Source organism: Cavia porcellus, unplaced genomic scaffold (assembly GCF_034190915.1).
Source record: "Cavia porcellus strain 051 isolate PalLab524CR breed Dunkin Hartley unplaced genomic scaffold, mCavPor4.1 scaffold_19, whole genome shotgun sequence".
Classification (NCBI taxonomy): Eukaryota; Metazoa; Chordata; class Mammalia; order Rodentia; family Caviidae; genus Cavia; species Cavia porcellus.
In genome coordinates this window covers 1,011,826-1,155,016 of record NW_026947502.1, presented here as the reverse complement: position 1 = coordinate 1,155,016, position 143,191 = coordinate 1,011,826, and the positions used below count along the sequence as shown (strand labels likewise).

General features: G+C 47.1%; 3 protein-coding genes across 7 annotated transcripts; 1 reads left to right on the top strand and 2 right to left on the bottom strand.

Moving 5' to 3' along the window:
- Window positions 1–30,475: 30,475 nt before the first annotated feature.
- Mapk9 (mitogen-activated protein kinase 9) lies at window positions 30,476–77,772 on the bottom strand. 5 transcript variants are annotated; one of them, XM_063230444.1, is made up of 12 exons: window positions 77,550–77,771; window positions 67,251–67,419; window positions 56,093–56,222; window positions 53,874–53,932; window positions 50,853–50,991; window positions 43,997–44,162; window positions 42,992–43,063; window positions 38,245–38,427; window positions 37,024–37,148; window positions 35,876–35,939; window positions 34,936–35,007; window positions 30,476–33,574 (listed from the first exon to the last, which is right to left on the bottom strand). In XM_063230444.1, the coding sequence occupies exons 2-12, from the start codon at window positions 67,370–67,372 to the stop codon at window positions 33,432–33,434; spliced, it is 1,275 nt and encodes a 424-aa protein (XP_063086514.1). In that variant the 5' UTR covers window positions 67,373–67,419; window positions 77,550–77,771; the 3' UTR covers window positions 30,476–33,431. The 5 variants fall into 5 exon arrangements, with proteins under 5 accessions (XP_063086514.1, XP_063086516.1, XP_063086513.1 ...); XM_063230446.1 differs by lacking the exon at window positions 42,992–43,063 and adding an exon at window positions 42,567–42,638 and having other exon boundaries at window positions 30,476–33,579; XM_063230443.1 differs by lacking the exon at window positions 42,992–43,063 and adding an exon at window positions 42,567–42,638 and having other exon boundaries at window positions 77,550–77,769.
- LOC134471738 (collagen, type I, alpha 1a-like) lies at window positions 76,294–79,647 on the top strand. The gene is made up of 5 exons (XM_063231373.1): window positions 76,294–76,347; window positions 77,189–77,725; window positions 77,783–78,108; window positions 78,324–78,449; window positions 79,085–79,647. Exons 1-5 carry the CDS (start codon window positions 76,294–76,296, stop codon window positions 79,308–79,310), a joined length of 1,269 nt encoding a protein of 422 aa, XP_063087443.1. The 3' UTR covers window positions 79,311–79,647.
- A 3,605-nt stretch (window positions 79,648–83,252) lies between these two features.
- Window positions 83,253–120,605, bottom strand: Gfpt2 (glutamine-fructose-6-phosphate transaminase 2). Its single transcript, XM_003461092.4, has 19 exons — window positions 120,464–120,605; window positions 108,020–108,127; window positions 106,117–106,215; window positions 105,440–105,565; window positions 101,491–101,549; window positions 100,729–100,863; window positions 99,888–99,949; window positions 98,335–98,414; window positions 97,744–97,861; window positions 96,961–97,124; window positions 95,535–95,630; window positions 95,339–95,436; window positions 94,424–94,544; window positions 92,289–92,446; window positions 92,060–92,174; window positions 90,577–90,704; window positions 88,293–88,460; window positions 85,461–85,622; window positions 83,253–84,121 (listed from the first exon to the last, which is right to left on the bottom strand). Exons 1-19 carry the CDS (start codon window positions 120,468–120,470, stop codon window positions 84,077–84,079), a joined length of 2,049 nt encoding a protein of 682 aa, XP_003461140.2. The 5' UTR covers window positions 120,471–120,605; the 3' UTR covers window positions 83,253–84,076.
- Between the last annotated feature and the right edge of the window lie 22,586 nt (window positions 120,606–143,191).

Below are 143,191 nucleotides of genomic sequence, written 5' to 3'. Positions count from 1 at the left end.
CAGCATCATCCAGGTAACCAGAGTGCTCTTTCCTAAGACTGGGGTGTCTATTCCCTGCGGGATGGGGCTTACATCCAACACTTGTGTAAGACAGGCAGCTGGGGCTCACTGCTAACTGAGGTCCCTTGATGAGCTCAGAGGGACAGATGGAGCTTGTGTACTGGGCCATACCTGGGTGGATGCGGGCACAGAGGCCCTTCCTTTGAGGCTGCCTGCACTTCTGCCCTTGAGGAAGGACCAACTGTTTCCAACTGTTCCCTGTCATGAAGGGAAGTGGACTCAGCCTCGCTGGGTTTACTGAGATGCAGCAGGTCCCCAAGGGTTCTGGGACCTTAAGCTCATCAGCCTGTAGCTGGCATCACCACTCCATGTGGATGCCACTCCCATTGGCCACCAGACCACTCTCACCAGCCCCAGACACTGCCCATCCTGAAAAGTGTGACGGTGTCTTGGGATCCATCTTCCGTGGCTGCCGGTTCCTCCTGCTGGGGTGGGCTGCAGGCCCGTTGGGCTTTGCCATGGTTGGGCTGGGGCTGTTCCATGCTCATGCCCCAGTGTACCTGTGCACAGCAATCTGGCTGGCACCACAGTGGCCCTTAGTGTGGCACTGCACGGCCCCTGTGATCTCCATCCTGCGGGGCCTGTGGCCCACCTGGCTGCACACAGAAGCCACATTGTCCTTGCCTAGAGCTGGCATCCCTGGCCTTGGCAAAGGCCAGCTGGTACCCACCAAATGCTGGCCACAGGCCTCCCCGACGCTGCCCTGTCTCACGGCCTCAAGGCCACACACCCTCTGGGTGTCCTTCCCCTCATTTCCACACATGTCCACTGTCATGCCCACTGCCCACTGCCATCGCTCTGTCCACACTGGCCTCTGGAAAGGTCCCCTTGTCTCTTTGGGCTCCTCTCCATTTCACCTCAGGAGAGACTGGGCCACAAAATGCAGAGCTGGTCCCACCCTCTCTCCTCTGAAATGTGCTCACAGCGTCTGCGGCTTCAAGGGCCCACGTCCGCTTCTGCCACGCTCGATGGCTTCGCTATCCCTTTGCCCCTCTGTGCTCGGACGCAGGTTGCTCCTCTGTACCCCTTCTCCATCCTCCCCGGGCTCCCCGGCCACGGCCCCAGTATGCTTCCCTTCAGACGCGCTGCTCTGCCCCTCCAAGTCTGTGCCCGCCGTGTGAGTCGGACCCCGCAGGGGCGCCCGTCTCCGTCTTCCCTCCCGGACCTGGCGCTGCACTCTGCTCACGGCGGCTCAGCTTGCCTGCCGACACATTCTTCCCACAAGGTCACCAGGGCAGCCTGCCCCTCGCAGGTCCATCGGTTCCCACCGCCCCGCTTCCTAACATTCACCGGCTCACCACCGCAGCTTCCTACCCGGCCACCCTTCCCTTTCCTCTTCTCTCCTCCCATCAATCTTTCCGCAGCAGTTCACCCCATAAATCTACCTGTTTACACAATTACATGAACACCTATCCTGCCCACACCCGTCAATAAAAGTAGGCAGCTGCCCAGCCAGCCGGTCAGCCAGCAGCCTCCTCCTTGGCCTCCACCACCTTGACCAGCCACCAGTCATCAATCAACTCTTCCCAGGCCCTCTGGGCTGCTTCCTCAGCCCAGACCCTAATCCTGAGGTGGGTCAGGACGCAGGGCAGAGAGAGGAGACACCCTGGTCTCACAGTGGCCTCAGAAAGCTCCGGTACTTGCCCAGGTGGAGTGACCAGGGCCTGCCCCCGCTGAGCCTCTGAGGCCAGGGCACTATGGCCTCCTGCTGTCAGCCTGCCTTGCACATCCAAACCCGCCGTGGGGCAACTCGCCAGGACAACTGACAAGCCAACCCTCCTCCTCCCAGAGACGTCCACTCCTTCCAGAAAAAGAGACCTCCTGCTTCAGTGCCAGGCACAGGCTGGGCCTGGAGCCTTCCCCTGCCAGCTGCCAGGAGATGCCTGCCCTTTGCAGGGCCCTTCCTCTAATTCTCAAAGTCCCAGAGGTGGAGGCTTTTGTCCTCCTGGCCCCATGAGAGAAGTACGGCTTAGGTTCTTCGAAGTGCTCTCCCCTGGGAGACACCACCAGAGCAGAGCATGGTGGCACACAGCAGCATCCGGGGACTGCGGCCTCTGAAGCCACCAAGGTTTCCAAGCGTCAGGGTCACGTTCCCTGGCTGCAGGAGGGTCTGCCCTGCACAGGTCACAGGGAACCCCAGGACGAGCAGGTCCAGGGCGGGTCTTCCGGGTGTGTTCGTGAAGCCCATCTTGCTGTCCCATGGCTCCTCAGCCAGAGCCCTGTGCCTACGCCTGACTGGGCACTGGCTGTCAGGGAGCCCTGGAGGGGACACAGGCACGGGACAAGGACGCCTGGGTGGCACAAGGTCGAGGGTGTGACCCCAACCAGTAACCTACTGGGTCACAGGTCATCAGGCTGACTGTGGGTCCTTAGGAGCCCTGGCCATCTTACCCCATCAGTGACAGCAGGCCAGAAGAGAGGTCAAGACTCGATGCCGGGCCTTTGCCTCCCCTCCGACTGTGGCTGAAGAGTTGAGGTGGGGTGAGGGCGCCCAGGTGAGAGGGTGCCGTGGGGGAAGGGACTCACTCGTCACGGGGGGTCTTGTTTCAGATGCCCAATGGCCGACTCCTCCAAGAAGGCCTCAGGAAGGCCTCTGTTTACTTGGCCAGCAACTGGAGCAGTTTGGGGTCAAACCTGTGGACCTGGGCCAGGAAGGCAAGCAGAACACTGGGCCGCAGAGGGTGAGGGTGGGTGAGGCTGAGTGCACCACTCAGGCACTGTGCCAATGTGGCCCTGGATCTTCACCTCTGGTCTGTGCCTGGGACAGCAGAGGCCCTGGGACAGGAGGGGCCGACAGGTGTTTGAGGCTGGGTGACCTCTCCGCCTGCTGGCCGTCCCGATATCCCTTCCCCCATCCTGGGTCCCAGGGAGACCCCTCCTCCCAGCACATTGCCTTTGGGGGAGCCGACTTCCACCCCCAGGGATGCAGCAGGCCCCATTCTGCATAAGGACTGCCTCCCCACTGTCCACGACCTAAGCTAAAAAGCCCAGGGACTTGTATTATACCCACAGAGAGAGACTTCCTCTTTCCATGAGATTGGGAAAGATGGACGGTCACTCTGTAGGCTGAGGCTGCTTGTCACCACTCTGCAGAGCCGTGGGAGCCAGAGTGAGGTCTCCAGGCCGAGGTGAAGCCGTTGGGTCAGAGGGAGAAAGCCCACGGCAGAATGTGCTTGGGCCCCTGGAGCCAGCAGTACCTCAGACTTGGCAGTTACATGAGATGGCCACCTCCTTTGCCAGTTGAAGCTGGGTTTCTGACACCGAAGCCACAAAGCCACACCAATGGCATGCACACCATCACAGTTTGTGGCCTACGCTGGGAATAGGGGGAGGCATGTGGGGTCAATAGATCCCAGCAAGAAGGGGGGAGAACTTGTCACTCGGGGGCTTCCTGGCTCACCAGGCCATTTCCCTCTGCTGCCGCCCTGTCCTCAGGCTGTGGTGTGTGAGGGGCCAGTGTGAGCCCTCTGCCCCGTGACGGCCTGGGCAGAAGGAACACTGCAGACCACTCCTAAGAGGGCTCCTGCAATCCCAGGAGCAGGGACACAGCCCAGCTCAGAGGCCACAGCCTCCAGGTTCAGGATGGAGGCCACATCTAGGGGCCCCATGCCCTTCCCCTAGATGAAAAGGACCCTGGTGGAACATGAGGGGCGGCAGGGCATTCCCGAGCTCTAGGCTTCTGGGCTGCAGAGCCAGGCATACCCTGCTGGCAGTGCTGAGCACGGAGAGGCCTCAGCCTTGGCAGAAGAGAGAACAGGCACCACACACTGGGTGGGGCTGGGAGCAACTGGGGCTGGGGCCAGGTTCCGCCCGACAACTAGTGCTCAGGGCATGAAAGCGAGGACCAGGTCCTCTGCCTAAGGCACTGGGGCTGCAGCACACCCGTGACACACCACTCCAGCAGGGAGACAGAGTGCTGCTGCTGCGGAGCACTCCAGGGACTCAGTGGCCTCCAGGGCCTTTGGGTTTGTAGTTCATACCCCAGGGGAAGTCCATCCTGCCAGCTGTCCTGCCCTGTGGCTGCTGCCAGCCACGGGCAACCTGTGGGGACACCACCCCTCTTCTGTCTCCCCAGAGTCTGGGGCAAAAATAGCTGATTGTACCTCCAAGTGTCTGCATGAGTCACCCACACCTCCTGACAAACACTTCTGAGACACCTTCCACCACAGGGAGCCCTGGCAGAAATAAATGCATCCATTTCCCTGCGGAGGGCAGGGTGTTTGCAGGAGGCTGGGGAGGCCTGGGGACTGCTCCCAGGGGAGGACACTGCATGGGTTTTCTGGGGTTCCTCTGGCTAGTTGAAGGACACCTGTCACTGTCTGTGCCTCAGTTTCCATACCTGTGGAGTGTGGGCCCCTTGGGGTCAGGAGAGATAGGTGTTCCCTTGGTGTGGCCCTGCCCTGCGGCCCGCATCCCATCCACTCCACTCAGTGGAGGCCTAGGCCAGGACATGGGGACAGCAGCCACTGCCGTCATACCTGATGGTCATCCAGGCCACCCTCCCCCTGCCTCCTCGGGCAGCTTCCCCGGCCTGGGCTGCCCATTCTCCATGGCTGCCTGTGTGGCCCTGTTGTGTCTCCTGAGCCCAGACTTGGGGCTGGCTGGTGTCACTGTTGCCCGGGGACTGGAGGTGCAGAGGAGGGCCAGAAGTCCCCACGGTCAGACTTTGGGCCTGCTACTGCCCCCAGACAAGGCCAGCTTACCAACTCTGCAGGCGCCTTCCTGGCATCAGGGCCTCTCCCCCAGCAAACAGCGTCCATGCCGTCCCCAGAACCCTTGCCTGCCTCGTTCCCCACACTTGGCTGCCCTCCACGGCAGCCTGTCCACTCCTGGCATCCCACGGCCCACAGACATCACTTAGGCTTCTCAGGACTCTGTCACTATGCCATGACCTTCTTGGACTGCTAGCACACTACACCCAAACCTTGTCCTGGGAAGCCCACCCACCCAGAAGCCCACCCACCCCTCCTCTCCTCAGGGGACACTCATCCCCGGCAGGGCTGCCTCACCCTGGCTAATCCCCTCATCTGGGCAAGGGTGTCCCACTCACCGTTGGTCCCACACCTGTGCTGGTGGTCACCTGCCAGGTGCTACTGGTCTGTCCAGGTGTGTCTCCTGAGGTTGACACATAGTGGTCTGGTGTCCTGTATGGCATCTTAACTGCAAATTTGCTGACCTTATTTGCCCACTGGGGACTTTAGTGACAATCAGATGTCTGTCAGCTTGGGAAGCTCAGAAGAACTGGCCACACTGGGCCTGCATTCCTGTCTGGTGTCCTGTGTCTCCCCTCATGGATGCCGCTGGCTCACTGGCTCCACTGCCTGCTGTCTGGCTTCCTATTAAATTCTCTGTGGCTGCTAGGTTGGGGCACAAGAGGGAGGGGGACCGTGAAGCTGGGTCCTGAGGCCTCAGGATACACTGGACGCTGTACTCTCACTCTGACCACAGCTGTTAGGCAGAAGTGGCTATGGAAGTCATTCCAGCTAGAGACAATTGATAAAGGTCTGAAAAATCTTAAGAAATAAGCTTTTAATAAAATGTCATTTCTTCTCTACTTTTGGAAATTTAGAGGACTGAATTAAAACTTGTACTTTTTCATTAATGGAGATGAACAACTGGATGTACAGGTATGGGGACTCTGCACAGGGAAGAAGGTCTCTCCAAGTCCTATTGGAGCTGCTGTTGGGAAGCCTCGGAGGCCACTTGTGAGGGCCAGGGTAAGTAGCCTGCGCTGCCCCACAGACAGTGGGAATCAGAGACACTTAGAGCATCCAGCAGCAAGCCAGGGTACTAAGCTTTAGCAAGGGCTGAGCGACCTGGACAGACCTGAAACTTCTGTCTGAAAATCACTCTGAGAAGCAGGAAGCTGCTCTGAGTGCTTGGCATCATCTCTTCTGGGAGGAGCAGGGCAGTGAAGTCATCGGTGTCCTGTGGAACAAAGAGACGCTGAGCAGACAGAAAAGACCCTTGCAGAAAAGGTGGGAAGATGTGTGTGAGTGACGTGTGAGTGTGCGTGCCAGTGTGTAGACACGCTCCATTGGCTCCAGGGGGAATTCCGGGCTCAGCCCTTTCCGGCTATGGCTTAGGGACAGTGAGCCCTTTAACCCATCGCTGGTGCCTGGGCCATGGCAACATGCACACAACCCTGCCTCCCTCTCAACTTGCCGCCAAGTTTTTTGCCAGTCTGAGACAGTCTGACCTCGTGGCTGGACTCACCCTCAGTGCATGCGCCAACACACTCAGCTTTTGTGGCAAAGAACTTGTAAAAATCCGTAGGTTTACTGTGATGGAACGAATGCTTCTCTCCACCTGCCTATTTGAAATGTGCAACTTGCTGACTGACTGCTGAGCTCTCAGTGGCAGTCCTTAGGGCATAGGTCATCGTTAGGGCAAAACCACTGCCCTGATGACTACAGTTTTGTAGTTTTCCAATGAAAAAGTATTTAAATCCTCCAATTTTGTGCTCATTCAAGATTATCTTGGTTATTCTGGGACCCCTGAATTTTCATATGAATTTTAGAATCTCCACATAAAATTTTGCAAAGAAATCAGCCAAGACTTTTCCAAAAGGTTTGTTCAATCTACAAATGAGCAGAGGATACCGCTTTCTTAATAGTACCGTCATATAATCCATGAATTTGGACTATTTATCATTTCTTTAAGTCTTTTTTGCCCAATAAAATGTAGTTTTTAACTGTATATATTGTTTTATTATTCCTGCTTTTGTTACTTGTATTTATTATTTTGATTCATATAAAATTAATTAAATTACATATAAAATATGTAATTGTGTGCTATGTTGTATAATGATCAAATCCGGGTAACTGGCAGGCCTGTTGCCTTAAACATTTATCAGTTCTTTTGGTGAGAACATTCAAAGTCTTCTCTTGTAAAGCAGCTTTGTTGTCATGTTCCCCTTGGCGACAGCCGGACCTGCATTCTATCACCCAGCGGGAATGTGGGGCCAGGGAAAACTGCAGCCCTTCCTGCAGACTTGAATGGACATTGGGCTTGGAGCACCTTCTGAAGACACACAGAGGTGTGCCCAGAGACAGAGTCTTGCTTTCTGACTGGAGGAAGAGGGTCTCCACAGAGGGACCCCAAGGAGACAAAAACCCCATGTCAAGAGCAGGTGCTCATACCACAGACCCCAGACCCCAGGCCCTGTTGCACAGGACTCAAGCTGGGGTGCTCAGGCAAAGCAGGCCTCCCGGGTGGCCTCCTGAGAGACATGTGAGGCATCAGACCAGCAGCAGAAGGCAGGAAGCCTGAGTCCTGCAAAACAGCTCTTCAGAAATCAATGAGACCTGCCTCTGAGGCTGGACCTCCCACCACAGGGGCCCGCCCTTCCTGACCAGACGGGGCCCTGGACGCCTGTCTCTGCCCTTAGCATCCAGGGGAGGTCTGCCAGATGCTGAGGGCTCCCCAGCTCCTGGAAGTTCGGTGGTTGTGAAGCTCAGTCTAGGAAGACCCTGGGGCAGAAGAGGACCAGGGATCCAGGGCTTTGTGTGCACATCTGTCCTGAGACCTTCCGGCTCACTGCCATGTGTCTCCCTGAGTCTGGCCCAAAGCCTGGCCCTGGGCCCAGCACCTTCAGAGCCTACTGAAGGAGCCCTGAGCCCTTTCCCAGCCTGAGTGCTCCTGGTGTAGTTCACTTTCTCATGTTCCCCATGCCAATTCACATCTTAAAACTAGCATTTGTCCTCACCTTGCATCAGTGAGCTCATGGCTTTAATGTGCTAACTGTATGCTTTTTATTTATTTATTTTTTTTGGTATTGGGGATCAAACTCACAATCTCGAGTTTGCCAAGCAAGCACTTATGCCACTGAGCTAAACTCCCGGCCCCAACTGTATGCTTTTTAAAATCCACTAAAATAAATGCATGGAGATGTCTGCAGACAGAGACAAGTGTCTCATTAGTGATTGAACTCTCAGCCCAGCCTGAAGAGGCAGAGTTGTTAGTCCATAGCATGGAAGACACTTAGCATGAGGTGGGCCCTCAGAGTGTTCTCTTAGATCCTTAAGCCAGGCCTCAGGGGCTGCCCCCTCACAGACAGCAGGTGGGCCCTGGAGGCAGAGGCCAAGGTTGGACGGGCCATGCTGAGTGCCCACTTAATCTCACAGAGACGGCCTCATGGGCCCAGCAATGCAGTGATCAGACTCTCAGCCAGGATCTGGCATGGCCATCTATCACGTCTTTCTGGTCTGGCCAGCTGTCTGCCAGGAGAGGATGCTATCAGTGCGGGCCCAGCTGAGCTGTTCCTGGCACAGAAAACTCCACTTCTTGGAGGCCAATACTTTTTCTAAGAAAGATTATCCATAGAGGAAAATCTAGAAACATCGATGTTCTGGCAATGGCAGCTGTTAGGTGTGGGCAGGAGCTAATTCCCCTGGCTCCTGAGTAACTTGAGGCCCAGTTTCTGACCCCTGCCCACCTTGGTCTCCCTGGGAAGAGGCTACAGAGACAGATGCTGATGAAGGGGGAGCGCCAGCCGCACTCAGGGCTCCAGGTGGGGACAGGACTCTCGAGGGGGAAGGAGGGGTAAGCTGGCACAAGATCTTCCCCAGGCCAGGCGGCATCCAGGCCACCTACACTCCAGCCTGGCCCACAGCCCTGCCAGCCCTGTCTCTATCCTGTCTGCCCCACCACCCAGTATTCAAGCCAAGTTCACTATGCTGATGCTGTGCTCCTCTGGCGGCTTCCTGAAGAAACAGACTGCTCACGGGGCCCACTTTTAGCCTTCTCTGTGCCCGGCACAGGCAGGGCACCAGTGTGCAGCAAGCCTGTGGGGCTGGGGGAGACCTTGGGGCAGCTGTCAAGACCTGGCCCTTGTGCCTGCCCGTCACCTGCCCCTAGTTCTGACAACAGAACCCCTCTAGCCTTCCTCTCTGGTCTGCGTAGTGGAACACAGCCCAGAGCCCCTCAGGGGAGGGACTGCCTGGCTCGGCGATGGTCTGGGATGGCACTGCTCCTGGTCATTCCAGCAGGGCAGGCACACACCCTGGCTAGGCCTCCAGGCTGGGATGATAATTTGAATGGCTGGAAGGAGCAGAGCCTCTCTCCACTCAAAGCAATGTGGAGGGCAGGAGATCAGTGTAGTGCTGTTGGGTTCTTTGTGGGCAGAGCCCACAGGGAAAGAACATGGGCAAGGGCCACACTAGTTCAGGCCAGGTGTGTAATCCGTTTCCAGCTGCTACAACACGGCACCTCAGATGGGGCAGTTTATAAAGAAAAGGGTTTATTTTGGCTCACAGTTCTGGAGGCTGGGAAGTGGGAGAGCATGATGGGCCCCTCGGGGAGGGGCTTGTTCTGTTCATCTCATTGCAGAAATGCTGAAGGGGAAGGAGGCAGGAGTCAAGGAGACACATAGGGACAGCTCATGGACGACAGCCCCAGCCGGCTGCCATGGTGACTGCTGCAGCCCCCGAAAGCAGCCCAGTCCCTCCTGAGGGTGAAGCCCTCGAGGCCCAGGTGCCTTACAACACCCCACCATTTTTCAACATTGTTACCCTGCGAATCAAATTTCAACAGTACCCAAGCTGCAGTGGAAGCGCAGCAGCTTTGCACACAACTGACTGGAAGGCAGCCGCGGCATGGCGCTCCCTCCCACAGGGCACTGTCCTCTCTCACTCCACCCGTGTCTGCTATGGGCCTGAGGGTGCACCTCCTAGGCTGATGCACAGATGGCTTGCAGGTGACACTGAGAAGCACTGGCCATGGGGGACCCTCGTGGGCGAGGCTAGGGTCAGCACCCAGGCCAGGGGAGAGTGCGAACTGAGGGCATGTCCAGCATGGCCAGGGCAGTGACGGAGATGGCATGGTTTGCTCAAGCGACACGGGACGAAGCTGTGAGGGTCAGAGCCCTGGATCTGGAGGAGCAGGAATGAAGGAGGCAGCGGATGGGGCCACATCCTGGCCAGACTGGAAGGCACCCGTGGCCATGTTCACAGGACACCGTGGGGACTGCTGCTGACAGCAGGGAGAAGAGGCTGAGAGGTGAGGGGAAATGAAAAAGAGGCCATGTGGGGCTAGGGGTGCAGAGAAAGGGCTTGAGGGGCTTGGCATTGAAGGCTGGCTCCTGGGTCAGGGGTTCCCAGCAGGATGGAGGAGCCGCACGGCATAGATGATGAACTTGGGGAACCCCCAGAACTATTCTGGAGGAGGGTGTGAAGGCAGAAACCAGACTGAAACCACGAGGAGTTATCCTAAAGACCAGCTGAGCTGCTATCAGCTCTGCAGCGACTCTGCCGGGGGTTGGGGGTGGGTGTCGGGGTGAGCCAGCCGCAGCCCCACGCGGACAGACGGCTGGTTCTCCTGTGCAAGCTGGTTCTCCTGCGCAAGCAGACTGTGCAGCTGTGGAGAGCAAGTGTGACAGTCTGGAAAGAGTCCTTGTGTTGAGCAACAAGAAGAATCAAACAGTGCAAGCTAACCTTAGCAGCGAGCAAAAAACCAAAAACCTCCACCCTCCCGCCCCGAAAAGGATCTGGTACCTTGGGTGAAGGAGCTGTCAGAAGTGCAGGTTTGTCTTTTCCTTTTCTCTTTTCTGCACTTTCAACTCCCCCAACCCCTGCCATGTGTTTGTGTGATCTTAGCAAACAAAAAAGCAGAAAGAGACTTTCAGTTTGGAAGAAAAGCAACTGAGAGAAGGTGGGGGAGGCGCTGCTAGAGGCCATACTGTGACCCTCTGTTCCCCTGAGGGCAGCGGCTGTGCTGAGGGGCAGCAGACCCCGCCTTCTCCTTGCGGCCCTTCCTCAGGCGGCAGAGCAAGGAGGGCGGTGCCTGGCCAGAAGTCAAAGCGTTTGGCACCAAGCATGGACTGGCCGTCCTTCAGACACACAACGACCACAGGCTGCCCCCTCCTGAAACCAGCACCTTACCGAGGCTGCTCTGTGACCTCTGTGAAGAAGTCAGGAGACAACTGACCCTTCGGGCCTGCGACAATCCCCTGCCTCAGCTTCCTGAATGCTGGGGTTACAGGTGTGTACCACCACTCCCAGCTTCATAATACTTAAATTTTAGAAGCAGCTTGGATGTCCACCAACAGACAAATGGGTCAAGAAAATGTGCCATAAAGAAGAATAATCTTGAGTTATTTGTAGGAAAAGGGACCCACCTTGTGACCATAATGTTAACTGAAGTAATTCACACACACAAGTTTACATAGCATATGGTCTCTCTTCTATGTTAAACCCTATCATCTTGTTTGAAGACCTTTACAGCGATTGTATTTTGTTGTTGTTGTCATTTTGTTTTGTTATTGTATTTTGGGTTTGTCTGCATCTTGATTTTTCCATTTTTCTCTTTAAAAAAATGTACAACAGATATTATGAATTGGGAAGAAACTGTTCAAAAGACAAACTGTGATGGGGAAAAGGAGAATGGGGAAAAGGAAAAAATGAATGTATATATACGACAGTTAAGAGAGCTATATAGACAGCTTCTGTTTGTTCCTTGAAAAGAATGTTTTGTACCAATATTGTTTGGACAAGATTGTACTGTGAATAACTACTACAAGACACCAATATGCAATGTATGAACTTTTTTGTATGGGAAATCAAACTCATGACCTTGCACTGTGCCACTGAGCTTTAGCCTCGGCCCTGCATCAGATAATGTAACTGTCCTACTGCCCTGTTTTGAAACTCATTTTCATTGTTTGTCGATCTGTTTTTCTTTTTAAAATAAAGTTTAAAAATATAAAGAATTGTTGCTCTAAACTAAGTTCCCCCCTTGGGCTAAGATAACAACATTAAGAAATCATGACATGTCAAAAGCCCAAGAGTTAGGAGAATAAAGCACTTTGGGGGGATTGAGGGAACAGAAAAAGCATCTAGACCCTGCTTTTAGGGGGTGGGCAAGTGCTCAGAAGTGAAGCAGTGCTTAGAGGCTTAGTGGTGACGGGTAGGAGAAACAAGCATGGCAGGTTGAGGGCCCACAGAAGCAGCCGTGAATTCTAGGCTCAGATGTACACCAGCTCCTGCTCCACCAAGCAAAGACAGTGCACCTCCCGGCCACTGTACAAGAGCTTCTAGGCCTCAAAATCTTACTTTGGTGTTCTGTCTAGTAATCTAATATCATCAGTTCAAGCAAAGCCATTTCTAAGTTAACAGACAATAACACATGACATCCACACAAAGCCGATATAGTTGTCCCCACAAACCCATTTACAGGAGCAAAGTTGCAACAGCATAGCTCGCCTTGAGCTGCCTAATTGTGTGTCCCCCTTAAAATACCTGTGTGGAAATCTAATGTCCAGTGTGATGGTGTCTGGAGGTGGGCTCAGGGCAGGCGATTAGGCTGGAGAAAGAGGGTTAGTGTCTCTGTAAAAAGCACCCCAGAGCAAGCTCTTCTTCCTTCTGCCACAGGACGATGCAGTATGAAGACACTCTCTCCAAAGGGGCTCCAAGGTCCACCTGCCCTTCCACCACCCCATCTGGACTTCCCATGCTACAGACCATGAGAAACACATTTCTGTTGCTTCCAAGCCACCTGGTTTATGGCATCTGGTCCTAGCAGTCTGAAAGGACTCAGACACCCTAAGAAAATGTTCAGGCATATGAACAAAACAGTCAAGGGATAAATTTAGAAACTCAACAGAAATGGACAAAAGATCCGTAAACACGAAGTTAGAGTTGTCTGCACTCTAGAAAGAAAATAAAGAAAAAGACAAAAATCATCTCTAAAATAAACACCAACTTAGAAGATCTCTTAGGAAGAATAGATTTGACTAAGAATTTTATAATAATAATGTTCTTTAGGGAAATAAATGAAAGTAACTACCAAACAAAAATGAAATAAAATGGTAAAGAGAATCATAGTGAAAGTAATAGATCAGAAGGGAAGAAATTGAACACATATAATTAGAAGTCCCAAAGAAGAAAAAGTAACAGGATATTATTAATATTTAAAACGTCAAGACAATTTTCTGGAACTAAAAGCAGACTTGAATCTAAATATTCAAAAGGTTTCCCATGTGCCCGAGAAAACTGATCCCGAATGGGATCAGCACTGTAGCAATGGCTCGTGAAATGATCAGACGTGCAAGTAAAGAATCAAAGCCCCTTGAAGCGCCAGGAAAATTAAGTCACTTACAAAGAAAAATAAAACAGCATGTTTATATCAGACTTCTTAATAACAAGATACCCACAACAGCAGCTTAACAAATTTTAGAAAAATATGAGCCCCAGATTTTGTAACAGCCAGTCTGTCTTCCAAGATCAAGGGGAGAGGAAGACATCTGGGCGAGGAAGAGTCCTCAGCTCCTCAGGGACCCGCGCAGCGTCAAGCTTCATCCAGCACTGAGGAAGCTCCAGCAATGGGCTCTGGGCTCCTCTACTGCAGGGGGAGCAGGCGGGTCTTCGGCTGTAATTGGCACGGTGCAGCAATGGTGAGGGCGCGCTCGCCTGCCATTAAAATACACTGCTGTATCGGGCAGCACTCTGCCCTGCGGGGAGTACCGTGCCATAGATTGGCCCAGGTTTACTCTAGAGCCTGTCCTTCCAGCTTAGTGGGCTGGCAGCCACACGGGAGAAGCTCACACAGCAAGGAGCTGGAGCTTGTGGGCGCCCCCTGGAGAGAACACTTAAGCTTTCAGTCCTTCACCCACAAGGAACTAAATGCCGCCAACCCGCGTGGAAAAGCCACTCCTCCCAGTTCAGCCTCAGGTGAGAACCTGGCCCTGGCCACCAGCAGTGGGAACCAGGGGAGCTGTAGAGAGACAACTGAGCTACAGAAACTAGGAGGGAGCAGACGTGTGCTGCTTCAAGCCACTCAATCCATGTCACTGGTTACATGGCATAGATAACTAACAACCAGATTAGAACAGAACACCTCCTTCCTGAGAAGAACTGGTGCCAGGAATGCAAGGATGGCCTAGGGTCTCACACTTGCTATTAGAAAATCCACCATGTCAACAGAGCTAAGCAGAAAGAATACAGCATCTCCATGTTTGGCCTCCATAAATTAGGAGTGAACAGCTCCCAGGAGGGTTGGAATGTGTCCCCTGAAGTGCACACGTTAGAAACCTCCTCAGAGCAAGTTTTAGCAGGCGCTCAGGGCATGAGGGCTAACAGTGACAGACGGGTTTATGCTGTCTTCACGCAGCTGCGTTGCTGCCTCGAGAGCAGTGACCAGTTCTAGCACCCCTGCTCTCCTGCCCTTACTCTCTTGCCCTGCTTCCCGTGAGGATGCAGCACAAAGACTGCAGTCCCGTTCCTGACTCCAACACTAACAAATCAAGGCTTTGTATTCCACCAAGAACCAGAGCATGGACAGATGCCTCTTTACTGTTCCCCCCTCTGCATCACAAACAGCTTGGCTGCTTTAACGGGTCAAGCCCTGCAGGGCTTCTTACTAAGCTCAGGAACTATGCAGGGACGCCCACGTATCCAGTGTTTAACACTGGATCGGAGCTATTTACTCAGCTTAGGTAAAAAGAAAGCAACAAATGCATAAGAAATCAGTAATGAAAAAGCAGAACCACTTGAATTTGTAGGTGACAGAATATCTGGACTGAGAAACAATGATAAGCTAACAATAAATTTAGTGAGGTAGAAAGATAGCATACACAGGAACAGTAAGCTGCCAGAAGGTTAATGGAAGAAAAACATTTGTAACTGTAGGGACAAGGCAAAATACTCAGGAAAAACTTAACAAGAAATGTGAAACCTCTATGTAAGGAAAACTTTAAAACACTCATTGAAAGAGTTTTTGGTGCAGTTAGAAGACAGAATATAAAGTAAAGTGGCCTTTATTTTAAGGATATGAAGAGAAACTCTGTGACCGCCAGGGTCTGGCTTTCTCTGCTGGACACGTGGTGTGGGGGTATACATATAGCTTTGATTTGGGGTGGTGCCCAAAGGGGCATTACTGATGTGCCAGCAGCAGATTGGAACTCATTTTGCACCACAGGTAAATTGCCTAGGGGCAGGAAGGTGACCTCAAGGTAAAGGAGCCTCGGTCCTGCCTCTCACTGCTGTAATTTCCTATCTAGGGCAGAATACTTTCATTTCTGTCTTTTTATTGTTAGCAAAAGGGTGAAGATTTTTTCTCTCTTACTATTTCCTGCTGAAAGGGGGCACCGTATTGGGGTGCAGGAGGGTTGACCGGATGACGGTTGATGCCCATGCAGAAGCTGGTGCCAGGTGTTTTAGCCAGGACAACTTTATCAATTGGCAAGTGTCCACATGTTAGACTGGAAAAACAGAGACAAGGTGTTATGAGGAGGCCACTGTCATATTTAAGGACCCAGGTGAAGTAGAAGGAAAGGTGCCTTTGATTTAGATCTGTCATTTTATCAGGACCATGTTGAGGTAGAATCATTGCCACGGTGAGGTAGAATTCTGAAAAAGTAAGTGTGACGTTAGGAGGGATGAGCGGTTATTATGCCCCCATCTGAAAGGGTAAAAGTTAAGAGGGTAGGTAGGAGGGCTTGTCTCTGGTCCAGGAATTGAGCTGGAAAGAATAGGAGGGGTGGGGAAGGCCGTGGCTGTGTCATTATGGGGAAGGTGAGAGCCTAGGCTCACAGGGATGTCACGTTTAACCAAACAGCTGAGGGTAGAGAGAATTAAGACAGTTGTCATGTAGAACAATATGAAGGCAATCTTACGCATGATGGGGGAGTCTTTAGGAAACTGTTGAGAGTCCTGCTGTAAAAAGGATAATTAATAGAATGTAAGAAATTAGGAACCAAATTGGATAACAAAACATGTCTTAGCCTGAGACTGTGGCTGTTCACTCATGAACAAGCAGAAAGACATTTCCCTGTTTCTGATAGTGTTTTCAGGTAGCTGAATTAGTCTGAAATATTATAGGCAGTGAGATAGGGCTGGGTCCTAAAGAGCCAGTGCAGAACCCTGGATAGTTTGCAACTGTGGGAGAGACACACACTCCTGCTGTGGGCCAGGCCTCAAGACAAAGGATCAAACAAATGCATTTATACCCTAAAAGACTGATACTCTAATTAGTTCCCTATCACCCTGGAGTCACCATCCCATCCCCTAGGGGAAAGGTCACAGTTCCAGGAATGCCCACTTCCTACGGGACTTGCTTTCCCATTTGTCCCCAATTTAATCAATTTTACCTAAATTATTGATCTTATTGGCTAACTATAGTTATGTCCCACCTCATGCCCATCTGCCTTGTGAGTTCCCAGTCTTCCCCACCTGGAACCCATGGTCCTATAAAAGTCTCTAGAAAGGACAAAACCCTGGGCAAACCACTTAGGACCCCTTGTGTTTCTCTCTCTGACAGAAGCTTTCTTTCTCTCAATAAATATATTCTACTCTTCACCTCTGTTGTTCCTAAAATTCATTCTTTGGTTTTAGAAAAGAGGGACATAGTAGGCTGGGTGTTTCATTCCCCTGACTCATAAATATGTCAATTATCCTGAAGTTAACACATAAATTTACTGTGATATACACAAAATATAAGCAACACAGCTAGGCGACCTTGGGAAAAAAAAGAAAGAGAAGAAGGGGCCAGCTCTGCCTGGTATGAAAGCATGATGAGGGGCTGAGTTCACCTGTCTGCCTGGCAATGGTCTTGGACAAAATCTTGCCGTTTAAACACACACACACACACACACACACACACACACACCTGCGAGAAAGACAAGGAAAAGTGCTTTTGGATGTTTAGCAAGTGATAAAAGGACATTTCTCATCACTAAAGGCAAGAGGTCCTTTTTAATAACTGGTGTTGAGATAGAGGGATAGGCATTTGGAAAAAAATTAAATTGGACCCAAACACTAAGTACAAAACTAAAAAGGCATTAGAAGACATGGACAAAGTATTTTGTAACTAGGCTGGGTCTTTCTAAACCATGATTTAAATCTCTATGTAATAAAAAAAGTGTGATAAGGGGGCTGGGGATTTAGCTCAGCGGCATAAGTGCCTGCCTTGCAAGCAGGCAGTTGTGAGTTCGATCCCTGGTAAAAATGAGAAGCTCTTCATGACAGAACCCATCACAAGCAAAGTAAGAAAAGACAGAGAATAATTACAATAAGGATTAAAGAATAATCTCTCTAATATATATTTTAAACTTTTAAATTCAATGGGAAAAAAGAATTCAAAAGAAAACAGTTTAAAAAATATGGACAGCGGGGCTGGGGATTTAGCTCAGCGGCATAAGCACCCGTCTTGCAAGCAGGCGGTCATGAGTTCTATCCCCAGTACTGATAAAAAAAAAAAATATGGACAGAACAGTCACAGGAAGCGCTGACCAAGTCGCTCAGACACATGGAAACACAGCCAGTGTCACTCATGCTAACGGACAGGTAAAGTGCAGTGCTGCTTCTCAGCTCCCACCAGCAGTGAGGCCCAGAGACAGACCTCGGCTACGCTGGTGCAGCTGCAGCTGCAGGGCAGCCTTTGACAGGACGCAGCACTTTCCCGCAAAATTGACACACTCACTCCCGCCTCGTGCAAACATCACCTCCACCGATGTCCATGGTGTGGGCGCAGAGGGACCCACACTCCACTGTTCTTAGTTACCAAGACCTGAACAAATCCCTGCATCCATCCACGGACACAAGGCAAATCGACTACAGGACAGCTGCCAATGTGGCACTAGGCAGCTGTGAAAAAGAATGAGGATCCCTACCAAGTGGTAAGAAATGGTCAAGATATGTCTTTAGTTTTAAAAAGGCAAGGTACAAAGGGAAGATATGTGCTAATTTTGTCATAATGCATGTTATGGATTAGGAACTTGTGGTCAGTGAAAGGGTTGCTGGCCCAGACCGGACACTTTAGCCAGGAGAAGCCTCAGCCGGAATTAAAGAACTCCTGCCTCCCCCACCCCTTAGAGATTTACCTGTAACCCTAGACCCCTGCACTTAGTAACCTACCTCTGGCGCCAAACGTGTGCCAATGGGCTACCTGTACATGCCTAATACCCCTTAGGGTCCACCCCAGACAGAGGCTACTTATGAGCCTGACTCCACGTGTTCGAGAGAGTGTGTGTTCCAGAGAGAGATCGCCGGCCCCGGGGTGGAGATGCTGCGCCCCGGGGCCCGGGGGGTCTCTCCCCGCATTCCTGAAATAAAGGTTACTTATATTTTATACTTCTTATCTTTGCAGCCACCGTCGGCCACTCCACTCCTTCCTTCCTTCCTTCCCCACTCCTTCCCCCTCCTCCCCTTCTCAGACCTAACAGTCAGCTTAATGCCAGCTGGGTTACATTGGCATGGCACTGAGCTTAGATGTCTCACCTAAGGAAAGCTGCCCGAATAAATAGAGAGGTGGAAGAGAAGGAAGGCATTAATGTGTTGTTGAGTTGAGGCACTGCAGGTTCTCTCACGAGTTGCTGTTTGAGCTGTTGGTTCTCCTGGAGAAGCTCTGGTCCTCACATTGAGCATTACTTCCTGGCTCTGGAGGGGAAGACGTGTGCCACTTGGTCTCCAGGATGAACTCATCATGCTGGCTTCCTGGCATGTACCCAACTGTGCTTATCATTGGAGGAGTTCAGGGCCTCCATGTCGCTGAGGATGGCTGTGGTACCTTTTAGGACAGCACTGGTCTTGTTGTGAGTGTGACTTGCAGCTCCAGTGTAGAACCCTCATCCCACTACTGTACACTAGCAAAAAGAGCTTCCTTATGTTTATATGACCAAAGTACTTATAAGGCTGCCATACTGTTCTGTATGCATTTTTTCCCTCTGGGTGACCTAATTGATATGTTAATCAATGCTGCCCTCTGTAAAGAATTATAAATCCCTAAAAGCCTAACCTAATTGATATGTTAACCACTGTTGCCCTCTACAAATAACAGATGTGGTGCTAAAATAAGCTAACAAAAGATTGTTAATTACTGCTAGACTTCTCTGTTCTCTGCTAAGGGAAACAAAGGTCTTCCTCATTAGCAGATTTCCTGATCCACGCCCCTAACCCCTTACTTTGTAAACTGTGATATGTACATAAAGGCTACAAGCTTTGAGGGCACACACAGCTTTTGCAACTTCAACTGTACCGTGTCGCTGGGCCCAGGATAAAATAAATCAGCGCTGCTTTTTAAAAATATGTTTTTTCCTCATTTTTTGAACTCGAGTTTGGGGGCTCGTTTGTGGATTACAAGACCCACCAGCACAGTCCCTTCACCCCACTGGCATGAACTTTCTGGCTTCTACCGCTGACCTTTGGGCCTTCCCAACATGGATCCATAAGAGACTGGCATGAGTCCTTGTGGGCTCTGGACCTCCAGCTGGACTTGTGGGAGGCACTGTCATGAGCTCTGGGTCTTCATCTGGACTCATGTGTGACATTGGCCTGGGATTTAGGCCCTTGACTAAATATTCTATGTTTTTGATGTTGTGGATAGATTTCCTGCATTTTCTTGTGTTAACTCCTGGTGACCATTATAAAAGTAATATTATAAATTCCATGTCCTGATTCTAATTGTTCTCTGCACAACCCCTGACTACAGCAATGCACAAATGCCTTTTTTTGCAAAAAGAACACAGATAAAACTGTAAACTTTTTTTGAGACAGTCTTGTTGGCCTTCGGGCTGGCCTTCAACTCACTATGTGCCTCCTGTCTCAGCCTCCTGAGTGCTGGGATTGCAGCTCTGTGCTACCACAACCACTGTGAACCAGAAACTTTTTGTTTCTCAGGACCTTGTGCTTGCCAGGCAGGCACTTGTGCCACTGAGCTGTACCCCCAGACAATGAACCAGCAACTTTTAAATGGGTGACGTGCCAGTGGGACGGAGAACCAGGGCAGGGCTGAGACCGGGTAGCTTTAGTACAGTTTTGACTCTGCACCTTATCTATGTTTTACATATTCAAGAAACAAAACTGCATTATACAGATCAAATGGAGAAACTTACATTGAAGGCAAACAAGCTTTATATCAAATAATCTTGCAGTCCTCTGAGTGTTCACCCAAAGAAATCCTGAACTTGACTGAATAGATCTGGGTTGATAGTTGGTTAGATGCAATAATCCTGACACTATTTTGGGTCTGTTCTATGATTCAACAGAGGGCTGGCTCTTCTGTGTTTTTGGGAACCAGAAGCTCATTACAAAGCGGGGGTTCCAGAGGCCAGGGTGACAGGCCCTCACCCCTCAGAGGAGCAGGCATCCAATCCAGACTTGGGAGCTGTAGAGTGCGTGGGGAGACAGGTACAGAGACAGCACAAGGTACCCAGTGGCGGCAGAAGGCGTTTTACCCCTGTGGACCTCCAGCTGGCCCCTTCCCAGGGGCAGGGTGCAGGCAGCACCTGGATCAAACCTGAACGCAGCCCTCCAAGCAGGGTGCTGGTTCTACGCAGCTCGGTCTTCCTGGAACCCAAGCTTGGGCTCTGGGGAGTGACCTGGGCAGTTTGCAGACAGCTCAGTGAGCCCCGACCCCCCCAACGGTGCTCCGCCTGGCGCCTCCGGGAGCCCCCAGCACCGCCAGCCTGGGGTGCCACCCCATGAAACTCCGCCAAGGGACCCCAGCCCAAGCCGCTGGGCCCTAAGCGCGTCCTTCACCACTTCACCCTCCACGGCTGGCCCAGTCCTGTTGTCTCCCGGGCCCAGGCTGTGCTGCTGGGAGAGGAATCATCCACTCTCTGGGGAGGACCCGTCCTGGACCCCTCTCTGGGGACTTGTTGAAGCATGTGTTCCTCAGCCCCGGGCGCCTCCAGGGTCCCACATTGCCGGTGCGCTTTATCTGTGTTGAGCATCCCCACCACATGCCCGCACCCCCTCCCCGCTGCATGAGAGCCTGTGTGGCCGCTTCATGCCCACTCGTGTCCGGCGGACCTCGCTCCCCGCGGGCCCATGCCCCACGCCCCACGCTTGGTTCCAGCTCCAGTGACAATGCCCACTGCCAAAGCCAGGGCGGGTCAGGGAGAGTGGGGTGCGCCACGCGGCGAGACCGCGGGACCTGCTGCAGAAGGAATCATTACATGCACACCCCCACCCCCCCACCAAGTTGGTCCCCATCGGGTCTTTGGCTGGACTGGGCGCTCATCCCCTCTGCCGTAGACACGCGTGCCCAGGGCCTGGTGCCCGGCCAGTGGGCAGCGCCCGCAGCTGCCTCCTGGAATCCCTTGTGCCTGCCGCGTGGACCCCATTGCACGGAGCCCCGCAGTGCTCCCTCGCGGTCGCATGGACAGAGCTGGCCCGGCCTCTGCCTTCCCCGTGCTGGGGCTCCACGCCTCATAGCGTCCAAGGGCGGGGTCAGGGCCACAGGTCCTGCCGCCTATCAGACCCCATGCTGCGGCTCGCTCCCCACCCCGTGCCCAATCCTAGGGCCGGAGCTCTGTGAAGATCTTGGGGCACCGCCCGTTGAATGTGGTTCTGGAGCCCTCTGCGCGGCGCCCCGCACTTGCACTTCCTTGCTGGCCAGTGCCTTCCTCGAGGCCAGTCATGCGCGCCTCTGGGCTCCTCCTGCACGGGGTGCTGAGCTTTTGTGTTTGTGTCCCTGAGTGCCGTGAGCACAGGGGTGTGCATCGAAGGTGTGGGGAAGCCTGGACTCACACCCCTCCTCCTGGACGCCCTCGGAAGAGGGGCTGCCAGGATGCTAGGGGAGGAGGCATTGAGCAGAACCTGCGACCCTGTCACTTTCCATAGCAGAAGGGACTTAGTTAGTAGGTGGGTTCAAGACCAGATCTTGAGGTGGGGACCTCATTTGGCTTCATCACAGTGTGTCCAATATAGCCACACGGTCCTTAAATGAGGAAGAGGGCAGCAGGAAAAAAGCCGGAGCTGTGGCAGTGGAGAGGTCAGAGGTGCTGCCCTCTGGTCTTGAGGACGGAGTGGGCAGCGGCCTTGGAGCTCTCCCTCAGAGCCTCCAGAGGAGCCATCCCTGCTGGCACCTTGCGTTACGCTGCATGGAACTCATGTCGGCTTTGACTACAGAACTGTGACTGTTTGGAGCCACATCTGTGTGGCAGCAGCAATGGGAAAAGAACACATCATTCTGCCAGATGGGCTCGCGGAGGTTGAGCGACCTGGGCAGGGGCCCAGCGTGGTGAGTGTCGTGCCTGAGCCCACCATAGTTCCTGCTGGTGGGGTGGAATGGGTGTGAACTAACCGCACTTCTGACTCAGAGGGCTTGGGGCCTGGGAATTGGAATTTTAGCAAATGTTCTGCGGAGCTCTGGCTTAGCCAAGTTTGGGATCCACAGCCTCAACCATTTCCTTCCTGCACATGATGGGTGCATTTGCCCTTTCTCCCAGATGGCCCAGAGGCAGTGAGTGTGCTGAGGACTTCAGGGAAGCAATTCACTACCCATGTTCTTGTGGGAGCCCAGGGTGCCAAGTCCTCATGCATGAACCAGGCCCTGTCCTGTGGCTCAGCGAGTGCCGGGCAGGCTGCTGAGCGCCTGAGGGCACGCAGATGCAGGTGCACCTGAGGGGCAGTGTTTCTGGCAGACCTCACCCTGCCACGCATGCAGGAGAGCTCTGGAGAAGCAGCTACGGGTGGGCTGTAGAAGTCTTGTGCTGGGCCAGGGCTGGCCTCATGGGCCACTGGGCAGCTTGGATGTGGTTTTCTGCTCTGCTGTTGCCATCCTGAAATTCATCCCCCTTCTCTGTCTGCACAGGGGATTGAGCCCAGAGCCATCCCCAGGCCTTGCCTTCTTTTTGGTTTGAGACAGGCTCTTACTAAGTCATTAGGTTGTTCTCCAAGTCTCCACTGTCCTGCCTCAGCCTCCCAGAGTGCTAGGATAATGTGTATCACCTAGAACTGGTGTTTCCTAAGTGAGGCCCCATGGGACAAGGGGAGATACATTCACTCTCGTGCCCCTCTCTGTTCCGTAACACCTCGTTAAGTTTAGGGTGTGCAGTGCCCCAGGAGCACAGGACACAAGGAACGCCACAGTGCCTGGTAACTCAGACTCAAGGTCAGCACAAGGTGACTAAGCTGAGGAAGTGCTTTGTGTCCTACTCATTTCTAGCACAGAGATGGCAATGGGATCTCTGAGGCTGAAACTGGTGACGGTGGGGACAAGGGAAATACAGGGCCATCACAGTACCTTTTCCTCTGACACCTCCTCACTCCTCAGTCAGCCAGAGAGAGTGCAGTAGGATGCATGTGTACCGAGAAGGGAAATGAAAACCGCTCGGCTGGTCTTGTGCAGCATTCCACTACTCTGCTAGGAATAAATACATACGCATGTATAAGCCACAAATGCAAATTTTTAGTCTTAAAAGTGACTTTGCACAGAAATGAAATGCTCTTGTATTTGCATTTCAAGATGGCATTAAGCAATATAAAGATGAATGGTAAAGGTTGTGCCAATACTTTCAAATTTTAGGGTTTTTTTTTCACTCACAATATAGTACCATAAAAAACCAAACAGAAGAAAATCTCACACCAGTGCCAGGCATGGTGGCACAGGCATATAATCTCTGAACTTCGGGAAACTGAGGCAGAGGATGGAGTGTTTGAGCCTAGTCTGGACAACTTAGTGAGATCTTACCTCAAAATTTAAAAAAAAAATTTTTTTTAAAGGCTGGGGACATAGCTTGGTGCAAAGGCACTGTGCTTAATCCCTACTACCATAAAAACAAACAAAAACACCAGGACAAGGGTAGACAGAGACAGAGAGGAGAAGGATTTATGATTTAGTACCCCATTTCCAGATTTTCAAACAAAGGGCCGCCCCTTTCCATTCTGTGCTGGCTCTGCTTGCCATATAGCAGCTTTGGGCTGAACAGGAAAGATGCAATTTTTCCTGAGTACCTTTGCTTGGATTTTGAGGACTATTTGGAGAGACCAAGGAGACAGGCTGTGCAAAGACATCTCTGGAGCACCGTGACCAAGACCCATGTGAGAGCAAGTCACACACAAGCACATGCTGGCCAGAGAGTGCTGCCAGCCTGGGGAGTGCAGCTGGGCAGTGCCCAGGCACCTTCTCTCCTGCTTACTGAGTCTGAGGAAGAGGAGGTGAGAGGGGTGTGAAGCCAGGGAGAAGGGAGAAGGACCCCATCTCTTGTGCTGGTTATGATGGACGGACCAATAATTATAGAACTCTTCTCTCTCTCCTTATCTCACGTCCCCACTTTGACCCTATGTGATAAAAAATCAGCTAGTAAGAAAAAGAGGGATAGAGGCAAAATAGGGGAAGGAGATAAATATTCCACGCCCCCTTCCTGCCTCCTAAATACCCCAGGAAAGGTAGGAGGTCTCACTCTGAATCAATTTGGCCAGTATGAATGCCACAGCTTGAGCCACTTTAAATTAATGGAGACAGGTTTTTCTTCTTAGACTGAGCATAGTTCTTTTATTTCTTGTGTATGACCAGAGAAATCATAAAATTTATCAAAGTTCTCAATCAATTCCCCACTAACTATAAAGGTACAGGAGAAAACAATAAAGTTGCACTAATTATGTGACATAAGCCCTGCTTATTCAGCAGACTGGCTACATTTGATATTATGTCCCAAACATCAACATAAGACTATAATACAAATAACTCGATAGCACTGGGATTCAATACAATTTCTTTTCTTTCAAAAGAGTACTTGAACTTTAAAATTGCATGCTGGAGAATTTAGGGGTAAACTTTCATGTTGTCATTAAATTAATGCATGCAGGGTGTATATTAGCCACATCAGGCTGACAGAACAAAGTGTCACAGACTCGGCAGTTTAAACAGCAGAAATTTATGTTCTGCAGCTCTGGAGACAGCCAGCTTGCTGGGCTCTGGTGAGCGTCTCTTCCTGGATGTGGCTTCTCTGGGTGCACACCTAGCCTTTCCTTGGGGATCAACCTCTTTTTTCTACTCTTTGAACAGTCCTACTGGGTTTAGACTGCACCAGTCGCTCCTAGCACCTGTCCCGCAAGACCCAGCCAGCTGGCTCTTTGTTCCAGCCCCATGGACCTGGAGCACAGACTGCTCGTGCCAGCCTGGACTTGTGAGCCACAGACCTGTCAGGTGATACATCCGTTCTTTTAACCACTCGCTATATTTCTTGTAATTTGTTATGGCAGCAACAAAACACAAATATGGCACTAACGCTGAATCCATCCCTTGGTTAAGCAATCCCACTCCTGTCAGAAAAGCACAACCAAAGACACTCACAAAAATGCCTACAGTAGCACTATTTGAATTGCCTTAAACTGGAAATGAGCCACATATCTGTCAGCATCAGAACAGATAAGGAAACTGTGGCATCAAAAATGGCAACAAGAGGAGGTTAATTACAACTCTATCTAAAAACCTGGTGAGACCAGAGACAACATAGGACCCATGGCAATGTTTCAGTAACACTAAGCACAGAGGAGGCGAGACTGTGTCCCAGTGCTGGGATCAGAGCAGGGTCACCCTTGGGCCCATGGGATCCCGTGATGTCTCCTGGGGTGGACACAGCATCTCATTTCAGGACGTGGTGGTGCAGTCTGGACAGGTGTATTTGGCTTATAAAACTTCATTGAGTCCTCCACTGAACTGTTTAATTTTCTGTATGATCATATTTTAGACAAAAGTTTAAAAAAAGCCTCCCTCTACTCATAGCAGGTATTTGACATAATGCAGTTTGCAGTAAGTTGAAACTAAGAGTCTGATTATAATCATGTGTGGGAGAAACTTTTTTTAAAGTGAGGAATTGAACTCAGGGCCTTGAACGTGTTATGCAAGTGATCTAGGACTGCATTGTAGCCCTAGCCCCTAAATCAATCTTTTTCTTTTTCCTTTTCTCCCTTCTTTCTTTCTTTTTTGTACTGGACCTATGTACTACATCCACAGCAGCATTTTTTAAGACAGGATCTTACTAGGTTGCTAAATTGCCCAGGCTGGGTTCAAACTTGTAGTGCTCTTGTCTCAGCCTCCCAAAGTTCTGGGACTACTCGCGGCACCATCATGCCTGGCCCCAAGTGTTTCTTTGATTTAGAAAGGGACCGTCATCCATAAAAGAGACTGATGATCACTTTCACCATGTCTGCTGCTGCTTGGTTGTACTCAGGATCGTAAAACCATAAACAGACTTGGAAAAATGACACCAAAAGTAAACATGAAAATGGAAGTCTAATAGAAGAACATGTAGGAAAAGCAAGTAGGTGTGTGTAAGACGGGAAATGGAATCCGAGGACATCACTCGCCTTAGTGGTAAAGCCCAACAATGCCAACATGGGTTCCCACGCTCCATTTTACAGAATCTCCCAGTGGCAAAGCACAGAAGTCAGTCCAGGCATCTCAGCATCCTAACTGTGACAGCTGGCAACCCTCACAGTGTAGACGTGTGTCTGTGAGCATAGTGGCAGGAAGAGACACACGTGCAAGGTGCAGGGGACCCCCAGTGGTTCCGTGTGGGGCCAGGACCTGGTCCCAGTTGCATCCCAGGAGACTCCTGTCAGCTGGGAAACAGCCACCGTCCCTGCCTTTGAGGACTGGATGAGGACAGGATGAAGGAGACACAGCCAGGTATTTTTCAGTGATGAAGTCAGCGTACAGGGCACCTTCCCTGTGCAACTTTTCCTTGTCCTTCCCAGTCAGCTCAGGTACTTCTTCCGAAGGGAAGTCCCCTCTCCTGCATGGTGGTGGTGATGTCACAAAGCTTCTGTCCACCATGACTCAGCACCTGCCTGCAGCGAGGCCGAGGTTACAGAGTTGGTTATTTGGCGACATCCATGAATGGGAGCTTCATGATCTAAGTGTGGCCGTGAAGAGTTAAAAGCAAGGGTTGTGTGTCTGTGTGTAGCCTGGCATCCAGTGTGCAGGATCTGGGACTGAAATGTGCTCAGTGCACACCTGTGGGAAATGAACGCACGCTGGCATGAACGGGGTGAGCTAAGCAGAGTCGAGGGAGCTTGTGGGAATGTTGTTTCCTAGCTGGCGGCATGGACTTGGCTCTAAAGAGGGGTCCAATCTGACCTGTGTGGAGAAGGCAACGTTCCCCTGGGGTGACGCGCCACCTCCTGCTGGGCTGACAACTAGTTCTAGATTTGAAGGAATGGCTGGACAGAAGCCGTCCCTTTCTGTCAGTGGGCTTGTCCAGCCCTCTGTCCTCTCTTATCTCCTCAGTTTGCACACATACACGCACATGTGTGGGTGTATGGATGTGTGTATGTGTGCACACAGGGAACTGTGACAGCCTCATGTCCTTACTACTGATTTCTGCCTTCTCCTGGTATGACCTCTCCTGGTCTCCAGCAGGAGGGCTGACGCTTGCTGCCTCCTCCCACCTGACCCTGACAGCACAGGCCATAACCCACAGGCAGCTCTTTTCTATGAAGTGTTTTCTAATATGTTTCTTAAAAAACAAACAAAAAAAATGGCCATCTGTAGGAACTGTTGAATCATGCTAGCATTCTACAGTAAAGTGTACAGTGATGAATTCAGTTAACATCTACCAGAAGAGCATATAATCCTCTTGGTCTATCTTTATCCTGCTTGGAAATCCAGATGAGGTTAGCCTTATACACTAAACTGGGAAGCTTTGAAAATTTAGTGACCTGTCAGATTGGTTTGTCTTGGAGAATCTCTGGGGGACATTTCACTTTCTTTGGCAGTCAGGATCAATGCAAGTGTTCAGGAGTCCATCTGGAGCACACGGAAGCTAAGACCATGAAGGATGGCCCCAGCTCGGCTGGCCTGACTGTCGCTCTGGATCCTGGCTCAGGACACATGTGCTCTGTTCCTGCTTCTGTCTTTGCAACTTTAACAAGGTAGTAATACTGGCCTCCCAGATTTGACAGCTGGTGCATGTGCTGTGCCCAGGCATTCTTCTTGATTGGTACTCAGTATTTCTATGGAGATCTATTTGCTTGGTGCAGGTCACCACTTTTGTTAGGTGATTGTGAAACTTCCTCTTATGTCTGTGGTTATGGCCCTTTTCATCTTTACATTTACTTACATTTTTTTCTTGATATGTATTGCCAGAAATTTGTTTTATTAATCTCTTGGTTTTGCTAATTTTTTCTTCGCATTTTTGTTTTGGTTTTGTTGCTGATTTTTTTCGATTGCTGTTCTTTAGTTTTTCTCTGTTTGTCACATTAGGCTTGCTCTTTTGCTTTTGTCCATCTTCAAATTGAATGCTGAGCTAATTTTTGTTTTTTGAACTCACTTTTTGAAATCAGTCATACCTGTGATAAATGTAAGCAAGCCCTGGCTTTTGGTGCTCTGTGTTGAGGCTATGCACTGTTCAGAATTCCATATTTTTCTTCACAACTTCCCTTTACCTAGCTTCGTTATGGTGCATTGATCAATGTCCAGATGTAAGATCTTTTCAAATTTGCTTTTAATTTTATTACATTGTTAAGGAAAAATGAGTCCTGTGATGCTGATTTTGGAATTTACTGAGGTTTCCTCTGTAGCACCTCGTTGGCACTTTCAGGTCCAGGTATGATTGGAAGTAACTTTCCCACTGGGTCCGACATTCCTCGGGAGCCCACGGTAAATAACTACGCATCCACTCTTCTAGATCCTTGTTCACTTTTCACCTTGTCGGTTTGACTTGTCAGTTTTTGAGAGGACTGCATTCAGATTTCAAAGTGTACTTTTATATTTTTTGATAAGTCTAAATCTATTTGATAAATGCATTTACATCTATTTTAATAATTGGTACATTAGTACTTAATTATGCTTTCATTTCATTTTTCTATTCATCATATTTTCTTTTTCTTCCATTTTCCTGACTGAATTTCCTTTTAGCTCAAGCAAAGAATTTTAATTTCCATATCAATTTTGTCAGTTCTTTGAAATGTTAGGTATCTATCTCTGATCACTAATAGCCTGCTCACCCATCCCTCTGGTCTCTCTCCTCCTCTAATCTCCAACCTCGTCAGCAAAGTTGGTGTCGTTCTGGAGTTTAAAGGCCAGGGCTGACTGCATACATAGCAAGACCGTAATGGACAGTGGCAAGAGTCATTTCACTGGAACCAAGTCCCTGTATTCCTTCTGATGTCACAGAAGAATGCTGACTAGTGGTGGAACCTGAGAGTGATGACTTCTACATTTACACTCAAAATCTGAGTGTTAAAGTGCTGGAGCTGAGAAGAAAGAGGGTAGCAAAGCACTCTCACAGGCATTGCTAGAGAGCACGAAGCATCTGAAGCTGCACCTAGAGGGGGCTCTTAACACAGGATCTACTGGGGCCCAGGACTCTGTACAGTCTGCCGAGATTCATGCTCATGCTATTTTTCTAGGGAAAAGTTTCCAATGGATTCTCAAAGGTGTTTCTGAACAGAAGACAGTAAGGAAAGACTGGTGAGGACATGAGGCGGCCTGCAGTCTAGAACAAACAACCTTTCCCCGTGCCAGGCATGGTGTGCCCCTCTCTGGAGCCACAGCCTCCTCAAGGTACTGTGGAGGTGATTAGTGAAATGATTTTGAATTCTCCTTCCCATTGCAAAATACCCAGACAAAGAAAATGGAGAGCCACCAATCAGGCTCACAATGACCCCTGGGGGCTGAGGACATACGGCCGGTTCCTACCCAATGGCTGCGACAGACTCATTCCTCTTGAACCATGGTCATACTCAGTTGCAAGGAGATGCAACTGACTACTCTCTTACTGTTATTACTGGTTTTGTTGCGGATTTTCCTGAATAAAAACAAAAAGTGGTTGCTAGGTGTGGTAATACATGCTAGGAGATCGCGTGAATTCAATGCCAGCCTGTGCTACAAAATGAGTTCAAGGCCAGCCTCAGCTGCACAGTGAATCATGTTTCGAAAAGATACAAACACACACAAAAAACCTATCAAATGACTATCTTATTTTTAGGTAACCTTGTACTTAAATTCACATGACTCTCCATGTAATCTTTGGGATAATACTTGGTAGCTCATTACAATGTTATTTTGGGATACTCAGGTTCTTCCCCCCCAAATCCCCACCATCTAAATGTACCACTGTAGTCAATAAATAAAAGGTATTTAGGTGTTGCCTACATTGAAGCTGGGAGGGGGCAAGATAGAGAAATGGAGCCCAGAGAGATGTCAAGTCTTCTAGAGACCTTTAAAAATAAAACTGAGACTCATCTATCTGAAATGGTTCTAGTTCTCTTAAGCAGGGGAAAAAAAATGAACTATGGAGGGCCTTGCTGTGCCAGTAGATTTAAATATCAAACACTTGGAACTGCTTAAAACTACAATAGAAGCAAGGTAAAAGCATCTCATCCCAAGCACAAAACCACAAACACACAATCACTGTCAAGGATTGTAAGTAATGTAAATAAAGACAGATGGGCAGATCTTCCTGGTTACACACCTTGTAAGGAAACAATGACATCATAAGTATTCCATTTTGTACTTTCATGTTTTTGAATTCAAAACCTACTGCCTTTACTTTCAAATTTAAGATTCAAAAATTTGCAGCATATTTGCAGTAAGAGAATAAGGAAATGTTCCTGCCTTTCAATTTGAATACCCTTGTGCATACTGCCTGAAATGACACTCCAACATCTACTTGTGTTCATGTTAAGTCTAATCAGAGATAGGGATATAGAAAGATACAGTCAATTGTCACTTAAAAATACACAAAGACTGGACATGCTATTATGTATTTCTCTTTTAAAATGTAGTCTGTATTTTTCACCAATCAAAACACACATATTTTATTATAAAACATTAGGCAAAGTTACTTTTGAGATATGCAATCTGAAAGGTCACACTTGCATTTACTACCTGCATGAAATACCAGAGGAGTTACATCAGAAATCAACCAGATGAACTCATACACTGTTATCATGACTTACAAAGCATTCAGTCAGATTAAACCAAGGTCCCATTCAGTGGTTCAGACAGAGGCCCTGGGTGTCAGCAAGGGGCCCTGCCAAGGGCTTTCTCCTTTCAACACTGGGGCTCTAAGATTCCTGTTCCAAAGAGAAGGCCTGCTCCATCTACAGGCCTACAGCAGCTGGACACTGAGCAGCCAGTGTTTCTAGACTTTCTCCCACCCTGACAGGACTCTGCCTGTCCTTGGGTACCTGTACATGAAATTGAGACCCTGACTCAGGAAGCAGTGATTTTCTTTTGGACTGAAAACTAAGCCAACAAAAGAAACAAACCTAGTCCAAATTCCAGGATAATCAGAAATTACCTGGTTTATAAAAATACAAGTCCAAAATAGTTACTTCCAGGGTTGTGTACAATATAAATTACAAAAATAAAATAGAAAAGATGAGAAAGTTGAGCACATTTTTCAGTTCCTTATCCAACATCGGCACTTACCCACAGAGATCGGGTCAAAACTGCTGCGCTATGCCAGGGTCCTGGCTAGTCTAGTGCAGGAGGAGGGCCCTGATCTGGGGTGAGGTATTTCTACAGCACTCTGTGCTGCCTGTTCGGAGGAGCCTTACCTATGGGAGAGGGTCCTGGCAGGAGACCCAATCCACACCAGCGTGGCTCCATCAGTGACACAGGCCTGCGGGTGTGCAGAGGAATGGTGAGCAGAAGCCACTGTGCTGGGGACCCTGCTCCGCTCACAGAGTGTGCGGGAAGGTGGAGATACAAGGCCTCAGAGGGCAGACTATGTGGTCGAAACGCTCTCTTATCTTTGTTTTTTCCTTTTTAAAGATAGATTTTAGTGATGTCTTTTAAAGAACATGTATGAGAGAGAAGGCCGTTGTAAGATGTTTTTGTGTGTAAAGTGATAACTTTCTTAACTGTAACAGCAGGCCTCCAAAGGTAAGTAATCCAAAACTACGTAAGAGGCATTTCTTCTGCCTCCATCCAAGTTAGTGCTTCCACCAGGCAACTGAAAGTTCTAAATGACACAATATAAAACTATTTCTCATTTCAAGATTAATTTTGTTCATCAAGGGCTCCAGTTTCCAGTGATAAAACCAACCATTAAGATACAACTGGTACTTCATACCATCATATGCTTATAGTAAACTTTCTTACTAAAGCTCCTCTTCAAGACACAGCCTATAGAATGCTGACCAAAAAGCTTCCAAAATAATTAAACACAAGATATGAATTGGTAACAAAGTAAGCTCAAGGGAAACAACATTCTGAGCACAGATACACAAAATCTGATAATCGTAACTCCACTTCTGCAGTAATACACAATACTCAGTATCTTAAGGAATCTGAGTAATTTACATATCAGGAAGTCTGAAGGTATCAATTTCAGGTGAGCAGTTCTAAATCAGAAAACATTCAACAATGAATAATCACTCCTCACTAGAGTGTTTCCCTGGATGCCTCTGAGAGTTTCCTAGAACATTCCTGGCTTTCCTTCAGAAAAGGAAATGTCTCTTTAAAATGGAAGGCAAGCAGCGAATGGGCATTCTCATTGGCTTCCTGGACCACGTGAAGGGGACTCCCTCGGCTTCTTTCAGTGAAGAAGGAAAACTGAGCCAAAATATGATGCTGGCAAAGCAAAGTGCAGCTTTGAAAACCCACCTTGTTTCACTGTGAATGACGGTGTGAGCAAAAGGCCAGCTAGACTCTGGCAGAAGCAGCCGGTACTTGGTAAACGACTGCAATGGTCTTGAGAGACCATTTTACAAAGCTCTACTCCAACAGCTGGCAAAAGATTTAGAAATGCACTGGCCAGCATGTGACTGAGATGGTATGTTGTATGTCTGGTAAAGAAGGTGAAGTTCTAGGTAGCATTTTGAAGTAATCAGAGTCCAGAAGGCCAAAAAAACAAAAAACAAAAAACAAAAAACAAACAAACAAACAAACAAAAAAAACAGAGAGAGGTAAGGTAGACAGGAATTCAAAGGTGTGTGCCTCTCAAGCAGCATAAAACAGAACTGAAAATCTTACCATGCAGTAAAGCTGATGTATAGTCATCCCAGACTAGACAATTCAGAGGAAACAGTGCCCACGTAAATGTCTTGGTTTTAGCAGTGATAGTTCTCAGTTCAAAATATCACAAATTTAAGAAAATCTATATTTTTATTTATTAAATAGATTTAATTATATTCCTTCTGAAATACAAAAGATAGAATAAATCATACCATCAGAGAAGGTAAGATATGATAATATGATGGTGGCCAATTAACACACATAAATCTATTTTTTCTTGACAGACAACAAATTAATTAAGAGGATAAAGAGATCACTCTAGAAGCAACATTACCTGGTATATTATTTGGTATTTAAATACTGATTTCCAAAGTGCGAGGTGGGCAAGTCCAAGCAAGCATTTGTGGTCACATGCACATAAGACCCAACAGTTACAGATGATGAGAAACTGTCACCACTGTTACCATGACCTGTGAAAACATCATCTATTCTAATTGCTCACCTGAAATGATCTTGAACAAAATCTCTAAAGTGTGGCTTGCGCTTTTTTCTTCGGACATAATCAGCTTCATTTTATAATCTAGGCAGGCAATCCTATTGGAACTGAATAGAGGCAAGGCATCGTGTTTCTTACATGCAGAACACCGGGTTTTCTATTTGGTTCCATTGACTCCCACACATTTCAGGACCATGGAAGTAAGAGTTTCTTTGCTGATAACAAGTCTGCTCTTTCCAACTTATCATCGACAACCTTCGAGGGGTCCTGTGGAGGCATCCAGACTGCTGTCTGTGTCCGAGGCCAGTGTCTGCTCGGTGGACATGGATGAAATGTCATTGATAGAGGACGACTGGGAAGGTGTGGCGTTGCTACTTACTGCTGCATCTGTGCTAAGAAAACCAAATAGAATAAAATCTGAGGCACGACATGGCTGCAAACTCAGGTAACCAGACTTGCAGTCACTTCTTGGTTCTGTTGGTTTGCAGTCTCCTAGGCCTATTGTACATGCAAGAAGTCAGTTAACTGTGCATTGGAACTCTTCCTTGAGTCTCTCTTCAGGCCCAGTAAATCACCCAAATCTATCCGCGTGCACATTCCTTCTCTACCCAGTGACTGAGTGCAGTCAAGAACAATCCTTTAATTACTTTACAAATACCTGCTGATTTCAAATGGACTTAAAAGGACATTGCTGAATCTATCCTCATAGTGTCAAAAGAAGCTGCAAGCTGAACAAGATTCAAGTGTCATCAGATACATTTGCTATTATATAAGCACTACATTTCAGGGGTATCAATATTCAAAATAACACTTTGTGGTAAAAATATTTTCCAAAATAAACACTGTATACCAAAAGAGGCAAAAAAAGTGATTCTATCCATTTAATTTTTGTTTTATGAAGCTAGAAACCTGACATTTTAATCAGACAAAGACAAAGGAAGACAAAGGAAGTTATTCTATTTCCTATTATCCACATTTTAGTCTGGTTTGAGCAAAGTAAACCTTTTAAGCACTCACAGGTTAGTGTTTGCAGTTTTAAACTTGCACTTGGTTAAAAGAAGCACCTAGATTCTGCTAAAGTTATATAATTTCCAGATGCTTGACACACTCATGCTGAATACAAAATAAAGACTATGAAGTAAGCTCTGTGGTTTTACATGTATATGATTTCAAATGGGAGCGAGAAAATAAATACAGCTAGAGAGTTTAGTAACCTACAGAGAGAGGTTAACATCACTAATACTAGAGTACTGTCTTTCAGAATAACACGATTATCTAGTCATGAGCTTCCACCACCAGGTAGGTTCAGTTTAAAAATGGGAGAATTACATGAATAATTTTCTCAACAGAAAACCAAGTTCCATTTTACCTGGGTTTGTATTAACATTAAAAAAAAGCAAAACAAACAAACAAACAAAAAAAACCGGACAGGACCAGTATACAGAGGGTCATGCATACAGGAAAGTTTTAAGTTCAATTTCTTCTATAAATGGAGCTGACAGCAGCTGTTACAAGGATGAAATAAAAATGTTTAAAATGTAGTTAGTTCAAATCCTGGAAGATCAGTAAACTTTTAGCTGATGCTACCGCTAAACTAGCAGCACAAGCCAAAAAGGAGAGGCCACTTCACACAAACAGCTTTCAAATCCACTGGTGGCCATGCAAGTATTTAGCACATGGCTGTCATTTATAAAAGTTGAAAAGGCAAGAAAACATTATACAATCACATAATGCAAGCAATCACTAACCTGAAGGTTGATCTTTTACAACACCATTCTTGCTTCTTTCTTCCCAATCCATTACTTCTTTGTAAATTAGCTCTTCAAATAGAAATGTAAGTTAAAATGCTTTGTTAGTTTCTTTACATCTCTAAACTTTGCTCCCAGCCTAATGGAAACCATTCCAAAGACACCATGATGTGTTATTTTAAATTGTGATACACAACCAATTTATTGCTATAGTCTACCTCGACCAAAACACCTGTATTTTGATCCATTAAAACTTTTCTTTCTTTTTATTGCAGTGCTATGACTTGAACCCAGATCTCATATATGCTAGGAAGGAGCTCTACCGGTAGGATATATCCCCAGTCTTTCAATGAAACTATTAAGTAAGTCATCCAAAAATGTAGGGTTATTCTGAATCACAGAGATTTAACACACACACACACACACACACACACACACACACACACACACACACAAAGAAAGTAAGAGACACAAACAGAAACAGAGTGGCTCTCTGAAATATCTTAAGGAGCTGAGTATCTGAAAGCCATCTGAATGTGCTTCTTTCCATGATTATTTGTGGTTCTCCAAATGGAACCATTATTCACATATGGGTTCTAAGCTTCTCTAGACTGGGCAGAAATGAATCCACACACCTAAGTCTTATCTCACTTTCAATTTCCATTTTCTACAACTTTCATCACAAAAAACAACAAATTTATTACCAATATTTGATAGTGTAAAATCATGTGAAAGCCCTGGAGACCACAGTCTCAATTCAGATATGGTCCTTTCCATTGCTACGACCTCCAGTTCTCTCCACTGGACAGGCGTGAGAGAGGTCAGGGCATGGCAAGTGCCTGCTGCCCATTCTGGAAGGGCCAGTGTTAAAGGAATGAAGAGCCTCTGCTATGCAAGATTACACAGAGTCCTAAGAAGGCTCAAACCAAGCTGCCTTTACCTTTCCACTCTTCAATCGCGTGTTCTCTTTCTTCCAACTGGGCATCGTAAATCTGAGGTGGTGGCTAAAAGTTAAATGATATGTGAAGTCAGTATTTCAAAAAATGATGAAGCATGAAGTAAAAGTAACACTATTTGGAAAATTTATAGAATACTTGCTAATGGATTTAGTGCTCTTAACACTTGATTTATTACAGATTTTTACTACAAGTGTGACATATCAGTTTGAGAATCAAAATAAGGGAAAATTAACCCAAAAAGACAATATTATCAATTCCCTTAATAATCACATGACCTCAAGACACTATAACCATCTGCCCAACAAAATCCCAGAATTAATCATCACAGGCTGCCTCCTGGAGACCCTGGACAGGCATGATGCGCGAACTTTGAGGCACAGCACACTTAGGTTTCCAGTTCTTCACTTAGGACTTCCACAGCCAGGCCCGAGCTCCTCAAGGGACTGTTCTGTAAGGCTGCTCGTAACTCCCATTCTTTTGCTATCAAACAACGTTGAACATGGTAGTGAAATCTGTAACTCAGACATAAAATGAGCTTCACCCATGCCACGGCCAGCACATGCCTGTGCTGCTCACTTCAGCCAGTGCTAACTGGGCACAGCAAGGGGCCAGGAGGCAGGATTTCTTGGAGAAGGTAAACAAGCTGCTCAGCCTAACTGGCTGGGGCCTACAGAAGGGGATATGAGCCAAAGCTCATAGATATCACTAAATTATTATTACACATCAGTATTTGTATAAATGATGGCAATTATTATTACTATTATTATTTGAGACAGGGTCTTACTATGTAGTACAGGGTGGCCTTGAACTCATTTATGTAGCCCAAGCTGGCCTCAAGCTCATGGTGATCCTTCTGCCTCAGCCTCCCCGCGGCTGGATTATAGGTGTGCACCACCATGCCTGGCAAATGAAGGCATTTATAATCCACAGCATCGGCATGTTCATTCCTGGGGTCCTCTGAGCCTCAGCACTAAAAGCAAGTACCTCAAAGAGGATGTGTAGCCAGTCTCAGCCTTTGGCCTTTTTCATAATTAGAAGCCTCAAATGTGTAACATGCTATCCCTATTCAGCCACACAGGCAGACAGAAGAGCAAGGAAGGTGACCACTGCCTGACAAACCCACACTCACCGCTTCTGCCTCAGCAGGGTCATACCACACAGTGATGTAAGGGTGACGCAAGGCTTCGTCCACAGAGATCCGCTTGTCGGGATCGATCACTAACATTTTTGATAACAGATCTCTGGCTTGACTTGCTAGGTGAAAACAAATACTGGATTAACACTCTAATGCTATTGATATGAAACAAAGAAAGCTACTCTATAGAGAACTAAATGCGATAGCACCAATAGAAGAAAGACAAACCGACTTGGAGAAATACTTGATGGTTTCCAGATGGAGAGTCTAACAACAATCGAGAAGTTGAATGGCCACTCTCACAACAAACCAGGCTTTTGAGTGTAGTTTTCCGTCCTGCATGTGAGAAGGGAGCCGGGGGACCATGGCCCTGGCGTGTGGGCAGAAGGCACTGGGCAGCCTCAGACCACCGTCCAGTCAAGGCCGAGGCTGGGGAGCCACAACAGGCAGAGGCCGAGGGCTGCCTCAGGCTGGTGCTGCCAAGCTCAGGGGAGGACTTCTTCATGTCGCATGAAAAGGAAATCAGAGCAGACTTTCTAAACCACACAGCGACCTCACACCCCCCTGGTGCAACACACATTACAGATGCCTCTGCTTTCCCATCTACCCGCATACAGTGTAGACAACATACACTTTGCTTTTAAAATGTAGAGATTAGTAGTCAGGCAAAAGTCCAACAAATTTAATAACTTAGTTAAATATGAGCCTTAGCGTGGTCCTGGCGATTAACTTTACAACAAAGGAAAGACTGGGGTTTTTCTGATGAAGGAACAGCTTACCTTGGTGTGGGAGGAAATAAGTTCATTCTTCTCATCAGGCAGTGACATTTTAGTAAGGGTGCAGATGAAGAGTAGGGAAGACTATTTTTTTATTGAACTACTATCATATAATTTCAGACTCTAGGATTTCTATTCAAGTGTTGTTTATATCTGAAATTTTAAAAATTTTTAATTGCTGACAGTATAACATAAGATCTTTAGGACTGTGCTGAGTATTTCAGTTTTGGTCAAGGTTTTAGTTAAGCTGCTGTAGTGAGGGCAAGATTTTGAGCTTTCTCTCTAGAATGTCTTTGTACTTCAGTTTTGTAGCCTATAATTGACTTTATTTCAGGGCTTGACTTATTTTTAATGTTTATAAGTTTTAGAATAGAAATATGAAAAAAAGAGGTGTCACCTGGATTATGAAAACATGTGTTAGAATAAAAGGGTATCTTACTTTTTATTTTGTCTCGTTCAGATTCTGATGGGAATATCCAATCTGGAAAAAGTTCTTCGAATTTGATTCCAGGATACTTTGGTCGATTTTCTACGTAATTCCTCACAGTTGGTTGAAGTTTTTTCATGAACTCTGCTGATGGTGTTCCAAGCTGCTCGATAACTTTATTCCACTGATCAATATCTAAGAGCTCTCTTGAGGAAAATACAACTGAAATGCCTTGCATTCACATTACATATAATAGCATCATTTGAAGAAAAATTATGTTTATAATTATGGAAAAAAAGTGACCCACCCCCCTGGGTCAGCAGCAGCATTTTAAAATAATATCCAAATGTTTGGGTTTCCATGTTAGACTTTTTTTTTGTGTGAGGCAAGGTTTCACTGTGCAGTTCAGGTTGGGCTTGAACTCATTATATAGCCCAGGTGGGCCCTGAACTCACAGCGATCCTCCTGCCTCAGCTTCTTGAGTATAGGGAGTACAGTGTGCACCACCACAACTGGCTAGACTATTTGGAAAACTGTTAGACTCTCTATCTTCATAAACTGTAACTTCAGTCTATTAAATCAGCACAATGAGGTTTATATACCTTTCTCTTCTAGTTCAAAATAAAATTATGAGAGCAATGGGAGAAATGGTCAAATGTGAAATTAAATAAATTTTTTTTTATCAGTACCGGGGATCAAACTCATGACCACACACTTGCAAGGCAGGCACTTATGCTGCAGAGCTAAACCCCCAGTCTCAAATAAACTTATTTAAAAAGCAAATTGAAATCAGTATTTATACTAAAGCTACTAAAGACTCACAGCTCTGTAAACTCAAGTAAACTATGCGACCTCTTAATTTCATAGTGGGCCCACCCAAGCCCTGGCATAGCCTGGCCAGGTGTGGCATAGTGAGGGAAGGCAGGAGCTAGGGCTCTGGCCTTTCTCCCCTTAGCCTCCTTCTCTCACCCGGCACCATACTCTTTCCTAAAACCAGCATTTGACGCAATGACAGCTTTGACGCCATTCTGTTTCACCTAGCATTGACTCATTCCAACCATTCCTATAATATCCAAGAATGTATTTTACTTCCTCTCGAAGGCATGACCTGGGTTTGAATTCTACACCAGCCACTCCTAAGCTCCCGGGAAACCAATCTTTCTTGGGGGCAACTTACTTCTCTGTACAGTGTCAATAATACCAGTGTTAACTGGCTCATAAAATTAGGGCAGGCACAATTGGGGTAGTGTGAGTGGAAGGTGACACTGAAATGGTAAACAGCCACATGAAAACACAGGCTGGAAAAAGTCACGCAAACAGCTGTGAAAAGTGACGGAGGCACATTATAGAAAATGAACTTATGTCTCTGTGATCTCCTAGGGCCCAAACATAGGACCTCTGCTCTTCCAAAGCGTTATGCCCTAGAAAACCTGCTCAGGAAATGACAGACTGGAATCGCTAGCCAACTATCCTTTGTTTTGCAGTTTGCCAAATCAGACGGATGCATGCGTTTCATTTACCTATTCAGCAACTCACAAAGCCTAAACCACATCTACCTCTCCTCACACACTTTCAACATCCTTCCCTGTGCGATGCCTCACATGGAGAGGAGCCGGTGGGTGCCCTGCAGCACGCCACACCACACCAACGCCCGAGCTCCGCCAGGCTGGGTGCTGCCCAGGGTCGGCTCGACCCTCGCTGCCGGGATGTGAGCCTCAGCACTGTGCTCTCCACCAGAACGCTCCAGCAGCCTTCCCTTCACATGGGGCCTCCTTCCCGGTGCCAGCCACCTGCCTTTGCTGGCTCCCAAGCCCACTGGGTATCTCTCCATTGCTTCTGTTTATAGGAAAAGTCCTTCAAAGAGTGACCTAATCCCTGCTCATTCTCTAAACAGACTTTCTCCCCATCCTCCATGCAAACTGCCTGTCTAGGCTGTGAGGGGCCAGCCCACATCTGAGGTCAGTGCTTAGTCCTCATCTCACTCCTTGGTCCCTTTCTGTCTGTTCAGAGCACTCACTACCAGCTAAGGGCTTCGATGCTTTTGACAGACTAGTGAACCTGCACTCACTTCTCTATGTCAGTGTCTCCCCTGAATTCTACTCTTGGTATCTGTACTAAGGGGTCTCCAGATCCCCACAAGACTCTCTGCAGCTGCAAAGTTCAGGCCCTGCTCCCCAGCTGCGTTCCTCCCAGCCTGGACTGAGCCTCTGCCATCTCCCACTGCACCACAGAGGCCCCTGCTTCTGCCCAGCCTTGGCCACAGCTGCGCAGTAAGCCTTTTAAACCTGAGTTGGACTAGCAGGCTGGAAACGGGTGGATGCTCACTAACTGCTGCTGGGCTGATATAGGGGGGCTGTTCTTACAGATGCAGGAGGTTGGGAAGGGAAAGGTCACCTGAGCCTGGTGGACATGAGGGTGTCTGCAGACTCCCATGACCCTGGGGCGGACTGCTGGTTTCTCATTTTACAAGGTTCAGAGAGGCCTTGAGTTTCTCAAGGATGCACAGCTGCCCAGGGCAAGTCTGCACTCGGGCAAAGAGTGGCCTTGCTAGTTTTTTCATTCTCACAAGCCACAGCGTATTCTACCCAAAGCCCCCAATCTAAGGGAAACTTCTGAGAACCTCAGTCTGATTTCTAGAACCTTCCAAAGTTTCAGTGTAATGCTTGAAAAAGTTGTCAAAATTTTCTTTAGAAAACGATACTAAGTGCCAGGGATTTAGCTCTGTGGCAAAAGTGCCAGGCTGTCAAGTGCAGGGTCATGAGTGTGATCCCTGGTACCAAAAAAGAAAGAAAGAAAGAAAGAAAGAAAGAAAGAAAGAAAGAAAGAAAACGGTGTTAGTCTGCATGAATTTTGAGAATATTAGGTGACCTTACATGTGAATCATTAATTACTGATGTTTCAATAATATTAGATAAGGAATTTTAAATTATTAACTGTACCAAAAAGTACCCACATTTTTCACTTTTGTACTTTTTGGAAAAATATTTATTTTTAAATTAATAAGAAAAGTCACAAAACAAGTTAGTGTTGAGACAAACTTCATTAACTAGATATATCTAAATTATTAACCTTTAGAATACTCCACGTTTTCTCATTTTAATAGATTATTTTACAAAATAAAGACTCCTTACTTATACTTTGAAACAACTGACTCTGAGGTAAGGCTATGGAAAATTACTAGAATATTTATTAGGACAAGAGAAAGTGCTATATTTAATTTTTTATACATATAAAATATATGATAGAAAATATAAAGTGAAATGACAACAGTAAAACATTTTTATTCTATGTGCTGTGAAGAACTTAAGAAAAATGACTTCATAAAATAGTAAAAAACTAAATTCTCGGCTGGAGGTTTAGCTCAGCGGCATAAGCACCTGCCTTGCAAGCAGGCGGTCGTGAGTTCGATCCCCGGTACCGATAAAAATAAAAAAAGACCAAAAAAAAAAAAAAACTAAATTCTCATAAAATGCATGAAAAAACTGACTGTAGACTCAATTTTTAGCAATTAAAAGCAACCATTAACCTAACCAACGACAAAGACCATTTTAAACTTTCATAACAAAAACAAAATCAAAGACTAATGAAAAAAGTAAGAATACAAATGAAAAGGCATTTATATGAAGAAGCATGTTAGGGGTAAAAATAGTAAAGATGGAGGAATGACTGGAGGAAAGGAAGTATTACAACTTTATGGGACCTATCCTATATTATACTATATCATCAATATATTTGTGACCATGACACGAATTAATTTTCTGCATTTTATATTTAACTTTTCCAGCGTGTCACAGAATAACCCTTCATGTAAACTTTAAAAAAAAATTCTATAACATGTCAGTGGAGTAACAAATTATCCCTCACAAAATTTTCATTTGAACCATTTCCATGTAGGTCTCATGGAAAGTATTTCAGTTCTTACTCTGGGGGAAAAAAAAATATACCAATAACTAACAAAATATATTAATTAAATTGTACAAACATTTTAGGTGGCAGTTTTCTAGCTAATCTAATAGAATGAACTAAATTATAAAATGATATTTCCATTTAAGTGTCAGAACACATTTATCAAGGAGTAAATAATTTCTTCTATAAGTCCAGTATTTTTGATAAAATTAACAGCTAACATAATTGATTTAACTTTAGGTCTCAAGATCATCCCAGGTAGTTAAGTGAACCACGTGGCCCATGATACTAACTGAGCAAACATCACAAAGCACCCCAGAACACTGTTTGGCATTGCGGCATTTTCCTTGTGCACGTTCAGGCGAGCAGGTGGTCAAGCTGCCCTGGGTATGGAAAGCACGCAGGGCCGAGGTCCTGGGGAAGGATACGGTCAGTGCCTTGGAATATCACACAACCTTTCACCAGCTCTCCCATGATGCAACCCACTGACCAGATATCAACTGAAAATAAAATGAAATGATAAAATTATGAAGTGCCATGAAGAAAACAAAGGTGAGGAAAAAGGAGGTCTAACAGCGCCCTAAACACACAAGTATGGAAAAATAAATTGCCAGCTCAGGGTGAATTTTTTACATGATACAAATGATTGCTGACCTCTATTTTAGCTTTCAGTTTTCAGCAATCTGAGGTTTTAGAGCTAAAGATTCCAATACTTTACAGCTTAAAAATAAAAACAAAAAGGAACAAAAACCAGACACAAGAAATGCCTATAAATACAAAGCTTTCGGGGCCATGTCTCCCACCAACCCCCAGCCTCCGTGGCCAACACTGGGTCTCTCCCTGTGAAGGATACAGTCTCTTCCTGGGAACAGGACTTTATGGAGGACCATTTCTGCCATGATGCACCCGACGGACCAGATGTCCACTACCAAACACCAGGTAATTAAAAACCAGCTAGCGAGTCCCACGCCACTTTTCTCCAATCCCCCTCCCAAACAAGGGCAGCCCCAGTACCTTTTGGCAGCCCCTCGTGGGAGCTTGGTAAAATACAGACACCACCACAGCTTGTGAATACTCATTCCCTAAACTGCCACTTAGGGAGACAGCAGCACTATGCGGGGAGTGGGCTAGAGCCAGGCGGGCTTACAGGGCTGGGCCCCAGCTGAACTCAGGCCTCAGGCCTTGGGGTGCACAGGCGAAGCTACCCCAGAGTGAGTTCACCTGGTGAGAAATTAACAGGCCTGATGAAACAGGCAGAGCTGTGCCTCTCAGGGCAGGAGCACAGGTTCCAAAGAGTTAGATAAACTCACAGCTAAACTGATTTCAAAAGACTCAAGCAAACGTCCACTCTTTTTTTTCCAAAATAAATGGTATAGCCCTTTTCAACAACTTTGTTAAAGGCTAAGTTTCAAAATGCCTTGATATTTCCAGAATAAGTAAAAGTCTGATGCTAAAAACACTGATTTTGTATGAAAGATAATGTGTTGCATTGGTCCACTTATATGGGTTTAAAAAGATTACCAAGGTCACTCTATAGTGCTGGAAACAGGAATAATGGGCGGCCACCCTGTGGGTTGAGACCCAGTGAGGGCCCAGAAGGAGGTCCCAGGTACCACTGGTGATGCAGGTGTGCTCACAGCCAGTGACACACTTGAGGTGTACACACTGCTCCACAAGCAAGCTTTACTTTGATTTTAAAAAGTTCAAAAGGTCTGATTTTAATCAATGGGAACATAAAATGAATGATTTCCTATCTTATTCCAACAGCCCCCACATTGTATTTCATACAGTGTGAAGCTGGTTTCGACCTCCAGGGCTACTATTAAACCGACAGGCGCTTGCAGTTCTGTCTACTCACCGTTCTCTTTGTAGCCCATGCCCAGGATGACTTCAGGGGCCCGGTAATACCGCGTTACCACATAGGGGGTCATCATAAAGTTGGTACATGCTGTCCGGGCTAGACCAAAGTCAAGGATCTTAAGGGTACAATCCGATTTTACTACAATGTTGCTAGGCTTCAAATCCTAGGGGAAAAAATTATTTTTAAATAAAATGAACCAAAACTGCCAAAGGCTTGGTTTCACACTGGTAACAGGGTATAAAGCTGATGACTACTGAAGTTTGTGAGCAGGCAGGGAGGTCAGGCAGAACTGAACTCCAGGATTTGGGAATGATTTTGGAAACTCCTAATCTTAGAACCCAGGGCCCCTGCATTTCATTCGAGGGCCAGGGCTGGGAGTCAGAAGTCACTGAGGACAGCAGCTGGCCCTGCGGGGTGCCCTGTGCATACCCTCCTCCTGGCCGCTGCTCACGCTGCCCTCACGCTGCCCTAGCTTCCGCTCCTCCAACCCGTCCTGCCCTCGAAGGTCCTCACACTCAGCAGTCCAGGGGCTTACTACCCAACAGCAGTGTAATGTCAGGATATCTGTTATTTACGTTTCTAGAAGCCATGTTAAAACAGATAAAATTTATTTTAATAATGTATTTAATCTAGCCCAGTATGTCCACAGAATTATCATTTTAGAATGTAACCCACATAAAAAGCTGCCTCACACGTTATAGTCCTGAGGGCAGTGTATATGATTGTGGCCACATCCTGAGTACTGAGACCTCACGTGGCCAGTAGCTCCCATACTGGCCACACAGGTCTAGAATTTCCTGGCTTGGGGTCTTCCTGTAGCTCTTTTTCTCTTTGGGAGGGGATTCCAAGATTGTTCATCTCAGCTCTTTTCCCCTCACAAGGACTTCCGACTCCCTCACACATCAAACCTGGTATTGGTGCCAAGCCTGGATTTAGTACAAAAGAAATGACGCTCTCCTTTTCTGGCTGCCCCTCGCTTCCTGTTCCCAGTGTCTTAGGACTTGGAAGCTTGCTTGACACAACACGCACTACATGACAAAATGTTCAACGAGTGAACACATAGGTCACGCTGGATCGTACTTCCAGTGCCTTAGCACAACTTCTGCTTGTCCTTCATGGCATAAGGGGCCTCTTTGTGCTGGCCCCCACACCCTTCCTCTTCCCCAAGCCATAGGATTTGACTTCTGCATGGGAGCCCAGCCAGCAAACTCTAGAAACCATGACTTCGAAACAATCCACATCTTTTCTTCTCACAAGAGTACAAACATGCAGCTGCAATGTCAAACTGGCAGGTCACCACCACAAGGTACAACAGGGGTACTTAAGTGTGAATGTCAGGGTCCATAAAATTGTTCAGCACTGACTTTAAAAACTTCCCAGTATGCACGAATGCCTTGAGACAGAGATGCTGGGAGGTTATTAGGACAAGGAGAAAGCTACATAAAAATTACGTTTCAATACAATTGTGTCTTGATACTCTTAAGTGCTTTCTAAAATCTCTGGATTTGTGATATATGAATGATAAATATATAATGTTTAAAAATGCTATGATAATCTCTATCAGGTCCCCCCACTGCATCTCTCTGTCAGTGGTGGACTGGTCTTGGTTTCAAGGCCGCCAGGGATACCAAAATCCATGGGGGCTCAGGTCCTGTATACAAAGTGGCAATCCTGTGTACTTTAAATCATTTCTGGGTATCTTATAACGCCTAGCACTATGCAAATGATATGTAAATAGTTGTTGTACTATATTATTTAAAGAATAACAAGAATAAAGTTCATGCATGTCAATTTTTGTTTTCCAAATGTCTTTGGTCTGCAGGGCTGTATGTGTGGATACAGAATTCAAGGGTATGGAGGACTGACAGAGGTCTCTGGCTGTAAGCTGACCTAAACTCACTGCCCAGCCACGTGAATGAGGTCACAGGAGCACTGGTTCTACCAGGGCAAGGGGCAACAATAGAAAACATCTGTGTCAGCTTGATGAACCCAAGAAAACAAAACCCATGCCCATCATCAGACAATGCCACCGGCCAGGAAGCTGCAGGTACATGCTGATTCTGCTGGAACAACACACTCTACTGTCAACTTCCAGAAAGCTAAGACAGTAAAACATCGTTCTGGGATGCCTCTGATGAAGACAGCTATCCTGCCCTGTGGCCCTCTGTGCAAGGTATCACAAACACGACTGTGAGAGGTTGTCACTGCCTGCCAGGGAAAAATGGGAAATGAGCTCTCAGGGCCTTCGAAGGGCTTGCAGTTCATTCTCCCCACAGACCCCCTAGTTGGCTCCATAACACAGTATGCGAGCCAGTGTTCTGGCAAAGACACTCTGACTCTTCCAATCTTGAGAACCATCAGAAACAAAGAAAGAAACGCAAGTTACTAAAGATCCTTGACCTTCAGGTCAGGCTTGAGCCAGAGGAGACTGTGAAGACTGCAGCTAGAGGACAGCATCGGCAGGTCAGGGCAAGAACAGAGATGTGGAGGGCTGACTGTGATCACTGTGAGTCACTGCTGCTTCAGCTTCCAGACTTGGGCCACAGCTGGGCGAGGCAACCTGGGAGGGCGGGGTGGGAAGGCCCTGCTTGACAGGATCCATGGTCTGCATTTCCCTGTCGTCCACAATGATTTGAAGGTGACTGACCCAGGATCCGAGTGGCAGCTGAAAGCTGGAGGCCCTGGCATCGCCAAGCCTGCTCTGTCTTGGTGGGTCAGGCAGTAGATGGAGGCTATTTGGGTCTCTTCCCGTCATACCATGACAGCTGGGAGAGCTAACCACAGCTGAGTAAAACTATAAGGGAATTTCACCATCTGACCTACACCAGTGTGGATCTCTGACTTCCTCTTAGCATCAACATTTGCCCGATCAACATCCAGACCCACAGCTCTCTAACCTGCTCTGTCAACGCTGAGCACCCAGCACACAGCTGCACCCAGGATGGCTAGGTGATTAAGCTCGTGCCAGTCACAGTCCTTCTCTAGTCCATCTAGTGTGTCTGAGGGCTGCATGAGTGAATTAAAGTGAGATGTGAACGAGTCCACTGCCCTGCAACCTTGAGGCCTTAATACTGGCACTGAGCTCCCATCCATCCATCCCTTCACCCCTGCCTGGTCCATAATGCTTGTGACTTTCTGCACTGAGAAGGTTGCTATCAGGCTTCCATGTGGCCTTCCCAGCTTTAGAAGCCTGATCTCACAGGCCAGTGAACTACTGCCATCAGATCCAGCCACATAATTGTGGGCTGAGGAGAGGTCTGCAGGGCCCAGCGTGAGCTGTGAGACTCAGGTTTAGGCTGAATTCCAGAGAGGCCACAGACATCTGCCAGGGGTAACTAAGAGAATGAAGACTAGCAGAGGAGAATGAGCACTTGGGTGGCTCTGAAATGCAGGGCAGGTGCCTCCCACCAGTCTCCACCTTCTAAAAGCTTCCCTTGAGGAAATGAGGAGCCTGGGAATCAAAGCAGAGCAGCCACTCAGCCACGTAGACAAGCAGAGCTCAGCAGGCCAGGGGCACTGTGGAGGGCATGGAATACTCTCAGCTGCAACAAAAGTGCAAGAGACAGACAGCCTCAAAGGCTCCTTCCAGAACCCACCACTCTCATACAGCCTCTTCCTCCCAACTGAGCAGGCAGGTGGATGGGGGTGGCACCGTTCCCATGAGACGAGTCTACTGTGGTGACACGAGGACTCTGCACTGTGTCCTGCTCCTCTGCCTCCTTCCACCTGCCCTCAGGAAGTCAGGCCCCTGCTGCCTTCTGACTTGCTCTAATTTGCATATTTAACTACCCACGGACTATGGCTGTGCTCAATGGAAAACCAACTCTCTGGGGATGGAGTGGCAGAAAGCCCCACATTTCTGGATTCATCCCAAAGACAGGTACCCACTGCTTCCTCACCTTGGCTCCTCTACCAACTGGACAGCATGAAACTGAGTTTCCTCACTCAGGAGTCACAGGTACAGTCCTAGCCAATATACTGCTCTGGAGGTATTTTCTAGAAAAATGGCTCCCAGAGAAAAGACCTGCAAACAGTGCGGCTTTCTGCAAACAGGGTGGCATGCCACCCTGAGGGACCTGCTCACCAAGTTTCAGATTACACACTGGGAACTTCTGATGCCTTAGACATGAATATGACAATGGCAAGTGATGGCTAGACACCTGAAAAAGGTTTCAAGTGACAGAGAGGGACTAAAAAAGGAACTCAGAAAGAGGGAAACAATGCATGAGTGAAAAAAATGTCAAAAAATATGCCCTCAGAGATGACATGCATCCATGCAACAAGAACAAAATATTAAGAAAAAAACTGTTAAGGATAAAAGTTCCAACTATGCTGTGCTTCACAGAAAGAATAAAGAACACAGTAAAGAGGGCATACTAAAAAATGCAAACTTTTTATTCGAATGTCTCTATACTGAAGGACAAGCACAGTTAATTGGAAAATAGTATCAAGGAAAGGAATAAAGGAATGATTTCAGATTTTCCCAGAGACAGAACCAGAACAAAACCAGAAGCAGAGTATCATGAAGGACAGTAGCATGGCACTGGAAAGCTCCAGAGCTATACCTGACGCCTCCTTATGATGGGGTACTCACTGTACACGCCACTCTGAGGGCAAATAATCTCTACTGAAGAATTCTACATTTAGCCAAAATGGATCATGGGAGAGGCCAGGAGACATTTCTAGGCACTGGAGGCCTCTGGAGATTTTCATTGGCACTGGAGACTTTCTACTCCACACACCATTTTTAGGGAAAGACATTTCCCATTAAGAGAAGAAAACAATCTGAGAAAGGAAAAAGATAAGGAGCATTAGAAGGACAGTTAGGGAGTGGGAAATCCAGCATGGGAGTGGATACACAAGGGAACACAGAAGTGTTGGTGTAACAGGGAGGGAAATGTGCAACACTGCTATCGCTGGGCATCTCCAGACGCTAAGAGGGGATGTGGTGAGATTACAGTACAAAATTATTTTCCAATAATTAAAATTTATGCTTTATGCAGAAGCACTTTAATAAGCACAAGTATAGATGTATGATGCTCCAGCTCACACAAGATGGCCAACACGCTAAACAGTTACTTTAAGGTTCTTCGCGCTGTGGGGCATGGCGGAGGTGGTGTGGGCTGGCAACAGGGACCTGATACACTGTGCAATGTGTGGAAGTTTCCCTTAGTGAGTGCGCACCACAAATGCGAATGTGTAAAGCGAGAGGGCACAGAGGAAGACAGGAAGAGTGAGGCCTGGTGGGGGAATAGAATGCCGAGGTAACAGGTCATCTCCTGGGTCTCTGCAGGTGCCCAAATGCAGGCCACATGCTTCTCTGGGCCTGCTGACCGCTGGTTACGGGAGGGACCCTCAGGTGCACGTGTGCTGCGGCTTCTACACGGCTGTAGGCCCAGGGTACACTCTTCCCCACTGACCTCTGGACCCAAAGGGGAGAAACAAGTAAGGCAAATGGCTTCCCCTTCCAAATTAATCGGGCCTAAGAATGTGGGAAACCACTCTAAAGCATGATTTAAAAATGTATTACAGAGCTATTAAGAATGCTTTATATTATTTAAAGGTCTAACAAATTTTAAAAAGAAATAGAATAGTTCATCTACTCTTAATTTAGGAGCCTCAAGTTATTTTTGAAACAAATTTGTCTCCACAGTTGACATCACCTCAGCTGACCACTGGGTGGCAGCAAAGGCTACACTTTAAACCTCACTGCTGGTCAGCAAACCGATGGGAGCGCAGTGACTGAGGGCAAGCCTTCTAGCACTTTAAGTGATGACAGACAACCTGCTGCGGCACAGGGCTGCGGCACTGCAGCCCCCAGGGGATGCAATGGCCTTGACACTGGCCTGGTACCACAGCTGTGAGGCTCCGTGGCCAGGCTTCTGGCCTGCCCTGTGCAAGGCGCCGCTGTCTGTGGCTGTGACAGACACCGCATCCATGGCACCTGACAGATTGAACGAATCAAAACCACGGTATCTACCCTTCCTGTCTCCACAGACTTCACGGTCCTTGGCTCCTCCCCACATAGATTGTAGTTTAAAGACTTCTCAGTGTTAGAAGATGACATCCAGTCTGTTAACACAATTAGCATAATATAACTCTGGAAAGGCTATAAATACATATTTCCAATTAAATTACATTATGTCTGCATCTAGTTGCCCTCAACATTTTAGATGTTTAAAAGAAACTGCATCCTGATGTTCTGTTTATCTAGCAGTATAAATCAAAAGATAATAAAAACCTGTTAAAACTAGCTTAGAATATCTCCTTGGGTTTTTTTTTTTTTTTTTTTTTTTTTTTTTGGTACTTGGGATTGAATTTAGCCCTTGCCAGGCAAGTGCTATGCCGCTGAGCTAAATCCCTGGCATCTCCTTGGTTTTTAAATGTTACTTCATCATAGTTCAGGCAACGCTATCATGTGATTTGGCCTCCAACTTCCCCTTACCCCAAATCTAAATTTCTTGTTCATTAAAAAAATGATTTCAAATATGGGAAAAATATTTACAGTGAGTGAATCTGAGTAAATGGCATTTGAAAGTTCTTTGTCCTGGTCTTGCAGTTTCTCCCTAAGTTTACGGCGCTTCAACATAAAAAGCTTAAAAAATAACAAAAGGCTTTTTCCTGCAGTACCAGTTTGAGACGGGCTCCCTCACTCCTGTGTCCTGGCAGCTATCATGGCCTGCACCAACCACAGATGTTTTCAGGTCTGAACAGTATTTTGAAATACAACATGATTCGGTTTATTTTCATTTTCAACCAAGCTAAATTTTTGATTGATTTCTATTGGACCTAGCGGATTGTGATAACCAAATGAGAGTTATTTTAAAAATAGGATTATGATGTCATTACTTACTCTATGAATTATACCAGCTGAATGCAGATGTTTAATGCCACAAAGCATCTGGTAAAGAAGGTAGGACATTCTTTCATGGTCTAATTCCATATGAATAACCTGACATAAGTTAGCATCCATTAATTCCATAACCAAATACCTGAGGATAAGAAAAAAATCAGCCATGTTCATGAAAATTATCCAAAATTCCATACTGGTGACTAAAAACCAGAATTGTTATGAAACAGTAATAACCTTATCTGATCCCTGCAGTGGTAATGTGAAAACAACTTATTTTTTGTAAGTACTTATGAAGCATCTGGAAAAGAATCAAATGTAATAGAACTCTGTAAAAATGTTTCCAAAGAACATAAAAGCTAAAGTCTTCCAAATTAAAAACAAAATAGCTTTTACATCATGGCACATAGAACCTCATACAGAGGTGCCTACTTCTCACAATGTTTTGCTACTTGATTATTCTTACTAGAATGTAAACATGCTGTCAGGCTCACCTGTCTTCAGCCAATGCCTGAGTCTGGGGCGTGTACCTCTGTAGTGGGGTGGTGACATGTGTGTAGGAGTAGCAATATGTAGGCGCTCTGGACCTTCTGCTTAATTCTTCTATAATCTAAATGGCTCCCAAAGTCTATTTTTAAAAAATGATTATACAACAAGAAAAACGAAACTTTCAATGCTGTTTCTCCCATCAGCTCTCCCCTCATTGCTGCCCTTTTGCAGGTGTAACCCCCACCGAGGTATTCACATCAGCACGTGGCCTCATCTACTTTCCCTTCACTCCTGGCTGGTCAGGCGTAGGGGCCAGCACTGTGGACAGTGTCCTCAGGCTTACCAGCTCGCCCTTTCTTCTTGCTGGAGAGCCGGTGGCCAGCCCTCGGCTCCGCCCTCTCGTCACCCTACACTCTCCTGGTGAGCTCAGCAGCACGCACATATTCCCAAGCTCCTGCCTTTAGCCTGGACTGCTCCTGAACCCCACGCTCACACATCTCCCTGCCCTCACACCCCACCTGTGTGTCTAACAGACATCTCCAAGGCTGTATCTAAAACTGGTGCCTACCCCAGCTCTGCTCTTCTCACCACCACCCTCCTACAGCAGCAAACAAGGGCAAGGTCCTCACTCCTGTCTCTCATACTGCCTCTGAGCTATCAGAAAACTCCACATTCGAAACAACTCTGGTGTCTAGTCTCTTCCTCTCCCCTGTCACCCACCGAAATCTCTCAGGTGAACTGCAATAGCCTCCCTATGGTAGAATCTCAACCCAGACACCAGACACTGCTGTAAAACAAAAGCTGCAGCTCACTGCTCTGCTGGAAATCCTACCGTGACTTGTCTGAAAGAAAAGGAGCCTCTGCAGTGTCTGGCACACCATGCTCCTGAGCTCACCATCTCCTCTTCCTTCTCTGATCAAACTGGCCTCTTGATGGTCTTGACATTTACCAGGCAAGACCTGTTCCTTTGATCTTCATTCCATCTCAATCCAAATTATCTGGAAGATCAAATCTCTTATATCCTTTGAGGCTCTTCAGATGTAACCAGCAGGCTTCCCTCAACTGCCCTGTGATGGTCAGTGTAGGTATCATTTTGATTGGGTTAAGGAATTCGTACCTAACAACCTGGCATTATTTGGGGACTGTCTGGGGAACATCTCCAGGGGAGATGCTCAGCACGCTAAACAGGGAGATCTGCCCTAGTGTGGCAGGCAACGTTCAGCCTGCTCAGGGCTGCAGAGAACACATGCAGAAGGCATCGAGACGGACCTGTTCTGCTGTCCAGGTAGAACGCCAGTCTCTAGCTTTTTGATTCTAGAACTTATACTTCAGCAGCACCCTGGGTCCTCAGGCCTGTGACTTGGACCACTGGCCTCCCTGGTTCTGTGGCTTCTGGATATGGACTGAGCCATGCTAATAGGGTGTCAGGCCTGCAAATGGCCCATCCCGGGACTTCTCTGACACCATAGTTATGTGAGTCACTTTTTCTAAGTCCTCTTTCAATATCTATTTGCATCTCCAGAAAACCCTGACCCATATACCACTGGAATCAATTTGCAGCCTGAATCGCAGCTCCTAGAGCTAAGATCTCAACCCCTAATTTGATTTTTCTGAACATATTTTAACAAATTACCATTTTCCTTATATATTTAGTTTATTGGTCATCTTCCCTGGCTTCCCTGACAGGCACTAGAAGGGAGTTTACTATCCCTTAATAAAAAGAATTTTGCTCATGAGGTCACTAATGTATGCCAAGTCCAAGAAGAGAACATGTAGCACATGTGAGCAATCATATATTTATGAAATGACTGAGCACAGCAGTGAATTTAGGATGAAGCTGGGCAATGTAGGTCATTATGATATATTAATATTTCATTTTACTCTTATTTAGTAATTCTACTTAAGAGTCTGGAAATAAGCTAGATGTGGTGCTATATGCTTGTAATATCAGTGCTCTAGGAGGCTAAGGCTACCTAAGACCACAAGTTTAAGTCCAGACTGGGCAATTTAGCAAGACCCTGTCTCAAAATCAAAAAAGCAGCGGGGTGGGTGCTGGGATGCAGCTGAGTGAGAAGGTCCTGGGTTCAATCCCCAGTACCACACACCCCCACACCCACACACATACACACACACGTGTGCACAAAGTCTGGAAATACACACCATTTAACCATCTAGTAATGATATCACCATTTAAATAATGCTGAAAACATCTGAGCCCTGCAATCCTGGCTATGAGTGACTGGAGTACAGCATTTTACAAGTCAGTAAACAGCAATGCAGCCCTTGTGGCCACAGTCTGCTCCTAGTCCCTCAAATACCTTTCATAATCAGGGAGAGGGCAGCCCCACACTCACAGGGGAGCACAGTGCTGCTGCCCATCTCTTTGAGTTTTGTCACCCCAGACGGAAGTAACTATGATAGCATCAGAAATGCATGGCCACCACTGTTAACTAAGTATGAAAAGTAATTACTAGAAAGAATTCCTAAATTTTGTCATTGATACATAATACACTGCTGAACAAAAATGATACTTACACGTCTTGAAATTCTTCTAGAGTTTTTTGTGGTGTAAACACATTTAACAAACTAATGATCTGAAAAGAAAAAATTAATTATGCCTCAGTATGTCAGATGACTCTTCTTGATTTTAATAGTCAAACATTAAAAAGTATCAAAACTAGAAAAAATCATAGCACAGCTCAGTATGTATTATTGTTATAGCTTTTATTGAAACATTCTATTAGGTGGCATTTAAAAACAGTTAACCATAAATTAAAAATATGATGCACTTTTAATCAATCACTTTTATATGTCCCTATTAGATTATTATTATAGAATTTAAATGCAATGTCTTTCTGGTTCTGTAAATGAATGAAAATTATGAGTCTAAAAACACTAATAAAAGTAACATGTTAACTCTGAAAACTTGAATATTATATATAATTTCTGAAAAATTTAGAAATATGAAAGTTAAACTTGTATTTTTTTGGTATTACAAGTATAAATTGCCACACAGCTTTACACTATTTACTTAAAGATTCAGAAAGTTGATCAGGCTGCAGAGCACCTTCCTAGCGTTTATGGTTGTTATAAAAGGAGGCTCCTTGCTTTGGGCATCAAAAACAACCTCAGTCATTTCAAATTTCAGAGGACAGCTCCCTGGGATCACCCAGGACTAGGATGACCAGCTAACAAGGAAGAAATTAGTGGTGTGAATCTTATGTCAGGATATGTGGGAAATGAAAGAAGTTTTAAATCTAAAACATGAAACTGTAAAACATTAGAAAAGAGATAAATGTTTACAAAATTCTGGTATTAAAAAACCTTTTCTCAGCATGACAGGAAACTTGGAGTGTTTGATTACATTAAAACAAAACCAAAAACATATAGCAGAAAATCAATGTCAAAAGCAACATAATGTGAAAAAAGGTTGATAGCTCTACTATATAAAAACTTCCAATAAATACCTAAAAATGAGGCCAACAGTTAAAAAAAAAGATAGACCAAGATCATGAAAACTAAATTCTCAATAAGGTAAAAATAAATCACTAATGAACATGGAAGTTCAACTTCACAAATAGTAAGATACAATGTGTCATCTATCAGACTGGCAAAAAGAAAAAAAAAAAAAGCCAGCAAAATGTAGCGTTGGGAGATTCTAAAGATATTCTCAGACATTTTTCATGAAACTATAAAACTGATGGCTTTCCCTGAGGTCCGTCTGTCAGCGTACATTATACTAGACGTGTTCAGATTCTTTGCAAACTCACCTGGAAAAACATGCAAATACTCATGTGTAAGGATCTTCACTGTACCATGTTTACAATGGCAAAAAGCTGGAAATAATCCATCCAACAACAGGCAATTTGTTAAATAAATTATTGTGCATCTGTATTATGCAGCCATTTAAAAACTGATTATATCTATGACCAGTAAAGCATCCACCAAGGAAAAAGCAGGACGATAGATTTTGTTTATCTATACATGGAAAATACGTACAAAAATGCTCACTAAAATGTTAATGTTAGTGATCTGTGGGTTGAGAGACTTCGGGATTTTTGCTTTCTTAGATATACACTTTCATTTTCTAGAGACCTATTATTAATCCCACTAAAAATTTAGTTGCATATTACTATACAAATACCAAGTACTGCTATCTTGAACATCATTTAATAACATGTATTTAATGAGATTTCTGTATATAAGGCAAAAGCTATATATACAAAATTTTCCCAAAAAATATTTAGGTGTTTTTCAATGTATTAATGTATTGTTCTCATTTTATGAAAACAGAAATAATGAAACCAAATGGCCACAGGATTAAATGAGCATTTCTACCCTAACTGAGTGACCTAAATTCCTGTGGAACATGAAGCATCTTTGTAACTTTGACTTCCCCACTGTTAATTAAAAATTTATCCCTAAATCAGATATGGTGGCACAGGCCTGTAATCCAACAAGCGGGGAGGCTGAGGCAAAGAATCACAGTTTGAGACCTTATCACAAATCACAAAAGAATAAAATATAAAAAGGGGTAGGATGGCGAGTGCAAGGTCCTGCGCTTGATTCCTGGTACAAAAAAGGGGAGTAGGGGCGGGGATGTAGCTCAAGGTGAATGCCATACCACGAAATAAACAAGTAGTCATCATTTTCATTAGTTTACCCCAGGTCTGAACTCATGGTATTTAAAAGGCCCTGAAGATCATCACCTCATTAACATAAAAGTATACGGAGGAAACTTACATATAACTTACATTTTTATGATTGACACATTTTAAGAGGACAAGTTCCCGATAAGCTCTTTTTGCATGAGTTTGGTTTTGAAAAGGACGGCTTAGCTTCTTGACTGCAACATTAATCCCAAGAACTGTATCAAAAGCAGCACTACAATTAGGAAATACAATAAGCAATCCATTAGAATGGTTTTGGTAAACAGCAATGGCAACTATGCAATAAATGTGCTGCCTTTGTAAAATGGACACAGACCATTTCCACCTCGCTTCAGCCCAAGCCTAGGGCTTGGACACAGAAGTGCTCGGGGGAGAGCACCGAGTCCACGTGGAGCCACAGCCGCTGCCTATGCAGCTACCTCTGTACTGAGCTGAGCGAGCTGAGATGATCATTTTCTTTCTTTCTTTTTTTAATCGGTACAGAGGATCGAACTCACGAACGCGGGCTTGCAAGGCAGACGCTTATGCCGCTGAGCTAAACCCCCAGCCCCTAGATGAACATTTTCAGAACCAGGTAATTTAATGCAGCACGTCGGACAGCAAGAATGAAATGGTCAGTTTAAAAAAATACAGAAACATAAGATTCATTGTCATCTCTGATTAAAATGTGAACACATTTTGGGGTTAAAAGGATGGTTGAGTTCATGAAAATAATCCAAAAAATTTAGGTGCATTAAATGTGTTTTTCCAAGATGAGAAAATATTAGCTTGAGGTAAATGCTCAAAATACAAAATCTGAAAATAAGCAACTTTTAATCCCTAAAGTAAGCAACTACCTTTAAGAGGCTGTTAATACTACCTCTTACTATGGTAAAAATGAAATCTAGAGCCTGTGTTTCCAGCATCTGGTAAGATTTTCCCTCATAAAATTTAGTATTCATTTCCCTCCAGAAAACAGACATGAAAAATTGAGTAGCCTGACCACATATTTTCAGATTTTAAACTACCATTAACAGTATCATTAGTGTATCTTTTACTACTACTCATCAGACATTAAAAGCTACTGAAGAACACCTGAGAAGTAGGCATCATTTTAAATATTGTGTCCATTTATTTGTTCTGTAAGTTTGTAACACTGGCTACACTTTTTTTTTTTTCTGAGACAGGGTCTCACTGTGTAGTTCAGGCTGGCCCTGAACTTGCAGCAATCCTCCTGTCTCAGTTTACTGAGTGCTGAGATTACAGGCATGCACCACCATACTTGGCAATTCTTTGTTATTAAAAATGAGTTTGGGGGGCCAGGGATATAGCTCAGCGGTAAAGCACCTGCCTAGCAAGCACAAAGTCCTGAGATCAATTATTGGTACCAAAAAAACAAACAAACAAAAAAACCTTTTTGGCCAAACAAGTCTAACTTAATTCAACAATTTGTAAAGGCTGTCCACTGCAGTTTTCAGTAAGGAATGATTAGAAATAGCATTTCTCATGATTGCCTTTTCTTTAATTTGGTTAAGACTATATGCTTGTATGCAAATGTATCACTCATAATAAAAATATTGAAGATAAGTTTGTGAAACAAATCATTATCATACATATATAAGCATATATTTGAACCTATATATTTCTACGGTTCAACAGTCTGAAAATGGACATATCTTGTTTTAAGTATTTGTCCAAAACTTTAAGTAGAAAGGTGATATGAGAAAGTTCAAGGGCTCTGCTGTACAACATGGTAACTGCAGTTAATAACACTGTATTATAGTCTTAAAAATTGCTAAGAATCGATTTTAAGTACTCTCACTACAAAAAAGTGAGGGTAATGAGTATGTAAATTAACTTTAGCTATTCCAGAATGTATATGTATACATTTATTTATTTCAAAACAATATACAGCACATGATAAGCACATACTTTTCATCTGTCAGCATATGTTTTATCCAAAATGAACCGGATGGAACTTGAAGCATCTAAATGAACACATGCTTTGCCACTCCTGGTTCCAACTCCAGGAGTAATGACTTTCAAGTGTTCTTATCATCACTTAACTCCAGAAGTATATTTTTAGCATCACTTTTTCATTTGTCAACTTTAGAAAGAACTATTTACTCCCCACAATGAGGATTAGCCACCTACTTGAAATGCCCAATACCACCCATGTTTGTTCTCATGTTATTTTTAGGTTTTTCTTTGGTTGACTACAACATTATGTAACTTTAAATAATATGCCTAACCTCATTTGGTCAACTTTTAAAAGAGCCTCTTGATTCTCCAATATGAGGAATGAAACTATTATATGAGACAACTATGAGGCTAAAAAATGGGATTATTATATTTCATTTCCTTTTCTTTTCATCTATCTTCCTTTTTTTTTTTTCAAACTTCTAGCTTAAATGGTCAAGCTTACTAACACACTTATTTTTATATTTATAGAAAGCCTTTTGTGCTCTCCTTTAGGATGTGTCTAAAAACTGAAATCCAGTACCATGGTTATGTACGCATCTGCGCATTTAAATCTTTCTAGCTCCATAGCTGGGATCACATCTCATTTTCTAAGACCATATGACCTTTGCTCCCACTCATACAAAAATTGAGAATGTTTCCAGAATGGGCTCTCTTTTCTTACATTCCATCAATTACTCAGACATCATGTCCTTTTAGATGTTTTCCATTTAGACTATATTTCTTTTCTAGCTTTCTAACATACCACAAGTTTCTAATAAACCTTCTTTTATTAAGAAAAATACATCCTTTTAAGCCTATCACCAGTATTTATTTTTTGGAAATCATTTCGTCCTTTGAAAAGCCATTTCTCTTGGAGCTTCTTTTAAAACCTGTTGCAAAGCTACTGGATTTCTTTTCCCTGGCCTCCAATGTTCTTGAATTACACATTTCTGCGCTGTCCTCCTCCCCCCTTTCTTTTGGAGACAGGGCCTTGCCATGTAGTTCAGGCTGGACTTGAACTTGCTATGCAGGCCAGGCTGCCTCAAACTTGCACTGATCCTCCTGCCTCAGCCTCCTGAGTGCTGGCATTACACATCCACCATGCCTGGCTGGACTTTCTATTTGAATATACCCTCAAGGATTTTCCCCAGAGAGTACATGAAAGATTAAAGACTTTACTCTGCCCTCAGCCTTGACTGAGGATTTGTCTTCCAAGATGAAAATCAACTTTTTTCTCAGAACTTTCAGGGAACTGTTCCAATGACTTCCAGCTTTTAATGCTATTTGTGAGGTTTATACCTCTGAAGTTCATTCCTGTGCTTTGTTTCCCCTTCCTCAACTCAATGACTCATCATACAGAGGCATGTTCCTTTAGCTCCAAAGGCCCTCCCCCTACATCCTCTTCCAACTGCTACCCTCCTGTCTGTCAAGGAAAACTACTTCTGATTGTTATAATCATCATTTCCTTGCTTCCACCAGCTAAACATGTATCCTAATATGAAACGCCTATCATTTATCTTGCCTGGATTTTAAAATCTTCTGACTTCTGTCACACATTATGAGATACACCCAGTTTGTGTAGTTTTATTTTTATTTCGTTTTTTTTGTTGGTACCCCTATTATAATATTCCTTTGCATGACACACAATGTTGATAATTTCACTGTTTTTAGTTTTTAAGTGATTGCGAAACATAGTCATAATTCTTATACCTGACTCTAGGTGCTCTATGCATTTGTTTCTGATGAGTAGACAGCTAAGAGCGGGAACATATATATTTTAATAGATAATGCACAAACCCTTTCCAAGAGCAATTCTGTTAAGTTGTAGGTCACCAGCAGTGCATGGAGACTTCACCACTGAGAGCTGTGTGAGAGGCTTCATATCCTCACCCATACTTGATACCAACAACAGTTTAATTTTTAACCATTGCTGACTGTACAGCAGTATTTCATTGTATAAGAAAATAACTTAAATTTGCATTTCCCTGATTAATACTGATAGTAAGTGTATTTCCCTATGTTTATTAGTTATTTGGATGGCCTCTTTTTATGGCAACTATTTGCATTTGACATTTTATTGATAGGAATTCCTTGTATATTCTGAATAAGAGACTTTTGTCTTTCATATACTTTTTCCTTGGTATCCATGGAAACCTCTACCCAGGACCTTCACAGACATAAAAATGTTTATTTAATAAAGTAATGCGGTGTTTGCATATAACGTATGCACATCTGCTCATACACTTTAAACCATCTTTACACTTCTCATAATACTTAATACAATGCAAGTACTATGCAAGGAGTTGTAGTAATGGACTAGTTAGAGACTGATGATAGAGAAAACTCTGTGCATAGTTAGTATAGATGCAATTACTTTTTCTAAATATTTTTGATGTACAGAATCCCGAAGTATGAAAGGTAGACCATGTATCTTTTCACATTCTATGCTTGTATTTTCAAATTCGGATGATTTTTTAAACAGAAGTTCTTAATTTTAATACAAATACATCAATGTTTGATGTTTTAAATATCTTATTTAAAGAAGTCCTTTAAAGATAATGAAAAACATCCTTCTATATTATCTGAAGCAATTTGTTTTGCCTTATACATTTAGAACAATTCAACTAGACTGATTTTTATGTTAATGTGTACACTGGGTTAAATCCACTGTTTTCCAGGACTATGTTAAGTTTATTTAGTAAAACACCACCTGTTCCCACTGCTCTGTGAGGCCACCACCATCATGAATAAGGAGTCAGCTATGGTGGCACATACCTGCAATCCCAGCATTTAGGAGGCTGTGGCAAAAAGATCACAAGTTCAAACCTAGTCTTGGTAATCTAGCAACTCAGTGAGACCCTGACTTGAAAAAAGAAAAAGGAGAAAAGATAGTTTGGTGTGAAAGCCAGGGGTACCATCCTTACTACCACACACACTTACAAGAGGAGGAGGAGAACGAGGGGGCAGGGAAGGAGAAGAAGAGGGGAGGAGGAGGAGGAAGAAGCAGCAGCCAGTCTGTGTGGGGAGCTGCTTGCAGGTTATGTGGTTCCAGGCTGTCGTCTCTGGTTGGGCCCAACCCATACAGACACCACCAAGGCCTCCTGAGAAGGATTCATAGCTGGAAGAGGGCGTTCTCCTTTGTTTTTCTTAAAAGGGGGTATGACCATTCTGAACTGTACATTTTAGAATCGGTTTGTTAATACATTTTTTGAAAAAGGCTATTTAGATTTAGGTTTCAGTCTATAGGCAAATTTTAAGTCATAACTCTATAGTAACTGAAGAACATGATGTATCCCCTTATCAAGTTTATTCTTCTAAATTTTTTTAGCTTTTTACAGAGGGCTTTTACATTTTGTTAGTCCTCCCCCCATATGTAATAACTGAACATTTTAATCTGATTTAAAATGGTTGCCTTTGGGAATTTTCAGTCTCTCTCTCTCTCTGAGACAGGATCTCACTGTGTAGTACCAGCTGGCCTTGAACCTACTATGTAGCCCAGGCTGGCCTCAAACTCACAGTGACCCTCCTGGCCCAGCCTCCCAAGTGCTGGGATTACAGACATGTACCACCATGCCTGGCCTCTCTCTTTCTCTCCCTCCCCTCCCCTCCCCTCCCCTCCCCTCTCCTCTCTTCTCCACTCTTTTCTCCTCCCCTCCCTCTCCTCTTCCTCTTCCTCTCTCTCTCTCTCTTTCTCTCTCTCAATGGAGTCTTCCAAGCGATCGTCCTGTGTCGTCCAAGCGATCCTCCTGTTTCATCTTCCTGAGAACCTAGAATTATGGGGTACAGTGCTGTACCTAACTACTGAATTTTCATTTTCTATATGCTGCTAGAACATAAAAAATGCAATTAAATATTTTTATACATGACCCTATGTTCTACAAATGGCCAAAAACACTAAATTCACAAAATGGAGATTATCCAGGAGAACCTAATATAATCACAGACTTTCAAAGGCAGAATCAGTACACGATGGTGGGAAGAGGGAGAAAACAGATCTGATTCATGAAGAGCGCTGGGAAAGCCCCTCCCGCCCTCAGATGGAGCCACCTGAAAGGAAAGCAGGAAGCCTCGAGGAGCAGAGACGGGCTCTGCCTGAAGGACAGCAAGGAACGGGGACCTCAAACCTCAACTGTAAAAAGGCGATTCCTCCACAACTTGAATGAGCTTGGGAGCAGACTCTTTCCCACAGTCTCACAGAGGGGCCCAGCCCAGCTAGCACGTGGACTCCAGCCTGTAGGGAGGCGCTCTGAGGGAACACAGGCGAGCCCACTCATATTTCATACCTGTGGATCCACGTGATAATGAAAGCCACTAACCTTGTGTTCCTTTGTTATGCAGTTATAGAAAACTAATACACCCTGCTTCTTGTACGTTTTTCTATTCTTTTGTCTCTCTGGGTTTCATTCTGGATATTTTGGGCTGGCATATTTTCCCAGGTCACTAATTCTCTCTTCAGTTATATCTAATGTGCTGACAAACTGAGTTAAGAATTCAATCACTATAGTTCTTAGTTCTAGAATTTCCATTTAGTTTTTTTAAAGTTCTCATTTACCCACCAACAGTTTTCATCTTTCCTTTTACCACTCTGAAAACTGTATCACAGCTTTTTAAAAATGAGGACATCATAACATCAATATCTCCTACAGATGTACTTCTTTTGCTTTATTTCTGTTGGATTTTATCTTATCTCTTTGTGTGTCTAGTTATTTTACATGTGTTGGATCCTGTAAAGTTGCTATCTAGAAATAACTAGATATTTAGTATGATACTGTCATCTTCCGGAAAGAATTGACATTTACTTCTGATGGGCACAGGGGCCCTAACAATCTAGGTTCATCTCTGCAGAAATTCAGCAGATGCGATGGTGGTCTAAAGCTAAGTGGCAGTGCCTTCACGGACTTGTCTCTCTACCCTTTACGCACTTCTAGGATATGGCCCTTTAATGGTCCTGATACAAAGCAAACAAGTTTGCCAGACCCTGTTAAGGAGCCCTGGATCCCACCCTACTTCCGAACCATAGAAAGTCCAAAGCACTCCTCAGTCTCTCAGCTGTTCCTTCCAGAATCTAAATAAATCTCAAGGCAGACAGCTCTAAAAGCTGGGCTCCCTACACTAGCCTTCTGTCCTTCCCTGGATCCTAACATAGCGATTCTTCACCCTCTTACCAGCTCTCTAGAACAAATGCTGAGCATGGGGAAATTGTCAGAGTTATTTCAGACACATTTTAAATTAACATGCCTAGTTTTAGCTGCCCATGTCATCTTCATTCTCTGTACCTGTCATTTATACTTCACAGCCTCTTTGTAGTTCTACTAAGAACCTCTTTGCGTTTTATTGTAGCACAAAATGCTCCCTGGTGAGTCAGTTAGTTGCCCAGGCAATAGTTCCTGTTACAGTTCCTGTTACTACAGTGTCCTAGAACAGCCGGTTACTGATGCAAGACCAACTGTGCTGACCTCTTTGGTCACTGGTTGTGGCTCTTACATACAGAGCAAGGACCTCTCCAGGTCCCAAGGGGAAGGTGGGCCCTTGACATTTCTCGAGTCCCCTAAGGTCTGGAGGAAGATTCCTGGCTCCTTGCTCAAGCAGCTCACATTGGACCCCAAAGAGAGGAGAAGCAGTCTGTCTGTCTGCTTGCCTGCTTGATTCACGCAAGACCCCTGGAGGGGCCCTAGTTAGTCTGTCAGTCCTGCTCAGCTCAAGCAGGAGAGTCTGATCACCTCTCATTAGTCAGGACCACCCTCCAGAGAAGGGGGTTGGAATGTTTAACTTCTGAGTGCCTGCTGAATGAATATGCAAGTGAACCGGACAGTGTGTATGCTACAGGCTGCTCCATCTGTGCACCAAGCCTGGGAAGCACTGGGTCCTCCTTTGCGGTTCTGTGGTGATCAACATATGGCATAACCGAGGCCTCACACCCTCTGTAGCAAAGCAGTGCTGAAGTCCCTGCAAAGGACATGGCCAGGTGGGCATCTGACTGGTCTCTCTCTTACTGCAAATAACTCACCTACTTATTTTTACTTCTACTCTTTTATCAAGCTAGATGCTTGATTTATCATCTTAAATCAGAAGTTCTAAATTACTGTTTAGAGGTGAAAATATGAAGACCCATGAAAACACAGTGGGGATAAAGTCATAGCACTGGTGGCTGTACGGGTCAGAGCTAGACTTAGAACTCAGATGCTCAAGACACAGCCACTCTGTGCCTTTTATCCCACACCATCCTTATCATGGAACTTTTGTTGTGAACTTTATTTATATTAATACAGTGACAATAAAACAATTTAGAAATAGACCAGTGTTCATGCTTATGGAAAACTAGTGGAAAAAAGCAGTAAAAGCTATACCAATTATTTCATGTTAAGGTAGTAATCATTATTTCTAAGTTTTGCCAGACCTAATATTAAACACTTTTTTAAAAAAAGTCAGATATTTCATAGAATTGTGTTATAAAATCTTTCCTATTTTGGTTGAACAACTTGAGATTTTAGAAGGATAAAGCATATACATATTTTCCTACTAAATCTTGCAATTAATATTACTACATAACTTAGTTGATTTTTATGAATATTTTAAAATGACAATTAAAAACTTATTTCCTAATAAATTTTATTAATGTCTAGTGAAAAAACTAGAAATAAGTCAACGACAACTGTAAAGGCAATTCAAAACCGGGAGTCAGGGTTTGGGCTTGCAGCTACTGGGAGAGCCCTTACCTAGCACACGTGTGGGTCCTATGCTCAATACCCAGCACTTAAAAAAAACATTGGCGGTAAGAATGTGTTATTCTGGTTCCAGTTCTTAATTTTGTCCAGGTCCCTGGCCTAACATGCATTTTGGTTTTTGAGCCCCTCTCCCTGTATCTTCACAATATTCTAGTTTAACATAAAACTAAACAATTTATAAACCACACACTACTGCTAGTATATTTCTCAAAAATACAAAAATAATAATAAATCATGCTCTTGAATTAGACTCCTAATGTTACTATAGTAAGTTACCACAAATTATTGGTTGTAAATAACACACTTATTTTCCTGTAGTTCTAGAGGTCAGGAGTCCAAAGTGTATCTCACAGGACTAAAATTAAGGATTATGTCCCCGTGGGAGGTTCTACAGGAGAACTGACACTCTTGCCTTTTCTAGCTGCGAGCAGCTTCATCTATTCCTTGGCTCCTGGCCCCACATCCCTCCAAGCTTCTCTTGTTACCACATTTCCTTCTCTGACCACAACCCTCCTATCCTCCTTTTAAAGCATACTTGCAGTGACACTGGACCCGTCAGCTAATCCTGGCTAATCCTGACCTCCGGATGGCTCGTCTAACTCACAGAGCTCCTTCTGCTGTGTAAAGGAGCAAGTGCACAGGTCCAGGGCTAGGCCTTGGACACTGCTGGGGGAAGGGGCCATCACTCAGCATTAACACATCTCCAACAGTCATTGATTCACTAACAGACGACTATAATGTACATTAACGATAAAAGGAAGTTTTAAATAATCAAACAGTGCTAAAATGATAATATTTTAATAAACAATATGATAGAAAATCCAAATCTTGTTGTCAAGATAGTAGCCAACTGTTGTATTTATTTTAGCAAAAGCTACTTTATTTTTGTTTTAAAAGAGTAACATGTCATCACCACATTGTTTCTCCAATCCTACTTTGTGTCTTAAACCTGGTTATGAACAATGGAACATTCTTTCGATTTATAATCCATCTTTTATTTGGCAGTGGATGGTAATTTGACACAGATAATTTGAGGAGGAGGTAGAGAGAATGAAGGAAGACAGGAAGGGAGGTTTGGAGGGAATTCACTTTATGGCTAGGATAGGCAGCTACTTAAAATACGGGTTTCCTTTATCCCACTTGCTTTGCCATTCACTTGTCTTTGAAAGTAGTAACGCAAATACTGTATATTGTCAAAAGAATGCTCCATTGTTCATAACTGCTAATTAACATTAAAGCTTGAACCATCCACTGAGTTGAAAACTTCTCTTGGCACAACATATTTAAGTATAACTTGAGCATCTCTAATCTAAAAATTCAAAATCTAAAGTGCTCCTAAATCTAAAGCTTTTTGAGTACTGATATCATGTTCAAACAGCTTTAGATTTTGGAGTATTTCAGATATCACAGCTTTGGAATGCTCAACTAGTAACAAAGTCTATGCAAATAGTCTAAAATTTGAAAAACAAACAAATAAACCAGATAGTAGAAATAAGCAGATGTGTCCAAGCATTTCAGACAAGAGATACTCAGCCTGTACCAACATACTATCATTTGGAAGTTAAGATCTCCATTATTTCAGGCAAGGGCCAGGAACTCCTTCTGAACAGTCTCTTCTCCCTGGGTATCTCACTCAGACACTTTGGACTCAATCTTCTTAGTGTCTAGGGCCACCAACTACCTGGCCCCAAGGGAATAACAAGATGTTCAATCACACATCTCTGCAATACTAGATCAGTTCAAAAACTGCCCTCTCCACTATATGAAAACATGAACTCCTCTACCAGGACACTCAAAGGAGTTCTTTATCTTCAATCCCTTCTGCCTATAGCTGTAAACATTAGATGATTAGCTTCAATAGGTTTTTTGGAGGCAAAGATAATCTTGGTTTTACTGAGCAAAAATAGAAAGAAAAAAAGTTCTGCCCAGAAAACTAAGGGACTAAAGTTTGGGAAGGGCTGATAATGTAGTCTAGAAAACATGTGAAGAACTTTACCTTTAGCTGGCCAGTGATGTCGCAGCAGCTGACTGTCTTACCATGCAAGAGACTAAGGTTCAGGGTCAGACTAACGGTTCTGTAGTCCTGGGCTGGACACACAGTTGAAGACAGACACCAAGGAAGGCAGCCAGCCCAACCCCTCACACAGCATCCCTTCCTGGTTAATCCATGGTGTCACCATGATACTGACTGGCCCCGTCCTGCCAATGAATGACAAGGCACTGCAATGATGGCGCCTAGAAATGAACAGGAGTGATTGGGGATAAAGGAGAGGGGGAAAGGTGGCCACGATGAAGAAATGAATAAAACTCAAAATTTCCGTTACACCTCACTGTTATCCCTACTACGCTGATATCATCATGATAAGAGCAGTGCAAAAAAAAAAAAGGAGAAAAGAAATCAAGAGAAAAATTGCTAACATATTTAAATTTATGTAGCTTTCTGAGAATTGGGTTTGTACACTAAAATCAGACTATAAACACTATTGTTATCATTAGTGTTTCTAAATTCTGACAATTTAGTTTTACTTTTTACTACAGCAAAAACAACTCACAGTATTAAAACAAATCATACTTACCAAACAATTCCTTGGGCCCCAGAGCCTATTGGTTTCAACTGCTGGTAACGTTTTAGGACAGTGAAAGTTGAGTCTGCCACTTGCACACTATAAAACTGACTATCACATTTATTGTCACTCATGATGTAGTATCATACAGTATTCCAAAGAGCTTCCGTTGACAAGAGTCCTTAAAAGAGAAACAGAATGAACATGCATGCTTACAGAAATATCCATGCACAGCTCACAAATTTATTGTACTATCAGACAACGTGGCTCTAAGTTCAAAACTTGGTTTGACCAAGTTCTGAACTTAAGCAAGACATGAAAATGCAAAGACATTTCAGTAGTACAGGACCATTATGAAATGGATTTTGAGGCCTAGCAAGATCACATTAAGGGGTTAGGTTAGAAGAAAACCATTTTCAGAGAAAAGAATTTACACATCATTGCTAGCCATGCCACTGAACATTTCTCAGCAGTTTCTCTCCTCTGGGACCAGCTTAAGTCTAGCAATCTCAACCAGTGCTGGGGGCATATTTCAGAGTGATTACCTTCAGAATTCTAAAGAAAAGCAAACAGACCAGTTTCTGGCTAAGTGCACAGATTCAGGTGACAGTCCTACCTCAAAAAGCAGCATTCATATGCCAGTTACAGGCCGTGAGAACTGGGACATCAGTGTGTGCTTTGTACACCACAGATGCCTGAGAATAGGTGTGGAGATGGATTGTGCCCCTTATATCCCACAAACTCTGCTGCATCCCCACAGTACAGAATAACTACACTACAGAGTTTATTTATGTATGCACAAGTATCCAATGGTGCCACAGAAAGTAATTTTTCTGTGCTTTAGGTAGCAAGCTGAGATTCCCACTCTGCAGAACCCTGGATGATTTTATATTGAAACAAGCAAACATTTACTTGGTTTCCCCTTATCTGAGAACATTCATGGAAAAGTTAGCAAACTATTTATTTTGGTCTTTTTTTAAATAAAAAGTCAACAATAAAATCAAGTAGACAAACATCTCATATTGTATAAAACACAGAATTAAAATATTTTTTCTATAGCTCCCTCAAATACTTGCTGTTTTGCTCTACTAGTCCCTAACATCTCCTCAATGAGCTTTCTGCAGTGGTGATTTACAGTTCATCAAAATGGTGTCTGGATTTTCCTTACCTATGCAAGTAAATTAACAGCTAAACAAAGACTTAAAGTCAGATTAATAGTTTCTCCAAATAACCACTGCCCCATATTTTTCTCACCATTTTTGAGTCTGACCAGCTGGGCCTGGAGAGAACCATCAGTACTCTGCCCAGCAGGTGCCAGACAAACACAGCTGTCCTCCCTAACCTCGGCAGAGTCCTCAGCTTCAGTTTGCCCTGGAGCAGCCCTGGGCTTTGTGAGCTAGACACATGTCCAGGCTGCACTGCTGTGAGGGGCATTGAGATGTAGCCTGCACCAGCAGGACACTGTACTCGAGCTTGGGTGAGGGAACAGGGATGTCTTGGTCACCATGGCATTGAACACTCAAGGACAAGACAAGGAGGGACACTGCAAGAATCTGAAAATCCTTCACCAATCTGGCCCACATTATATCATTTCATGATTCCCCATAACACTGTCTCATTTTTACTGCTATCTGAATGAGTATCCTTTTCTAAAGATTAGCTTATTTATAGTTTGTAAGAGGCTAAAACAACTTAACATGGGGGATGCTTTGTGTAAGGTGATAAGCATTTTAAAAGCACAGCTAGAAACTAGTCTTGCAATAGCCTATGATTCACTATTTAGGGGTAGAATGTTAACCTGGTCCATCAGCCTTACCGTATACAAGCCATAAGAAAAACATAAACGAAGACATAAGAGAAGAAACCCAACACATTGACAAAGGTGCAGAAGACAAGGCAAGCTTCCTGGAGGAGGCAGCATCTGCATAAGACTGCCGGGGACTGACAGGAGAGACAGAGCGTAAGCTGACTGAATCTACGCAAAGTAAACTGCTCAGCTTGCTAGCAAAGGACAAGGGCAAAAGACACCACACAAGGACCACTACCCACTAAAGCCTCTACTGGGGGCACTCATCTCTTTGTAAACAGCCAGCTTGCTGTTTACAAAGTATTCACCCACTGCAGATGGGTTGTATGCCAGAACACAGCACCTGCTCCCTGTGAGGTGACACCCAGTGTTCCCTGAGGACATCCTCAGGGACCCATCCTGAGACCCAACAAAAGGTGGTCCCTAAACCCAGCGCAAAGGCTGACTTTGGGGTATGGAGAGAAGCAACAGGGAGGCAGAGGTACATTCAAGTCACTTGAGATCTGTTTGCTAGGTAGTGGGGAAATAAAGATGGAGAAAGAAAGTGAGGCCAGATGGTCACAGGCTGTGGCAGTAAAGCTAAGTCATTCAGGCTGGTGCTGATGGATGCGGGCGCCACCAAAGCACCAGAGGCACATACTTTCCACAGATATTAGAGTGGGAAGGGCTGAAGAGAAACTAGATGAAAATAACAAGATTGCGGCATGTCAGGACAAGAAGGAAATACATGGCTTTAAGAAAGGCTCTGCGGATTTACTGACCTGGATATGAGGCCAAAGAGGCTAGACAGAAGCAGAAGATTAAGCTACAGAGTCAGGGAGTTCATTGGACAGTGAGTGTGAAAAGCTAAGAGGCAGCAGGAGGACTGTAGGGAAGGCTGTTGATCCACTCCAGGATCCGCTCCCGCTCCCGGTTTTAGTAGCAGGTACCATCCCGTTCATGCTGGACAAATGGCTGCCCAACAGAGACTGGCAGCTTTCCCAGTGGCCAGCCATGGCCAGATGATCAATTTGTGGCCAACCAGATATGAGTAGAAGGATGTGAGCAAATTCCGGATCATATTTCTTGTTTTTTATTGAAGCTGCTTGCTCTCCAATGTATCCTCCCTTGCTGCCTGCTGCATGAGGCATCAGCTGTCCTTGTCACGTACTGGAGATGGTACAGCTGCCTGCCCTGGGGCACAGAGATGCCCCCATTCAAGACCACCTGCCCATGCTGGGACTGAAGCAATTCAGTTTTAACCTTGCTGAGCAACTCGGACTCTGCTATCGCTGCTGGTAACCTCTACCCTAAATAGTAAAACAGTAGGTTAGCTTCACTGAATTTTAGGAGTATATCCAATCATATTTGGTCCTAGAATTATTAATATAATTTTTTTTGTCTTGAGACAGAGTTTCACTGTGCAATTCAAACTGACCTTGAACTCACTTTGTAGCTCAGGCTGGCCTCAAACTTGTCTCTAGAGTGCTGGGATTACACGCATGCACCACCATGCCTGGATAGTAATATAATCTTAAGGTTTAAAACGATTCTAAAATTAAAATAAAGTACTCTTATTAGGCTGGAAAAAAAAAATCTACGATAGCATCTACCAAAGTCACATTTGGGCTGTATCAGGCTAAAGAACTTCAAGGTAACCAGAAAAAGAATCCAATTTAGCTGTTAATGAATCTAGTCTGTTGAGATTATATTTCAACAAAACAGAGCATCACTGGCCTCACAAAATCAGGTCTACAAATTGGGAAGTGCAGGAACTCTCTCCCTACAGCCACATTAGCCACGCTGGAGACTCACATGTGCTGCTTCCACTCCCTCACCAGAGGGCGCTGGCCCCTAAGCCTCGGCTTCCAATAGCTGCTGGGCCATACTACCCACCACACAGCGAAGAGGCGGTCTGCATGAGTCCTTCAAGACAGGGAAAGGTCTGTGGCCAGTGCTGCAGTGTGCGCCTGGCATGCACGAGGACCTGCCTTCAGGACTCAGCAACCTTATTCCTACCCTATCAAAAAAGCAGGAGGGTAAAGGTGAGTGAAGATGTGCAAAAAGACAGACGGGAAGGAAGGCCTGGTGGAGGAGGCCAGCCCCTTGCGGACAGGATCCACCCAGGCTCCAGGGTATGGATACCCTCACACATGGGGCTAAGAGCTTTGCAACTTTTGTGTGGAAAGAAAATAAGGGTAGCTAATGAAAGCTCTTAAATGCATGTGAATTCTAAACTGGCAATTACAACTCAGTAAATGCATCTGCCTGATTTATGTGTACAATTATTCAAAGGTATGTGTGTAACGGTGTCGCAGCACCTCTCACAGGCAGATAAAGACCCTACAAATAACTTTAAAGGCACACTGCGGATCAAATGAATAAATGATGGTGCAAAAATAAAGCCATTAAATGCAATGCAGGGACTTTATATATTGCAGTGGAAAGATACATAAAGGAAATAAGACACGTTGAAATAGTACATATAGTAGGCTCCATTCTATTTAAAAATATACAAGTATGCAAAAATTTTTTTTTAAAAAATCATGTGCCTATTTCACATTTAAAAAAACTGGTTAAGGGTTAGAAATGTAACTCATTGGCACAGCATCTGCCTGTCAGGTCAGGAGTTCAATTCCTAGTACCAAAATATAAAACAAATAAAAAACAAAAAAAAAAAGTAGCTAAACAAAAAATTTCAAGTAAAAAGTTGCACGATGATCCTTCTAACACCTCCATGGAGGACAGGCTTAAGGCAGAGGAGGCAGAGGAGGAGAGTGGGCCAGGCACAAGGGCCACATTTACAAATGTTGGAGGATGACTTGTGAGGGGCTTGCTACTATCCCCACTGTGCGAAGGAAGAAGCTGGGACTTGGCCACAGTAAGGGAGTTCCCTAAATTCGCAGGATGGCCCCAGCTTGATTGAGGTGTGCTTGGCCACGATAGTTATCTCCTTCCAACACATCACTCTAATTACTCTGATTTTATTTACAAATCGATATGTCAAGGAGCCAGTGGGGTTTTTGCAGTGTTGCGAATCAACCTCAGGGTGCTATGACTGAGCTACATCTCCAAGCCAAACTTATTTTCAAGAACCTCACAGGGCCACCCTTCGGAGTATACACCAAGACACACAACATCAACAAGCATTTACTTACCACCACACTTACTGCATGATGCTGAGGATCCAGCTTCTACGCACCCTGGCCTGTCTGTCGTAGGGCCTCCAGCCCCACTTCCAGCTGTAGATAAGGCCTTCACATGTTCCCTGGTCCTGGCCACAGCCCACGCCTGCTACTTCCAAACTACCCCAAACTTGAGAGATGGGTCCAAAGGAGAACTTGTACACAAATGCTTGGAGCAGTTTTACTTTGACCTCTTGTAAGAGATCAAAACTGAAAACAGTGTCCTTCAGTGTGTGTATGGTTAAATGCCTCTATATCCATACCATGGACAGTATCTAGGATACGGCTCAGCACTATAAAGAACCAGTTACTGAAACACACAACAGCTTGGGAGATCTCAAAGCACTGTATAGTTGGCTCTGCATACTCATAGACTCTGCATCTGCAAATTCGATCAACTGTAGATAAAAAATATTGAGGTAGACCCATGGATACCAAGATACAGTTACAGAGGAACAACTTAAGAGATGACATCAAAGTACTATGCATTTCAAAAAACTAGAAAGTTTTTTAAAAGTTTCATGATAAAAAAACTAATATGTGCCTGTTAACCCAACCAATCAGCAAGCTGAATATACACGAATCCAAGTTCAAGCCCAACCTGAATGACTTAGCAAGACCTCACCTCAAAATAAAAAATGACAAAAAGGCTAGGGATGTAGCCCAGTGCAAAGGCCCTGGTTTTAATCCACAGTACAAAAAAGAAAGAAGGAAAGAAAGAAAGAAAAATTTTGAGATGAATATGGCTGATCGGATTTAAATATCATATAACATGGTACACAGGTATCAAAACATAATTATAAGTACCTCATTAATATGTAATTTTTATGCATTAGGCATCAGTTAAAATAAATTTAAATTAAAAACAAACATTTTGGGAAAATGTACCATACAAGTTCAGTACAAATACAATTTTTTCTCCATTTCCTAAACTAAGTAAGTATTTACTTTGTATTAGGCATTATAAATAACCTAGAAGTGACTTAACAGTATAGGGGAGGATATACATAGACTACATGCAAATATTATGCCATGGAGTTTGACACCCATATTGGGTCTGAACCCCACTGAGGGACAAGTGAACTAAAGGTCTTAGTTACTTTTCTTATTGCTGAGACAAAATACCAAACGCCCAGTTAAAGAAGAAAAGGTTTATTTGGCTCAATCTGTAAAGATTTCAGTTCATAGTTGGCTTGCTCCAAAGCAGGGTGGCATGGCAGGGGGGCATCACAAAGCAGGCAGGCAGACAGCAGGCAGAAGGCAGCAGGCAGCAGGCAGCAAGTGAGTGACAAGCAGTGACGCTCTCTCTGTCCCCTGTGTTTTATCCAGACTACCTGCTTTTAGGGTGGACAGCACTCACATCTTCAATCCCAGCATCACACAGCCTAGACCCAGCCACCTCCAAAAAGCCCCACCTATGATTGCATGAGGCTTTCAGGAGACAGCCAGATATAAGCCATAATAGTAAACAAAGCCAATCTCAAAAGGTTATACATTGTATAATCTCATGGATTCTTGAGATGTCAAAATTAGAGATGTAGAATATATTGGTGGTTGTCGGGGGTTACAGACAATGGGGGCAAGGTAGTTCATATGGCTATAAAAGGGTAGTGCGAGGAGATCTTTGGGTTGACAAAATAGTTTTGTGTCTTGAACATAGTGGTGGGGGCAATACGTAAACTCCACGTGTTATAAAATGACATGAATTATATACACAACACACCAATGCCAGTTTCCTCATTTAATACCACATTGTGGTTATGTACATATAGTCTCTGAGAAAAAACTGTGTGAAAGATACATGGGATTTTGCAGCTACTTATGGATCTACAATTCTTACAGAACAAAGCATTGAGAGACTCACTGAAAATACAAAGTGATCACACCATTCTCCTGCTTGAATCTCTTTTGCAGTGACTTTCAGAGTACGAGTCCAATTTGGAGTAGAGCCCCTGATCCACTCTTGGGCAGTGCCAAACCACTGGGCTGAAGGGACACATCTGTGTTGTGTACACCTGTGGGAACCCTGCCCTCTCTCTGAAATTACTTCTACCTGCTCTGCTGTCCTAGCCAAACTTCACTGTCTCTCAAAAGCTTTGTCCGCATCTTCTTGTAAGCTTCTCTCTGTGCTAGGCTTGTGCCCTTTGTTGGTCATCCCAATTTGTACTCCTCTTATTTTACAGTGTAAGCCTTTTTCCACCTTTCCTCCAGCTTAATGGCAGAAAATGACTTCTTATTTTAAACCCCTACATAGGGGGTGCCAAGTCAGTCTTGCTTATAAGCAAGTCTAAGCATGAGAATAAATGGATAGGGGTGCAGAGCAGTGGTTCAGATCAAGATGGTAGAATCAGATTCCCAGTGGCTCAGGCACTATCTGGGTGAACTGGGGCAAGTGACTGCGCTAATCTGTTAACCAGGGATGAGTGCAGCCTCACAGTGTACCTCTCAACAGGACAGCGTCATCCACCTGACAAAGGTACACCCTAAACTGACCAAGACTCCCGGGAGATCCAACTGTTAATTTTCAGGAAATACAGAGAAACACATTAAATCACATTGCAGAGATACAATTGGCAAAACTTTGAATACTGCAGAAACAACCCAATGGCCCCCAACAACTACAAGAAACAAAAAACAGAGAATCTAAATTTAAAAGATACACCATTCACAAAATACAGACTGTATCTGAATCTACCTTCAAAAACAGACATTATAAAATTTATGATACAACTAGAAATTTGAATACTAAGTTACTATTTGATATTAAAGAATTACTGCTTTTTCAAGTTTGAGTCCTTGTATCTTAGAAATATACACTAAAAAATTCATGGATGAAACCATATTTAGGGTCTGCTTGAGAACAGCATAAGGAGGGCTTTTAATGTGCTCTGGTGCACGTAAATTAAGTCAGGGGGGAAACAAGACTGCCGGGGGTTAACAACTGTTGAAGCTGCATACAATTCTGCTTGTTTTTGTGTATATTCAAAGGCCCCCACAGTAGACAATTATAATAACAGTTTGATGCTGAAACTAATTCACACAATCACAAAAGGCTAAAGTATTAATTCTTAAGGAAAATTAGGAAAATTGGCACTTTCCTAATCAAATGTAAAAGATGAAAATAGTCGCTCTAGTGCTAAATAAATATCCTTAAGAAAAAGTTAGGTTTGTTTTATTTTATATATTGTGAAAACAACTGGATATTAATTGAGTTGTCTAGCACTTTGATAATTAAGAGGACTTTTATTTTAAATAGACAAATTCAAGTACACCTTCAAATATTTATTTAGGGGACCAAGTAAAAACACTTTAAATCTATTAACAAATTATTATAAAGTCTTGGCATCCCATGAATTAAATCATCAAAGCTCTTGAAAGACTATGTCAGAAAAGGATTATTTTTAACCCTGCAGGATTTTTAAGGAAAAAAAAATGTTAAATACCATATTGGTTGTTGTTCTTCCACAACAAATGAAAAGCCAAAAACAATTTTCAGAGCCAAGAACCTAGAAAGAACGTTAACCTAGGGAGATCTGAGTTCCAGTTCTACTTGCTATGAGCAGACCGATGAGATATTGTGTGCCTCAGTTTCCTCCTCTGTTAAACAGGTTTCAAGTCACTACTCTCAGGGCCCTAGTGACAATCAAATAAGTACCTGGGCTGGCAACTGGGCAAACAGGGCTCAGCTGCCCTGGCCTCAGGCTACTTTTCTAGTGCCTTACAACTTTTCCCTCCCACACAGCCTCTCCTGAGGCTGATAATCCTGCAACCAAGCTGAGGGAGCTCTGCATTTGGCCAAGTGTAAGGTATTGTAAAGAACACCTTAATTAGTTATTACCAACATTTAAAAACTGGGTGAGTACAAATTTGGAGTTTCTCAGCTCTTTTAGAGCTGAGAAAATTGCTGAGTGAGGGACTCTGGTTCCTGGGCCCCCAACACTCCAGGCTCGAGAACTGAGGCTTAGCTCAACAAGTAGAGAAGTTCCTTTCCTAGTCTTGCTTTTCTGTCTTCTGTGCCTGTCCCTGCCTAGCAAATTTCTGGTCACTATTAAGAGCCAACAGCACCATCTGTCACCTCTCCCACATGTCCAAGGCAGACCCCTTCCACTACAACAGGCACTACACCTGTCAGGGAACTGTCAGCAGGCGGCCTCTGCTGAGCTCCTGGGCAGGCCAGGAGAAGGCCCCTGCTGCTATCTCCTTTGTGTCTGTCCCTCAGGGCCCAGCAGAAAGCATGACCTAGATAATGCAGAAATCTCCTGAAAATGTGAAAGAAAGCTAAGTTAATAAAAATGTAAGATTTATATCATAGCTTGTTGACAGTTACCAAACAAACAGGTCAAGGGCATTAAAATGTTTCAGAAAATAAGAACAAGTGTCCCTCTGCTCAAAAGTTCAACAAGTTCATCAGAAGTCATGAAATGAACTGATAAGACAACACAGAGCAGAGACATTCCTTCACTCATCCATGGAACTGAATACTTACAGAGCGCTTCCTCAACACTGAGAAATCAGTGGCCAAGTCAGACAACTACCTGTTTCATAAGCTACAAAATATAAACTGGCAAATAAAGAAAATAGTTTCAAATCTGAGTATGCAGCCAGGAAGAAAATGAAACAAGATAATGAGAATGACTCAGGAAATAAAGAGGGTGGTCACACAGGCCTCACTGAGAAGGTCGCATCTAACCAGGGGTAGGGACAAGGAGCTGGCCCTGCAGAAAACCGCGAGGCACCTCCAAACGCACGCGCCGGGTGCAAAGGTCCTGGGGCAAACGAGTGTGGCGTGCTGCAGGCAGGCAGCAGCACCCCGGTACGCGGGGCGATATCGGAGGTGGGCACTGCGTGTGCAATGACAAGGCGCTGAGTCGGCGAGCAGGCGGGTGGGAGGGCCATCGTTCTACGCTCACCCGAGGGGGTGCGTCTCACCCAGCGGGGCATAAACGTACACTGGACCCCTGCCCAGGCGTTCCACACAGTCAACAACCCCGTCCCAATCCGGCGAGCACTTCCGCGCTTTGCTGGGAAGCCGGGGAGCGCGAGGGTCAGCGCTCCGTCCAAGATCGCGGGCCCAGCCCCGGGTGCCCGAGCATCGGCCAGAGCGCAGCGGCGCGCCCCACCGCGGGGCGCAGGGAGGGACTGAGGGAGGCAGGAAGGGAGAGGGGGCCCGGCCCCGCGGCCAGGCCGGAACGCGGGCCGCAGCCCAGCCTGACAGCGTCGGGAGGGGCGACTGCGGCATCCGGCCGGGCTGGGTCCGCGCCCCCGCCCGCCGCCCGCCCCCTGCGGCCCTCCGGCCGCCCGCCTGCCCGCCCGCCGGCCCAGCCCGCCCGCCGGGCTCACCTCGCCTCTTGCCGCCGTGCGCGGGCAGAAGAGGCGGCGGGCGGATGGCAGCGCCGTGCGCTACCACTCCCAGCTCCGCGGCCCGGGCTCGGTCGGCGCCACGCTCCGCCCCGCCCGCTGCTGCTGCCGCCGCCGCCGCCACGGCCGCCGCCGCCGGGGGTCTGAAGGGGCTTGGGGCGCTCCGACCCTTCCGGTCCGCTCTCCTCACCCAGCCGCAGCCGCCGCGGCGCTAGCCTGAGCGACCCGCCGGCTGGCCAATCGGCGTTCGGAGAGCTGGGCGAGAAAGGCCAATCGCTGCAGGGGGCGGGCGGCGGCGCGGGAGGGCGGGGCCGGCCGGGCTGCGCAGGGCTGGGTGGTGGGTTCGGGTCTACCCGGGAATTGCGCGGTCCCGGCCACAGGGCCAAGCGAGCGGGTTGGCTGAGGCGCTCGGGTCCGCAGTGAACGCGGGGGCCCGGGGACGCGAGCGCCCCTGCGGCGCGTGCTCAGTCCGCCCCCGCGCGGAGGCGACGGAAAACCCGACGAGTTGTGGGGGGGCCTGGAGTCGGCGCTCGGGCCGCAGGTGCACGCTAGCGGCGAGGCTAGAGCCCGCCTTGGGGCTACGGTCTGGATCTCGAGGAGCTGTGTCCCGGGAGAGGCCGGGGCGGAAGGAGGCCGAGGGAGAAGGGAGACCAGGCCCTGGCCCGGGCCCGTCAGGGACGGCGGAGCGCGGGGCAGACGGCCGCTGGGCTTTCGAGGTCTGCTGCAGTATCAGGTCTCCGGGTCGGGCTCCCGCAGGTCCTGGTTTGGAGGGTCGAGGACGTCGGGGTTTGCGGTGTGGACAGATCTGCGTTTCGATGGTGGAACTGGAAGTGCGGCACGCGGGCTGACACCTTGGAAACTGCTCGGAGATCTGTGTCTGGGGTGGGTGGGGCTGGGCTTCAGGGCCCTGGGATGTTGGGGGTGGTCGGTGACTAAGGGTGCCTTTGGCAGTGTGGATCACAGGATGCCAGAGATCTTGGAAGGGCCAGGGCGGAGCAGGAGTCAGGGGCTAGCTGCGTTTCGGGAGGCCCAGGCACTTAGGACCTAAGGCTGACCAAGTCGATGGGTCACAGAAGGGATCCAGACGGGACACCTCCCTCTGGCCGCCCCAACCGTGGCCACCAGAGGGAGTTTTCTGAAGTCGAGTATGGCTTGTCCCTAGTAAGGATTCTAGCTGGGGCTTAATGGCCTGTACTGCGGATGGTCCAACTACGAGGCTCTTGCCTCACCTCACCCCAGCCTTACCTGCTGCCTGCCTCACGTGCACAAGAGGAAGTAGAGCACCAGCATTTGCCATTAGGGGCAACTGATGAGAAGCCTGGCAATTAGAGCTGTGGTTTCCCCAAGAAGCATTCATGAGTGCCTCCTCTCTGGTTAGGAAGGGGACCTGAGTCCTAGGCAAGCTTGGTTTTATAACTCTGATGCCATATATGTGAGTAACAAAAAGTTACTAGATGACCTTCATACTGCTTCATACTGCTCCTAGATGACCTTCATACTGCTTCTGTTCATTCCAGAGACACTGCTTTTTACTGGTTTGTGAATGATCATGCACCTTTATGGCCACGGAGCGGGGGCGACATGATGGGAGAGGGAGCTGCCCATGCCTTTGAAGAGCACAAAAAAGCCTGGTTGAGGTCTGCAAGTGAAAAGACCCTGTCAGATGGGACCCTGCACGTGACTGACACCCACAACTGCTTGGTGTGTAAGCAGTTGAGGCCTAACAGGCAACTCCTCAGCTAAGGCTGGAAGCCTGCAGAAGAGTTCTTAGCCTGTGAGTAAAGCAAAAAGACCTCTCAGCCCAAAGGTTCGTAAATAAGGACATAAGTCATAGAACACATAAGTCCTGTGTTCTCTGAGCCACAGGTCATGTGGACTTGCTGGTGAGGAGGTGAGGGGATTGGTGTGAGGCCTTGAAATGGATTGACATAGCCAACTGCTGGTGCATGGATTGGCCTCAACACACTGGTAAACCTTACTTAGCCTAACAGTGCTTTGGAGTTTTTTGTTTTCTTTTACTTAGTTGACAAGATTTGAAAACCAGGAAGCTTAGCTAAAACAATAAAAGTAAAAACCCAAAGCTCCATGGTTGGCTTATGCTTTAAGAGTTAGCTCTGGCAGCATGGGGCCAGCATTCCCAAGGGCAGCTGCTTCTTTCTTTTGGGGAAGTTCCCAGTTTGCACCTGGTGATCCCCTGGTGCTGCAACTTTGCTGCTCCCTACTTGTGCCCGCCCCCCTGGCAACTCAAGCTGGAAATTTGGCTGTGGGGCTAATGGACAGCTGTTGAAGTACGTTAAGCAAGGAGTTAAGTGATGCCCTGAAGTGTGTACTTCAGAAGAATTGCTGGGCATGCATGATTCAGGGACATGGCTGGGAGCTATTGCTGAGACCCTTTTTAAGAGAAACTGAGACCTAGCCTGGCACCATGGCAACAGGTGCCCCAAGGAAGGAACTGATTCTAAAACAGTTTGAAGATCTTGGGAATTACATATTAATCTGTGATGAGCTACCACAGCGCACTTTCTAGAGTGGCTATACTAAAAAATGGTATCAAGTGCTGGTGATGACGTGGCACCCTTGGAACCCTTGTGCACAGCTGGTGAGAAACAGTGCTATAGCAGCTTTGCAAAGAGTCTGGCAATTTCTGCTAAGATTGCACATAAGACAGTCATGGCACCAGCAAGCCTGTTCATGGGTATTTATCCAAGAGAGAAAAATGTGAATGTTATAGCATCTTCATTCAAAATAGTAAAAAAAACTAGAAACTTACTTTTATGCCCATGATCCAGCAATGGATACACCATGCACATCCATACAGTGGGCTCTTACCTTCTGGCATGTGTACATCCCTAAGTGTCAGAAACAGTGTGCTAAGTAACAAGGGCCAAACATGAGTCTGCCCTCTGTGATTCTATTTGTGAGACAGCCTGGCAAAAGAGAGGTGGGATTTGATCATCGGTTATCAGAGGTCAACTTAGGAGAGGTGGTAACTACCTCAAACCATAGGTCAATTTTGGGTTGTGATGGTTATTCTCGATTTTAACTGTGATGCTTATATGACTATATGACAGAACTCAGGACTGTGACCCTTATTGTGAATTATATTTAAGTAAATGACAAAGAAGAGAGAAAGCCAAGGGTTGAAATTGTCAGGTGTTAATGAGAGGCAGGGCATGGGGCAAGAAAGCAGATGGAGGACTGGGAGGAAGCCCACCCCCAATGGTGAAGAGCAGTGACAGAGTGGGAGGCTGCCCCCAGGGGGAGCGGCCTGCACACAGGAGTGCAGGCTATGATGGAAAGCATACTGGTGGCTCTGCAGGCTTTGGGCCTGGCTTCTTAACTAAATGACAAGAGACCCGAGGCACCACATTATGATGCTTTAGAACACAGGGAACAAATAGGAAATTAAAAGACACATCACAGCGCCTTTGATTCCTCAATACTAACACTGGAAACAGATGATAGAGCCTTACTATACTTTAAATTTTGGGGGGGAAAGTTTTTTGACCTAGAATTCTATATGTAGGTAAACAATCAAGTGTAATAAAGTCATTTGCAGACCTGTAAGCTTTTGAAAACTGACCTCCTCTGGTCTCAGTGTTTGTCCCTGAAGTCTCAGTTCACGTGGAAACCCTAACCCTGGATGTGAAGGCAGTGGAGCCTATAGAGGGTGATGAAGTCAGAAGGTAGAGCCCTCGAAAATGGGATTTTTATGCTTACACAAGAGGCCCCAGCGGAATCCCTCATCTTTCTACCAAGTGAGGACATAAAAGGAGGCTTCCATGGGTGAACCAGGAAGTGGTCCTTTCCAGGCACTGAATCTTCAGGTTCCTTGGTCTTGGGCTTCCCAGCTTCCAAAACAGAGACAAACAAATAGTTTATTTTTACATTACGTACTTAATGGCATTGTATTTTGTCATGGCTGAATGAACCAAGGTTCTGAAGGTCAGAAGGTAAAGATTGGTCTGTTGCTCTGGCAAAGTCCTTGCTGATGTGGACTCTGTTATCCCAGAGCAGTGCGGAGAATCATGTGGTGAGAGGACCAGGACACCCTGATGTAGGTCATGCTTCCTTTTATAAAGTGACCTCCTGTTGGATGTGGACCCCTCCTATGGTTGCTTCACTGAACTTTAGTTGCCTTCCAGAGATCCCAGCTCCACATACTACAGTTAGATTGAGTTTCTATTAAGCCTGACAACTGGAACTAAATTTCAACATGAGGTTGGTGAAGACATTCAAACCATAGCACCTCTCAAGCAGCTTTGCTCAGGAAGGGTGTGTCCCCTTAAAATAAGCCGAGGAGACCTGAACCTGTGAGATGTGATGGAATCCCTGGGAAGGTCATTTGGGTAACAGCTCTGCCCCATATGTGGAGGGCAACTGAGCCATTCTGCAGCAATGTGCATGACCCAAGAGGATAACTGTCATCACCAACAGGTGAGTGCCCAGGAGAGCGGGGACAAGGTCCTTTACTCTCCCTGGCCGGTGCTGACTGTGCCCAGGAAGGCTGGCCCTGCTGCTGTGCCCAGGGCGTACACAACCACTCAGCTTCTCCCTAGAGCAGAGTGGAAGCAGACCATGGTGCACTCAAAAGCAGAAGGGCCAGAGCTCCCCCTCCCTCCCTCTGCCGCACCTCTGTTGCCTGCCCAGTACCCACTCTGCAGCCCTGGCCTGCCAGGTGTCTGGCTTTGCTGAGCCCTGGGTCTCCGAAGACCCTCTCGAGACCTTGCCCAGACTTCCCCAGAAGGGGCCGGAGTTATTCCTCAAGGAGGGGAAGTCAGATGTGACCTGGAGACCCATCCCCCCACCTCTTTCTGTAGCCTTCATGCAGCAGGAGGCTACCCTTTTAATGCCTGACAACTGGAACTAAATTTCATGATGTTGGTGATGTGTACTAGATCTCCATTTTCAAAACTAGGTGATATAATCATCCTTAGTATCTGCAGGGGATTGGACCCAGGATCCCCCATTGGTATCAAACTCAGTGGAAGACGGTCAAGTCCCTTACATAATGTTTGCACATAAATTACAAATATACCCTTATACTTTAAATCATATCTAAATTACTTACTATACCTAATATAGTGCCTATATACAACTTTATTCATGTTGATTCAACATACTTGATATGCAGTAATTCAAGTTTTGCTTTTTGGAATTTTCTGGGGTCCTTTCAAATATTTCTCATCTGTGGTTGGTTGAATCCATACATGCAGAACTCATGGGTACAGAAGGCCAAGTATATATTGTTGAGGAGAGACACATGGGTAGAAGTGCAAGGAAAGGTGAGATGAGTGATTAGCACAAAAGTCAAGCTGATCATTGCCTGTTGGGTGTAAGGTTGAAATACATGTTCTAAGCCTTGACTAGATAAACATGTTCTGGATAGACTGTCAGCAGTTTCCTAAGGAGTTACACTGATTGTGGTTTGATCAGGAAGACAGAAACAGTCTAGTTATTTCTGTAGCAGGTAGCCCCTTATTAATTTGTGAGGACTGGAAAGTAGAGGTCTAGGAAAGCCACTATAGGTGTCGGGTTCCTGCCAGCATCCAAATTGTAGTACACCCAAATTGTGGCACTAACAAACAGGGCTCTTCCCACCAGACTCTGGTGAGCTCCTTGGAAGTCTTCAATATCCAAAGTACACAAAAAGAATCAGTTCTAACCAAATTCAGATACACAACATACATGTAAATACTATATTTATTGACTTAAAATTGCATAGTACTTTGATTGTGTACACTTTTAAATAGAGACCAGGGTAGCCCACTTAAAATTACCCTCTTGCATGGGACATTTCAAGCTATTTTACAATGGGTAGAGAGCAGGAGCCGACAGGTCACTTGGGCTTAAAAAGAACTGCTGTCTGATTAAACCTAAGTCAGAGAGTTGGTAGGGTTTGGACCCTAGAATAGAAGAAAGTATTGAAGGAAACTGAAATTTCAACTGGACTTATGGGAGGCAGAGGAGACCACTGGGCTTCACTGACAGCAGAGGCCAGGATCCAGGAGCAGCCCAGAGAGGGGGAAAGGGCAGAAATCCAGAAGGTCAAAGCCTCATGTTCAGTCTGAGATGAGGACTCACCAGGAGTGAGCCCAGTGCCAGTGCACTGGGTAGCTGAGATGGAGAGATTGGGCATTACCATGGCTACGGAAAGCCACACACTAGAAAAATAACTTAAAAGCTGTACAATCATCATTATAAATACTTTTGTTTTTTAAAACTAGTGTCGGTTTAAAAAGGTTCACAGTTACTCTGAAAGAGCTGTATATTGCACAGCATTGGAAAAGTCTGCTCTGATCCCCACATGTAAACAATGACCCCTTCTCCTCGGGCGACTTCAGGACACAGAGAAACAGTATCTGCTGTAAGCAAAAGCACTTGGGTACAAGGCACATCGAAGCTGTCAAGCTCTACTGGGAGCACGTGGCACTGGGGAGTGCTCACTTTTCTCTTGTGGCGTCTACCATGTGACAGGTCTTGAAGCAGACAAGAGGTGGCGATTCTGCTCACTCCACAGTGACAGACTTGGCCAGGTTTCTGGGGAAGTCAACCTGAAAGAAAGGAAGATTCTGTTCAGGACACTGACAGAAACCACATGCCACACGTCCAGAGCCATTATCAGGGTGCGTTATGCTCAGAAACATGTTCCTGGTCACCTCTGACCACGAGTTACCTTGACACCTACTCCTTGGAAGCAGATTCCTCCTAAAAGCTTCATTTCACTGTATGTTTAGCTCATTCAATAAACACTGGTGTGTCATGCTGTGTAACACTATCAAAAGATTATGGCCCATGCATTTAAAAACTGGCTTGATGTGCAGTTAAAATTGTTCAGGGTTCGGAGTGTTGCTAGTTCTGTGGTACAGCACTGGCCTGGCATGCACGAGGCCCTGAGTTTGGAAGAAAAGGAAAGGAAAAGAAAGAAACTCCTTTTGAAGAATACACACAATTTCACAAAAATTTTTTTAGGATCGAAGTTGAGAAGAAAGTATGATTGGGAATAGGTGAGAAAATGGGATTCAACTTTACCTACAATGTCTTATTTATTTTATATTTAAGAGATGAAACAAATATGGTAAATAAAATGTTAGCAAATATCAATTCTGAATGCTATGTACACATTTAAATATTTGTTCTGTTGTAGGTTTTATTATGTTTTAGAAAGCATTTCAAATAAAATTGTAATTAAACATTTATTTCTTTACACAGTGAATTATATGTTCTTATGTACCTAAGATTGTAAGTAGTTCTTTTCTAGACCATAATTTGGTAATATATATTAGGAATCTCAGAATGTCTCATTAGCTAGACTAAGGGCAAATCTTAGATGTGGGACTAAGGTGCATGTACAGAGATGTTCACCACGGTGTTATTTATGAAGATGAAAAATTGGAAAAAAACTAATAACAAACTGGCCGAGTAACTGTTAGGAAAATCATGTTGTACGATTTTGATAAAATATTATGCAATAATTAAATGTTACATATAACAAGTTCATAATGATGTGAAAAATAATAAAAGAAAATTTTATCCTTAATGTAGGGAAATGTTTTTTAAAACTTCACATGAACAGGAAAAAATAAATAAAATATTCAATTTGTTAATTAACATTGCCTCCGGGTGGTGGGGTTATAATTTAATGATTATGGTCCTCCACCTTTCTGTAGTTCTTAGCTTGTTTTCAGGGTATATAAGCTACTTTATAGTTTCTTGCAATGAAATTATTTCTCTAGTGATCACTTACTCTCAGTATTTAGAGAAAAGGGAACTGTGGCAATCCACATAACACCTGTGCACTGAAACATCACCCGCTATTTCATGCTTATGTACAAGTGTGTGTCAGGGCCGTATCTCTCCTCCTTGGTATGGAGAAGCAGCGCTTAGACTTACATCGTATCCTCGGAGCACAGCCAGGTGGAAGGAGAGAAGCTGCAGTGGGATCACGCTCAGGATGCCCTGGAGGCAGTCCACTGTGTGGGGCAGCTCGATGGTTTTATAGGCAAATTTAGAACTTTCTGTGTCATCCTTGCAGCACAGTATAATCGGGCGACCCTAGGGTACAATCACAAATACAATCACAAAATAGCTCATTTCTGAAAGATAAACCATTTCCACCATTGCAATTTCTGCGATCAGCATTAGTGCAATTGTTGGAATTATGGCTGAAGGGCAGTTCCTGATTTATGTAAGGGATGAAGCATGTGATGTGTCACGGTGCATTCCTGTCCCTGCCTGGTAAGATGACTGTTACCTGTTCACATCATTCAACCCCATTTGTCAAGTGGCTCTGGAATGCCTCCTCCTAACCTTGATGGGGCTCATAGTCTAGTGATGGAAAACAGAACCATAAGTAAACCATGACATGAAAATGAATTTTGGGTAAATTCCACAGGGCAATAAAATAGGCAGTGTGATTGAGGCGCTTTTTGGAAGTCTGGGAAGGCTGCTCAAAAAGGTGATTTTGGCTTAAAACCTCAGTGATGAGCTGACTCTGACCTGTGGGAAGAGCATTCTGGGACGAGGAAGCACCCAGCACAAAGGCTCTGAGCAGCAATGAGCTTGGCATGAGTAGGACACAAGAGGTGGGCAGGCTGGAACTCAGCGAGCAGGAAGAAGGGGCAGGCAACGCTGGGTCAGCGCGGTTGGATGGGAGGCTGCAGGAGGTTTGCAGCAGGGAAATGCTGTGGTCTGATCACTGTGCTAAGACAGGTGCGGCAGCCGCGGGCTCGTACACCTTACTGTATTTCATCTTCCTGCAACCTCATGAGCCATCCCCAGATGGAGCCCTGGGCTCCGCCCTCCTGTGTCATTGGAAGCTGTTGTATAATAAAGAATTTGGCTATTTTGTCTCTGGGAGAGAGATTAATTTTCTGAACTTTTCCTGAATGAGAGAGGCACCTTTGTCTCTCTTGATGGGCCCTTTGGATGACACCATGAGTCTATTCTGATGGGATGATTCATGATGGGTCCAATTTTCAGGATGGGGGGTGGTTGTGCCCAAAAGGTCGACCATGTGATTATAGGATTGGGATTTTGGGCCCTGAAAACAGAATGGAGAACTAGAGATCGGTTCAATCAAAAGCCAACGAGCTAATCAGTCATACTTACTTACAAATCCCCATTAAGTCAGGGGCACTGGGCCTGGAATTTAGCTCAGTGGCATAAACACCTGCCTTGCAAGTATGTGTTTGTGAGTTCAATCCCTGGTACCAAACAAACAAACAAACAAAACAAAACAAAAAAAACAATCATAGGCACTGGAGCCAGAAGCTCAGGTTATCTCAAGGTGCCCCACCAGGAGGGTGACTCAAACTGAGGACCCAGACCCTTCAGACTTGGGGCCTAGGGCTATGGATTCTTTTGGGGCTGGTCCTGATTGGTATCCTTAAATCAAATTGTAATAGGAGGTACCACACTTTCCTGAGTTCTCTGAGTTGTTCTAGAGAATTACCAGAGCTGAGGGCATTGTGGGGATGCCCCAGGTGGCAGCCACATAACAGTGGCGTTGCTCACACCATTTTGTTTTATGGCACCAGGTTTGAGATTAATTTACTTTGCAAAGTTGTCTTTTGTAAAGCCATTTTTTGTTTTTTGCCCTTCCCGAACATCATTACTTCTAAAACAAAATCCTCCTTTAAATGGCTGAGGTACTACTTACTAGAGTTGACTATTCCAGAAAAGAAGACAAGGAGAAAAACAATAGTCCTTAGGCTCCTATTCAGTGATCTTTCTTTAGGTCTTTAGAATGGGGACACCTGGTGGTCTTCAAATTGCTTTGTCGATCCTCTTAGGAAAATTATGTGCTTATATAAAGCATGAAAGTACTGGCCCAGGTGCTGAAGGTCCCTTGTAGTTAGACAGGGATGTCTAACTAAGAGAAAGAAAAATATCCCCTGAAGATGTAAATCTCACCCTTCCTGCCCATGGCTCCCCTCCTTCCCTTTTGAATCAGGGTGTGGTGGTTCCATGCCTGGAACCCCAGCGCTCAGAGGAAGGAAAGTCACAGGTTTCAGCAAAGCCTGAGAAACTTAGTGAGACCCTGTCTCAAATAAAAAATTTTGAAAAGGGCTGGGGATGTAGCTCAGTCCAAAGGCCCTGGTTCAATCCCCGCTAAAGCCAATAAACAAAACACAAACACTCTTTTATGAACCTGAATTTTTTGAAATAGCCATTAGGACAAAAGTCTGGCTATTTTCGCCTCAGTTGCTTATTTTAATAAAAGCTCTTTTCTTTCTACAAGCTTTCTTCAGAATATCAGCTGCCCCCCAGGGGCCAGCACTGTCCCTTGATTGGTCAAAAGGGTGAGTGATTCATAATCCTTGTAAGCACCTGGCTAGTGTCCGAAGTAAGGGTGGCCCACCCCTGTGAAATCTGACCTGACTCTGTCTAGTTAACATCAGAAGGGCACTGAGGTGACATTGGGAGACACCCCTACTATACTCCACCAGAGGTATAGTACCTCCCCTGGTTCCCAGGCCAGGACTCTAAGGCAGATAGGGCAGCATAGTCACTGGACCTCACTGAGGAGCTGCTGTAGGGTATGGTGCAGCCCGGCATTGCTTTCCAAATGTATGCCTGTCTCACAAGGAGCACAGGAGAGTGTGTGTAATCACACCTGCTCACTGGCAGCACAACCCACAGGTGGTGAGCACCAAGAGGGTGAAGTGGGCATGTGTGGAAGACAGCAAGGTAGAGGTGTCCCCAGATCTGTGGAGGCCTCACCTGCCGGGCCGTGACCTGTTGCAGAGCATTCTGGCATTTGGCAAAACAAGGATCCTTCATGATGACCATGATGACTGGCATCTGCTTGTCAATCAGTGCCAGGGGCCCGTGCTTCAGCTCCCCAGCCAGGATGCCTTCTGAGTGCATGTAGGTTATCTCTTTAATTTTCTGGGGAAACACAAGGTGTCACCATCACAGTGGGCAGAGGGGCTGGGGAAGGTAGAAGGGAGCAAGGGAAGCTAGGAGAGTGGTGACTCCAGAAGGCTGGAGCCTAGGATTGTAAGGCCAGTAGGTGCATGGCGCCGTCAAAGCAGCAGTGGCAAGGCCAGGGCCAGCGTCTGCGCTGTCCAGGGCACACAGCTCATCTCTCTCAGTTCTATACATGGCCACCTACGCTGGACACCAAGTTGGCTCCAGTCATTCGCCTTCCCCCTAATCAGTCAGCTGCAGTCTCTTCACCATCACTGGGTACAGCCACACCACTGTGCCTGCAGAGACGGCCCGTATGTCAGTCCATCAGTCATGCCTTTGACTTTTACCCAGCATCACTTCCAGAGGATTGCTCCAGCTGACCTAGCAAACCAAATCGCATGCTCTCGGCTATTCTAATTTTTTTCTTAGGTCTAGGTAGATCCATTTTTCTTGTTCTTTTTGTCACTCATGTATGTTTGCAGTACATGAGGTGGATCCGTTTCTACTCAGTTACCATTAAAGCCATGTCATTGCACAGATGAGACCATTAAAGAAAACATCTCGCCCTGCCTAGAGCTATTTATTTGGGTCAGGGGAACACTGGAAGGACTGAGGCTCCTCCCCCCGGTGGCTGCAGACCGCTGGAGTACTGGCCTCCCAGTGACCACAGAGGGGCCACTGACTTGTGCCAGCAGCAGCCTAAATGCCTCTTGCTTTCTCCAGTCACTAACTGGAGACACAGTTTAACATCACCTTTCACCAGTACACTGAACCACTAGTGCTTGGCAACAGAACTACCTTACTGGGGGCCAACGATATATCCCACCCAGGCCCTGTCTGCCCTATGCCCCTTGAGAAGCAGTGTGTGTCAGCTCCTCACTTTCATTAGCAGCAGTCAGACTTAGCAGTCATGACACTCTGAGTTCAAAGGCCAGGGAGCGACTATCTTGTGAAATATGTACTTTGTCTTCTTCCTCCTTTCCTGGCATACAATCCTAAAATTCTTGAGCTCTTCAAAGGAAGGGTACTAGTGACTGGTTGATGGCTGACAGCTCCTGAGCTGGTCTCCAGGCAGATCAAGACAGAATCAGCAGGCTGGAACATTTACCTCTAACTCCCAATCTCAAGATTAAGGTTAAAGTGATCATCAATGACCAATGATAAATCAATCACGCCTCTGTAATGCAGTCTCCATGACAACATAAAAGGGCACGTGGAGGTTCCTGGAGGGTAATGTGTCCAGAGAGGGCATGGAGGCGCCATGTCCTTCCCCCATACCTTGCCCTGTCTCTTCTTTGGGTGCTCGCTGCTATCCTCATAATACCCTACACTGGGAACCAGCGGACCTAAGGGGAAAAGGCTCCACACGGGAGAGAGGTGGTGGAAGCGGGAGCTCATGGAGGTCAGGCTTGTACTTCCAGCTACCACCACCTGTGATACCCGCCGAATGCTTTCTGAGAGGCCCTTGCACCTGGGTAAGCAGTGGAGTCAGCTCCCAGCAGAAGCCGTGTGGTTCTGGCACTGGGCTCTGCACCATCAGCTTGCTCTTATGCTGACACGGGTCTTGACCGGATCTTGACCGCCAGCGAAGGGAAAAGCCGGTAACTGATTTTAAAAAAGCAGCTCCATTCTCGCAGGATCTCAAGCTCCCTTTGGGTCTGATGGGTGATGACGAAGCTTTACAGAGATACTGTCTTACAATTCTGGTCCACAAAATCTTGCTGCACAGGCTACCTGCAGCAGTGTGAACTCCGGTCCTCTGTGTAATGTTGAGCAGGACAATGAACCTGTTGAGGCTTGGCTTCTTCCATAAGGTGTGATCTCTCAGACACTTCCCATGAAATGAGATGGGCCTCACTCAAGAGTGCCCTGCCCCTTTCTCCTGGTAGACTGGGGTTTCCCTGGGGATAGACACCCACTCTGTCGCCATAGCAGTTTGGTTGAAAGTGAGGTCAGTGCAGTCAGGGGGCGGCCAGCCCTTCCCTCCCTTACTGTACTGTGCTCTTGTTGCCATTGGTTTCCAGACAGGCCTCTTCTGTCTGCCCAGCTATGCAGTGGGACGCAGGGATAGGGGCTGGGCAGGGGGGCTCACCAAGGCTCCTTCTAGACACGTGGCATAGTTATAACCCCTGCCCATGACCAGGAGGGATCTCTGTGTATACAGCTCCAGTGCCAGGTCATGGATCTTCTCTTCCAGGGCCAGTACTTCCTTGATCAGCTCTAAGACAGGCACACAGCAGAGGGAGAGTCAGTCATTCTAATTTCAAAACAGTGTTCATAAAGAAAGTTGTAGGGTAGAACGTGAAGTTCTGGAACTCAGTTATTTGGTACACTATGCTTCCTGCATTAGTGTAGAAGGATTTTAAGCTATGATTATGGGAAATAACTCGGGTTACTGGCTGGAAGTCTGTTGGGAAAGGAATTTGTATTTGTGTGACTTTTTAAAGCGCTCGTAGCAGGCAGGGAGCTTTTATTTCTAGCTCCATTTTTTAGAAAGGCAACTGAAACAACTGAGGTGCAATCAGCAGCTGTGAGAGTGGACTCTGAGGACGCCTTGGGCGAATGCCTCTCTTTCTGGCTTCCTCTCAAGGCAAAGCACGTGCACAGACTAGGTCCTTGGACTTTCTGGTTCCAGGGTTCCCTTACAGTCTTAAAAGTATGGCTGGTCCCTTAGGAGCCTTTGTTTTCATGGGTTATAGCTCTCATTGTTTACCACATCAGAAGATAGCATTGAGAAATTTTTAAATATTCATTCATTTAAAATAATAAAAGCACAAAACATTTTCCTGGGAAAATGGGTAAGAACAGTGGCACTGCTTAACATTTGAATGTCTTTTTAATGTTCAGTAAAAAGCAGTTGACTCTTCTCTGTTGCCACATTAAATTTGTTGTATTTTTTTTTTTGGTTGAAATATATAAACTGGTCTTCCAATGATTTGCATTTGGAAAGGGAAGGAGTAAATAACTTTTTCAAATACTTCGAATGTTCTTTTTTGATACTGTATCAACCTTGAAAATGGGTAGTTCTTTAAGTGGTAGTTACAAATACAGAATTTGAAATCATATCAATAAAATTTTCTGATTAATATTTATCTTATACTTTAAATGGTTCTTTAACACGTGCCAAATTTTATAACATCATGCATTGCCCACAAAATGATGTAAATCTTCTGAACGTGGACACATTTCACTCTAAAATACATTTTAGAAATTACATTTTTGAGACCACCAAGAGCTCATCGGAGAATACTGGGAAGCGAAGCTCATGGTGATAGACAACATTTTCTAAAACTTTAAGTTTTGACTCAAAGTTTCAAGTTTATTACTGGCAACACACACTGTTGTCTGATTCCCTAAGAGTCGAGCTGACTGCCCATTTCTGGGGAACTTCTGCCGTGTGCCCAGGTCTGCTCGCTATGGACAGCGGAGGGTCTAGTAGTGGCTTGGGAAGCCGATGAAGGGCTCGGTCGCGGGCGGGCAGGCGGGCCGGGCAGGTGTCTAGGAGCAGGAGGCCAAACAGCTGCTCCAAGGGCGGCTGTGCGTGCATCTGAAAGCCCAGCACGGTGGGCACTCACCAGGCAAGGCCCTCAGGCCGCGGATGATCTCTCGCCTCCTGTCTTGGAGTGAAATTCGGTCTTCGGACATCATCAGGCCGAACATCACCAGGGAGATGAATTGGCTGGTGTAGGCCTGCGGGCGGCGGAGGAGGGGCGGAGACCGTGGGTGGCTGGCTAGAGGGACCGGGCCCCGGGGGCAGGAGCAGGGCGAGGTGCCCCGAATCCGAACCCGAACCTCAGCCTCTACCTTGGTGCTGGCCACGCCGATCTCGGGGCCCGCGTTGATGTGGACACCGCAGTCGGTCTCGCGCGAGATGGAGCTGCCCACGGTGTTGGTAACGCCCACGGTGAGCGCGCGGCGGTCCTTGCAGTAGCGCAGCGCCAGGAGCGTGTCCGCGGTCTCGCCTGGACCCCCGCGGGGCAAGCGGGGAGACGCGTCAGTGTGCGCCCCCCAAACCCCTGCCCACCCTCGCAGCCCGCAGGTGGGAAGCGGCAGGTGCATCCCCGAACTGCCCTGCCCGCCCCAGGGCTGCCGCCCTGGCCCCTCCGCTGGAGGACGCAGGCTGACGCTGAAGCTTCTGTCTAGGCCCTGCACCCGCCACCCCAACCCCAGACCTTAGAGGTCAGGATCGCTGAGGTCCCACAGATTCAGCATTGAAACCCAGCGAGCTCCAACACTGTTTCTCAAACAGATCTTTGAAAGGAAACTGTTTTAGCAGCCTCTCAGGGTGGATTCAAATGGTATTTCTGATAAATAGACTTAAGACTGTTGGTGCAAACTCCGTGTGAGTCTAAGAATTCGATCCAAATAAATAAGAGACAGACCACTGGAATCCGCAGGGCCTCTGGAGGCTGCTCCATTTACACAGCCACTGCCCTGGCCCTGCTTTTCCTAGCTTTTGTGCGGCCGGGGCTGGTGCCCCCGGTGCCTCTGCTTCCCAAGGGCGCTGGTCTTCCTCAGCACCAGGGGTGGCCGGGCAGGGAAGCAGAGGAAGAGCCCTGCCTTTGTCAGACCCAGCCCTGCTGACTTCTGCCGCGGGACACAGGATCCAGCTACCTAGTTCCCGCCAGCCTGAACCTTGAAGTCACTTGATACGTTTTTCTCCTGCATAGAGTCTGGGCCTGACACTGTATTATTTTTATATAAAACCTTTTTCTCCCCCTATACAGGAGATTGACCCTAAGGCCTGTCCCCGACTCTGTTTTTTTGGACACAAAGTCTTGTTCAGTTGCCAAATTGTCCCGGAACTTGTGACCCTTCTGCCTCAGCCTCGCACGGGACTAGGGTTACACGCTTGAGTATCACACAGCACTCCAGCTCTGCTCTTTTACTAGTGGTTCTTGCCAATTAATGAAGTACATTTTGGCTTTGATGCGACAGTCCATCAGAGGCCACCATGGCAGCCTTAGTTAACAGGTGGTCTGCCAGACGGCTGGCCTGCGCTCATTTTACTTACCTATCATCCAAATGGAAATGGTATTAAAAATTGAAAAGAGAAGCAGTATTAAATGTGTGACTGCCAAATTCTCAGATGTGAGAATAACCTGGTTACATTTTTATTTCCTATCATATATTCTGAAATTTTCCTGGAGAACAGGGCATGGTGCCGGGGATGGTCTTCAAGGGTGAGGTTAATCAGGTAATGGCTGATATGGATGAGCTGGATTGATACCTGCTGGGACTATTTGATGAATTAGGTGAATTTCTCTACCTTTCTAAAAATTTGGAATTCTTCATAACTAAAACCTTTTGAAAGCTCAAAAGCACTCAAAAATGAGGCTACAGAACTCCTGGACCAGTGCTCAGCCAAGCCAGAGCAGAGTTACATCTCTATGCAGCATCCACATGGCACCCGGCAGGGGAAGGCCCGCAGCCAAAGCATGGCCTCTGTGTCTCCCCACCCAGCAGTGTGGACACCGCATGAGATGAGCAGCATGGCTTGGGCACAGGACCATGCCGAGTCCTCAGTGTGAATTTTAATCCAGCAGAATTTTGAATGAGATTTTGTTTTGGCCACTAAATTAAACCCAGCAAATGTTTATGGTCCTTAGAGTACCTGACTTGGAAAGTCAGGAGCTGGGAGAAACTATGGGGCAGGGCACCAAATAAAACACCAAAAACCGAACAATAACAACCCCCCCCCACGCACAATGGACCTGGATTCTTAGCCAAACTCTAGCTGTCACACCCCTCTCCCCACAATGGTTTAACGACTGATGTCTTTAAGGGCTGAAGGCCCTGCTGCACAGGGGTAAGGGGTGCACCCACATGGAGAGGCAGTGAGAACTCACTGGATACAGCAGAGAGGGTGGCGTGCGGTAGGGTGCAGAGAGAAGAGAGCAGGAAATGAGCTGGTGCAAATCTGGCTGTGCACCCCTTACCAGACTGGCTGATGAAAAAGCAAACGTCATCCCTGAATACAGGTGTGTTCCTGTCCAGAAAATCACTAGCAAGTTCAACCATGACAGGGAGCTCGGTCAGCTCCTCCAGCACTTGTCGTGTCTGAAGACAAAGAGAGGAGATGAGAGTCAGTCTTGGGCCCCACCGCACACAGGGAGGTGGAGCTTCCCGGGATGGTTTGTAACACAGCGCTGCAGGATGGATTAGAGGGCACAGGCAGAAAACAGGGGGCAAGACCTGGATGGCTGCCACTGGAAAGTCATTGCATGCTTATCCGTGTACTGTGTGCTTGAGGAACGTGCCCTGCCATATGCTTGAGAGATGGACTCCCTGTGAAAGTGCTACTCACATTTATTGCTTAAGAAATCTCCAGCTGACCTGTCCCCTTTCCAGAACCAAAGGTCAAGACCCTGACTGCACCAATCAGTGCAACAGTTAGTCTTAGAAACCAGCTTACCCTTCTGAACATGAAGCACACCCAAGCTCACCAGGCATCCCAAGCGGGACGCCCCCTATCTTGCAGCCTGCTCTGCTATTAAGATGGCTTTTCTTCTGCTTCCTCTGCATTTGCCATACTTTCACTAAGTTTCTGCTTTGTATCACGTCAGTGATAGCTCCCCCATTTTCTACTAAGAGCCCCACTTCATGCCTCACTTCAGTAAGAGCAAGGACCTGAAGAGAGCTGGCGGGTTATTTTGAGGGGCCCCTGCTGGACACGGCAGTACCTTGTTGGCCAGGCAGGGGGCGTGCAGAGGAAAAGGGCTCGTGCCACTTCCTGGGGTGGCTAATGGCTGTGGGCGGGACCTCGTGCTGCATTCGGAGCCCAGTGCACAAGAAGAGCGCCTCCTCCTGGGCCGATAAGCTCCCAGCACTGTCCACCCATGCGCTGCACTTACAGCCACAGCCGCGTGGTAGCTGGTTCCACAGCCAATCACGATGAGCCTGCGGCACCGTCGAATCTCCTTCAAATGGTCCTTTAAGCCGCCCAGGAGTACTGCAGGATACAGGGGTTGGTGACAAGGCTGACCTGACACAGTGGCTGGGCTTACTGAGCAGGGCGCAGCAGTGGCTCCGCGCGAGTTTCGGGATTACCTGTGTTGGTCTCAAAGTTCACCCGGCCTCTCATGGTATTGAAGACGGATTCTGGCTGTTCGAAGATCTCTTTCTGCATAAATGCACTGAAGTTACCTGGTCAAACAAACATCAACGTGTGGTGTTGGTTTCCATTTAGTTTCATGTCCACTGCTTAACTTCTAACCAGGAAGAAAAAATCATTAAGCAATAGTGTTAGTGACATCTGTAAAGCCACCTCCCCAGGTAATGCTCCTTGGGACAGTCAGAAGGAAGCAGTTTGGGTACAAGGACCATCTCCACCGTGCACCTGAGGCCCTGCAACTCGAGAAAGGGAGTGACTTAACATGAGGCTGCAAGGGACAAACGTGGCCTGGTTCTCTTGGTCCATGCTCCCTTTACAAGGCTTGGAGCCTCCCCCCACTCTCACCCCACTGGAGGTTGAACTCAAAACCCTGGACATGTGGACCTGTGCTCTGCCATTGACATATGCTCCCAGCCCTGGCAATGTCTACTTAGTAACTACCCTCCTAGCTTCTACCATAGAGATAAACCTTCTCCAGTCACCTGAGCATTTCCAGGCTATCTGAATGGGACTGGATGGTCATTAAAGAGACAGAATGGCTGCAGGGCTTAACCCTGCCTTAGGCACTGCATGAATGATCTGGAGGTTTCCAAAGACCTGGTGGGCACTTTTTTCCCCATCTGCTGCCTAGGACAGAGCTGTATATGATGTGAGGAGGTGAAGGAAGAGGCCTTTGTCAGCAGGGGTCAGGAGGGGCCTTGGTGCTTAGAGGATCAGAGGTCTCCCTGAGGGCTATGTGTCAGGGGAGCTCTGATGATCTGAAAGTCATGCTGCTATATGACTGTAACAGTAACTGCAAGGACTTCCAGCTGGGCCAGTAAACAGGCAGGCCTGGCAGGCAAAGGTATGGTGAGGAGAGGGCTAAGTGGGCGGGGCGGAGCTTTGGCCTGGCAGGCAGGGCTGTGTGCTACAGCAGGAGTCTGAGTCCTGTTCTGAGGATAGTGGAGGAGCCACTGGGTGGCTTTAAGCAGAGAGATGATTCATGTTCTTAAAACTTTTCTGATTCAGGCTACCTCACAGAGGGAGGGGTTGTGGGGGATGAGGGTGGGCGCAGGGGATGGGCTCTGTTCACAGGGAAGTGATCCACAGTCCTCAGCTCCACTACTGCAGACCTTCTCCCCAAAGAAGAAATGACTGGGATTAGGGAAGCATCACAGGGAGTCAAATGAAGAACTGGGGTCACATCAAGAAGACTCTGCTTGGAAGTACAGGTCAGACTCTCCATAGTTCCTCAGTTATGCAAATCACAAGCCACCAGCAGCCCAGCCTGTGGCCATGATGGGTGGGAGGCAACAGTGTCAGGTGCTCCTCCACAGAACATCTGCTTCCCAGGACTTGCCCAGACTCTCAGAGGTCACCTACCTTTCATGATTTGCTGCAATTCCATTTGCAAGGTCTGGATGGCTCGAGATGGGTCATCACTAGCTGAGCGTTTGACTCGGTGAATGGAGAGTTTCCCATCAGCCACTGCAGCGATGTCGTCATCCTCCAGGAAGATGACTCTGTTGGTGTGTTCTATAATGGCACTGAAAGGGCAGAAACACAGGCATCGTATTTGCCTTGCTCTGAAGAGTTACAAATCATTTACTGTTTCCCAAGAATGGGGTCAGCATCAGTTACTAGTGACAGTAACATCACATTGTAAAGATCAATTTACAATGAATCTTCCCCGTCCTGTGCACAATACCTTTTTCCTCAGTTATTCTGAAGGCTGTCTGGGTTACTTGACATCCTAACTCATTAAAGAATGTATAGAAATATGATGAATTTCTTCTGTAGACACTTTAGCTTACATCTCTAAAAGCCAAAATAGTGACAACTCATTCAGTTACTCATGCAGGCCCCAAACAGTAGATCAGTAGATCTGGATTGTGGCCACCTGAGCAACCCATGACAGAAACGCGGTGCAGGCCACGTGAGGGTTCCCGGGAGCGCTGCCAAGGGCTGAAATCTGGCTTGGCCTCAGCCCTTGCCGAGGTGCGGGAAAACAGCTCAAATGGAGAAATAGGTAAGAGGTGGCCGGGCCAGGGCTGCAGCTCAGGGATAGAGGGCTTGCCTATGGCGCCTGTCCGAGGGGCTGGGGGTCGTGTTAGTCATGTGTTGGTTACATAATCCTAGGAAAGAAAGGTGGAGAGGTTTTGTTACCTTGCGTCAGAAGCAAAGAAGAATTCCACGGCTTTGTTGCCCACCGCGTGAAGGCAGGTGGAGCTGTCCAGTCTCTTCATCCTCGTTTTACAGATATTCTTTACATTCTCAATATTGCCTAGTAAATAAAGGAATTGATTGCAGACCCCAGGAGACTACTTCATTTGCATAACATGTGGCAAGAAACTCAATTCCCTTTTGACTATGTGTGGGAGAAATTTGCAATTTTTAGCTTTGGCTGTGTCAGCCAAATCATGTAAAAGCTACCCAAATAGCACAGTGCCGCTGCAAGAGCATTTAAACGCTACAGTGGGAGAGTGGTGCAAGCAAAAACAAACCAAAGAAACACTCCGATCAGGGGACTGCTGCTGTCATGCCAAGTCGTGTCCTGTTCTATTTCTGTGTGTCTTTGAAAATACCCACAATGAAAAGCTTTTAAAAAGATGGAGCTGAATCTGCATAAACATCTTTTCGATCTGGGGCCCGGGCCAAGTGAGTGCCAGTCAGAGGGATGTGCCTGCCTCAGACACGGGGAGCTGTCACGTCCTGAGACACAGTCCTCACTGTGCAGGTCTTCCTGGGAGCACTCACACGTTCTGTATAAGATGGGGATCTGCTCTGTGGAGAGTTTGTATTTGCTCCGCACCCCGATGAGCAGTGGGCTGCCTCTCCTGCAGAGGAAGAAAGCATCATTAGCTGTGCTGTGAACACCGTGGGCTGTGTCTTCCTAGCACCCAAGGTGGAATCCCTGGTCCAGTGCTGTTCCTGGAACATAAAACTGTGTTTAGGTCCCGCTGGATGGGCACCCCGCCTGCAGGGCCATGTCCCAAGGCTCAGAGCAGGGACCCACAGGCCGGCATGAGAGCTGTGTCAGGCCCATTAATTTAGTATAAAGGGGTAATATTTTACCTCAGGCAGTTTCTTACAAATACAATCAATAAACTAATGATGAACTTGTTCATTCACCTGAAGCCAGCCTTCATACATGGATCTGGTCTGCTAACCTGACTTAATGTAGACCTTTAGTATTTGTTCAGGTCTCAGAGGCCTTGGTTTCCAGCAGCACTGATCTGTGTAAAGCCTTTTTTTTTGACTCCTCACAGTGTGGTAGAAAGTTTGTAGCACTGACAAAGGTGCTGGGAGCACCTTGAGTATTTCAGGCAGTCTTTTTTGTGTCTCAAGCGGATCAGCGACATAACTCTGGGTCCAGAAGGAACAAGCTGAACTGCCTTCTTGACAATGCCAGCAAGGAAGGGTCGTTATCAAATTTTCTTGGCAAATGGCATCCCCAAATCTTATTGTTGTAGATTGAACTCTGTGGTTTCTTGGGACTCTGAGACAGATAATTCTCCCAAGATATCCAAAAGATTGCCGTGGAGGTTACAGAGCCAGCAGTTACAGGCAATTTAGAAAGATAGAGCTTTATTGCTTCTTCATGCTGTCTTCTTCTCCAGTCATTTTAAATAGTAATAGCAAATATTATCATATTTTAAAGGGCCCTCTAAATTTAATAGCAGCCAATGGGTATTTTATACTTCTGTGATGAAAGTGGAATTAAATCTAAATGTTAAATTAGTTCTAGTTCTATAAAAAATAAATCATGATAAATTCATATCATTTCCTGCAGATACTGTAAGAGTATTCAAAAGCTAGGCCCCATCTCTCTATCCTGGTCTCCATCCTGTAGAGACTTTCAGAGACTTTCCAGTACTGAATGGGCACTTTGGTTCCCAGTCCTATGTTCATAATTTTGCTTGCTTTTTACATAAAGGGATGTCTCTGAAACTGGATGAGTTTCAAGCTCCACAAAACCTGGGACTGGCACCACTGCACATTTTCATTTTTAATTTGAATTTATTGTCAAATTATAAAAATCTGGAGATCTCACATAAAAATCAAACTTTCTGATTGTCCTTAAAAAGGAAAGAAGGAAGGAAGAAAGAGAGAGAGAGAGAGAAAGAGAGAGAGAACACCAAGCACTGTAGTGCCACTGGTGACACAGACGGTGGGGTGCAGTCTCTGGGGTACAGCCAGAGCTGTGCCTCAGACCCAGTCAGCCAGAGGTCCTACTGTCATCCCGCACTACCAGGTGATTTCATCTTACTCACTTATTTATCATGAAGAGGTCAATGAATTTGCCTCACCTCGTGGCTACAGCTTCTCCTGGGTAATGGATGCTCTTGAAAACCAATGCAAATGCTCCTTCCTGGAAGCACAGGAGGAGAGGGTGAAGGGCCACTAGGCTCGCACAGAGCAGCTGCCGTGGCCTGCTGCCCAGGCAGTCTCCTGGCCCTTCTTCCTAGCAGGCAGTCTTGGGGTCACTCGGGGAACTGACTGAAGAAGCAGCTTGTGCAGGGCAAGGGCAGGAGAGAAGGCAAAACAGTACTATACTGCAATACCAGAGACCAGAACTTGCAGATTTCATGACGGGTGACATAAACCTCAAGTGTTTGCCCAGACCCATGGGGACCCCTGGCAGTGATGACCACCTCTGGGACCATCTGGGGGGATGCATGCAGCTAAAACTGCTTTCTCCTTCTGGGAGAACCCTCGTCTTGGACAGTGTGTGGGGACTTTGCGCCCTGGGTCTAGTCCTGCAGGACACTCACAATTTCTCTTGCTGTCTCTCCCAAGTCATTCCCTTCAGCATAGAGATATACTCTGCTATCTACTACACACACTGTCAGGAAAACACAATCAGTTTGTGGGGTTGCAGTCCTCTCCTGCCCCTGAATCATATCTTTGCACTCCCATAATCAGACAACTCAGCTTCCCTTCCTGGTCTCCCTGCAAGCCACTTTCTGTTGGATGTTACTGCCCACGCACAGAGCTCTCTGTTCCACAGGATGTACCTCTCCCTGCAACGCAGGCATTTTGGATGGGCTGTCTTTCATCCTTAGATCTTTGTGCAAGTTTGCCTGATAAATGACTAGGGAAAATAAAGGAATAAAAGAATGATTTAGAAAGATGGGGCCTGTAACTCACCAACTGCTGGATAACTCGCTCGACCAGCGTTGAAAATGTAATGTCCTCGATTTCCCTGTTGTCAAACACGTATTTAATCAGCTTGGCGATCGCTTCTGTGTCTGTTTCTGACTCAAACTCGTAGCCTTTGCTTTCCTGGAACATGAGGTTGGACATAGGGGACCGATGATGGTCATTGCACAATGCTGGCTTGGCTCACCCTTTTAGTCCCTTATGATTTGACTCGAGGCAAGAACAAGCAAAAGTGGGAAGGGACAAAAAGCGTTTGCCAGAATCACACAGCCAAATGCTTCTGAGTCATCTCAGAACTTCCTGAGATCATTCTTCGTCGGAAGCTTGCCCTTGCCATTAATCTGGATATTGCAAAATAACAGGAGTCAAAGTGATAAAATATGTTGAGTCAAACGTACCAATCCCAACCAACACGACACAACCTTTGTGTGGGCTGTGGGCTCCCACCATCTGACTTTCACTCCACATCCCAGCTGGTAGATGAGTCGTGCAGACACTTTACCAACACCAAATTCATGTTAGTTTGAGTCTATGACTCTGTGGTTGCTCTTGCGACAAATGCTAATACCCTGGGATCTCCCTAAACAAGATCTGAGCTTGGAGGTTCAGCAGAGGCTGAGGTTTGTGCTCATTGTGTGCTGTGGTGGACAGTGAGTCTTGCTTAGTTCCTGCATTTGGCTTGGTTTGGAAAGTTTCTGGGGGAAGATCAATACCAATTGATTTAGACATTCCCCCGGGGAAGTATCTTACCAGAAATTTCCTCAGGTCTTTGTAATTTGTGATGATCCCATTATGGATGACAACAAATTCTGAAAGAAAAGTTTAGTGAAGACAACAATGCTAGTAAGAAATGAAGTTCAAGTCAGATGCAAAAGAAAACAATTTGTTGGCTTGCAAGCACTCTGTGAACCGGAATCTTACAAAGACTTCTATTGAGCAGGACTGATGTCTGCGATGAGGAACACGTTTGTCTTCAGGTGACAAGCATCCGCCAGCCAGACCCTGCTGAAGGTGCCTAGCTTATCAAATTATCAAATCATGTCTAGTACAGGATGATTAACCCCTCCAGTCATTTCCAGCAGGAAGAATCCTGCTCAAAGAGGCCCAAAGAGGTCACAGACTAAGTTTGCAGCTGTGCTTTATCTGATTCACATTGTATTATAAAAACATTTGACTTTAACATTTTTTGAGTTTTCACTTCAAACTTCTTAAGGGGGGAATCTCCAAAGCTGTGGCATCCCTGAGCTCCCCTCCCTTCCTCTGCAGCAGCCTTTGCCATCTCCCTGGGCATCAGTTGCACCCCTGGCTGTGGGCTGCCCCCTGCACAGGTGGGGCCTCCAGAGACCTGGGAGGTGTGTGTGGGGAGGTCCTGCCTCCTCATCACTGTGCTGTCTTAGCGAGTAGCTGACGAATAACTACAGGAAAGGTCTAGGCCAGCCAGAGAGTTGCGGAGGAAGCAAGCTCCTTTCCTGTCATCCTCAGTGGTGGATATATCATTCCCTTGGGGTCTGGTAATCATCCGGGATGCGTCTAGGCATCAGTGCTCTCCACAGACACTTTCCAGTGTTTGAGGGTCCTCTGTGCTGCATCTTCAATTCAAAGTTTTTTCTGCTAACGACACATATTTTTCTACGACACATTTAAAATCTTTTTCTGTTGGTCTTTTCTTTATGTTGGTCTCACCATAACTTCCTGTTTTTTTTTTTTTTAAAGAAAATCTATTGTTTGTTTGGTGTGGTCACTCAAAAAATGAGAGGGCTTCACTAAGATGAGCCCTTTCTGGAACATTGCTCAGTGTATACATGTGTTGAGCTATCACATGGCATGCTGTAAAAATGTACAATTTTAAATGTCTAAGTCAAAAAATAAATTTAAACTATAAAAGAGAGAGAGAACTGCAGCTTCAGCTCTGCTACAATTTTGTCTTTTTTTTTGAGACAGGGGCTCTCTATGCAGTTCAAGCTGGCCTTGAGCTCCCTTTGTAGCCTAGGCTGGTCTCGAACTCACAACGATCTTCCTGCCTCAGCCTCCTTAGTCCTGGGACTACAGGCGTGAGCCACCATGCCTGGATTTACAATTTTATTTATTTTATTTTTTATGTGCTATTTCACTTGGTCTTGGGAGTGCCAGTTACCATAGTTTGGATCTCTTAAATGGCAGTATCCACCGCATCCTCCAGGTTTTGGTGTTTTTATTGTGTCTATCATTACTTCTTTGCATTATTTTCTTAACTGTTGCATTTTCTGTCATCTTAGACTTATTTATTCCCTATACATACTTTCTTGGCAAAAACTTTATTTTTCCATTGTGGGACTATATAGACAGCTTCATCTCACTGAGCCAGATTCTCAGCCCTGACAAAATGTCTTTTACACAGTCTGTGCTTTTTGCTATTGCTGGTGAGTTCTGAAGAAAAGTTTCGGATCTCTGCCCCTGCCTTCCCTGTCTTCTTTTCAGTTACTCATCCTGAGTCAGAGTTGCAGCTCATGTTTGCTCGCTCGCATGGGGACTCCCTGGAGGCTCTTTGCTTTGTGGCCATGTAAGAGTCACCGTCTGCACTGGAGGTGGTGGTGTGGGTCCCTAATGAGGCTCGTCGTAAGCCAGGGTGGAGGCGGGAGGCTGGGGCTGCAGCTGCGACCGAACAGGGCACCAGGCCTGGGCAGTGTTTGCTCCGCCAACGCTGCAGCTGCCGGGAGCTCCAGCTTCTGCATGACTTGGGTTTGGTCGTCCTCAGCACTACAGGGTCTGCCGTCCTTATCCTGGTGACGGTGCCTTGCTCAGCTGTGGGATGCCCCACGGTTCATGGCCAAGTCCAGGGTGGAGCCCTGGGCAAAACCCTCACCCACCAGACCCTGACCTTGTAGACACACGGGTGACCCAGGCCTCCCGCCACCTCCTGCTGCTCTGCTTGCCTTCTGTTCTTGGGAGGGCACCTTCCTTCCCGAGTTAGGCTATCAAACCCTCCGAAGTGCTCTGGTGAGAAGCCGCACCAGCACCACCCGAAGCTTGTCAGGATGGGGTACTTGGCCTTTCTGCCTGGTGCTGCACAGTACTGCCCTGAGTACCTGTTCCACAGTGGGTGAGGGACGCCAAAAGGGGGCTGTGCTCTCCGCCCAGCATCCCCTCAAAAGGAACCACAGTGAGTTAAGTGCCTGCTGAGGAGCCCCCACAATTAACTATTCTGATACTTTGATCCTTGCTTGAATGGGAAGCAATGCAAGGGCTTGCACTACCCAGTTGTCTCAAGACAAGGGACCTGGCTAACTCCCATAATTGTGCTTCTAGTGGATGCTCTCCCCATCACACCTGCAAATGGTCACCAGGGCTTCCGACCTGGCCAGCCTTGATTCTGAGTGGGAACCAACGAGGAGGCCCAGGGCTCCTCGCATTCTTTCGTCTGCCTTGTAGGAATCAGGAATGAAACCTTCTTTCCAGTTCACACCTCGCTGTGTCCAAGCTGCAGGAGGCCTTACTGGCCTGGCCAGAAGGCCCATAAAGCTACCCCTGGCGGCTCCAGGTCTGCTCATCTCTTCTCCACAGAAGGGGCCAGACAGAGTGTCATTTAAGAGGGCCTCAGCGTGGAAAAACAGGCAAGTGAATCTGTGAGCTGGGGCTCACATGAGGGGAAGCTGGGAGCGCTGAGGAGCCCAAATCCACCGAAGACTTTCGTGAGCAGTGTCCTATCGCTGCTCCTTGACCTAGGTTTACTTCAATCAGTACTGGACTTGCACGTATAATAATTCTCAATTTTTCAACACACAAAGCCAGCTGAGTTGAAGGTGCTCCTGCTGGGAAGAGCTCTGGGGCTGGCAGGTGTAGCAGCCTCTGTTTTTCTGAACCTTAGTGCTACCAGGGTCCAGCATCAGAACAGGCAACCTGGACGCTGACACCACCAGCAATGCCATCTGCCACTGCTCAGAGCCACTCTTGCAGGGAAATGGTCAGCTTAAGGGATGAGGACAGTACACACCTTCCCTTCAGGTCCCGGCCCTCTGGAACACTTTGGGCTCTCAGGGGGGAGGAGCAGCGCCCAGGCTGTCCAACCTGTCCCACCACCTGTGTGCTTGGACACAGCTTCTAAGAAGCCTCTGGGGTCAGAGCACCAGACTCCAGTGTGGTACTGTGAGAGGTAGAGGGGACTTCGCAAGGGAGAGTTCTTTGGAGCTCTCAGCAGAAACAGACACGGTTCTCAGAGCCCCTGTTAGTTCTGGTGAGAGTGGGTCATGAGACAAGGCCACCCTGTATGCCTGGCCTTGCTGTGATGAAGCCAAGGGCCTGACCACAGGGTACACAGATGGGCTCACCTGGCCACGCGCTACACGTTAAACAAGCCTCTCCTTTCTCTACATACAGTACCCAGGGCTGGGTGTACCATATAGTACTGGGCAATGGACCAATACACAGCCATATTCCCTTCATGGGCTGGGTTCCGAAGGCCCAGTGGCCCTCCTGGGAAGGACTCCTCATGTTCCTGTGGGCACGAGGAGGACAACTCTGGCACCCCAGAGCCAGGCTAAGTTTGCACCTGACCAAGGCACAGGGCCAGTGTCAGGGCTTTCGGAGAAGGGTTGCCTGGATTATCTTGGGAGGACAGGGTGGGTAGAAGAGGCAGGCAGGAGCCCACTCTGGCTCAGGGCATCACCGACACACAGTCCAGGCGAGGCACAGTCCGAAGTGACAGGTGCAGGGGACTACGTACCGTTGCCCTTGTCTGAGCGCTGTGGGTGGCTGTTGACAGCACTGGGGACTCCGTGTGTGGCCCAGCGCGTGTGGGCAATGCCAAAGTGCGTCTCAAACTCCACCTTTAAGTCCATACTGTCTTGTTCTAAATGAGAGACAAATCAGTTTGTCACCCTTTAAAATAAACACAAAGGCACAACTCTTAAGATAAAAATTATTTCATGACATCAAGGCACATCAGCTCCACCAGCAGCACTTTTTCTTCACCCACAGGTGTACCCCTGGGGTGCCGTGCCACCCCTGAGCCAAAGTTCACTGAGCTCCGTCAGCCACCCAGCTCATTGCTTAGTCACAGTAAACTGCCTGTAAAAGAAATCGAGGCTGACACGCAGCTCGGGGGAGAGAGTGCGGCAGGCACACACAGGGACAAAAAAGGAGTCAAAGGAAAGCAGTATTATTTTCCAGAAAAATTAAAACAAATACATAATAATTAAAATTTTAAGAAAGCTCTCCACCTAAGATAAACCACCCTTCAGTCGGTGAAACAGTTTTACAGCATGGCTTTAACCCCTTGCTATTCATCCGAGCTCTCTCTCGTAAAGCTCCTGTTTTTAGTGGTGAATGTTGTTGGGGGAAAATGCTTTTAAGAAGCCAATTCTGCACTGATTGTGCCAAGGAGAAGCATTTCCCACTTACTGTAAAGTTCTTCATCCAAAGCCTTCACTTTGCCTTTTTTCTTGACTAGCTGGATGTGTCTTTCTTTGACTTCATGATTGTTCCCATCGATAGCCACACCTGTCGTTTAAACATTCATTTTTTGACATTTTAAATCTTTTATTGATGAATAATTCACACAGCAGAAAACACACATCAGTGAACTTCATTAATATGTCCTCTGGTGTGATGCACACTCCTAACAAGACACAGGACAATTCCACCATCCAGAAAGACCCCTTCAGTCTTTCCACTCAATTCCCCGCCCCAGACAGAAACCTCTCTTCACATTTCCATCACAGAAGACTCATTTTTTCTAGAACACCACAAAATTGGAACCACAGCAGTCACTGGAATCCACACTCCGTCCAACCATTGATCAGAAATAGTCCCACACACATAAATAACGCTGCCCCGTACCAAACATACTCAGACTTTCTTCCTGTTATTATTCCTTAAATAATACACCATAGCAACTACTTAAATAGCATTTCCACTGTATTTAGGTCTTGTAAGGACCCTAGAGTTTAAGAAATTGAGAGATAATTTAAAGTACACAGGAGGTGTGGATGGGTTTTATGCAAGTACTGCATCATTTTATAGATGGGGCTCCCCACAGACAGAGGGACGATCACACAGGCCATGGTCAGTGCCTTCTGGGCAGGCACAGTGGGACTGATGCACCCCCATCCTGGGATGAGCCCTGGCCCTCTCACATGCCTCACATGTCCTCCCACTGAGTTAGATCCCCAGCCCCTGTTCTTTTAGACATATTTTCATTCATCTATTTTCCTAAGCTCTTCCTAAGTAACACCTTTGTAACTGGCCACACATTCCTCCTGCGGATGGCTGTATCAGATTCTCCCCCTGACACCTACCAATAGGTGGGTATTTGGTCTGTTTCCCATTTTTAATTAAACAGCTTGAAGAGAAATGGAGAGCTAAGTGATTTCATATCCCTAACAGTTCTTAACAGAAAGCAAGTCAGATAAAAGGCTGAAGGCATGCTACAAGAGTGGACAGCAGACAGAACACTATCACGCAAAAAGTACGGCAGGAGGAATCCCCTGGATTGAAACTACAACCCAGTGATGGGAACCTTTTAGAGATGAACACCTAAACTGCACCCCAAAGCCCACTATTTATCCCAATGGCCAGCACTGCAGTTAAACGGAATACTGAGGATTTAGTTTAGAAAAAAACAATGTGCCCATTAACATCCTTTGTCTTAGAAAATCACGGTAACAGAGCTTTCAACATACAAACAGCTCTTTACTGGAAGGTAAACATCTGTTTGGCTGCTGTCTGTGCTGACCTCTTGTCGGACAGAGGCTCGCGCTTCCTTAGGCTGAGAGCAGCTCTCAGTCAGCTGCGCCCGTCGCCCGCCCTGTCGCCGTGCACGGCCCCTGTGTGTGCAGTTCTGTGCTGCTTGACTGCGGGGGCGAAGCTGGGCGACTGTGCCACAGGTTCACCAACACCACCGCTAGTCACGCATGGCGGGTGTGGCAGCCCGGCCCGAGGATCTGAGCGTACATTTCTTGGCTGACTGTGAAGCACTGCGACAGTGGTGGCTCCTTTGAAAACAGACTTCAAATGTCAAAACTTTTGATTAGCGATGGCAGGGAACAAGAACTGTAGTAGAAAGTGCAATGTGGGGTATTTTTGACAGAAATTTTTAAAAATTTTTCTTCTTTTCTATAGTTTGCTATACTCTTCAAATTTCTTTAATGAACAATGTTATTTTTATATTGAAAAGAAATGTTAAGAACTACCAGAGAAAGTGTCCAAGTTGTAAAAAGTGCCATTATAAAGAAAATGGGCAAGAGAAGAGACCACTGACGCCCACATGATGTCCCTCGACCAGGAGGTCAACGGCGGCACCTACCTGCCGAGTCATAGCCTCGGTACTCAAGACGCTGCAGGCCCTTGATGAGGGTCTCGAAAATTTCCTTCCTTGTCCGGGGAACTCTGTAGTTCATGTAAGCAAAGATTCCTGTTCAAAATGGGGGGAAAATGTCACGTTAAGAAAACACTCAGGTCACATTTAGAGTAAAACACTTCCCAGGAAGCAGAGAAGGTGATGGCACTTCAGGAGGGCTCCTGGGCTCCCTGTAGAGAAGGACATGGCCTTGCCTGGCGTCACTGGAGAAGAATGATGCCCCTGGCTGCTCTGAGGGGCTGTCCACTTGGCCCCCCTGGGACAAAGCAATCTTGGCCTTGCAGTGTCACCAAAAAGAAGTCAGCCTCCGGGTGCACTTGCAGCAGACAGCTTTTAATGGGGTATGGTTTGCAAAGGATAGCAAAGCAGCCCGAGTGCTTGAGGACATTTTTGAAGTGCCACTTCCTCTTTGATTTTCCCAGAACACACCTGGGGAATTATGAGGATGTCAGCGGCACCCCCACGGCAAGGAGGGTCAAGAGATTTGCTTCCCACCTTCCACTTGTCACATGGCTTACAGTGTGGCCGTGAATAAACACGGCTGTTCTAATGGCAAGAGTAAACCTACCTCAGGCTCCCTTGTCCCGAAAGAATCCTTGCTGGCAAGGTAGGCTGGCAAGCCAGGAAGATTCGAACTGGCTTCATTTTCCATATTTATATTTTAAAATAATGTTTTTCCAAATAGGATCTGATAGTCACCGTTCTGGTTCTGCCTTTCCAAACTCCTCCACTGCCCTGTTTGCAGTGCTCTTGGTCTGGTCCCTCCTGCTCTGTCCCCTCTCCTTGTCCCCATTTGGGAAAACCACCCACCTCAAAGCTCAGCTGCAAGCCCACCTTCCAGAAGGCTTCTGACAGGAGTGAGATGTGTGCTTTCCCCCAACAAGGGCTGCCTCGGGTGCCTCAAAGGGCTCACTTGCCAGGGCTTGGTCCAACAAGAAATGGGACAAATGGCTCAAGCCTCAGTGAATGAATACCATTCATTCATGGATCCCATCATACAAAAATTTATCTGCACACATCTGGTCAGAAAATAGGCCACAAAATTAAAAAGCACCGCAACTGTATATAGCATTCTACATGGTGCACATTATTGTACATGGGATGATTGTGCACACACATTAAGGTACAGATTCAAATATAAAAATATGTGCTCTGTGCTTTCTGAGCAGTTACAGATGTTTTCCTTTTAAAAACGGCTGAGGGTAATTTTGACAGTAAGCTATTTTTTTCTTCCTTGGTGGCTTCAGGTCAGGCGAGAGGTGCTGGATGTAAGGGCCGTGTGCAGAGTCTGGACTCTGTGCCAGGCGAGGTGCCTACCGCTATAGCAGGAGCTCACGTGGCGTGATCCACACTTCAAACCCGGAAGACATCTTGGGTGCATTCTGCCACCTTACTTATTGAAAAAAAGTTGCCTTTTACTCTCAACATTAAAAATTGTAACAGCATTCTTGAGATGTGCACCTTATTATCACCTCTGAAGTATACAGTTCAGTGGTTTCTGTTCACAGATGTGTGTAGCCATCACCCAAATCATGCCTCGGTGAAATCTGGCAGAGAAAACATTCCCTGGGTGAGCAGCCATGGCCCAGTAAATGAAAGCCATCTAGCTGCAGCAGACAGTTACATGAAAGATGAAACAGTACAGCTGTCTCCTCTTCCCAATCTTTGTTTTGCGTTGGGACACCGTGGATTGAACCAAGGGCTGCTACACTGAGCTACATCCCCAGCCCTTTTTATTCTATTTATTTATTTTTAAATTTTGAGACAGGGTCTTGCTAAGTCCTGGAATGGCCTAAGCTGAGCTTTAATTTGGTTGGTTTGTTTGTTTTTTGGTACCGCGATTGAACTCATGACCTAGCATTTACCAGGCAAGGACTTGAACCACTGAGCTAAATCCCTGGCCCTACGCTTAAATTTGGAATCCTCCTGCCTCAGCCTGCCAGAATGCTTGAATTGCAGGCGTGCTCTACCAAGCCAGAGTGAAAGGATTTTAAGTCTGAGACGTTGTCAGAAGTGGCCTCTACTGTCCAGCTCTCTGATCTCCTCCACAAGACCCTGTGTCCCTGCCTGCCACACTCCACTGTGGACCATCTGTCCAGCACGCAGCTTGCATGGTCACGGGGCCCCCAAGAGTCCAGAGAGGGGACTGTATTCAACTGAAGGGAATAGAACAGCACTATGATGTTAATTGTTACTAACAGTTCTTGTTACTTAAAAGTGATAACATAGAGTTACTTCCCCAGGAATTTTTCTTGTCAAAATTCCTTTTTATAATCCCTTCCTTCCCTAAGTAAAAGCTACAATGAGAATCCTTGTATTTATTTATTTAACCTAGGAGACCAATAACCAGATAGTTCAATTGTAAGTGATGGTTTCAATTTAGACACTCTCACACTATGGTAACTACTGTTATATCGGGTTATCTTGTGGTGAAACACTGTGTTGCTTAAATTGTTCTGTTCTGACCTTGCTGTTGTGTTGCTATGTCCTCTTTTATCTTAATTGCCTTCTTTTTTTAATAAAAAAGTTTAGACACTCTCTTTGGAGAGCAATGTGGTAATTAAAAGTGTACAAGTGTTCCTAGAGTTTTTGAACTTGTAGAAATGGGCCCGGCAGCCACCTATGCAGAGACCGGGTGTGGACACGAAACCATAGCTTCTCAGTGTCCTCTGTGGCCACCAAAGCCTGGAGACAGCTTGGAGCTTCACAGGGCCAGGTCAAGTGCTCAGGGCCACCAGGCAGGCAGCCTCCACAGGGGCCGGTGAGACCACACAGACCTCCAAGACAGGTCAGGTGACAGCGGCAGCTTGCAGGCCCGAGCAGATCATGCAGGGAGAGGTGGTGGTGGTGGGGAGGAGTTTGCCTCAGTGCTCACCGGGGACTGGTTCCAGGACCCCGTGTAGGAAGCCCGAGCCGTTCATGTTCCTTACATAACATGGGATGTGCCTGCAACCTCCACACAGACTTGTGTGTATTTTCTCTTTCCCCTCTCTGTTTCCCTTCTTCCCTCCTCCCGCCCTGGCGTCTTTGATGGTGGGGATTGAACCCAGGGTCTTGTTAATGCTAGGAAAGTGTTCCACTGACCTTCACTGCCAGCCCCTTCTGATATACACTTCCCGTATGCAGTACTTAATACAATGCTTACACACTGCTTTGTTCAAATTCAAGCTTTGCTTTTTGGAACTCCTGGAATTTTTTCCAGATATTTTACGCCCAGGTTTGGTTAAATCTATAGATCAGAAGTGTTTGGGAAGAAAGGCTGTGTCTTGTCCTGAACATGTACAGGCTTTTTATCTTGGCATTATTCCCTAAACAATATAGTATGGAAATGATTTACATGTCATTTACACAGCATTAGGGAGATATGGAGCCTGGAGATAACTGAAAGAGTACCATAGGATGTGTGTAGGTTCTATCCAACCACCACAGCATTTTACACAGGGAACTTGGGCACCGTGGATTTTAATATGCAGGGGGTCCTGGAACGAACCCTTCCCGACACCAGGGGGCAACTGTATTTCTTGAAGGGCATCCAAAACTCAGGGAGCAGTGGCCACGTTAGACTGAGCTGCTGGAGGTAGTGCAGAAACTTTTTTCCCACTACATTTGTATTTGTATGACTGAGATATTTCACAATGCGCCACTATATGAATTAGAATATACAAGTTATCTAGGTAGCTAGAAACGATTTAGAAGTGGTCTAATTTAATCAGAAGAGGGAAGTCCTAGCCAAGACACAAAGGTTGATGAGGATGAACCGTGTGGACAGTGGCAAATGCATTTGGCTCACCTGGCTTCCTGTGTGGACAGTCAGCCCAGTGAGGCGGGGCCTTGATGGTGGGGTACCTGGGACTTGTGGCCTCACCTCTGCCTGGTCCGCTTTCCCGGGTCACTAACCCTCCTATGTGGCCTGCTGTGTCATGGCACTGGGAGTCCCCTCATCAGGCCCTCCTGCCCTTCCCATCCGTGCTGAGGTAGCCCGAAAAGCCTCATGTGGCCCCAGCACACCTGCCTCAAGAGATGCCGAGAGAGGGCAGAAAGAACACCGGAGCACACTTGCCCATCTGACCCTGAAAAGGCCTCCGGGTCTTCTGCCTGGGCGGCCTCCTTGCTGCCTCTGCCACTTCTAGCCGCATGACAGCAAGACATGCCTGACAGCGAGAGTAGAGGCTGAAGTCTACGGCCAGGGCCAAACACTGCCTCGAACCTCATCGCTGTCCTCTGCTTGTTGTGTGGCCGCAGCAGGTCACTGGACACCTGTACAAACCTTTACTGGGTAATGGCAGGATCTACTTAATGAGTAGCTGTGAGTTCAGACACCTGCCACATAGCAAGGGGCTGTTCAGACAAACGTGGCAAGACATTCCCCACTCCTGGCATGCTGCTGGCACAAGTGCAGGGAGGGCCCACAGTACACGGCCAGCTTTTGAGAAATTACTATCAAATAAGGCAGAGGGGGAAAAGAGTGCCACTTGGCTGTTATTTCTTCTTGAACTGATCCTTGGGGAGGTGGTGGGCAAGCCACATGTGTAACTGGGCTGTGGCTTGAACAGGGTTTAATTTAATGCATGAACAGTTCCCTCACGAGGGCCTTGTCCCGTGCTGGGAGCACTGAGGTGCAGAGCAGACCTCACAGAGTGACTCAGGAGTCCGCACAGCACACGGGGCCTGCAGAGCCCCCAGACTCTGCCCGGGAAGGGGGCCTTCCTGTCGGGGCGGGCAGACGGCTCCCGTGCTGCTTTTACAAAGACGGTTGTGGCTGTCCAGTTCCCCGAGAATCACTCAGTCCCTGCCCATCCTTGGCATGGCCTGTTCTTGGTCGTGTTCTTCCCCTGGGTAGCTCTTGCTTTCTTGCCCCTCACTTCCTGCCATCCTCATGGTGAGGAGGGTACCACATCTGTCTTATCTGCATCTCTAGCACCTGGACCGAGCATAAGTCAGTTGCTAAATAAATGCATAGTTGTTGAATGAAAGAATGTGTGGGTTACTGCGTGGATGAGGAGGCAAAGACAAGTGGCCTTAGCAATGCTGGATCCGAGACACAGCCACACTGGAGAGGCACACACATGTTTTCAGGATCCATGGCACATCTTGTTGGTTGAACTTGTGAGGAAAGAAGAGGCAGGAGAGGGGGACACTGCTGAGCCAGGGCTCCCCAAGCATCAGGGCCTCTCACAAAGGCAGCATGGCACCTGACGGCATTCAGCGTAACTCTCAGATATCCAAACTCGGAGGTGCATGTGCACTGCACTGTGCCATGCACTGTGATGACCTGCGTCCCACGACCCAGGCAGAGGCCCAAAACTCTGCTGGCTGGGCTACAGCTTAAACCCCCATCGCCACCATTTACTGAGACTCCTCCGCCAACCTTGGCACTTCTCATCCTCACAATTCCCTAAGCTGAGAGATTTCCATTTCTGTGAATGGACGACGAGCATCTGAGGCTCTCGGTCCATCACCTGAGTAATTCAGAGCCGACTGCAGGCTGGGCTCACCCACGTCACTCAGCATAGACTCCTTCCCCAAGGGGCGAGAAACCGTTCCAGCAGAGAGGCCCCAGCTTATGGGTAGATGTCTGCTCAGGGCTGGACAGACAGAACTCAGTGTTCCCTTGGTCAGGTCTAGCCCTGTGCCACTGCACAGGTACCTGCTCCTCTGCCCCGGGACACTGCTGCTTCTGATTCACCTTTCTGATTCTTTCTGGCCCTCCCCACCAGGTCCCTGATGACCACAGCAAGGCAGGCTCCAGCCACATTTCCCCATCCTCCTCTACCCTCCTCTACCCTCCTCAGCTGCCCTCCTGAGCCTGGTGTAATCCTTTCTCCCATCCAACCCGACCCAGTCTTACTTCCTACTTCCTTCTGCAGTGCCCGACCTCCAGGAACTCCTGGGGATGCCCAGGGCTAAGTGCAGTCGCCCTGGAGCTCACACCTGCTCTTCCCAGCAAAAAGTATCTTTCTCTTCTGAACTGTCCCCTTTTTCTGTCATCTTTTCATAACACCCCCATTCTTTACCTTTACTTCTCACCATTTACTGCCCCCCCCCCCGCCCCCGCACAGGTCCATCAGATGATGGGGCATTAATGCCACTGAAGGAAGGAACAGTTCTTCCACTTCTGATTCTCTCAGTCTTTCCAATGAAGTCAGTAAGGAGGTCTGTGTGGGGTGCTATGCTTTTGTAACATTTTTCTCCCACTTAGAAATCTGTGCGACCACAGAGGGCAGGTTCCAGGGCCAGAGCATTTGGGAGTAGTCATATCCACAGAGTGAAGTGACAAGGGACAGAGGAGGGATGGGAGGAACAGAGCGTGGCAGAGACTGGGGACCGGTCAGGTAGACGTGGAGGCCTTGAAGCTGCTAGAAAAGCCTGGAGGTTTTAACAGCAGGACGACGAGGAGAGCATGAGCATGGGAAGTCCGAGATGCAGAACCCATGACACTTCTTTTGGTTCCAGGGATCAAACTCAGCACCTTGCACTTGCTAGGTAGGTGCTTATGCCTCTAGCCTCCATGAGACCTTTAAAGAAAAGGGGCACCTTCAAATCAATGCAAAGATAGCCCTAAGCCACATAATGCTCCCCACATGCGAGAGAGCTAAGTGCTTAGAGAGATGCCAGGACAACCAGCTCAGCCACGAATCCTGCACCACCTCCTCACCCTGACACTCAGAGCTTTGGACAGCTTTTTAGGGCTTGGGTCTTAAAACTAACAGGGGAAGGGAGTGAGGAAATGTGGAGTGACAGAATCTGCGACTAGCAAGAGGGGCTTCTGAGAGCACTAGGGACGGGACTGCGGCCCCTGAACCTCATTTTGCCCAGTCTGGGGCTTTCCACAGTCCTTGGCACGAAACTTGAGAGATCGTTCGGGAACTTGGCTCAAAGGCCCCAGGAGGGGCCAGGAGGGCAGAAGGCCCTGAAACTCAGGGTTCATCCCCAGGAGACAGAGGGTGTAATGGTCAACTTAGGAAGGCAACCTCCCCTGGGAGCCTGGAAAGGAAGTAGGATCTGGAGCACTGAACCCCTGAAATCTCTGTGATCCCAGGAGTGTCCAGGATGGAGAAGAGAGGAGTAGTTCAGGACCTGGATGATGAGGAGGAAGGCCGAGCTCACGGTGGGCTGGCAGGAGGCCACTGATTCTGATTTGATTCATGCCGTTTGGAGAATCTTTCCTCATGCTGGCTTTCCAACAAGAAGATGGTCATGTCTGTGACTGCGGGTGAAGAGCTCCACAAAGAGGTCCAGCTGTGGGTATTTGACAGTTCTCCTTCCTACGAAGAGTGGGACCCTCCTGCCCAGAGGGCCCTGTTTCCACCAGTCTACTGCTTCGCAGAACAGAGGGGACTATCTTTTAGTCTATGAACCTAATGAGCCCCACATTGGATCACCCCATACCCAAATCATGGCCAAGCTGCATTTCTGCTCCAAGGAACTCATAAAATTCCTGTGCTTGTGTGTATGTGCGTACACACGAGTGTGTGTGTGTGTGTGTGTGTGTGCGCGCGCGCGCACGCGTGTGCATGTTAGGAGAGAGTGGGACAAGCCTGCTCCCCCGGGTGAGACCCCTAGGAATAAGGAGGCCACTAGGTCAAGGGCTGCAGAGGTTGTGGCCCCTCCTGGTGACAATTCCTGGTGATTCCTCAAAGAAAACCAGAATAAGGACGGCAGTGCCATGAGGCATGTGGCCCACAGCCAAGTTCCCATAGCAAGGCCAGGGCCAGGAGGCCCAAGTGGCCACAGCACAGGCTCAGGAAAGGCCTCGGCTCCTCTAGACCTGTCCTGACCCAGGCCTCCTTGAGACTCCGGGTTAAAGTTACTGACAGACAAATCTACCAGATAACAGGAGATCTGCTTCCTGTAGCAAACACAGACAAGGCATTTCTGGTTTTAAAAGAAAAGTTTCTGATGTCCATGTTATTTTAGGATTTCATAAAAATGAAGCAACAAGTACTGCATACGCTTCATTTTATTAAAAGAAAAATAAACTTTTAAGGAAAAAAAGAAAGTTCTGTTAAACTGCCAAAATGGTTGTAAAGAAAGCCAAAACTTACTTTCAGTGAGAACTGTTTCCTCTGGAAATTAAAGGCAGATAATCTGATTAAATTACTTAACTTTGTAAATTCACCTTTAGAATTTTCTTCCAAATTGTACGTAACCTCAAGTTAATTTTTTATAAGCTATTTTTTGCTAAATAAAAAATAATTCCTCCATTTAAAGCCACTGTTTATTAGGTAACACTACGTCATAAAATTTCCAGAGGTTTCTATGAACACGGAAAAACCCTGATAGATAAAAGTGACCAATGGAGGAGGCATGCGATAATTGGAAGGAGCAGGGAGAGGGGGCGGAGGGAGACGGCAGCAGGAGAGCCTGACCTGGGCTGCTGCCAACGGCGACTCCGCTGTCCCAGAGTGCCCGCTTCAGCTCTACAGTGGGCGGCCGTGTGCTGGGGCTGCCAGCTGTGGCCTCTGCGGCCCTACTGTGTGCTCTCTTTTCCCAGCTCCACATTCAGGGCCTCACACCGGGGACCTGAAACTAGCGTGGTGAAAGGACTTCATCACAGAAACTGGCAAGTGGGAGAGTCAGCTAACAACACAGGCCAGAACGTCACAGGGAAGGGAGAAGTCTCTGGGGCCCCTTCTAGTGGGTCAGGCTGCTGAGGCTTGGAGAGGCGTCAAGCCAAGCCCCCCGTGACCATTAGCCATAAGTCACCTGGAGTTAAAAACACCTAGCAGATTAGGGAGCACAGTCCTAGGCATAATAGATGACTGATACATAGGCCGGCGAACTGTGGGGGAGGACCCACCTCACATGTGGGTGGCACCAACTCAAAGGCTTGTTGCCTGGATGGGAGAGGGGGAGAAAGAAGGATTCAGGCTCGCATGGTGAATCTCCAGGGAGCGTCCAGGCCCTTGACCTGGAACTGTGCTACAGCCCTGACCCTTCTTTGTCAGTAGCTCTTTCTCCTTGGGCTTAGCCGCTTGGGGATCCTCTGGTCTCTGGAGTGCTGATGGCCACTGTGGACCCTCTTGCCTCTGATCACAGATGGCCACTGTGGACATTCCCTGTTCGGATCCTGCAAACCTACCTAAAAAATCTCCTTGAGTGCTTATACACATGTTCTCTGGTTCTGCTCCTCTGCAGAACTCTAGCCACTGCTAGGGTACTAACCCAGCTGCCCAGGTCCCAGAGTCTGTGCCCTCAACTCTTATCCTCACAAGAGAGGTCATTTCCTTACAAGGAAGAAGGGTTGTCCTATTCAGTGAGATTTCAGAGGTGGAAGAAATAGATGGAAGAATAAACCCTTGTCTGAGTCATTTAATCCCTGGATGGCCATTTCCCAAGCTAGCACAGTGTAGGATCTCTATCCCAGCTGAGAAAGGCAAGCCCACATTAAGTCCTCGATGAGCACACTCAAAAGACAGCTACACAAATGGACTGTGTATGTGACTCAGGTGTCTTCTAGTTCTGAGAGAAAAACTTTGCTTCCTGCAGAGAAACAACGAACAGGGAGAAAGTGTGCACACAAGGAGGGCAAGTCTGCAGAATGGCACGATCCTATGAACAGCAGCTGACTTTTAAAGAAACAGTAAAGTTTGTTTGACCCTACTGGGCCTGTGGCGCCTTGGCAGTGAACAGAGGTGCTATGGTTTATGTCTAGAATGTCCCCCCATGCCTCGTATGTTCAGAGGGGACTTTGGGAGGGTGACTGCATCATTGGGGTGCTGTACTCATGGGTCTGTTAGCCCTCAATGAGGTACTGCTAAATGTGCTGTCAGAAGGTGGAGCCTGGCTGGAAGAGGTGAGGATGGGGGTTGTGACCTGGGAGGGAGCATCTCTCTCCTTCCCCACTCTCTGCTTCCTAGCTGCCATAGGATGAGCAACTTTGCTCTCCGTGCTCTTCTTCTTCCTGTTGTTTCTTCCTCGGGGCCTGTTGACCATGGGCCTCTCCTCCTTTAAACTGTGGGAGCTGGCGGTTGGTCCCCGAAATGGGAAAGTGACTAAGACAGAGGAGGTATCAACTGATCCCTGCGCTCATCTTCTGCCTGGGGTGGGTCCAGTCTGAAAGTGCTGTATACCTGGGGACTGTGCATGGAACAAGATGCCGGTGGCCTTTGCCTGAGATGCTCATGGCCAAGACTGCTTCTGGGATTTGCAACACTAGACTACTCAGGAGTAAGGGACATGAACGTGTCACTCCAACTGCAGGAGAGTGAACAACAGCCCTCAGAGTACCAGGCTCCAATCCTCAGAGTCAGTAAAGGCTGCCTTTTATGGGAAAGAGCATACTACATGAGAGAGTAAGTTACAGATCCTAAACTATAAGATTATCCTGCACGATCAGGGAGCCCTAAAAACACATTGCCAAACAAGTGTCCTTCGAGGAGAGAGAGGAGGAGCCTTGACAAGTGAAGGCAGCAGTGTGACCACAGAGCAGACTGGTGGATGCCATGTCCCCAGCCTGGTGTGCCTTGTATCCCTTTCTCTCTATACATATGGCAGGCAGGGGCAGGGGGACATCCTATGTGCTATTTTTTTTTTTTTTGTCTTTTTCCTTTTTATCGGTACCAGGGATTGAACTCACGGCTGCCTGCTTGCAAGGCAGGCGCTTATGCCGTTGAGCTAAATCTCCAGCCCCTCCATGTGCTATTTTAAAGCATTGACTCAGGATCTCAGGGTGATCTTCAGATTTGATGAAAAGTGAAAAGCTCCACTGACATGAATTCTGCCAACTCTGTAGTTTGGTAACTAATTTTGTTTGCGGCAATTAAAAAACAATTAAAACATGTTTAAACCATGTTATGAAACCAAACAACACCTTTCTCATGGCAGCCCCAGAGTGCCAGGCTACTGTAGTCTCCTCACTGTGGCAGATTTACCTGCAGTGCTACCCAGACCCTGATTCACCTGCCCCTTCTTGGACCAGCAACACACCCACATGAACTGCTAGACCACAGGGCCTGAGAAATGGGCCTCTCCACAAGCAACTCTTCACAAAAGCTGGGCGAAGAAGGGAGAAGGGGAGACGGGAGAGGGGAGAAGCAGCAGCAAACTCTCCCCCTGGGGGAAAGTCAGCAAAAGTCTAGCAACCCTATCAACCAATCTGCATGCAAGTGCATAAGCGTCTTTCCAGCTAACTTCTCAGGGTCCAGGGAGCTTCTGAGGGCATCTGCTCAGTGAGGGAGGATTAAACACTGTCAGACCCCAGATTTCTGTGGAAAGAGTAGCAAAGACAAAACCTGAACCTGGCTGTCCACTTGCTGATAAGGAAGGAAGGCCTTTGGTTTCAATTCCTGCAGGACCCTGCCGAATGGCCCAGAAAATCTGATATTTTAAGGCTGTTTTGAGTGGCAGTGGGAGGCACATACCTAACAGTGTCTATTCAAACACAGATGTGCACAGGTCTCTCTGGGCCTCAGTTTCCCTGCATGTAACGTGAATACGCTTACATGGATCTTTCTGGGAACAGTATTTTCCTGTATCCTCATACCAAGAACACGGTCATTTCATTTTCTTGTAAAACCGATTCGATTTTCAAAAACTTACATAAATTCATTACAAAAGAAAACAACTCTAAAACGAAAACCATTCAAAGCCGGCTGCCCACTCCTCCTCGGCCAGTCGGCCTTTTTCCTAAGCCACTGGCCTGCAAAACAAGGCCGGTTCAGACCTCGGCCAGGCTCACAGCTGGCACGCCCCACCCCGTGGCCCTCCGTGAAGCCAGAGAGACGCCTTTCACAGCTTCAGAAGTTCCACCCGGTTCTCCAGCCACAGGGGCCTGGAATGGGTAACTGAATCCTACTCAAGAGGAAAAAAGCACAGTGACCTTTTGTCCCAGCAGAAGTTCCTGGCTCCCCAGCAGCCGGCGGAGGCGGCCTGGCCAGGAGAGCGAAGAGTCGCGGACGTGCGCGGGGCCCAGGCTGCGCGGAAGCGGCCCTGCAGGACCGACAGCTCTGGCAGCCGAGGCCCTCGCCGGGACCCTCGCCGAGCTCCCGGCATTTTAGTGCCCTCCCCGCCTCGCCCGGAGGTCTTCAGCAAAGAAAGATCCCACGCAAAATCTATGCTTCCAGAGGCAGAGCTCGCGGTGCCACGCGAGGAGCGCGCAGCCTGGCCGCTCTGCCCGTGGGCGCCTTTGTGGACGACGCGGGCAGCGTGGAGGAGCGCGCGCGCCCTCACCTGACACAGGTGGGGACGTCTCTGCGTCGCGGGGGTCAGGGGGTGTCCGAGGCCAGCATCCCGGTACCTCACGCCCGAGGCAGCGCCCGGGGGCGGGGCGGAGCGGCAGGCCCAAGCCCCCAGGCGGCGCCCGGCAGTGGGCACCCGGCAGTGGGCACCCGGCAGTGGGCACCGGGCTGGGCTCCGCGCGGGCTGCGGGCCGCGGGCAGGCCCACTCACCGCACATCCTGGCTTCGCTCCGCTGCGGCTGGTCGGGTCGGGTCGGGTGGGTCCTCCGAGCTCCGTGCGCTTCGCGCTCCTTGCAGCTCCGGCTCCCGCTCCGGCGCGGCCTCAGCCCTTATAGCCGCGAGCCCTCCGGCGGGGCCGCCCCGCGGCTCCCATTGGGTCCCGGTTGTCGTGACAACGGCGAGAGCCAGAGGCGGAGTCCAGGCGCGGGCGAGGGGCGGCTCCCGGTCGGGACAGCGCGGCCAGGGCGTCCAGCCCGGACGGCAGATGGCCGGCTTCCGATCTGGGGTCTGCCTCTGCCCGGGTGCGCGACGCGGGCCGGGACTGCCCCATGCCTCGGTTTCCCGCTCTGTACCACAGTGATAGCAGCGGGACCCACTTCCGGGCCGTGCTGAGGATGGACACGTGGTGTCCTCCTGTGCCAGGCGCAGGGCGCACGGGCAGCCGCCAGGTACCTGCGCCCGGACACCGCCCGGAGCCCCCTTCTTGGTTTGAGCCCTCCGTGCCCATCATCTTCGCCCAGCACGAAGGCGAGCCACAGCAGATCAAAAGCCCAGCAGCACCCGGGAGGAGACAGAAGAAAAGCGCAGGGCTCCTCAAAAATGGGCAAACGCCTTTCCCCAAACCCGGTGCTGACAGCCAGAGCTGGAGGCAGGGCCCTAGCTCCAGGGGAGCTGCACCCCAGACCTGCCGCACTAGAGCCGGATCCCCCCGCCCGGGGTCCGCAGCCTGACCTGACCCGCGTGAGTCACTCGCGGGAGGCTTGGTCCCTGCCTGGTTCCCGACCGTCCCTCCCTCCTTGGCGCTCCAGCAGTCTCCTAAGGCAGGTCACGAGAACTGGCCCAACATTTGCGTATGTGGAAGCCATCTGGTGTTTTCTGATGTTTTTCTTTTTTTCCCCCCTTTTTCATTAAAAAAAAAAAAAATCCTGAAATTCTAAGCAGATCCTTTCCAGTCATGTTAGGAAAAGCAGTTCTTTAAGTCTTGTCCAGGGCATCTCCCCCACACTTGTCTGCTCTCTAGCTTCACCCGGAAGCTGTAGGGGAGGAGATGTTGGTTGTGTCCCTCAAACTGCTGAGAACTCCGAGGCTCCAAGGGGGTGAAGGAGAAGGCCTGGCCGTGTCCCCGCCGCCGCAGCCGGGGCGGGGGGAGTGTGATTCTGGAGGGGTTCTGGAGTTGCTGCTTCTGCCCCTCCACTCTGCAGGGTCGCATTCCTTCACACCACACTGCCTCTGGCCTGTCCTGGGCCACGGACTGTAGGGACTTGATGAGTGAGCCCCGAGTTCTACCCCAAGCAGCACCAAGAAAGTGTCCTCCTGGTACTTACACAGTGGTGGGAAGCAGAGAGCAGGGCAGCTCCAGGTGGGCTGCCGCAAGAGGGAAGCGGGGACAGGCGGGGAGGGTACTAGGTCCGGGCCAGTGCAGGTGGGCAGAGATTCACAAACTGGGGAAGGGAAGGAGAAGCAAGTGAGGTCTACAGTTCAGCATGGAGATCTGGATGCTCTGCTCCATGCTGCCCCACTGAGCTGAGAACAGGACAAGGTCATAGGCCTTCCGCTCCATTGAGAAGGGTGGAGTCCTAGGTCCTGCAAGGTTCAGATCTGTCCTCCAGCCTCCTTGGTGAGTCTCCACAGTGAGGAGTGGAGGCAATGGCAGTACCCCCAGCATACGGCCTCCTTGGGAACCAGCGCCTGAGAGTCCTCTGGGAGGCAGCCTCCCAGTCTGCCCACAAAGCCTGTAGGCCCATCTGGCCATAGCATGGTTTGGGCTCAGCACTGGATCAGTCTGAGCTTGTGACAACTGCTCATGGACATGGGGAGTGCAGCAGACTCGAACTGGTCCTCTCCTCCTCTGTGACATAGTTGGTAGGGGTCACCTGGGGCACTGAGACCTTTTTATCACCTTGGTGGTAGGGAGAGACTTTCTGAGGGTGGAGTGATCCTGTGCAAAGCAGGTCCTCCAGGATGGAAAACGATGCATGTTGGGGACGTCCATTGTTCAAACATGTCCTTGCAAAGGTGTGTGTTGGAAATGTCATCCCCAGTGCAGGTTAGGAGGTGGGGCTTTGGGCAGCAGATATGGCTTAGTAGCAGTGTTTGCCTAGCATGTTTAAGGCCCAGAGTTCTACCCTGAGCAGCACCAAGAAAGGTAGGATCTTTAATTAGACCGTGAGGGCTCCACCACTATGAATGGGTCAGTGTCAATTATTGAAGGACTCCAGACTGCAAGCCTGTTCTTCCATGGACTCCCCTTCACCATAGATGATGCAGTAAAAAGGCCCTCGTCAGATGTGGTTCCTTGGTCTTGGGCTTTCTAGCCTCCAGAAATATGATCCAAACAAAAGTTTTACTGTTTAAAAATGATCGTTCTGTGGCATTCTGTTATAACAGCACAAAACTAAGATAGACTCGGTAAATTATCACCTTTGTTAAGGCACTCTCTAGTCACTTCTGTCCCGTGCCATCAACCTTCAACCTGCTGGAACTGGGAACGAAGATTCAGGGGCGCAGTCGGGCAGCAGCTGGTGGTCTCAGCTATAGGGACCAGTGCTGAAGACAGTTCCCTTTCTTTTTTTTTTTTTTTTTTTTTTTGTCTTTTTCCTTTTTATCGGTACCGGGGATCAAACTCACGACTGCCTGCCTGCAAGGCAGGCGCTTATGCCACTGAGCTAAATCCCCAGCCCCCGACAGTTCCCTTTCCGATCCTCTTCTTTGCTGTAGACCTGTCCAGAGGCAGCCCACAAGGCTCTGGGAGTTCAGGAAGATTAAACAGCCATGGTAGAGGGACAGATCTGGATTGGGGAGCTGAAGTATGGCCCCTCTGGGGGACAGAGGATGTCAGACAGAGTGTAGATGCCCTTTCCTGCCTGGCCTGCTACCCAGGCTCGGAGAGAGACTTCCAAATGTCCAGTGCTCAGAATGACCTCCATGGTTGGCTCTAGTCTCACCTTTACTGCTGGCCATCAGGCTGGTCGCAGGCAGAACTGAAAACAGCCACAGACAGGGCTTCTTCACCTACGCAGGTGTTTTACAGCTCTTTGCTACTGGAAGGCGCACTCATTGATCTCCTAAAGTACCCAGAGACTCAGAAGACTTCATTTTTCTCCCCCCTCCATCACTCCCAACAGAGAGCCCAGCCAAGTTTGAGCTGTCCTGGTAGACACGGTGTATGTCTGTCTTCCGGGCACAGGCCCTGTTTAGCTACTTTTCCTGGTGACATTTCTCTAGGGTCTAGGGAGTATTTCAGGAACTGTGGTGTAGTGAAGACTGCCCCCGAACTACAGCTAACAAATGTGAGTGTTCCAGTGAAACTTGTACCAACCTTGCTACAGAGTCCTCGCTTGCCTCCACTCTTGCTGACTGTGCCTGAGCTGTGACTCCAACAGCAGCCTCCTCCCTGTGTGGAAAAGCCAAGCAGAGCTTTGTGTTGCCCAGAAACCCAGTCCAGCCAGGGCCTTTTGAGCAGATGACCTCCAGGGCATTAGTAGAGGGCCCAGGAAGCTGTAGATGTAGGGGCTAAGGCTTACAGCCAAGACCCTTGTGCTAGATCACAAGGTGTGGGGTAGTACCAGGGGGACTTGAAGGGGCCTGTCAGCAGTGCCAAGATGTACACTCCTGTGTGCTCTCCAGCCAAGATAAGCGGGTTGGTGCTGTGGGGTAATGCTTGTGTCCTCCCCAACTTCAGACATAGAAGTCCTAAGCCCCAGGGGAATAGGTAACTGAGGGGAGGATGGCCAGGTGGGAAATAATCAAGGTATAAAGGACAGATATTAAAGGGTTAGTGTTCCTATAAAAGAGATCCTAGAGCATTGCCTTATGAGGACACAGCTAGAAGGACCAGGAAACAGATCGTACCAGACACTGAGTCTGCCAACATCTTGATTTTGGATTTCCTAGCCTCTGAAATTGTGAGAAATAATATTCTGTTGGTGAACACCACTCAGTTCAAGTGAACTAAGACAAGTGATGATGGTCTTTCTACTCCTACATAGTCCTATTGGAACTCATCCTTTACCAAGCAGCAGTTATTTCAGGCAAAGCAACTCCTCAGGACCTAAAAAGCTCATTTCAAAGTCCTGCATGTCTTAGTTACTTTTTCATCACTGGGACAAGATACTTAACACTTGCAATTAAAAGGAGAGGTTTATTTTGGTCCAATTCAGAAATTTCAGTCCACATTCAGCATCTTTAACATAAAAATGGCATAAGGAAAGCCTGGGGAGAGGAGAACAGCTCCTGTCATGGTGTCAGGAAGCAGAGAGAGAAGGGAGCAGCTCGGGAGGAAGAGACATCTTTTGGGGTCATGTCCCCAGGGGCTTCCCTCTTCTGATCAAGTAGAATAATTTGAAAAACATTGCTGGTGTTTTTGGTGAACAAGGACTCCACTAGCAGTTAGAGTGCAGATCGTGTGTGTTGTGCTCTGGCAGAAAACTTGTCTACAGTTTGCTCCTGTCCTGAGACTTTGTGGGAAGCTGAGATTAAGAGCGGCAGACTGATTCATCTGGCGTCTCCCCCCAACAGCAAGTCAGCTGTTGTTCCCCCAAAATTCTATAACTTCTCAAAACCCTGCCAAAAGCACATGAGTCTTTTGGATGATATTATTGCTCTAAACCATAACATTTCCCCCAGATCCCCTTGACCTGTGGTTAGAAAGAATTTTCTTTATATAAATTGTATTTAGTCCATCTCTAAAAGCCACCAAAATCTTAAATTTCAGCCTTGCTGCAAAGTTCAAGCCCAAAGTCTCCTCTGAGACTCAATGTAAACTCTTAGCTGTGAGACCCTGTGTAAACCAAAAAGACAGTTAAACCTTGCTGACATACTGTGACACAGTGTAATGTTCCCATTCCAAAAGGGATAAATAGGGAAATAGAAAGGAACAGGACCAAAGCAAACATTCAATGTCTAGCTCCATCTCAGCACCAGGGGCAAAAATGTGAACTCCAAATGGCTTGAGCGGCCCCACCGCTGTGCCACTGTGTGTTGCAGTCCCCATCCCTTCCCTCTTAGGCTGGGTTTGCTCACCGCCTGCAACTTTCTTCCCGGCTTGTCCAACTTTCTGAGGTCTCCACTATTTCACGCTCACACATTCATACATTCCTCTCAGGGGCACACTGCCTAACCTCCCAGCCAGTCTTCTGAAATCTTTGTAGAAGCTTCTCTAACCAGATGACTCTTGCATTCTGTGTGCACATAAAACCAGCAACATGTTGATGACTACAAGGTCTGTTGGCAAATTCAGGAATAGTTGAGCCCCCTTGGCCCATGGCTTCAGAGGCCTCTGAGATCTGACTAGCTCAACTCTGGGAAACATCTCCTTTTTCAGCCCAGAGCACTCTGGGGCTCTTTCCTCAAAGCAAACCTTTTCATTTTCACTGGGTAAAGGGCCAGGTCTTGCCTTTTCCGGGGATAGAGGGCATCCCTCCTCCTGTCCTTATACAAAGTACTTGGCTTCTTTTTAATGCTAATCTTTTCAGCAAACAAGCTGTCTTAGGTCCCAATTTAACAGATTCTAATTTTACGGGTGCTTCCTTTCTGGCCACCAGCAAGGTTTTTCAAATTTTTCAACCTGGCTTTTTGCAAGCTAGTCAGTAACCATAGTATAGCCTGAATGCTGGGCTGCCTTGAAATTTCTTCTGCCAGGTTAACTAGTCTGCTGCTCTTAGTCTCAGTTTCCCACAAAGTCTCAGGACTTGAGTAAAATGTAGACAAATTTTCTTCTAGAGTATAGCACACACAGCCTGGACTCCAAATGCCAAAGGAGTTCTTGTTCCCAGTTGAAGCCTCCTGAGCCTGTACTTCACCTTTTTTTTAAAATCAGTGTTCTGGTCTTCTGAGCTCAGACTAGAATCACCTATCACGCTCCACGTATTACAATATTCTAATACAAATTATAATAATTACAATATTTTCTACCCAGCATCTCCAAACCCCTCTCTGCCAAATGGACCTTGCAAACTGCAAGAGAGTCCAGTGGCTGAGGAGTTCAGAAAGCAGGAAGGAGAGGATGACAGTGCAGATGGGTCCCCTAGACCCACCAGAGGCTCTTCCCTTTGGGGCATTTCCTTTGTGGGGTCTGAAGGAAGAGACTTCTCTGACAGCCAGGACAATAGAGAACTTCGCCTGAAATTTGAAGGTTGGGGTTGGGGTGGTCACTCAGAAGAGCAGGACTAGCAAAACTCAGTTAGGTAAAGAGTCTATTAGTGTTTGGGTTCTTTTTCACAATCTTTTTAAAATATGAAGATGATTCTTAACTTCCTGGACACACAAAAAGGCCAGGGGGTAAGTTTTGGCCTGGTAGGCTCTGTTTTACTGATGTTTTTTGTAGTGGAAGTGCTCAGCCCATGCCTGCCCACAGAGTTAAACCCCTCAGTAGGAGTCTGTTCCATGTCTGCCAATCCAGGCAGACCTAGGCTCTGACTGCTGTTGGCAGTGAGTGAGGAGCTCATGTACTCAGTGGGAAGCCCAGAGAAGTAGGCTGAGGAAGCCAGTAGGGTCCTTGCAAGTCTGGTTCCTGAATATCCCTGAAGCGGCTTAGGGAGTGGCCTGCACAAGCCTGCACAAGGGTATTACTGTAATCAGCAAAGGCCAGGTGTGCATACTTTCCCCAGAAAGATGCATGCATGCTCTGGGTATTACAGCAACCCTTTTGAGAGGCTACAGTATGGAGAACCCAGGATGCATCTTCTGAGAGGGGTGCTGAGATGCAGCAAGAGCAGCCTGCACGCTTGAGCCATTGTGGTGTTCAGGGAGGAGTGAGGGTGTGGTAGATCCTACCTTGGTGGGTTTGCATTCTTTCGAGTGGCCTACTTTTGGTTTTCTTGGCTTTATCTTTGCTTTTGGAGTGTTTACCCTGTGCCATGCTGGAACACTCATTCCCTGCCAACCCTGCCCTGTTCTCTGGTAGGCTGTCTTCAAGAAGGGTCCCAGAGTCTTTGGCTTCTGGCTGACTTTGGTCTCTGAGGGACAGTAGGAAATTTGGGGGGAAATGGGAATGAGACTAGGATATATGACCCCAAGATAACTGGGTCTTCCCTAAAGCCTCAGGCATTGTCCTGTGGCCTCTTGGGATCTGGTCCCATCAGGTCTAGGAGAGATTGTGCTCTTGCTGGGCATCCCCTTAGTCATGCACGCTGCTTACAACAAATGCATCTCAGTCACACAAGTACAGCTGAGTCTGTCCAGGTGTTAACACTGAAGTTCCTATGTCCCAGGAAACCCCTGAGCAAATGGAAAATTGGTCACCCCAGCTGCCACTCAGTTCCTCCAGAGATCTTAATGGATTGCATTCTTGTCTACTATGCTGATTACGAAGGGTCCTAGACTGTTCTGGACTTTCAGTTTCTTATGGCTAGCAAGAAGAACTGGCTACTCTGGCCCTACTCCCAGAGCAACAGTTGCCTTGCCTGGAGTGTGGCTGTGTCCTGGGAGGGGCCTGGCCCAAGATCTCCCTGTCCCCACTCCTAGACCAGATGCTGGGTATCCTACTTGTTCAGGTTTCCTGCCTGGTTGCAGGCAGCTGGACCAACAGTCGCATTATTGACGTCCTATTAATTTCTGGGGGGCAGGTGGAGACTCCTTTGAGTCTGGTGATAAAAGTCTATATTTGTTTTCCATTGCTATCCCAACATATCTGACATGGGTTAATGTATAAAAGGAGAGGTTTACTTAGATCGGAGCTTTGGAAACAGCAAGCCCAAGCAGCATGGCACCAGTTCTGGTGAGGCCCGGGTCTGCCTCACACCATGGTGGATGACAGCATACCAACAACAGTGTGTACAGGAGCAAGAGCTCACCTTCAGTCTGGCTTTTCTTTAACAGCCCTCTCTTTAAAACCATGTGATCCTTCCAAGGGCACACCCCGAAAGACCTGTGGCCCTCCCACCATGTTCTACCTCCTGAAGGTCCTACTGTTTCTCTACATCATCCCACTGGGGACTCAGCTTCAACACACAAACCCTTGGAGGATAAACTGCATCCAGACTGTACTGATGTCTCTTTCACACGGTCCAATCTAGCAGTAGCAGTTCAATGAAATCAAGGCAGGGATAGAGGGTGAAGTTAAACTGGTGTTCTCTTGCATTAGCCTGCAAATAGGAGTTGAATTTAGGTGGGCTGTGCAGATGGGGCACCAGAAGGCCCTCAGGCGAAGGTCAGCCCAGACTTGCTGGCCACAGCCTGCTTTTTTGAGTTGATCTCTGTCCATGTTCGTTGAGACTGTTGGATGCAAGACCTTCATAGGCCCTGCTGGTATAGAACAAAGGGCCTTCTGGGTGTGTTTGGCAGGCAGGAAGCAGGCACAGGGGATGTCTCCTCTGTGGGCAGCACCCTGGGTTCTCCTCACTGGAATCATTCCTTCTTCTCTCAGCCTATGAGATCACTGGGCCTGGCTGTATCCTCTGGCTGCTAGGATGAGCACATGTCCACTGAGGTCACCACACTCCAAACACAAGGATTGGTCATGGGCTGGAAGAAACCTAAACCAGACATTGGATAACCACTGCGTGTCATCTCAGAGGAGATTTTGCTCTTTTCTTTGGGAAAGAAGGGCTCGCTTTCTCGTGAAGTCACTAAGTTGTTAGAACACAAGATTAAATTTTTGCTTATGGGATCTTATCTTAACCTCAAGTTGATGGAATCCAAGAGTAAGGATAAAACAGAAAAGCAGATCTGTGCCTCTGGATCCAGCCCTGCCTGTAGTCATGCGTGTCTGTGAGTCTCAGGCTTCGTTGTCCTTGCTTGGGTGGGGACCTTGGTTTACTGTGAGGCTGGTCCTTTTCTGCAGGGGCAGCTGCACTGTTTGGCCAGGCTTGCGTTTCTCTGGATTTGGTAGTGTTAGGGATCACTCACTCATCATCCCAGGTGCACTACTCTGCCTGTAAGGTCCCCCTGCACTTTTCTTTATGGAGCATCTTGAGCTGTCTCAAGGCATGCCAGCCGGAAGCACCACACCTGTCACGTGACTGCAGCTGATTGTTACTGCTGTCTCCCATGAGTAACTAGGAGTGGGAGCTCCTTGCTCTTGGTGTGCGCCAAGAGCACAGGGGCCTGCCTGGTGTTTGTGCTGCTCCCTTTGCATCAGTGAGTGGTGCTGTTGCTTGAAGTGGAGATTTTCTGTACCCAGTGCTAGCTGACATGAATACAAATCTTGATGCCTCTGAGGCAAAAAAACGCTTTTGTAGCTAAGACTGGTAATTAAGCCAGGCAGCTGGTCAACTATGTCTCAATAAAGTTGGAGAAAAAATGAAGTGTACAATTTAGTGGTTTTTAGATTGTTAACAGAGGTATCAACTTGCTAAACTCAGCTTAGAACATTATAATTTTTCCCACACGCACCAAAAAAGAAGTTACAAGCTTCCAAATGCTACGGTGGAGGAGGGGGTCCTCAGAAGCAAAGCTCTGGTTGTACCTAGGAGGGGTGATGTGAGATTCCAGTCCTGTCTGCAAAGTGGTGGGAGACAGACCTGTGACTCAGACCCTGCAGGACTGGGTCCTCTTTCCCCTAAAACAAGATCTAGCTGGAAAATAGTCTTGCAAACTAGAGATCAAAGTCCCAGACCTGACCAGCCCTTCCTGCCTTACAGAGCAGCCACCGAGCAAGAGACTGTGACTGCAGGTCCAGCCAGGATGGGTGGATGGGGGGTGGTGTTTTTGATCTCTGGTTTTAAAGGCTAATTGTTTTCCAACTGAGTCTTTTCTATGGGAAAACATGGCACGAGTATACCCCTGATGGACCGAGTCCCTGGGTCCTGCAGCCCTTGCAGGGTCTTTGAGGAGCTCTGTCCATGGAGGTGTGAGCCCGGGCTGACTGTCCCCATAGAGCTGCTCTGGTGGCCCTGTTACTCTGCACCCTGTCAGCCTGCTAATCTCAAGGCAAGGGTAGTATGGCACCAGCCAGTCTGGCTGCTCTACTCCCTGGTGGAGAAGACAGGGCAGGGAGAACAAGGGACTCTGTGTCCTCTAAGGGCATAAACTGTCTCAAGGCACGACCTCAGTCTACACAGGGAAATGCTTTGGAACTTTTCATGGCTCTCTAGACATTGTTGAGCGAGCACAACTGACAGGCTCCTGGGTCTGCAGCCTGGCTCGTCCATTAGCCCGGATGGAGTCATAACAGAGACACTGATAACGGAGACTGCTTTCCTGGCAGGGGCACACTGACCCCGCCTCAGCTCCCTCCGACCCTGGATGCAGAGCAGGTTGCAGAGCCTGCATGTTTTGGGTGCCCTGGATCTTGGTTAACATTTCTGACTTTCTACCAGATGCCTTTGACCCCTGGCTGCCTAAGATCATCTGGAGTGTGACATAATTTTCTCATTTGCCAACAAGCAAATCTTGTCCCTGAGAGCTCTCAATGGTTCATAAGGACTACGCAGCCCACTCCTGCTGTGTAGTTCAGACATCAGTCTCAACTCATGGAGCAGAAACTCACTTCAAATTTGCTTAATCAAGAAAGAAAGGAAATGTACTACTCACCAAAGTACATCTAGGGCCGTCACGGTGAACTGTGGCACGCATATTGCAGCAGGCTCTTTGTATCACTGAAAGCTCTAATAAGTTCGCCAGCAGCACTCTAGGGGCTTGGTGTCATTACAGAGTTCTCTCCGCCCATTCTGTTTCTCCTTCTCTCTCCCACCTCATCTGTCCCTGGCCACCTCCTCCAGGCTACCAGGCCTTCTGTATGACAAGCCACTTGGGGCAAGAATGAGGGGTGAACTCACTTCCCTGGCCAGTCCTGGACCTGTCCAAGAGGCCATCTGGAATGACAGAAGAAGGGGTTCCCAGAGGGAACCCACGGGAGAGACTGGGTGTCCGTCAAACTCGGAGTGCCCGGGTATCTCAGGTGGGCTGGACTGGGAGCAGCTGCCAAGGGCGGGAGAGTGACCCTTCTCCGTTCCTCCTCTTTTGCGACAGCTGCGCGGACCCTGGGGAAGGAGAAGTTGTGTGGCCACACCAAAGGTGAGGCTGGAGTCTGCTCTGGAACCCTCTCGTGGCTTCCTCTCCCACTTAGGGGGAGAATCCAGTCATTCCTCAGCGCTTCCTCAGCTGACTGTGCACGAGACTGCGCTAGTGCTGAAGGACAACGACAAACAAGCTCCCGTTCTTGACAGTTCCAAGACAGCTCCAAGACAGTTCATGGTCAAGCCAGCAGGCGTGTGTAACACTTTCCAAGCTGTGAAACACAGCAAACAACAAGGAAGGGGTGCATGAGGTTGTTCACTGAGCCTACACGGAGACTCAGAGGGGACCAAAAACCAAACTGGCACAAATCAGCGAGGCCGCACTGGCTCACGTGGCTGGGAAGTTCAGCAATGAGGCAGGGACAGCTAGAGCCACCTGCTCGATTGATAAAGTCCTCTTTCAGTCTCTGCTTTTCCCTCTGGTGACTTCTGGTCAGCTTCCTTTACCTGGTAGCATCTGGCAGCTTTAGTTTTATACTCCATTGACTTGGCCATTTCCAATTAACGGGTGCATCCTCCCTCAAGCATTCCAGCAGGAGTCCTGGGAGCTCCTCAGGAAACGCAGCAGTCATACTGTGTACCACTGTACATGCGGTGATAGGCCTTGGACAGACAGCCACAGGGCAGGGTTGGTTGTGGGTTGATGTCTTTAAGTGAAATCTGTCAGTGTGACCAAGGGCGGGAGTTTGCTGAGGAGGAGCGGGACATCTGGACAGGCAAGGCCAGGAAGAGAGTCAGCCCAGTGGCACCGAGAATCCAGGGCTGGGCCAGGACATGGAGAACAGGAATCTAGGATGGGGCACCCAACCTCCCCATCTTCTCTGTTGTGGGAAGCTCAGTGGAGCTTAAGCCAAAGTGACCAGCAGGATCTGCATTTTAGACAAACCTGGCGGGCAGTAGCCAGCTGGATGAGTGGGCTGCCATGTAGGCACAGGCTGAGAGCAGAGGTGAGTTGGGGAGCACTGAGAAGAACCCCAATCAGGGCTCCAGACTTCTAGGGTAGAGAAGCATGGCCTGGTCCAGCACGCTCAGCTCTCTCTGAGGGCAATGGGGAAGTCACTGTGTGGTCTTCGGAATACAAGATGGCAACAAGCCACGGGGAGGGTCCTGTTGAATTTGAGGTACCAGGGGACCCCCACCCCATCCTGCAGAGAGGGGTCTGAAGACCATGGACTGTGAGTCTGAAGCTCAGAAAGAAACTTGCACTAGAGAGAGATCTAAAAAAGGAAACCTGGATCTGAAGAGGTGGAGCACAGGCCGGCCAGGAGAGTGCTGAAGAAGCCTTCGGGAGCTGGCTCTGAGTTCTGATGCCTCATCTTGCTGGCTGCAACCCTGAGTGAGCCCTGCCATTGCTCAGAGGCTCAGTTCTGTCATCTGTAAAATGGGGCTGAAGGAGTTCAGCTGCTGGGCAGCTGTGAGGACAGATAAGGATGGGCTCTGCAAAGGCAGGTGCTTGAGGACAGCAGGGTAGCAGGTGGAGCAAAGGGAGGCTGAGGGTCTGAGAGCACAGCTGAGGGAGGACTTGGGCCACCTGTGGACAGCGAGCAGCTGCTGCTGCTGCCCTGGATGAGCCCTGGCAGAGGCTGGTGGGTGGGGCTCAAGCCAGGGGAAGGGAGCTCCCTGGAGACTCTGTAATATGGCACTGCCAAACACAACCAGGGAGCCTGCCTGCTGGCAGCCCTCAGAGCCTTAACCATTTTTTCCTAAAAACACAACTGAGAAACAAGTGAGCACTGGCCACAGGATGGGTGTCGGCTAGGTGGCCTTTCTGCCACTCCTCTCAGCTGAACAGGATTTCAAGATTGTTTTGCCATCAAAAGAGACAAAAAAGAAGCCATGTGTTGCTTGTTTACAGAGTGTGCATGAGTCTGATCATGGCAGGGCTGCAGGACCCCAATGTGCCTAGTGGGTGATGAGAGAGGGGCTGAGGGCATGGTGCCTGCTCAGGAGTCCTGTGGCTGCTGGAGATCTTTGAAGTAGATAATAGCAGATATCAACCCAAGGATCCTGCAGATAGGCCATGTCTTAATTACTTTTTACTCATTGCTGAGACAAAATACCTGGTGTCCAAAGTTGGGAAAGGAAAGGTTTATTTCTTACAGGTTTTGGTGGTTTCAGTCCAAACTGGGTTGGCTCCAAGGCAGAGTGGCATGGTGGGGCCACAGTTTATGGTGGCTACAAACAGCAAGGCAGAAACCGACAAGAGAGTGAGACATGCCTTCTTTCTGTCATTACGTCACATCCTGGCTCCACCCTTAGACTTGTGTAGCACTCACACCCCCAATCCAAGTGCCAGACAATGAGCCAACCAAAAATGCATAATGCAAAGGCATGAGGCTTGGGGGCCTCAACGACATAAACCATGACATTCCACCTCGGGCCTCCAAAGACTCATGCACATCCTTTATACAAAAGACAGTTATTCCATCGCTAAGAGTTGCCAAAGTCCTAACATTTTCGGCATTGCTGAGAAGTCCAAGTCCCAAGGCTCCTCCAATATCTATGGCAAACCTTTAACTGTAATCCCTGTACAACTGAAACAAGGTTAAACATTTCTGAAATGCGAAGGCACAAGATAAACATTACCATTCCAAAAGTTACAAACAGGAGAATATAAAGCATTGGAAACAAAGCAAGGCCAACATCCAGCAAGGCAAACATTAAATCCTAGAGTTTTATGCTCAGCATTTGAAGCAATCTTGTTGTAAGCTCCAAAAGGCTTGGGTGATTCCACCCCCAGGGCACTTCCAGGGATTTTAGCTTCTGCAGCCTTTCTCTTAAACCCTCTCTTCCACTTTTTGCAGCTTTCCTTGGATGATCCATGTTCCTGGCTTTTCCAAACTTTTGGGGTTTCTACTGCACCTTTGGCTTTACCTTTATATCTTTACATATTGCCCTCTCAAGGGCACACTGCTTTGGCCTCCAGACCCTTTGCAATCAAGGTGAGAGTCATCTTACCCTCAGAATTTGTGCATTTTTCTTGCACCTAAAATCAGCACTGTGTGGATGCCGCCAAGGTTTGCTGCCAGCTGGAGCAGTAGCCAGGCTTTTTTTTCCTTGGCTGTAGGGGTCCAGTGCCTGGATTGCTGGGCTCTGTTTATCTGATTGTGAGGAAAAGCTTCTCTATGTTGTTGCCATTTTGGAACTTCATGTGGTGGCCACCATTCTAGGACCTCATGTGACTTCTGTCACCAGTTTGGAGCATGATGCTCTGAAGCTTTTTCCTCTGAGCAAATTTTTTCACTTTTGTAGTTTTAAGGCTAGAAAGAATGGAGACCCACTGCTTCCTGGGGTGCCCTTTTTTATTTCTCTGTTCCTTCTCAGCAATCAAAGAAAGTTTCAGCTCTATCTTTACAATGCACAGCTTTACTGGAGTTTTCCTTCTGGCCAAACTCACAGCATTTTAAATTATCTTTCCAGGCTCTTTGCTCTTGATCTGGCTAAAAGCCCCCAACAATAGCCATGCCACAGCCTCAACAGTTGATTGCCTTGAAATTTCCTTTGCCAGATTAATTAGTCCATTGGCCTTAATCTCAGTCTTAGGCAAAGGCTCTGGGCATGAGCAAAATGCAGACAAACTTTCTGCCAAGCCATTGGTTGTTGGGGAGTCCAATGACCAGTCCTTCCCAGCAGAAACCTCCTAACCCTGGTCTTTACCATTAGGCTTTCTATCAGCCTTCTGGTCTCCTGAGCTCTGACCAGAACCTCCTCTACAAAACAGCTTAAGCTGCTCCAGCTCTATGCCTCTAGGCAACATGTCCGAACCTTTCCAAACTCTGCCCGCAAGCCATTTCCAAAGCACCTAAAAAACCGTGGTCAGGTATAGTCACAGCAATGACTCCACTCCTGGTACCAAATTCTGTCTTAGTTTTTACTTGTCACTGAGACAGAATACTTGATGCCCAAAGTTGGGAAATTAAAGGTTTATTTCTTACAGTTTTTGGAGATTTCAGTTCATCCTTGGTTGGCTCCAAGACAGGGTAGCATGGTGGGGCCACAGTTCAAGGCGGCTGCAAACAGCAAGGCAGAAACCGGCAAGAGAGTGAGACATGATTTCTTCCTGCCATCACATCACATCCTGGCTCTACCCTAAGCCGGTGTAGCACTTACACCCCCAATCCAAGTGCTAGACAATGAACCAATCACAAATGCACAATGAAAATGCAGGAGGCTTGGGGGCCTCAACGACATAAACCACTACAGGCTGCACTGCCAAGTTTGGAGTACATTGCACTCCCCAAACTCACCCATGGCCTCAGCCTATGCTAGAGGGGCCTGATGTATTCTCTCTCTCCGTCTCCCTCTCCCTCTCTTCAGCATTTCTTCTGCAGGGTGACTCTCCCTTGGCTGGCTTTTATCACCTCCTCAGAGAATCCTCTCTAATTGCCCTTTTTGAAAAGGTCATTTGAGGGCTCTATCTTCCTGACCCTTGCCACCCAGCCCACAGCTGCTAGTGGCCCCCTCTTGTGGACCTCTTGCTTTGGAGAACCTAGGTGGAGTGAGTGAAGCCTTAGGTGGCACTGAAGGGAGGGAACCGTGGGGTACCTGCCTGACCCTGGGACCTGAAGGGCAGACGGGGTAAGCAGGATTTGGGCAAGCGTACATGCCTGACTGACAACCTTGCTCCCCATGATCATCCACTGAGAAGAGGCAAAGCTCAGGTCACAGCAGAGGCTGCCCAGCAGGCGCTTCTTCTCGGGACCATGCTGATCCTTTTGCCGGTGGATAGCTGGGCCTAGGTTTTATGGCTGAGCCACTCTCATGGCAGGGAACAGGCCCATGTCAAACCTGCCAGACTGGGGTTTGAATCTGCTCTGCTGAAAGCTGTAGAATGAGGATCCTGGAGCTAGCCTCTGACTTCACTGTCTGTCTGTTTGCTCTTGGCACTGTGGGGTGGATGGTGACTGCCCACAAGGAAGCTAGTCTCCTGCTCAGTCTGCTAGCTTACACGGTTTCCAAGGAATGCACAGACACCCTGAGACCACGTTTACAAAGTCTCCGCACTGCCCCCCCCCACCCAGTGAAGGGAGATATTTAAAGTGAATCAGCTCTTGCTGGATCTCAGTTGTCTCCAGTGTGAAATGGGAATGATACTCTAGTTCAACGAATTGTCAGGACTAAACAGGACATGGCATGAGGAGTATGTGTGAAATTCTATCATAAATGCAAACATTTCACAAAGAAACTAGGCAAACACTTTTCTGATTATTATAAGAGTTAAATTTTTTTCCCTTGGAAATAAAACCAAAATACTTCTAAATAACCTCACAGTAGAAAGAGAATATTAGACACTGTACAAGAACATACATAGGCAGTGTGTGGGGTCCACACAAACGGGCGCTAGGGAAAGTTTATAGCCTTAAAAACATCTCTACTGAAAGTCAGAAGAGGGAAAAATCCTTGCAAGCCAGGCTTTCCTCTGCTGTTTTGCTCACAGTCCACTCCAAAGGCCAGGACCGAGGAGAAGAAGAAACCCAGGAAGGAGGACTGACAGCTCAGAGCCGGCCTGGACAGGGGGCAGCGTGGGCACAGCTGGCTGCAAAACATGGACAGACAGCAAGTTTGCCCTGGACTCAACCCCAGGACTACAAAAAAAGAAAAAGAGACCTTCGTTTCTCTCAAAAACTTTCGAGAGTGAAGAGGATCACTTTTTCGATGATACTGACACAGTGAATGCAAACTGGACTTGTGGCCCACACAGTGTGACACAGGGCCGTTCTGTCCACGTCACCCGGAGAAAGGAGGGGCAGGTGTGTGCTGCATGTGTGGGAGGGAGGCCCCAAATACACAGAGAGGACCAGAAAGGTACTGAGATGGACCTGGGTCTGCTGGGTGAGGCTCAAAGTTAAATTTAGTTACTGAAAAATAAGTGAGGCTGTGTTTCGTCTCGGCTGAGATCCCTGAAAGTTATAAATGACACATCTAATGAGGTAGTTAGAGATCTTCACAGGAGAACCCTTTGTGTCACAGGGAAACCATACCTAGCACTGTGGTGATCACAGCAGGGGACTCTACCACTCCTGAGCAAGCCGACGTGAAGGATAGAGAATTTCCAGGAACACCATGACTGGAAAGGCTGGATGCAGGTTGTTTGACAGAAGCTGTGACCGTTGGTTGAGAAGGAGGTGACCCTGCAGGAAGGCTCTCACCCTCTTCCTTCCCTCAGTCTTCTGCTACATAGCTTCTCATGGCTGGGCTCGTGGAATTCAGAGAAATGGGAACCTTCTAACACGGACCATACAGATCAGCCTCCTGGGACGCAGAAAGATGAAGGGTTGATAGGGGAAAGCAAAAGACACCCCACATGGCTCACCTCCTTTTCCCTCAGCATCTAGTTTGTTCAGGTAGAGCTTTGCTCCCACGGGTGAACATAGCACTCACCGGTAGCTGTAGCAGTGCTTGGTTTTCTCTTTAAGGAGTCAGACAGTAAGTATTGAAGCTTGGGAGCCATGGCTTGCTGCATCGCAGGCACCGGCTGCTCTAGCTGTGTATAAATGAATGAGTGTGGCTAAGTCCTGGTGAAGCCTTATTTACAAAAGCAGGTACTGGGCCATAGTTTATGGGCCCTGGTTTGCCGAACACTGAACTGTATTATTATCATGCGGTCACTTTGGTTTCTCAGTTTGGACCCACTGGAAACCCAAAATTTTTTTTTTTTTTTTGGTCTTTTCCTTTTTATCGGTACCGGGGATTGAACTCACGACTGTCTGCTTGCAAGGCAGGCACTTATGCCGCTGAGCTAAATCTCCCCCAAAATGTTAATGGCCACGTGCTGCATCACATGAAGACACCACTGCGCGTGCTTCCCGGGCCAGAAGGAGACAGTGGGAAGTGAGGCCGTGGAGAAGCCACTAATGAACACACAGCGGCCCACACCTCACTTCACGGGGGGCTGGGTGGATAACTGCTGTGGTCTGAGTACAGTTTGTCCCCTGAGGACTCATGTGGAGCCTTAATTCCTCGAGTGGAGGTAGTAGGAGGTGGAGCTTGGAGAAGCACTGCTGCCTTTTTCAGGAGACTGAATTGTCCTCAGAGGGAACAGATTAGTTTCCGAGTGCGAGCTGAACTCTCTCTGCGTCCCCTTGCATACTCTGCAGGCTTTCCATTCCTACCGAGAGGCTCTCTTCCGCTCAAGCTAACCAGGTGCTAGTGGTTCTTGGCCCTCCAGGAAGGACCCTGAGCCAAAATCAAACTCTCTTTTAGTAGTTCCTCAGTCTCAAGTATTCTGCAAAATGTACCAAGACAATAATCTTAGCACAGAAATTCAGAGTTGTGAGCAGTGGCTAACGGATTGCCTGAGTGGGCATGGTGGTGCACACCTGCAGTCCCAACTCTCCAGAGGCCCACTGGGAGGGACCCTGAAACCACAAGTTCAAAACCAGTCTGGCAACGTACCAGACTCCGTCTCAAAGCAAAACAAACCAACATGCAAAAAATAAAATAAAATAAAAAACAGATTAGTTGTTTGGGCTTGGTCGAAGGAAAAAATTAGAAATATCGGGACCAGGTGGTGCAAGTGGACCACTTGAAAGGGGCACAGAACGTGGTAACACTCGTAGCCTCTGTAAACGCCCAGCTGGGGCTATGCCAATGACAAAGCACTCCTCATACCTGTCTTCTCATCCTCCAGGCTCCCTGTCACCAACACTGTCACTATCTCCCCTCAGCCAGCTGCTGACCTACAGCCTCTCTCTCTTGACTCAAGCCAGCACATTAAATCCAGCAATCAATGGATGTGGACAACTGGATCTTACATTTCAACCCTGAGCTCAAATGCATTGGAACCTGTCCTTCTTGGCATCACTCTGTCCTCCCTGGGGCTCCTGGCAATTGGCACTTCCAAGAGCATATAAATTTTTAGAGCTCAGCCTCTGTCCTCTGAGATGACATCCTATACCGTACTCCATTTGGCTATGGTAAGATGTCACTCCCATGTCCCTCCGCAGGTTCAGGAGAGTCCAGACTTGTACAGAATGGTCACTGAAAGGGCTAGGCACGGGGGAAACCAGTTTACTGTGCTAGACCACCTCTGTTGTCAAGAGAGACTCAGAGAGAATCTGGGAATTCAGAACTCTCGGTTTAATTTGTGTCTGTCTAACTGTCCCTACCCTATACCTTAGGCCCTCCCCCTGCACCCACACCATGCGGACCTGACCTTAGCTGCACTCAGCATTTAATCATCCTCACGACTTTGCAAATTTTAGTATCAGAGGCTGGGCTGGGTGAGTTTAGAAACACTGGTCCTGCTGGTGGGGACAAACACATATCTTCCAGGCTTCAATGCAGCTTGGGGATCCTTCAGCTTCTTTTGCAGATGGGTGGTCGTAGAGAATAATTTCTCCTTTTCCCTATGTACATCTAGCACGGTTCTTTTCAAAATATTTGTAAGTAAAAGATATTTAAAACATTTCCCAACACAACAGTCCCCCATCTCAGGTTTCACTTGTAGAGGGAAGTGCAGCCAATTGCTATCTAAAAGCATGAATGAAAAATTCCACAATTAAATAATTCATAATAAAAATTGCCATTCTTAATAGCATAATGAAATCTTCCACTGTCCCTGTGAACCATCCTTTTGTCCAAGGTATCCACACCGTACATCCTGTCTTCCCCGTGGCAGCTGTGAGATCCACATTCATATAACTTTTATTAAGATTTATTATTATTATTATTTTGGTACTGGGGATTGAACTCATGACCACGCACTTGCAAGGCAGGCGTTTATGCCACTGAGCTAAATCCCTCGCCCTACAATATATTATAATTGTTCCATTACATTTTGTTGTTAATCTCTTACTGTGGCCAATTTACAATTTTATCTTAGGTAGGTACATACAGAGAAGAAAAACAAGTTTGTTACTATCCACAATTTTATGTATATATTAGCAATCTTGGAATGTAACTGTAATTTGCAAAATGGTGTTTTATAAAATGTATTAAAAATTAATTACCAACACATGTAACTAAGACATACAAAATATTAGATTGGACATATATAAAAATACTTTTCATAAATATAATTAGAACAAATGTAGCGTAAGAAAAATAGTCAAAATCACAAAAACTGCCGGGTGTGGTGGCTCACGCCTGTAATCCCAGCACTTAGGAGGCTGAGGCAGGAGGATTGTTGAGAGTTCAAGACCAGCCTGGCTACAAAGTGAGCTCAAGGCTAGCCTGAACTACATAGAAAGACCCTGTCTCAAAAAGACAAAAAAAAATCATAAAAGCTATAGATACTCTGATAATTTGTTAGATGATTAATATAAGGAATCAATTATGTTCATAATTTTTTGTCATTTTTGAACTATAACAAAGACTTAGGAATCCAATAATTATTCTAATTTTTGATGGTTTTAATGCAGTTGTTTCTTCTCTTTTTTTGGAATTTGTTCTTGAATATCAACTTGTGTAATCTAGGTTGAACTGATACAATTCTACTCTCAGGAGATAACAGATAAACTTTTATTCCTTTACTTTAGTAATTTTAATAGAGAAGCCAGGTTTAATACAGAGATGTGTTGATATAAATAAGCACAAGGATTTGAATGTGACTTCAGTAAGCTCAAGAACTTTAAACTTTCTGTAAACAAATGACTTGAAATGCTCTTTGAGAAGGCAATGAGGCACATGCTTTAATACCTAGATGCACACAAACAGAGGGAAAAATGACCCTCTGTAGGAAACAAAGAGAGATGGGGTTCTTTATGGGACTTGTGAGAAAGCAAGGTACATTCGGTGAGTCTTAGCAAACCTCGGTGGTCAGAGCACTCTGAATGTGCAGTGCCTCAGTGGTCAAAGGCCGCAGGACATCCAGAGTAAATGTGTGGATGTTCTCAGATGTCCTGGTTCTTGGAATATTCTGTATTTCTCCTTCTCTTTTTATGACATCCTGTGTTTGCCGAGGGCAATAGCACTCGTTCTGAGCTGGGTTTTCTCCAAGAACAATGCCACTACTGACAGATTGGATGCTGGGAAAGTCCTGCCCAAGTCAAACCTGACACCTTTACCCCAAATCAAGCAAGTGGTGTTTTATTTTAAGAATTATCCTCAGTTCCTCATGTGTAGCCAATCCTAGTACTTTATTCTCTAAGTTATGGTTTAATTGTCTTACCAAGAAAGAAATGTATCCCATATTTTATTTTATTTTATTTTGGTCTTTTTCATTTTTATAGGTACTGGGGATCGAACTCACGACCGCCTGCTTGCAAGGCAGGTACTTATGCCGCTGAGCTAAATCCCCAGCCCCCGTATCCCATATTTTAAATGCCCTCAGATTACCGTGAAAATTAACCTTAAAATCTTACCCACAGTAACACCATACTCTTCCTGTGACAAGGACAAGTGAGACTCGTCCTGGGAGTCTAACATGCCCAAATGGGTGTATTCCTTGTGCAACAAGATGAGAACTTTGGTCATGCTCTTAGATGCATTCAGATCAGATATGTAGCAAAATGCTATGAAAGTTTCCAGATTTGCTAAATATTCAGACCTATCTGCTATCTGACCACCGATAAGCAGGTTGTGTTTGGTCCTGGTCTCTGAATGGAGACTGTTCAAGTGTCACTACGATTACCTGGGTCTTGGTTAATATAGCAACCGAGTATTTCAGCCACTTGATACTCCAGTGTCTTGCTCTTCATCTGTACCCATCTCATGCTGATGCCAGCCATCCTTTGAGTAATCGTGATGCCCTCATATGCAAGATGTTCCATTTCTACACAGCAAAAAGGTAAGATCTGTGTGCTCTTCAGATGTGAGAAACCAGATCGCAGACACCATTTGGAGGATCTGGTTCCCGGAAACATTCAACCATGCTAGGTTGGGAACAGTTCCTTGGGGACTTTTAAGGCATTGCTGAGGAATACTTGCTATGTAAACATTTCACACATTCGATATATTCATCTTGGTAAGTTTGGACTCATGTATATATATATCACAGCCCAAGGCACTGATGTATTTATTGCCTCTAAAAGTTTCCTTCTCTTCTCATGTGTGTGTGTATGTGTGTGTATGTGTGCACGCATGTGTATAAGAACACTTATCATAAAATCTATCTTTTCTAGCATAGTTTAAAGTGCACCGCCTCAGCTGCAGCAGCCCCAGGGGGAGAACCACCAGCGTCTCCTGAGACCCATGCCATGTTGAAACTTAGGGCGCTGGGAAACCAAGCAAACAGCCTGCTGCCCTGTTAAGCAATTGTGAGCCTACCAGTGCACAGGCTGAGAGTCAAACATCCCACTTCCCCTGCCCCCCTTTAGCAAATGGGAACCAGAGATCTGAGCATCTCTTGGGAGGTTGACCATACGCAATATAGCAAGTAAGGGGGATTTCCTTCTATCATCTTTTTGAAGGCAAATATTTTTACTACTGTTTTGCTTTATTCTGATTAATGGTACTGTTCTATTCAATATTCTGTTTTGATAAGTTTTACAATGTTCTGTACGTCATTTTATTTTGCTATACGTGATTGAAAGAACAACTATTGTGAAGATAATGAGATATACTGTGGTACCTATTGCTGTTATCCCGGTAACCTGCTGTGAGGTTCTGTACCAGTTTCACTACACGGTCTCAGTTGGCTTTGTTCAGTCTTGTTCTGTTGTATTTTACTACTTCAAAATAAAAATAAATAAATAAATAAAGTGCACCGCCTCATGTTGATGCTTATAAACACTATGTGGTATGACTGACCCCTAGAATCTATTCATTTTGCATAACAGAAACTATAACAGTTCCCCACTTTCTCTTGATGCCCTAGAAAA

Excerpts from the sequence above, each read along its gene's own strand:
- LOC134471738 (XM_063231373.1), top strand. The coding sequence starts at position 76,294 with ATGTCCAAGGCAGACCCCTTCCACTACAACAGGCACTACACCTGTCAG. Across the intron at positions 76,348-77,188 it reads ACTACACCTGTCAGGGAACT|TCAACAACCCCGTCCCAATC; the intron begins GTCAGCAGGCGG and ends CGTTCCACACAG. Across the intron at positions 78,109-78,323 it reads AGTCGGCGCTCGGGCCGCAG|GTCCTGGTTTGGAGGGTCGA; the intron begins GTGCACGCTAGC and ends GGGCTCCCGCAG.
- Gfpt2 (XM_003461092.4), bottom strand. Across the intron at positions 105,566-106,116 it reads TTTGGATGAAGAACTTTACA|AACAAGACAGTATGGACTTA; the intron begins GTAAGTGGGAAA and ends TCTCTCATTTAG. Across the intron at positions 99,950-100,728 it reads AGCGAGTTATCCAGCAGTTG|GAAGGAGCATTTGCATTGGT; the intron begins GTGAGTTACAGG and ends CTGTGCTTCCAG.
- Mapk9 (XM_063230444.1), bottom strand. The coding sequence starts at position 67,372 with ATGAGTGACAATAAATGTGATAGTCAGTTTTATAGTGTGCAAGTGGCA. Across the intron at positions 44,163-50,852 it reads CAGCTGGTATAATTCATAGA|GATTTGAAGCCTAGCAACAT; the intron begins GTAAGTAATGAC and ends TTTTTCCCCTAG. Across the intron at positions 38,428-42,991 it reads CCTGTTCCCAGGAAGAGACT|ATATTGATCAGTGGAATAAA; the intron begins GTATCCTTCACA and ends GAGAGCTCTTAG.